The sequence below is a fragment of the Physella acuta genome, unplaced genomic scaffold, assembly GCF_028476545.2.
Source record: "Physella acuta isolate Inbredline_101_S28 unplaced genomic scaffold, ASM2847654v3 ptg000164l, whole genome shotgun sequence".
Lineage (NCBI taxonomy): Eukaryota > Metazoa > Mollusca > Gastropoda > Physidae > Physella > Physella acuta.
Window position 1 is genome coordinate 1,242,501 of NW_026731683.1, and position 117,571 is coordinate 1,360,071.

The 117,571-nt window shown below is 35.0% G+C and overlaps 6 protein-coding genes and 2 long non-coding RNA genes across 18 annotated transcripts; 2 read left to right on the forward strand and 6 right to left on the reverse strand.

Annotated features, from left to right (window-relative positions):
* Nucleotides 1–52,193: 52,193 nt before the first annotated feature.
* Nucleotides 52,194–54,255, reverse strand: LOC131935926 (sporozoite surface protein 2-like). Its single transcript, XM_059292669.1, has 2 exons — nucleotides 54,224–54,255; nucleotides 52,194–53,118 (listed from the first exon to the last, which is right to left on the reverse strand). The coding sequence occupies exons 1-2, from the start codon at nucleotides 54,253–54,255 to the stop codon at nucleotides 52,194–52,196; spliced, it is 957 nt and encodes a 318-aa protein (XP_059148652.1).
* A 2,988-nt stretch (nucleotides 54,256–57,243) lies between these two features.
* On the reverse strand, nucleotides 57,244–60,171 carry LOC131935983 (uncharacterized). Its single transcript, XR_009386001.1, has 3 exons — nucleotides 60,038–60,171; nucleotides 58,669–58,732; nucleotides 57,244–57,749 (listed from the first exon to the last, which is right to left on the reverse strand). It is a non-coding gene; the product is annotated as an uncharacterized LOC131935983 (long non-coding RNA).
* A 9,413-nt stretch (nucleotides 60,172–69,584) lies between these two features.
* On the reverse strand, nucleotides 69,585–74,774 carry LOC131935998 (RING finger protein 24). 5 transcript variants are annotated; one of them, XM_059292781.1, is made up of 6 exons: nucleotides 74,646–74,774; nucleotides 72,730–72,885; nucleotides 72,426–72,468; nucleotides 72,250–72,288; nucleotides 72,044–72,123; nucleotides 69,585–71,070 (listed from the first exon to the last, which is right to left on the reverse strand). In XM_059292781.1, exons 2-6 carry the CDS (start codon nucleotides 72,828–72,830, stop codon nucleotides 70,953–70,955), a joined length of 381 nt encoding a protein of 126 aa, XP_059148764.1. In that variant the 5' UTR covers nucleotides 72,831–72,885; nucleotides 74,646–74,774; the 3' UTR covers nucleotides 69,585–70,952. The 5 variants fall into 5 exon arrangements, with proteins under 5 accessions (XP_059148764.1, XP_059148766.1, XP_059148768.1 ...); XM_059292783.1 differs by lacking the exon at nucleotides 74,646–74,774 and adding an exon at nucleotides 74,385–74,472; XM_059292785.1 differs by lacking the exon at nucleotides 74,646–74,774 and adding an exon at nucleotides 74,391–74,458.
* Nucleotides 74,775–74,899: 125 nt separating this feature from the next.
* Nucleotides 74,900–85,374, forward strand: LOC131935971 (calpain-1 catalytic subunit). Of its 3 annotated transcripts, none has more exons than XM_059292744.1 (17): nucleotides 74,900–74,958; nucleotides 76,891–76,963; nucleotides 77,206–77,835; nucleotides 78,075–78,206; nucleotides 78,297–78,502; nucleotides 78,621–78,798; nucleotides 79,204–79,269; nucleotides 79,359–79,432; nucleotides 79,927–80,090; nucleotides 80,712–80,813; nucleotides 80,909–81,027; nucleotides 81,213–81,424; nucleotides 81,750–81,829; nucleotides 82,108–82,224; nucleotides 82,545–82,624; nucleotides 82,917–83,146; nucleotides 83,657–85,374. In XM_059292744.1, the coding sequence occupies exons 3-17, from the start codon at nucleotides 77,239–77,241 to the stop codon at nucleotides 83,673–83,675; spliced, it is 2,376 nt and encodes a 791-aa protein (XP_059148727.1). In that variant the 5' UTR covers nucleotides 74,900–74,958; nucleotides 76,891–76,963; nucleotides 77,206–77,238; the 3' UTR covers nucleotides 83,676–85,374. The 3 variants fall into 3 exon arrangements, with proteins under 3 accessions (XP_059148727.1, XP_059148726.1, XP_059148728.1); XM_059292743.1 differs by having other exon boundaries at nucleotides 74,901–74,977; XM_059292745.1 differs by having other exon boundaries at nucleotides 74,901–74,977; nucleotides 77,226–77,835.
* An 886-nt stretch (nucleotides 85,375–86,260) lies between these two features.
* On the reverse strand, nucleotides 86,261–92,309 carry LOC131935972 (aladin). 2 transcript variants are annotated; one of them, XM_059292746.1, is made up of 16 exons: nucleotides 92,221–92,309; nucleotides 91,031–91,202; nucleotides 90,707–90,834; nucleotides 90,316–90,371; nucleotides 89,799–89,890; nucleotides 89,477–89,523; nucleotides 89,174–89,332; nucleotides 88,899–88,982; nucleotides 88,600–88,720; nucleotides 88,332–88,456; nucleotides 88,015–88,075; nucleotides 87,616–87,797; nucleotides 87,368–87,435; nucleotides 87,087–87,162; nucleotides 86,801–86,885; nucleotides 86,261–86,670 (listed from the first exon to the last, which is right to left on the reverse strand). In XM_059292746.1, exons 2-16 carry the CDS (start codon nucleotides 91,169–91,171, stop codon nucleotides 86,548–86,550), a joined length of 1,548 nt encoding a protein of 515 aa, XP_059148729.1. In that variant the 5' UTR covers nucleotides 91,172–91,202; nucleotides 92,221–92,309; the 3' UTR covers nucleotides 86,261–86,547. The 2 variants fall into 2 exon arrangements, with proteins under 2 accessions (XP_059148729.1, XP_059148730.1); XM_059292747.1 differs by lacking the exon at nucleotides 92,221–92,309 and adding an exon at nucleotides 91,570–91,616.
* Nucleotides 92,310–97,785: 5,476 nt separating this feature from the next.
* On the reverse strand, nucleotides 97,786–102,538 carry LOC131935898 (uncharacterized). Of its 2 annotated transcripts, none has more exons than XM_059292639.1 (5): nucleotides 102,069–102,538; nucleotides 100,772–100,877; nucleotides 100,064–100,170; nucleotides 99,648–99,820; nucleotides 97,786–99,514 (listed from the first exon to the last, which is right to left on the reverse strand). In XM_059292639.1, the coding sequence occupies exons 1-5, from the start codon at nucleotides 102,178–102,180 to the stop codon at nucleotides 99,239–99,241; spliced, it is 774 nt and encodes a 257-aa protein (XP_059148622.1). In that variant the 5' UTR covers nucleotides 102,181–102,538; the 3' UTR covers nucleotides 97,786–99,238. The 2 variants fall into 2 exon arrangements, with proteins under 2 accessions (XP_059148622.1, XP_059148623.1); XM_059292640.1 differs by having other exon boundaries at nucleotides 100,772–100,870; nucleotides 102,069–102,185.
* A 324-nt stretch (nucleotides 102,539–102,862) lies between these two features.
* Nucleotides 102,863–114,092, forward strand: LOC131935899 (sentrin-specific protease 1). 3 transcript variants are annotated; one of them, XM_059292642.1, is made up of 18 exons: nucleotides 102,863–103,057; nucleotides 106,007–106,083; nucleotides 106,511–106,689; nucleotides 107,931–107,973; nucleotides 108,127–108,239; nucleotides 108,371–108,513; nucleotides 108,632–108,858; nucleotides 109,120–109,144; nucleotides 109,374–109,430; nucleotides 109,570–109,654; nucleotides 109,988–110,020; nucleotides 110,120–110,210; nucleotides 110,396–110,535; nucleotides 110,780–110,980; nucleotides 111,079–111,158; nucleotides 111,321–111,399; nucleotides 111,517–111,612; nucleotides 111,695–114,092. In XM_059292642.1, exons 1-18 carry the CDS (start codon nucleotides 102,951–102,953, stop codon nucleotides 111,758–111,760), a joined length of 1,842 nt encoding a protein of 613 aa, XP_059148625.1. In that variant the 5' UTR covers nucleotides 102,863–102,950; the 3' UTR covers nucleotides 111,761–114,092. The 3 variants fall into 3 exon arrangements, with proteins under 3 accessions (XP_059148625.1, XP_059148626.1, XP_059148627.1); XM_059292643.1 differs by having other exon boundaries at nucleotides 106,010–106,083; XM_059292644.1 differs by lacking the exon at nucleotides 102,863–103,057 and adding an exon at nucleotides 105,517–105,546 and having other exon boundaries at nucleotides 106,010–106,083.
* A 56-nt stretch (nucleotides 114,093–114,148) lies between these two features.
* On the reverse strand, nucleotides 114,149–115,542 carry LOC131935900 (uncharacterized). Its single transcript, XR_009385997.1, has 3 exons — nucleotides 115,310–115,542; nucleotides 114,394–114,463; nucleotides 114,149–114,276 (listed from the first exon to the last, which is right to left on the reverse strand). It is a non-coding gene; the product is annotated as an uncharacterized LOC131935900 (long non-coding RNA).
* Nucleotides 115,543–117,571: the final 2,029 nt, after the last annotated feature.

The window sequence follows — 117,571 nt, forward strand, 5'->3', positions numbered from 1 at the left end:
CAATCTACAGTAGTCAATGTATTGGGAAAGTTTTGTTTATTTCTAAAGAGCAGATATTTAAATCTCGAAGGTCATAACATGCAGTAGACGTAATTAGCATGCGTGGCCTACAGTATTCAACAACCGAATACTTGTATGTGTTCAACCTAGACTCGCTATGTTCGGATAGAGAGCTTTATCTAGTGGACATGGTCTTACAGAGAGAGAGAGAGAAATTATCTACTGGATAGTCTTACAGAGAGAGAGAGAGATTATCTAGTGGACATATTCTTACAGAGAGAGAGAAATTATCTATTGGACAAAGTCTTACAGAGAGAGAGAAATTATCTAGTGGACATATTCTTACAGAGAGAGAGAGAGAAATTATCTATTGGATAAAGTCTTACAGAGAGAGAAATTATCTAGTAGACAGAGAGCTTTATCTAGTGGACATGGCCTGACAGAGAGAGAGAGAAATTATCTATTGGATAAAGTCTTACAGAGAGAGAGAGATTATCTAGTGGACATATTCTTACAGAGAGAGAGAGAAATTATCTATTGGATAAAGTCTTACAGAGAGATAAATTATCTACTGGATAGTCTTACAGAGAGAGAGAGAGATTATCTAGTGGACATATTCTTACAGAGAGAGAGAGAAATTATCTATTGGACAAAGTCTTACAGAGAGAGAGAAATTATCTAGTGGACATATTCTTACAGAGAGAGAGAGAGAAATTATCTATTGGATAAAGTCTTACAGAGAGAGAGAGATTATCTATTGGACAAAGTCTTACAGAGAGAGAAATTATCTAGTGGACAGCCTTACACAGAGAGAGAGAGAAATTATCTATTGGACATGGTCTTACAGATAGAGATTATCTTGTGGACATATTCTTACAGAGAGAGAAATTATCTAGTGGCTATAGTCTTACAGAGAAAGTAGTTATCTACTAGACACAAGTCTACACGCTTACCAACGCCCGTCACCCCCTCGCCTTTGTTTTCACACCCCTCCCCCCTAACCCCGCCCCAGCAGACGCGCTCACTCGATGTAAAAAAAGCAACAACAACACCACGATCAATAGCAACGCCCACTAGTAATTAACTGCATCACGTGGTCTTTTTAAGCATGCCGGCTTTTAAGTGGTGCCGCCTTTCGGAAGTGATACCACCATATTTAGCCTCTCATATACAGGAATATCAAGCTTTAATTATATCCGAAGTGAGTTCCGTCCCCTTTATTGTTTTGGCAGAGTTTTTTCCCCTGAAAAGAAAGCACTCTGCCTAAAGCGTGCCAGAACGAAAATGTATTCGTAAGACGAACCAATCCGCTACAAAACCTGCGCCGGTGTTTACAAGTCTAGAGTGAGTACCGCACGTGTTCTGGCTTATCTGAACACGAGGGACTGCTCACTTAGACGTCGTTAAGGGAGACGTCTGCTGATGGCACGTACCAATTTAATTACACTTTATTGATTTTTTAAAAGTTACTTTTTTTCACCCCCCAAACTTTGTCTTAAATTTAGCATTGTTAGACGAGGATTGGAAACATTTTAATCCCAAAATCTTTACTATAATTAGACAGAAATAAAGCATATATGCCAAGCTAAAATATGCTTCAAGTTTTGTTAAAGGAAATTATGTTCAACAATAATAGATTTTATCGTTTTAAGTTTAATAATTTTTTTTTAAATATCCCACATTTTACCGTTTAGGTAAAGCAAAAGAAAATCAACGAGAAGACTGTTCACGTTCACTGCCACCCAAGGAGTGAGACTAAATTTCTGGGGGGGGATGGGGGGGGGTGGAAGCGGACACGGGTAAAAATATATATTTTTCTACATAAATTTTCATTTCATATATATATATATATATATATATATATATATATATATATATATATATATATATATATATATATATATATAAGCTTGTAATAATGTATAACATGATTTTTGTATCAAATTTAGACAACGTAAATTTTTTAAAACAATGAAAATTAAAACTAATTTCTGTAAATTAATTCCCATTTTTATATAATTTGAAATAAACAAGGGAAGCAAAAAGACTTTGTTTCAAAAAATTGTTAAAATAAAGAGAAAATCCTTAGTAAAATAAGAAAAAATTACAAATGCGTGTGTTAGTTTACAGTTACAGATGTAATGTTAATTAAATATTATGTATTGTTTATCTCCAAAATGTATTTTCATTATTTTATAATCACTATTTTATATAATCAAACTAGAAAAAATATGATATTTAACAAAGACATAAAGCTTATCTCTTACATTTTAATTTTAATAGCTTAGGTGTGATTAATTTGGTCTACTTGAACTAAACTTTATTGTTTTTGGAATATAAAAAAAAATAAGAAAAACTTTTTTTGTTTTTGGAATGCATTAAGATTTATTACTATAAAACTATGTTCATTATAAAAAGCTAGGCCTACCACATGTAGTTATCAAATGTGTATTCAAATTAAGGATTTAATATCCTTTTCTGTTAATATTTTTTCATTATGCGATTGATTTTACATGTGTTAAAATGCTAAAAGAATGTATGTTGTAATGCTTAGAATGACTGAGTGAATTTAATGTACATTATTTAAATTAAAATAATTTTCTGGTTTCTACTATGATCTGACCAGGATACAAATATATTTGCTTGAGCTGTAATTGATTTACTTGAAATAAATGTTCTCTTTTCTTTTAAAAAAAAATGAAAAAAAAAATCTATGCTATATGTTTGCATAGTTATTATTTAGTCATGTTGTGTGAAAGAGACCTAGTGAATTCTATACACAATTCTGTAAAAATGGACATATACTGTCATAGACCAAGGTTACATGCTGACAGTTGGGGGGGGGGGGGGGGTAAGGCAATTTTATTTTCAATTTATTAGTAGCTAAAGTTGGATTTTTAGTTTAGAACTTGCATCAAAGATAAGAATTCCGCCTAGTGTTGTAACCGCTACTAGACGTGACACAGACTATGGCTAGTGTACAAGTCGTGGAATATTTCACCATTACACACCGTGGTACTGGTTTTCTAAATTGGGATAAAGAACTTTAGTGGTAAATAAATTCATTATCATCTGTTGGCACTTTGTTCTTAATTCCATTCAAATTTGAATTTATAGTGTAAAAGCTGACTGCATTGTACTTGTAGACCAATATTAAATGAAGTGTGATTGTTATACAGAATCCGTTTGGTGGCAACCCTGTTTAGTTAGGGCTAAATTCAAGTCTGTTATTGAATATATATATATATATATATATATATATATATATATATATATATATATATATATATATATATATATATATATATATATATATATATATATATATATATATATATATATAGAGAGAGAGAGAGAGAGAGAGAGAGAGAGTATAGAAAAAGTATTGTAATCGTGAAAAAATTCCTAATTGATATTTTCCGATAACCGTTTCATTTAGATAGGCCAAATTGTATACATAGATTTAAGGTCTTATTCTCTAAATATGTAAAATTTTAATCGATTTCCGATGACCGAAAGTAGTACTTTAAGCCATTTCCGATTTCTCAAAAAAGGTTATCAATGTTTCCTTTTTATTTTAGGCTCTATTCTATTTTTAAAAAGTTGAGTATTAAAAACCCATTTTAAAAAACATATCTATTGGAATATGCGAGAAAGTTTAGGGACATCACTCCCGCTTTATTTAAGAATATACGAGAAACTATAGGGAACTCCATTCCAATCTTTATTTACATTTACATTGATATCAGAGTTTCTTCCAGGCATCTCTTCGAGGGGGCTCCGCCCCCCCCCCCCCCATTGAAGAAAGTGTACCCCCGCCTAACGAAATGGAATTTATATAGAAAACATATACTTTTACCAGTATCCGACCCCACCCCCGGAAAATGTTGTCCGCCCCTCCCCCCCCCCCCCAAAAAAAAATAAAATAAAATATCAAGTGCCCTCTCCCTCAACCCACCCGGAGAAAAAAAGTCTGGAAGAAACACTGATTAGTATCAATTGTGTATGGAATCAAGTTGTATCGTTTAACTCAAGAAATAGAGTTCTCTTCAATTCTACTTTCTTAATCGTTGATTTTTGTATGAGTATGTTCAGTATGGGCTTCATAATATGAACACATACTAGGATAGGTGTCGAAATTAACTATATATACATACACACAAATATATATGCATATATATATATATATATATATATATATATATATATATATATATATATATATATATATATATATATAGTAAATATTGTTGTAAATAAGCATGCATTTAAATCCCTAAACCAACCTCTAAACACAAGAGATTTGACCTCCTCCACCCCCCCCCCCCCCACCCGTCCGTCTTATCAGTGGTTGTCTGACAGTTACTGCCGTTTTTTTTTCTTACATCATCGTGGCTAGGCTAAGGTCAATTGGGTACGAGGCTTTAAAAAAAAATGCCAGACTTCAAAGAGAGGTCACATGTGCTAAGCAGGTGACGATAATCTCTACTCTGGGTACATCAGGATGGGGTGGGGAGGGGGGGGGAGGGTAAGAACCATGCAGTCACCTTATTTAATATAATCTAGTACCACAAGTCTTAAACCTTCACTTTTTTCTACACCCCCCCTCCCTTTTTTTTCAGTTCACATTTCAGATTAATCAAACTTACAAATAGATTGTTAAATCCAAGATGATTATTAAAAAAAAAGCAGTCAGTATATCCTTATGAAGTCTTGTTGATTAGTAGTTTTGTTATGTAATTAACAATATCGATAATATACGTGTTAAAAACACAATACCGTAAATTGCTTATCATTATTATTTTTAATTACATGAGACCGATAATGAACAGATGCGGGATGTAGTGTAAATACTGCGTTAACAGAGGATTTGATGTCCGGCTAGTCAAACAAACTACCAGCAGACTATTCTACTCATAAGTAATCTTTTTAACACGTTTTTAACACGTTTTTCTTAACTCAGCTTCGCGTTTGTTTGTTTGGATGTTTGTTGTTAAAATTGACATCGAAAATTAGCCCACTTCTGATTGCTCTGGAGAGCTGAAATTTGGCATACAGGCTACTTTCGCCTAACAATTTCAGATGCAATCATAAAAACTAGCAATTAGAGACCGTAATTAGCTTAATTTAATTACGCCCCAAGGACCATAAAATTGAGGACATGATTTCTAAAGATACCGACAAGACTGGAGGCCTATTGATACAGTTACTTCGGCCCCAATCGATGTGAGCGCGCTGGCCGTGATCGTATAGTGGTTAGTACTTCGCGTTGTGGCCGCGACAACCCAGGTTAGAATCCTGGTCGCTCAATATTTTTAGTCCGTGTATTTATAAACACTTAGTCAATTCATACTTAATCAAGTCATTAGATAAAGTAGAAAATAAACTATATAAAAAAACTTTTTTAAAAACCACGTTTTTCATGTGTAGCAACGGACTAAAAAGGAGAAAATAAAATACTTAAAAAAAACTTTTTAAAAAACCACGTTTTTCTTGTGGACTAAAAAGTAGAAAATAAATTTTTCTTTTGTGCTTCCTCGAGCTGTGCAGGTTCTTGTGATGACTGACAAAAAACGTGGGTCGGGCAGATGGGTCGGGAAATTTGATGGTGAACGTACCCACGTTTTTTGTCAGTCATCACAAGAACCTGCACAGCTCGAGGAAGCACAAAAGAAAAATTTATTTTCTACTTTTTAGTCCACAAGAAAAACGTGGTTTTTTAAAAAGTTTTTTTTAAGTATTTTATTCTTAACTCAGCTTCGCGTTTGTGGATTTGTTTGTTTGTTGTTAAAATTGACATCGAAAATTAGCCCACTTCTGATTGCTCTAGAGATCTGAAATTTGGCATACAGGCTACTTTCGCCTAACAATTTCAGATGCAATCATAAAAACTAGCAATTAGAGACCGTAATTAGCTTAATTTAATTACGCCCCAAGGACCATAAAATTGAGGACATGATTTCTAAAGATACCGACAAGACTGGAGGCCTGTTGACACAGTTACTTCGGCCCCAAACGATGTGAGCGCGCTGGCCGTGATCGTATAGTGGTTAATACTTCGCGTTGTGGCCGCGACAACCCAGGTTCGAATCCTGGTCGCTCAAGATTTTTTAGTCCGTGTATTTATAAACACTTAGTCAAGTCATACTTAATCAAGTCATTAGATTAAGTAGAAAATAAACAATATAAAAAACTTTTTTAAAAACCACGTTTTTCATGTGTAGCAACGGACTAAAAAGGAGAAAATAAAATACTTAAAAAAAACTTTTTAAAAAACCACGTTTTTCTTGTGGACTAAAAAGTAGAAAATAAATTTTTCTTTTGTGCTTCCTCGAGCTGTGCAGGTTCTTGTGATGACTGACAAAAAACGTGGGTCGGGCAGATGGGTCGGGAAATTTGATGGTGAACGTACCCACGTTTTTTGTCAGTCATCACAAGAACCTGCACAGCTCGAGGAAGCACAAAAGAAAAATTTATTTTCTACTTTTTAGTCCACAAGAAAAACGTGGTTTTTTAAAAAGTTTTTTTTAAGTATTTTATTTATTGAGGCACATAATACATGTTACGTCATTGTACATAATATCTGTATCAATTTATATGTGTTAAGTGTGTATCTGTGAGACTTGATTATTTGTATGTGCTATTCGTATCTTTATGTGCTACTTGTATGTGTCTGATCATGATACGTGGACTTGTTTGTATGTGATACTTGTAGCTATATGGGATATATGTATCTGTCAATACGTTATTCTTGAAGCGATATAATTCTTGTTTTGTCTATTTTTTACACTTATTTTTATCTATCTCTAATACTTGCACATGCATTTGAATTCCTACTTGTATTTATATATATATATATATATATATATATATATATATATATATATATATATATATATATATATATAAATACTGCTTTTTTAAAATTTAATCTTACTTGCATCTGTCTATCTCTGTGATTCTGACTCTATGTGATACTTTTATCTGTCTATATTTGATACTTGTATCTTTCTGTATGTGATACTTGTATCTCTCTTTATGTGATATTTGTATCTCTCTATATGCGATATTTTTATCTCTCTATACTTGATACTTTCTCTCTCTATACGTGATGCTTGTATCTCTGTACGTGATACTTGTATATTTCTATACTTGATACTTGTATCTTTCTATACTTGATACTTGTATCTCTATATGGGATACTTGTATCCCTCTATATGTGATATGTGTATCTCTCTGATACTTATATCCCTCTGTATGTTGTACCTGTATCTCTCTATATGTGATATTTGTATCCCTCTATATGTGATATGTATCTCCGTGTCCGTGAAGTATTTCACGTTCAGATCACGTAGACGGATAATACACCTGTACACAAAAGTCTCAACATGTCATATCTGCCCCACCCCTATTACCTCCCCCCCCCCCACCAGGTTTTAATGGCCATTCCGCGCCGTCTGCAGTAGCATGTCACCGCGACCTCTCTACAAGATATGGCGGTGTTCTACAAACTGTGATCCTATTAACCGGTGGGTTTGGGGGGGGGGGCGGTTTACTTTTTAGTTTTTAAAATTTAAATTACGAAATTTGTCTCGAGATCTATGTGTAGGCTATACCAAGTGTTACCAATCCCCAAATGTCGTCAACCCAAAATGTCACCAACCCGAAATGTCGCGGACCCCAAAATGTCGCCGACCCCAAAATGTCACCGACCCCAAAATGTCGCCGACCCCAAAATGTCGCAGATCCCAATATGTCGCCGATCCCAAAATGTCGCCGACCCCAAAATGTTCCCGACCCCAAAATGACGCCGATCCCAAAACGCCGCTGACCTCAAAATGTCGCAGATCCCAATATGTCGCCGATCCCAAAATGTCGCCGATCCCAAAATGTCGCCGACCCCAAAATGTTGCCGACCCCAAAATGTCGCCGATCCCAAAACGCCGCTGACCTCAAAATGTCGCCGACCCCAAAATGTCGCCGACCCCAAAATGTCGCCGACCCCAATATGTCGCCGACCCCAAAATGTCGCCGATCCTAAAATGTCGCCGACCCTAAAAATGTCGCCGACCCCAAAATGTCGCCGACCCCAAAATGTCGCCGATCCAAAAATGCCGCTGACCTCAAAATGTCGCCGACCCCAAAATGTCGCCGACCCCAATATGTCGCCGATCCCAAAATGTCGCCGACCCCAAAATGTCGCCGACCCCAAAATGTCGCCGATCCTAAAATGTCGCCGACCCCAAAATGTCGCCGACCCCAAAATGTCGCTGACCCCAAAATGTCGCAGACTAAAATTGTTGGGGACCGTAAAGACTGTCTCTTGTCTGGTGGTAGAGTAGGTGTTACCAATTGTTTCTGTATCTTTTACACTCTCTCACACACACAACACACAAACACACACACATACAAACACACACACACAGAGTGACACAGTTACAAATACACACAAACATACATACACACAGACATTATATTTAAATTCATATATATATATATATATATATATATATATATATATATATATATATATATATATATATATATATATATATATATATATATATATATATATATATATATATATATATATATATATATATATATATATATATATATATATATATATGGGGGGAACCTAATTATCTATTGCCCAGAAAGCCTTACTAAACAGAGCCATACTAATAAATTGAAGCAGTCTATAGAAGACAACTATTAGGGTGACAATGTTTCAAATGTTACTTACTTTTATTTGTAGCACGGATCCAATCTTTCCCCTGCCCCCCCCCCCCCCACCCACCCACCCACGCGTGTGATTGACCCCCAACTTAATAAAGCCGCCTGGGCCGGCCTAAACAATAGGACCCAATAACGGTTGCTTTGATGTTTCAGTCAATTAGCGGGAGAAAGGACACTGTCGCCGTTAGTTGATTGGAAGATGTCTATCTACAAGTTCAGTCCATTAGTGATAAATTGTCTTGTTCAGAGATAATAGCAGCGTCGTCTGATTTAGCTCTGAGATGAAAAATTAAATTAAAGTTAAATTATTAAGCTAATTGGCAAAATAGTATAAACGTTTTTTTTTTAAATTCGGATGTAGGGCCTGCAGCAATAACGAAGCTTATTTTATTTTATTTTATTTTATTTTATATATATATATATATATATATATATATATATATATATATATATATATATATATATATATATATATATATATATATAAGCTTATAATAATGTATAACATGATTGTTTAATAAGTTTAGACATTGAAATGTTAATGTAATGAATATTAATTTACTTTATGTAAGTTTATTCCCATTTCTTAAAATTTGAAACAAATAAGGGAAACAATCAATTACTTAGTTTCAAAAAATTGTTTTAAAATATAGAGAAAATCACAAGCGAAATGATAAAAAAAATTACTGTATATGTTTAGTAGCTTTCAAATTTTATATTAATTAAACATTAAGTGTTGTTTCATTTCTAAATAGTACAATTAACAGTTTTTAAAAACTATTTTACTCAATCAAACTAGAAAAATATGGGATTTAGCAAAATTATAAATTTCATCTGTACCTTCCAATATTTGCTCCCAATTGCGTGTGAAGCGATACTTGTTTATCATTTACAGTTTTCACTATATTGTTGAAAACGATTTCTAGTTGATGTTAGGAAGCTAACAGGTATAACATTTGTTTTAAATTTTTGTTTCATCGTTCATAATGTTGTCGTTAGATTTAAGTAAAAATTTTAAATGCAATTATCAACTATTTAATTACCCTTTTGAACCGAACTTTTTTTTTTCACTGTAGAAAATGTCATACATTTTTTAGTGTAGAAAATGTCATACATTATTTCAGTGTAGAAAATGTCATACATTATTTCAGTGTAGAAAATGCCATACATTTTTTCAGTGTAGAAAATGTCATACATTATTTCAGTGTAGAAAATGTCATACATTATTTCAGTGTAGAAAATGCCATACATTTTTTCAGTGTAGAAAATGTCATACATTATTTCAGTGTAGAAAATGTCATACATTATTTCAGTGTAGAAAATGCCATACATTTTTTCAGTGTAGAAAATATGTCTAGGGTCACTAAAGACCTGACATCCACACTTACTTTCTTACCGAAACGATCGTCATCCACCCATAACGGGATTATCTCCCACTAACCCAGATTAGCGTCACAATTTTGTTGCGATCTCGCTATCAGATTTGACTCCGTTTCCGGTTGAATTCGGAATAAATTAATCTACATTTTTTACAAGACATATGGCTTTACCTCGAGCGGGTATGTTGTTAGATCAGCTTTATAAATTGAATTATGTCTGCGGTCTAGTTTTATGATGTTTGAGTTATGTTTACGGTCTAGCTTTACGATGTTAAGTTGATAAGGAGACACGGGTTAAGCCCAGCCTTGTGGACGCTAGGGTCGGGTATCATCGTCAAATCTCTATCCCCCATCTCCCCAGCAGTTTGATGGCCCATAATCCATCAGAAATCAAACGGTAATCTCTGATCAGCTTTGTGGACGTGGTGGTTTCTGGTTGGGTTCGGATCCCCGTCTGGCGACACGTGCACTCGGACATTAGTCCACTTGCACGTGAGTTTGACCAATGTCCGTCTGCACGTGTCCTGCTGACCACTGGCAATAATGTGCTCATCTTTATATCCAACTTCACGTGTTTTCACCTCTATGACCAGCACACGTGCTCAATTGTCCATAGCACATGTGCTCAGCTAGCTGTCCTTTGTCCACAGCACATGTGCTCAGCTCGCTGTCCGGTCGCACGTGTTTTGGGCGTTAAGGTCAATTTCACGCGCGCCTCACTTTCGCGCGACACGTGCATGAATAATCTGAACTCACCAGTAATGTGCCATAAATGTCTAAATGTTTTGAAACCTTAACCTCTCCAAATAGTTGCCGACGTTACAGTCACAAAATGATCATCAATGACTACGTCAAACAATAAATTGTGACTTTCTTGTATTTATAGAATTTTGTTAATCAACATTTAAATACTAATTAAATAATAAATAATTATAACAAACTTCAATTTAAAAAACAAAAAGTTTTTATCAAACAATTTCTTCCAAAAATAAAACAATTAACCTTAAAAACGTTTTTTATTTTAAAATCATTTTTTACTAGCTTCAAACATTTACTTGCTTTTAACGCCTTTAAAATGTAATCGCTTCCAAAGCAGGTCGCTAAAAATAGAATAATAGACTTTTTATGTATGAAACAAAGAATACAATACGGAATTCCCAAAAACGGGGTTACCCCGTCTTTTGTTTCTGAAATTTTAAAACGTTATCAAAACAATTTTTATGTCGCAAGCGAAACCGATAGAGAATGCGAATGTAGCACTTTAAACGATGTTTTTCATTTTATTCTTTAACTAAAAAACTCATCTTTTGTTTCTTTCGTCACCTTGTTAAAGGCATGTTTAAATACCCCCTGACTTCAAAAGTGGGAGCATTCATTGTCGAGAACCAAAGTGGAAAATTAACCTCTAGGAATGAACTACTTGAAGCGGAGAAAAGAACTGAGTTCATTTTCCCGGCTAGAAACTACACGCAACATAAAGGCTAACACGGTCTTCATAGATCGCTTATTTCATAGGTGTTTTTGTTCATTCAGTTCAAAGCCAATAAAAATATGGCTTTGATTTGTTGAGATTGTCCAATAAAAATATGGCTTTCATTTGTTGGGATTGTCACCTCAGGCAATATTCGCACCACAATGGCGGTTAAGGTCTGAAAGCGTTGATTGTTCTCTGATACAAAGCGGATAAGAGTCTTGTTTAATTATGAGTCGGGCAGAAGGGGGCGCTGGTTGCAGACTTCTGTTACCGCCTTAGAAAGGTGAGTACTTTAAACAGTCTACTTGAATTTAGGTTTAAGTCATTTTTCAAAAATAAAATAACGGTCATGTTAGCACCCTGTGAACAATTTTTATGAAAGGTTTCTAGAAGGTTCTCGTCGCCACAGTATTCTCTAGGTTTATAATAGAATAGTTGTAGGCCCAGATCTAGGAACCGCGTCGTCTGGTGATAGAGCACACGACTGCTAACCCAAAACTTCAGAAGTCTCTAGGTTAAGAGAAAAAAATAGGAACTTTTAACTTTTAGAACTTTTACAATTTTAGAACTTTTAACTTTTAGAACTTTTAAAATTTTAGAACTTTTAAAATTTTTAATCCAACTGAACTATTCAACTAGGCTAGGTTGACATGAATATGATTTAATTGTAATCAGAGTTCAATTCATAAACTCTGGGTTAGTAACGATTTCTATAGCAAACGCAAACATAAACTCCATATTTAATCTTAATTTTAAAGAGACCTCTTGTTTGTTTAGACTTGTCTACTTGCAGTTATTTTAAAATTATCTAACCGTTAAATAAACTATTCCCGTTAACTTTTTCACATCTGCTAAGTAAAAGTAAAGCCCCCTTTTCAAACCTGACAGGCTTTAGGGCAAGTGAAGTAGAGTTCACTTGTTTCTGTGACTTCGGCATGTGAAGAGATAGTATGGTCAGCACTAAGCCCAGCCGCCTTTACTTTCTCTAACGTGAGTTAGGTACCCATCAGAGTTGGGTGGACTCAGTGACGGTCTAATGACTTGAACCCGGTTTCGAACTCGAGACTTACGAGTTAGCAGTCCAGCTCTCTGCCGCTAGGCCACTCCGTCCCGCACGTCTTTTAAGTACGTTATGTAATGCTAGCTGTAATCCCCTTAGCATAATATACTTGTTTAAATGCTAGCCGTGTATGCCATGCCCTTACAATAAATTAAATGCTATAATGCCCGCGATGCCCTTACAATAAAACCCGTGTTTTAATGCTTGCATTGCATGATATGTCCTTACAATAAAAATCTGTGTTTGAGTACCAACAGTGCCCTTCAAATCAAATCAGTGTTGTAAGGCTAGTAATGCCCTTACAATAAAATCCGTGTTTTAACGCTTGCAGTGCTTGCTATGCCCTTACAATAAAATCCGTGTTTTAATGCTTGTAGTGCATGCTATGCCCTTACAATAAAATCCGTGTTTTGCATGCTATTTCCTTACAATCAAATCCGTGTTTTAATGCTTGTAGTGCATGCTATGCCCTTACAATCAAATCCGTGTTTTAATGCTTGTAGTGCATGCTATGCCCTTACAATAAAATCCGTGTTTTAACTCTTGCAGTGCATGCTATACCTTACAATAAAATCCGTGTTTTAATGCTTGTAGTGCATGCTATGCCCTTACAATAAAATCCGTGTTTTGCATGCTATTTCCTTACAATCAAATCCGTGTTTTAATGCTTGTAGTGCATGCTATGCCCTTACAATCAAATCCGTGTTTTAATGCTTGTAGTGCATGCTATGCCCTTACAATCAAATCCGTGTTTTAACGCTTGCAGTGCATGCTATTTCCTTACAATCAAATCCCTGTTTGAATGCTAGCGGTGCCCCCTACCATTGAAGCCTCTAGCCGCATTTGTTTAGATTGACAACTCGGCTGATCGATGCCAAGTATCGAAGTGTCAAGTTACTCACCTTAGATCTATACAGGCAGGAACTCAATGGGGGAACTGTCGTCCCGGGTCGCACGTGCATACTATCAACACGGTACTCAACCTGTACTTCCTTTGTCACTCCGCTTGATAGAATGTTCGCCATTGTTCGCTCAATGGACGGCTTCTCGATGTTTCTACAAGAATATCGGTACCAGTCACCGCGTCGGGGGGTAACCGGACACCGCCATTTTCCCCGGGCATCACGGCGGTCATTTTACAAAGCAGGTGAGGGGGTGTCCGCCCCTTGGGCGTCGGAGACCAGACAACAGACGGGTACCATAAGTACCGAACCAATTTACTGCACCACCAAAGCGATACTTTTCGTTTCAGCATGGGACTAGAGCTGAGTTTTTAATTAACTTGGGATGAATTATTATTATGGAGTGTATCTGCTTTGACAAATGGTCATCTCTTCTCTAATTTATCATTTTTTTTTATTGAGGTCTTTGATGTTAGTTGGAAAATTTGATAGACAAAGTTTGAAAAAAGTTATTTTTATTTAATGTAAAGTAAAAATAATATATCCTATAAGAATATTTCAGATAAAGCACTTATTTATTATTATTGTAGAGAATTAAACATAAATGGGTTATTACTTTAGCTTAGGTGGATAACTGTTTTAGCTCATGGTATTAAACAGTTTCAATATTTTTAGCACTAGGTAAAGTACATCTTGATTATTTTTTTAAATCTCTGATTAAAGCGAATCTTGATTATTTTTTTAGCTCAGGATAAAGCGAATCTTGATTATTTTTTTAAATTCAGGATAAAGCGCATCCTGATTATTTTTTTAGCTCAGGATAAAGCGCATCTTAATTCTTGTTTAAGTGCACAAGGGTTTTTTGAAGCTCCCCACCCCCCCCCCCCCCCCCACCTCTCCCATCCCCACCCACGCGTCTATTATGATGCATTGTGATTGAGAGATATAAAACCGGGGGGAGGGGGAGTCTGACAAATATGCAGGCGGATCAGGTGTACGAGAGGATGTTCACCCCACACAATACCCCTCTGCAGCGCAACTCTGCTGCCTCTGTCTAGAACCGATACAGATCACCGAGTTCCAACAACCCGAAAAAAACGGCTATTGTTTTGTTGGCTGCCACCAGAGATGGGGTTAGGGGACTTTGTCGCCTGCTTAGAATGACCTTGGGGTTTGGATTTGCTCAAGGCCGCAGTTGAAAGGTGACTAGGACAGGTAAACCAGGCATGAGGGTGATTTATCTTTCCTTGTTTAGAGGATATCGTAGAATGATTCGGTGGAAATGGTTTATGTTTTAGAAGCTGTTGTTGGTGTGTCTTCAGAGTTGTGGGCCATGGGTTGTTAGAGTTGTGGCCCTTGGGTTGTTAGAGTTGTGGCCCTTTGGTTGTTAGAGTTGTGGCCCTTGGGTTGTTAGGATTGTGGCCCTTGGGCTGTTAGAGTTGTGGCCCTTGGGTTGTCAGAGTTGTGGCCTTTGGGTTGTTAGATTTGTGGCCCTTGTGTTGTTAGATTTGTGGCCCTTGGGTTGTTAGAGTTGTGGCCCTTGGATTGTCAAAGTTGTGGCCCTTGAGTTGTCAGAGATGTGGCCCGTGTGATATCGGAGTTGTGACCCTTGGGTTGTCAGATTTGAACACATAGATTGTCAGAGTTGAGGCCCATGAATTGTCACAGTTATGGCCCTTGTGTTGACGGTAACGGGGTGTAAGGGTGACGACCCTTGCGTCTCTAACACGACACCAGTGACGTTCGTCACGGAGCTGTCCCGTACGTCACAAGCATTCTGTCCGTATTGATGCGGCCTGTACATTTGGCCAAGGGGGGGGGGGGGGGGGGCAACCAATGCCCCACGTATTGATGCGGCCTGTACATTTGGCCAGGGGGCCAACCAATGCCCCATCCTTTTGTCGCCTCAGGCGGCGTCCCATCAAAGGAGGGGCAGTGGTGACTCGCAAACACCAATAGCGCACGTGCTGTTAGTATAGGCGTCTCCCCCTCCTCCCCCCCCCCCCCCTAAAAAACCCGCCCGCGTTAATGGGACCATCACATGAGATCTGCTCCTTGCACGTGGCCATCCGGGTCCAAAAAAAATATCAGTAATCTTTACCCACCCTTCTCCGTCCCCCCCCCCCCCCACTAAGCATCCTCCGTCAATTCTACTGCCCACCCCCTCACCCCTTTTGTAGTTTCGTCCCGAACCGTCAACAGGATCTTCCGTCCTTCTTTAAACTCCTTCACGGTTGAGTGACCACGACATCTGACAAACTAGCGAATGTAAAACAACCAGAAAAAAAGAGAGATATCGGATAAGATGACGTGGGAGGCGGAGGTTCATAACCCTCGGGAAGATGCGTCTGATTCTGGAACGTCTTAGAAACGTGATCCCCATATTTATAGATGGTGTCAGCCATGTTATCAGCATAAATTTATTTATGATTTTTGTGACGGACGTGTTCGATAAGAAGCAAGAGAAAGAAAACTGTCATTGTTTATTTGTGGGATGATGTTGAAAATAAAAATAATTTTAAACAATATTTTTGTGTGGCATAGACAGAAGCTTGAGTGGTGGTGTGCGGGGGGGGGGGGGCTTTACACCCCCACATCCCAATAAAAACTACGAGTGCACCGTCACTAATAGATATCACACGAAGGGGGGGGGGGGGGGGCATCAACACAACCTCAGCTAACACTGGCAAAAGCGTCAATGAGTTGATCTAACATTTGACTATCTAAATACTCTGAATACGTTGGTTTTCTACAGTCTACGTCAATAAATACACATATTAAGGTGAAGTAGAACACAGAGCGTTAAAAAAAAAGTTACATTAGTTGTAAGAGTGACCATTGGGACATGTTTTTTAGAACAGGATTGATAGCATAATATACCTGTGTAAGTTGGGTAAGCCATGCTTTAACTAAAAACTTCACCATCAAGTTACGATTCTAAATTCCTTCATGTACAGTTTAGCGATGGATAGTACATGCCAGCCATTACCTTTTTTTTACTGATGTTGTTATACTTCTGATGTTATATGTTGTATTTTATATTTTTAGTGTTAGTTTTTTATGCTACATGTCAGAGATTTTGTTATATTTCTGATGTTAGCCATTGATATTGTTGGCTGAGTAATTTTGATATATTTCTGATGTTAGTCATTGATATTGTTGGGTCTGTGATTTTGTGATATTTCTGATGCTAGCTACTGATGTTGTTGGTTCAGAGATTTTATAATTTTTCTGATTCGAGCTATTGAAATTTTTGGCTGAGTAATTTTGTTATATTTCTGATGCGAGCTATTGATGTTGATAGCTTTTTGAAATGACGTTCGCTTTGTGAAGTCAGTTTCTCCTTGTCAGTTTTATGCTGCTGCAGTTGCACGAATTTTTTTTATCTAAGTTTGAATCACACATGTGTTACATAAAAAACGGGCTGCGCTCTACCCTGGCCTAATTAACGGCTAGATGACAAGATACCAGAGGTGTAAAGATGGTTTGTTGCACCCAGCTTGTGACAGAAGAAGTAGGGCAGAGGTGGGTGGGGTGGGGGAGGGTAGGTGAGGTGCATTTGATGTGTGTTGAATGAAAGCTTAAAGTGCCTTAAACGTCGATTGCATCTATGAATGAAGTGTTGTTTAACACCTTAAAAATGTGAACTGGTGGGACAATACTGCAAGAAGAAGTGGGTAGAGGGTAATAATGGAGAAGTAATTAGCATTTTCATTTTATTTTTAATTTTTAAACTAGTTTCGGTAATTAACAAAATGTTAGAAGTTTTTGTTCTAAAATATTCTGTAACTTAACTAGGATTTGGAAGCATATGTTGACCCAAATACTTGTATTCATTTTTATGACAAGCTGAATTTCAAAGCTGGATATCTGAAACTATAATGTTGTGTTGCAAGGGGGAAAAAAGAAAAAAAAAGAAAAAAAAATTAATAATTAAAAAAAAGTATATATATATATATATATATATATATATATATATATATATATATATATATATATATATATATATATATATATACATACATATATATATATATACATACATACAGTGTTTTTAGCCACAAGTAATGTTTATAAAGACAATATTTGAGGTGATCACGTGACACTCACAATTAGCGAGAGGTTCTCTGGTGCGTCAAGACGATGGCAACACGATGTAAAAAATAGATGTCACTAACAGTTACATAGGATAGATAGAAGGCAGTGTGAATAAGAGTCACTGTGGAGTCACAGATAATAGGAGTCGGTTATTATCAGACGATTTTTGTAGATTTTAAAAAATATTTTACTTATGATAATCTAAACACATGTTTTATTTCTCTAAGTTCTGAATGAATTTCTATATTTTAAATATTTGTTGATTAACATTTGAACGGCTGCTACTTTAAATAAACTCTACTTGTTTGGTGTCGAGTGTCATTAACTAAATAAAACACCTACTGAAGTGAATATCCAGTCTGAAATTTATTATTAAAGGGAAATAACTAATAAATTGCTTATTTTTTAAAAAGTTCTGAGTTGTTTCCCTTGGTACAATTTTTCCGACTTTTCGTTGTTATTTCCCTTGTTTTTCGTTCTACTTGAAATGACGAGATGGTAACTTTAATATTCGGAATGGATAAAAATTTGGAAAATTCGATTCAACTAAAAGACATTTTGTAAAGCATTTAGCCATCGTTTGTTTAATCATTGTGACCTTGGTGACCAGGGCTACTGAATGAAAGTCATTGTGTTTTGGTACAAGTCTAGACCTATGACTTTGATGATGCCGCAACTACACAGATTATTTATTAAAATCATTCAACATAAATTAAAAATAATCACAGATGCGTATCGATTTTTTTTCTTTGAGCTATTTTTGTTATCATACTTTGCTATACGGAGTGGTCTAGAGGTAGAGAGCTGGACTGCTAACCCGTAAGTCTCGAGTTCGAATCCGGGTTCAAGTGGAACATCTCTGAGTCCACCCAACTCTGATGAGAACCTAACTTACGTTAGGGAGAGTAAAGGCGGCTGTGCATAGTGCTGACCACACTATCTCTTCATATACCGAGGTCACAGAAACAAGTGAACTCTACTTCACTTGCCCCATAGACCGTCAGGTTTGAAAGGGAAACTTTACTTTTGCTTTGCTATAATACTTGCAACAGCTCATTGTTAAAACTAATTCCACCTTACTAGTCCGAAAGTGTCGAAATAATATATCATTGTTTAACCTATTTCTACCAGTTTACCCCCACCTAACTGTTAAACCTATCTGTCCCAAACAATTTCAAAGTTAACCTACCAGTCTCCCACAATCTCACTGTTAAAACTACCAACCCCCGTCACCTTAATGTTAAACTTACCTGTCCCTACCATCTCAGTTAAACCTACCTGCCTCTCCCCCGCACCTCACTGTTAAACCTACCATCCCCATCCTCTCACTGTTAAATTTACCTTCCCCACCACCTCACTGTTAAACCTACCATCCCCACCACCTCACTGTTAAACCTACCATCCCCACCACCTCACTGTTAAACCTACCATCCCCACCACCTCACTGTTAAACTTACCATCCCCACCACCTCACTGTTAAACCTACCATCCCCACCACCTCACTATTAAACCTACCTCCCCACCACCTCACTTTTAAACCTACCATCCCCACCACCTCACTGTTAAACCTACTTTCCCCACCACCTCACTGTTAAACTTACCATCCCCACCACCTCACTGTTAAACCTACCATCCCCACCACCTCAATGTTAAACCTACCAGTCTCCCACAATCTCACTGTTAACCCTACTTTCCCCACCACCTCACTTTTAAACCTACCATCCCCACCACCTCAGTGTTAAACCTACTTTCCCCACCACCTCACTGTTAAACCTACTTTCCCCACCACCTCACTATTAAACCTACCTCCCCACCACCTCACTATTAAACCTACCTCCCTACCACCTCACTATTAAACCTACCTCCCCACCACCTCACTATTAAACCTACCTCACCACCACCTCACTATTAAACCTACCTCCCTACCACCTCACTATTAAACCTACCTCCCTACCACCTCACTATTAAACCTACCTCACCACCACCTCACTATTAAACCTACCTCCCTACCACCTCACTATTAAACCTACCTCCCCACCACCTCACTATTAAACCTACCTCCCCACCACCTCACTATTAAACCTACCTCCCCACAACCTCACTATTAAACCTACCTCCCCATCACCTCACTATTAAACCTACCTCCCCACCACCTCACTATTAAACCTACCTGTCCCCACCACCTCACTGTTAAACCTACCTGTCCTCACCACCTCACTATTAAACCTACCTGTCCCCCACCACCTCACTACTAACCCCCCCCCCCCCCCCATCCTACGGTTCAACCGAGCAGTCTCCCTGTGCTCACGAGACGGGTCCTTATTATTCACACACGTGCGTCCTAAGCCAGGTGAGTTAATTACACGGCACAGTCCCATCAGGGAGACAGTCATTTCACAGGCAAATATGTTCGATGCTTGACAGATTACCTGAATACTGAATACCTGAAACAGCTGGCATACTTAGGTGTGTTGGCAAACCGTACTGGCCTTACAGATCTCCTTATTGTGCATAGATACATATATATTATATATATATATATATATATATATATATATATAAATATATATATATATATATATATATATATATATATATATATATATATATATATATATATATATATATATATATATATATATATAAGCGTGTGTGTGTATATATAGGCCTATATATATATATATATATATATATATATATATACGTTTGTATATATGTTGTTTGACATTCATTAGGTTTATACATAAATGACTTTTAAACAACAACGTATAAGGTATTTATGTCTACTGAGTGATGAACTAGAGTTGCTCTAGGCCTACCTGTTACACATTTCCAAAGGTAAAATGTTACTTAATAAGGTGACCATCTGTTGTTTTATTAAGATTAGTTATCGATCAGTAAGCAATCTATAATGTTTCAACTACAATAAAATCCATCTTAATACATTTTTACTTTAGTCTTGAACACCAGCGATCTCCAAATTCTTAACTCAAATAATGTGTATGTTTCGATAGTAGCTAGTTTAGACTGAAGTGTTTAGCTGGTGCTGGAGTTGTATCACCACATGAGATCTGACTGCAGGAGAATTACAGACATATGGATAACAAAACTAACACAAATAGAAATATTGCACGCGTTAAAATTGTCTAACCACAGGCCACAATGAAGTACAACCTCCGAATGGCTTGCTAAAAAAATGGGGGAGGTGTAGGATTTCTTTCTGGCCTTTAAACGACGGATAAATAGTGTGTTTTTATACTCAAATGTAAGAGCAAATATTTTAAGACACATGATTTTCTCACAAATGCTGAAATCCCTTTTTGAACTCATAACTACATCACGTCCTTGTTCATACCTACAGCACGTCATTGTTCATACCTACAGCACGTCCTTGTTCAACTCATACCTACAGCACGTCCTTGTTCATACCTACAGCACGTCCTTGTCCATACCTACAGCACGTCCTTGTTCATACCTACAGCACGTCCTTGTTCATACCTACAGCACGTCCTTGTTCAACTCATACCTACAGCACGTCCTTGTTCAACTCATACCTACAGCACGTCATTGTTCATACCTACAGCACGTCCTTGTTCATACCTACAGCACGTCATTGTTCATACCTACAGCACGTCCTTGTTCAACTCATACCTACAGCACGTCCTTGTTCATACCTACAGCACGTCCTTGTTCATACCTACAGCACGTCATTGTTCATACCTACAGCACGTCCTTGTTCATACCTACAGCACGTCCTTGTTCATACCTACAGCACGTCCTTGTTCAACTCATACCTACAGCACGTCCTTGTTCATACCTACAGCACGTCATTGTTCATACCTACAGCACGTCCTTGTTCATACCTACAGCACGTCCTTGTTCATACCTACAGCACGTCCTTGTTCATACCTACAGCACGTCCTTGTTCAACTCATACCTACAGCACGTTCTTGTTCAACTCATACCTACAGCACGTCCTTGTTCAACTCATACCTACAGCACGTTCTTGTTCAACTCATACCTACAGCACGTCCTTGTTCAACTCATACCTACAGCACGTCCTTGTTCAACTCATACCTACAGCACGTTCTTGTTCAACTCATACCTACAGCACGTCCTTGTTCAACTCATACCTACAGCACGTCCTTGTTCATACCTACAGCACGTCCTTGTTCATACCTACAGCACGTCCTTGTTCATACCTACAGCACGTCATTGTTCATACCTACAGCACGTCCTTGTTCAACTCATACCTACAGCACGTTCTTGTTCATACCTACAGCACGTCCTTGTTCATACCTACAGCACGTCCTTGTTCATACCTACAGCACGTCCTTGTTCAACTCATACCTACAGCACGTCCTTGTTCATACCTACAGCACGTCCTTGTTCAACTCATACCTACAGCACGTCCTTGTTCATACCTACAGCACGTCCTTGTTCATACCTACAGCACGTCCTTGTTCAACTCATACCTACAGCACGTTCTTGTTCATACCTACAGCACGTCCTTGTTCATACCTACAGCACGTCCTTGTTCATACCTACAGCACGTCCTTGTTCAACTCATACCTACAGCACGTTCTTGTTCATACCTACAGCACGTCCTTGTTCATACCTACAGCACGTCCTTGTTCATACCTACAGCACGTCCTTGTTCAACTCATACCTACAGCACGTTCTTGTTCATACCTACAGCATGTCCTTGTTCATACCTACAGCACGTCCTTGTTCATACCTGCAGTACGTCCTTCTTCAACTCATACCTACAGCACGTTCTTGTTCATACCTACAGCATGTCCTTGTTCATACCTACAGCACGTCCTTGTTCATACCTACAGCATGTCCTTGTTCATACCTACAGCACGTCCTTGTTCATACCTACAGCACGTCCTTGTTCATACCTACAGCACGTCATTGTTCATACCTACAGCACGTCCTTGTTCAACTCATACCTACAGCACGTCCTTGTTCATACCTACAGCACGTCCTTGTTCAACTCATACCTACAGCACGTCCTTGTTCATACCTACAGCACGTCCTTGTTCATACCTACAGCACGTCCTTGTTCATACCTACAGCACGTCCTTGTTCAACTCATACCTACAGCACGTCCTTGTTCATACCTACAGCACGTCATTGTTCATACCTACAGCACGTCCTTCTTCAACTCATACCTACAGCACGTTCTTGTTCAACTCATACCTACAGCACGTCCTTGTTCATACCTACAGCACGTCCTTGTTCATACCTACAGCACGTCCTTGTTCAACTCATACCTACAGCACGTCCTTGTTCATACCTACAGCACGTCCTTGTTCATACCTACAGCACGTCCTTGTTCATACCTACAGCACGTCCTTGTTCAACTCATACCTACAGCACGTCCTTGTTCATACCTACAGCACGTCCTTGTTCAACTCATACCTACAGCACGTCCTTGTTCAACTCATACCTACAGCACGTCCTTGTTCATACCTACAGCACGTCCTTGTCCATACCTACAGCACGTCCTTGTTCATACCTACAGCATGTCCTTGTTCATACCTACAGCACGTCCTTGTTCATACCTACAGCACGTCCTTGTTCATACCTACAGCACGTCATTGTTCATACCTACAGCACGTCCTTGTTCAACTCATACCTACAGCACGTCCTTGTTCATACCTACAGCACGTCCTTGTTCAACTCATACCTACAGCACGTCCTTGTTCATACCTACAGCACGTCCTTGTTCATACCTACAGCACGTCCTTGTTCATACCTACAGCACGTCCTTGTTCATACCTACAGCACGTCCTTGTTCATACCTAGAGCCCGTCCTTGTTCATACCTACAGCACGTCCTTGTTCAACTCATACCTACAGCACGTTCTTGTTCAACTCATACCTACAGCACGTCCTTGTTCAACTCATACCTACAGCACGTCCTTGTTCATACCTACAGCACGTCCTTGTTCATACCTACAGCACGTCCTTGTTCATACCTACAGCACGTCCTTGTTCATACCTACAGCACGTCCTTGTTCATACCTACAGCACGTCCTTGTTCATACCTACAGCACGTCATTGTTCATACCTACAGCACGTCCTTGTTCAACTCATACCTACAGCACGTTCTTGTTCATACCTACAGCACGTCCTTGTTCATACCTACAGCACGTCCTTGTTCAACTCATACCTACAGCACGTTCTTGTTCATACCTACAGCACGTCCTTGTTCATACCTACATCACGTCCTTGTTCATACCTACAGCACGTCCTTGTTCATACCTACAGCACGTCCTTGTTCATACCTACAGCACGTTCTTGTTCATACCTACAGCACGTCATTGTTCATACCTACAGCACGTCCTTGTTCATACCTACAGCACGTCCTTGTTCATACCTACAGCACGTCCTTGTTCATACCTACAGCACGTCCTTGTTCATACCTACAGCACGTCATTTTTCATACCTACAGCACGTCCCTGTTCATACCTACAGCACGTCATTGTTCAACTCTAGCTCACTGCACATGCATGACAACTTACATTAAAATATGTGCTCACTTTTCCTTGTGCTCACCGATTGACAACCGCCCCTTCACTCCTCAATTCGCCCCCCCCCCACCACTTATCTCCCACCTACCTGCCCGTATGTGTTACATACACACTTAATTAGGTCAGCTCATATTGATCAATTCTTGGATGTATCTCACCATTTTTTACTCATCAAATAAAAGTCATTTTGTATTTGATCATCTTCAAAGAGAGTGAACTATCCAGACTCGAGTTCAAATCTACTTTGTAGTTTATGTCTCAGTACTCTCTTTGTTTCATCAAAAAGATATCAGTTCATCAATATGTTAAAATATTTTTGTGCTTGTTTTAAGGAATGTAACATGTGTTTAGGTTATTTTTGTTTTGCTACTTTGTCACCGTCAACTTCAGTTTTATAAACAACGAGCCGACCCGCGGCATATCATACGCCGCTATTTAGTTGTTTTTTCTACTTTTCAGTTATTCATAATTTGTGAATTCGACACTACCAACGCTGCCACTGAAAATATTTCTTTAAAACACTATAAGTAGCTCGTTAAGGACGATAACCCCCCCCCCCTCCTTCCCCCCCACCCCCCTCCATTAAAGTAAACTCCACTTTGTTACCCCCCCCCCCCCTACGTTTAAAATCGTTTCAACTTAAATTATCTAATAGTCGTCACTAAACCCGGCTCTGTTGGTAAACATTTAGAGTGAACCACAGCTCACTGGACCATGTAGGGGTGGGGTGGTAGGGAGCGCGTTTACAGCTTGTTTTCTAGCGTCTCCCAGAAGAGAATTATATATATAGATAGATAGCTAATTTTGTTTTGTTTCATTCAACTTCGGTTTTAAAAACAATTGTTATTTTTGTTTTGTTTCTTTTTCAGCATCAAGTTTAAAAACAATAGTTATTTTTGTTTTCATTGTCAACATTAGTTTTAAAAACAATAGCTATTTTTGTTTTGTTTCATTGTTAATATCAGTTATAAAAACAATTGTTATTCTTTTTTAAATGCCATCTGTGGTTTACTGATTAAAGTCTTGAATAAGAACTTGCTCAAATTATGGCGCACGTATTTATTATATAAAGTGTTAATGAGTTTTTTTTTTTATTTACGCAAAAAAATGGAAAATTATAAAAGTTGATAAATTTTGCCAATCAATTTTTGTCATCTATCAAATTGACCATTTTTAATTTAAGCATGTAATTTCAAGGCAGCCGTGTATTATATCAATTGCGTGTTTTTAACACACACACCCCCTCACACACACACACCTTCACTCCCATTAAAGACAAGTGTGAGTTTCAACCATTGATTATTCTCCGTGCACCTGAGAATTTAAGACACGATTTCTTAGCTGTGAGGAGATGATATCTTGGTGTTTATTATACCAGATACTGGCTGTGATTTGATCGTTTAGAGATTAGAGAGAATGTGGAACGTAGCAGTATGAGATGAATGAATAATCACACAAGGGAATAAATGAAAATGTGTATGCTTGGATTATTTGGAACTTGTATTTTGTGAGAGGGGTGTTAAATGGGAAGATCTCGTATTTTGTGACATACGAGGTGATTAATATGAAGATCTTGTATTTTGTGGCAGTTAAGATCCTCAATATGAAGATCTCGTATTTTGTGACAGTTGAGGTAATTAACATGAAGATCTGGTATTTGTGGCAGTTGAGGTAATTAATATGAAGATCTCGTATTTTGTGGCAGTTGAGGTAATTAACATGAAGATCTGGTATTTTGTGACAGTTAAGGTAATTAATGTGAAGATTTCGTATTTTGTGGCAGTTGAGGTAATTAACATGAAGATCTGGTATTTGTGGCAGTTGAGGTAATTAACATGAAGATCTTGTATTTTGTTGAGGTAATTAACATGAAGATCTCGTTTTTTGTGGCAGTTAAGGTAATTAATATGAAGATCTCGTATTTTCTGAAATACGAGGTGATTAATGGGAAGATCTCATGTTTTGTCACAATGTTTTTGTATTGTGAATTATGGGAAAATCTCGTATTTTGTGATGATGTGTTTATTATGTCATTATTGTGGTTATGATATAATTATTGGAATGGTCTCGTATGATGGCATATAAGAGATAAAATCGGCTCCTTTGTGCCCCAATGCCTAGCAATAATAATATAATGAATACTGACTTTCATTATCACTATATAACTATCATCTGTTTTACGATGTCAAGTATAACACACAAAAAACACTGTTAAAGGCAATAGTTTATTTTATTTACAGAAAAAACTTTTTCACCACTTGCATATTGTATATATTATAAATACATGCATATGTTACGTTAAACCACAGCTTACATTAACAAGATTTAACATGATTACATTTATTACTAATTTTATTTTAAGTTATTGTATTTTAAAGGCACTGTTTCTATAATGGATTTAAAAGCATTATTTTATTTAGTAGATTTACCTACATTATTTTATATAGTAGATTTACATACATTATTTTATATAGTAGATTTATAGGCACTATTTTATATAGTAGATTTAGATGCACTGTTTTATATAGTAGATTTTCAGGTACTATTTTATATAGTAGATTTTCAGGCACTATTTTATATAGTAGATTTAGAGGCACTATTTTATATAGTAGATTTAGAGGCACTATTTTATATAGTAGATTTTCGAGCACTATTTTATATAGTAGATTTATAGGCACTATTTCTTCAGCAGATTTAGAGATATTTTTTTAGTAAATTTAGAGGCACTGTTGTTTTAAAAAGGGTAGTAAACAAAAATAGGTAAATAAAATAGTATTAGCAGTAGAAAATTGGTGGTACTTCATACTGATTACGTTTTAAGATATCTTTATCTTTGAATCTTGATTACAAACAATCATTCGAGTTTAGCTTTATATGCGTTTGATCATCAAAAGACACGGTTAGCAACATTCATCAGAAAACAGGGTTAATGACCGTTATAATTTTTAAATGAATGACATTCATTAAAATATATGGCCAATGAAACTCAGCACAAACTATGGCCAATGAAGCCCATCATAAACTGAATAATCATAATTATTTATTTTATTGCACTTTCTTCTAAACCAATCATAAAAATATTGCATTTCGAATAATCATAAATATACTATTGCACTTCTTAACCAATCATAAAAAATATTGCGTTTCGAATCATCATAAATATACTATTGCACTTTCTTTTAAACCAATCATAAAAATATTGCATTTCGAATAATCATAAATTTACTATTGCACTTCTTACCCAAGCATAAAAAATATTACTGCACTTCAACATTTATAAATATTTATTTTAATGCACTTTGATTTGTTATAAATATTATTTCTCATTGCATAATATAAACACGTATTATTTTAAAGGTTTATAGTTTATTTATATCAATACTCACTCGTATTTGCATACTTGTCTTTGGTTGTTAGAGTATTTTTTTCTAATTTAAGAACATTTAACAGAATGTATTCAACAGGCAAACCTTCACACAATGTTCAGAGAATCCCGCAGCAAATGAATGTAATATATCGCAGCTTTCAGTGTCTGTATCCTGGACAACTTTTTCTTATCTTTAACGTTGGGGAGGTGTTCCTTGAGACGATCAAACGCCACGTTCAGGTGGCACATCCTCCTCCTCTCTCTCATGTTAGCGGCCGTCCGCTGCACCGGGGTTTGAACCCGCTTCCTTCGCCGTCTTCCGTGGCACAGGGACATGGCGGTACTGGAACCGTCGCTTAAATAAGCAGGGCCGTAACTCTGGTCGTCCCTGAAACTCTCGTCGTTACAGTCGATGTAGCTGGGGTTGTTGTTGTTGTAACTGTTTTCCGAATAGACGTCTTGGTTCTTCCAAGAATACTCCGAATAGCGGTTGTTCTCTTGTTCCCATCTATGAGCCTCGTTTTGGTACGAGTCTTGAGTTTGTATTTTATCCTCGTCGCGGTGAGTTTTCCCCTGAAGAGCTGCGAGGGCTTGGAGTTGGGTGAAGCCCCCGTGGTCAAACTGAGTTTCTTCCACCTGGCGATGGAGTCGAGTTGCGTGCATTAAAGAAACAACGCCCCCAGCCTCGATCTGACTTCTGTCGTCAGCAGACGTCACGGGGTAGGTCATCAGCTGAGGCATGTCGGAGTTGAGCCCGGCGTAGGAGACCTGGTCGGCGTAGTGCTGTCTCACGTAGTGCCAGGTGCTGTGGGCTTTCATGCTGGATTCGAACTCGTACTTCAAGGCGTTGACGTCAATAGCGCCTGGCGATTTGTTGTCGTCGTCAGGGGCGTGGTCCATCAGGACAGTCACGTGGGGCAGTCTGGAACTATTCTCCATGACGTCTGCTGTGATAGTCTGCTCGTGAGGTGTTTCACTTTCGCGGGTCCTGACATTTCTAGATGGTTGTTTGGTTGGGGTTTGTTCCTGCGATCTGCTGATAGGCTTAGTGGTCTTTCTTTTCATGTTTTTTAGTTTGTGAATTTCTTAGAACTTACCACATTACATGAATCTCACAAATAATATCAATAACTTTTGCACACAAATATTGTAGCTCTTTTTTATAACAAAAAGTCAAATCTTTCAAATTAATTTTTTAGCACATTTATCCTGATTCAGCTTCTTTTCCTTTTTTAATTTTTTTTAAATAACTGATCATTGGCTTTCAAAAACGTTCTAAGCAATGAAAAATGTTGTAAAAAAGTGTAGAAAAGTTGTTGTTTTTTTTACACAATAAAAAAATGTTCACTTCAGTGTAAAATGTCATCAAGTTTATGAAATTTTTTCGTCGGAATAAAACATAAGCACTCAACTAAATGAATGTTATCGAACAATGTTATCCAACTGTGTGTTATCCATTTACGTTGTACAGCTATTTTGTCCAACTATGCTATCCAGCTATGTTGTCCAGCTATGTTGTCCAGCTATGCTGTCCAACTATGTTGTCCAGCTATGTTGCCCAGCTGTAAGTATCGCGTGCAGCCACGAGAAAGATGAGCACTCAACTACTCACCACTATCTCCACCAGGCTAATGAAAACTTTTCCACCCGAATAGACCCGCAACCTGTGAGATGCTGCTCATTAAAAATCCATATTGTGTTAGGAAATTATCATGGCTGTATTATAACCCCCGTCTACACAAGTTAGCCAGCTGGTGTGGAGGTTGGCTGCGGTGGTGAATCGGCGAATGGCAATTATTCTAGGGAAGGTTTTTGTGATCTTTTTTTAATGAAAACTACGGGTTCAAATATGGGCTAGTTAAATCTAACCCATGAATGTTTATAAACAGTAAGATATCATTGAATAGAGTTATGTTTTTAAACAGCATGCAGTATCCAACAAAATTATGTTTTTTAACAGCATGCCAGTATCCAACATAAATTATGTTTTTTAACAGCTTACCAGTATCCAACAAAATTGTGTTTTTAACAGCATGTCAGTATCCGCCAAAATTATGTTTTTAACAGGATGATAATATCTCACAAAGTAATGTATTATAAACAGCATGACCTTATCCAACACAATAATGTTGTATAATGGTATCAAATAGAATTACGTTTTTAAACCGCATGATAATAATAATAACTAACTAAATTATGTCTTGTAAACAGCATGGCAGTATCCATCATAATAAATATGTTGTATAAACAGCCTAATGGTATCCAACGAAATTCACTTGTATTATTTAACATGAAAGTCTCCAACAAAATGATATTGTTGTACAAACCGCCTTATTCGTATACTACAAAAGGAAATCAGTATAGAACAATTCTATGTATGACATAAGAAAGTTTATTACTCTTGATATAATCAACTTCATATACGTTTTAAAAAATTGTTAGTTATAATGAATACATGTAGACCTAACTTTGCCTTTGTTTCACGGGTTCTTTTTATTGCTCATAACATTGATGTAGAACTACAAGTAAATCATGCATGCTACTATGTTGGCAAATGTAGATCCTACGTTATGTTTTGTTGAGATCGATGAGAAATTGATTTAATACACAACATAAAATATGATCGAATATTTTGTATTAATCATGATTGATTATTTAGCGTGTGGCATAATACAAATTAAGGGGTGGCGTGGTCAAGTGACGAACCGTTCGACTGCCAACCCGAAAGTCTTGAGCTCGCATCCTGGGCTCTAGTCCGTATAATGTAGCTGAGTCCACCCAGCTCTGATGAGTACCTGACATATGTTAGGGAAAGTAAAGACGGCTGGGAATACTACTAACCACGCTATCCCTTCATATGCGGAGATCACTGAAACAGATGAACAATACTTCACCTCTTTATGATAAACATTACACGACTAATGTCTTATGTAAGTAGAAATGCAAATACAAGTTTTAAAATACGATGCAATTCCAAATATTTATTCATTTCCCATTCTCCATACCGCGTTAAGAAGCTGGTTTGTAAATTCCCCAGTTCGCCTTTCAACAAACACACACACAAAGGTGAGGGTGATAAGAATCAATGGGGTCCTATCCCTTTCACCATCTGCAGCCACTAATTATACATTTACTCGTAAAACAATTTCAACTTTCTGAGTCATAGGGACAATAGACGAGTGTGTAACACTGGTCTCTCTTGTAACTTTTTTTTTTTGGGGGGGGGGGGGGGGGTAAATTTAAACCTAAAGAAAATTTAGTTTCGTAGGAAAGAATATTATAGGACAAATAATGTCAGTAAGACAATAACTTGTTTTTTAGTCGATGTTAGAGTAAAATAAAAAATTTACGAAGGGGGCCAAAATTCTAGAGAAGAAATTAACGTCAAGGGACACAATTTTATAGAAGATTACCGTTAGTGAGACACTATATTTAAAAGAAATTAACCGTTGCTGTAGAAAAATTAACTTCACTTAAACACACGGTAATTATTTTTATAACATAAAATACTAATTACATTAATCGTAACTTACTATTTGAATAAAGAACAAAAATATTCTTATGACGAAAAACATGTTTTCTATGGGTTTTTTTTTTCCTTTTAAAATGTAGCCCATTGTGCAATAGTGGTAGATCTCATACATAATTTGCAAAGGTATATTTTAATAATTATAATAATTTAAAAAAAACTGTTTGAGGACTGTACAGATACAGATGTTTGAAAGGGAAGAATATTTGCTTTGATGTATCTCATTGTAATAACATAACTTTTCCGATTGCTTAAAATTTGTATAATTTTAATTCTCGGTAATCCCAATTTTTTTTTTCAGCTCTACTTAAAAACCCTAATTCCACCCCCCCCCCCTCGTCCCCTCAGCCCACCACGCACGCCGAGAAAAAAAAATCCCTTGAATCATCATTTAATTACACATTTGCATTTTCAATTTCAGGTTGGGTTTTAATTTTAATTTTTTCTTTATATTTAGACGTTTTGTATTAGATCTATGTATAAGTAAACCATCTTAAATGAATGAAAGCAGGCTACAAGTAAGAAAGAAATATTACTATTGTAAATCTGTATCAGTCCTCACAAGCCGATGATGAAAACTGTAATACTAAAGCGAACACACAACTGACGCTGTAAATTACAAGCCTGAGGCGGAAAAAATAAAAAAAAGAAGGTATTATTTAACATTTGTATTATTTTTAAGTTATTAAAATCAGTTTGGTGTATTTGACATAGTTTCTTGGTGAGACGCTTATTGATCGCTAAGTTTGAATAATATTTTTCACACAATACTTTATCAACTGCAAAATCTGCAGGCTTTTTTTTGTCGCGCAACAAAGCGATGTTTTACCGACAGTTAGAATATATCATTCCGCAGCCAGCGGGACTCCGACGCGTGCCTTTAATTATGTGGTTATCTCCCCTCGTTACCACCCCGCTATGGTGTTCAGGATTTGTTATTCCCCTTGGTTTTAAATGCTGGACAGGGTCAAGGTTCGTCATAATAAGGAGACAGTGAGTTACATAATTATGGATAAGTTAAAGGTCAAACTGACTATCAGCTACAGCCTGGTGCAGTTAATTGCTGCACCTCGGGGTGTGATGGGGCGCGCGTGTGGACGTCGTTTGTTAGCCGGGAATTAATAAGTGATGACAAAAATGTAAATAAAGATGTAGAGCATAAAAAAACAAAATTTTAAAATCTGACCAGAGTGTTTCGACCAATGATTGACGAAAAAACAACATTTGAATATTGCATTGTTTCTTCCAGACTTTTCTCCGGGGGGGGGGGGGACTTGAAATTTTCGGGGAGTTAAAAGTATATATTTTCTACATAAATTATATAAATTTCATTTCGTTCGGGGGGGGGGGGGGGGGGGCGTAGAATTTTTTCTACAGCCTTTTGCCCTAAGATAGAATGTCCTACAGCCAAAATTTCAAAAGCCGATCGCACTACACAACATGCCTCAAAACTTTGTTAATCTATGATCATTTTGTTCCTGATTCATTTTGTCCTCGCGACAAATGTACTGCCGCCAGTTGATGAGAAATCCTGCAACTATTTCTGCCAACACACAAGTCATCATCCCATCTTGCCAGCCTCAAGGTTCGAACCACCAGTCCTTCACCTCTTTACCCCGGTAGTTAACACCGACCATTTGGGATGAGGGACAATTCGGTAAAGGGGCGGCATTTCGGTCTCACACCCGGAACTGAACTCCTGTCCTTATCGTCAGCAAGCGTATGTTCTAACGCTTGACCACACCACCACCAGACCACCATTCCAGGAACGGCCTTCAGTCTAAAATCCGGAACTGAACTCCTGATCTTATCGTTAGCAAGCGTATATTCTAACGCTTGACCACACCACTACCAGACCACCATTCCAGGAAAGGCCTTCAGTCTAAAATCCGGAACTGAACTCCTGTCCTTATCGTCAGCAAGCGTATATTCTAACGCTTGACCACACCACTACCAGACCAGGAACAGCCTTCAGTCTAAAATCCGGAACTGAACTCCTGACCTTATCCTCAGCAAGCGTGTGTTCTAACACTTGACCACACCACCACCAGACCACCTACAAACGACATAAGTGACGAGGCTTTGATGTGCCTGTCTGTCACCAGCAAAAGACATAAATCCTGAAGGAAATAGGGGGGGGGGACGTTGATGGGAGATGGTCAATTATCTCTTCATTAACAAGATAAAAGCGAGTGGTTACAGGGGAGGTTAGGCCGGCGTTTACCCACAATTGTGCTGTGCTTGCTTAGCTCATTTTAACTTCAATATTGCAAGGGGAGGCAATAACTAGTGCTAGGGGAGGTGAGGACTAGTGCTAGGGGAGGTAATTATTTAGTGCTAGGGGAGGTGAGGACTAGTGTTAGGGGAGGCAATGACTAGTGCTAAGGGAGGTGAGGACTAGTGCTAGGGGAGGTGTGGACTAGTGCTAGGGGAGGCAATAACTAGTGCTAGGGGAGGTGAGGACTAGTGCTAGGGGAGGTAATTAATTAGTGCTAGGGGAGGCAATGACTAGTGCTAGGGGAGGTGTGGACTAGTGCTAGGGGAGGTGATTATTTAGTGCTAGGGGAGGCAATGACTAGTGCTAGGGGAGGTGTGGACTAGTGCTAGGGGAGGTAATGACTAGTGCTAGGGGAGGTGTGGACTAGTGCTAGGGGAGGCAATGACTAGTGCTAGGGGAGGTGTGGACTAGTGCTAGGGGAGGCAATGACTAGTGCTAGGGGAGGCAATGACTAGTGCTAGGGGAGGCAATGACTAGTGTTAGGGGAGGTGTGGACTAGTGCTAGGGGAGGTGTGGACTAGTGCTAGGGGAGGTAATGACTAGTGCTAGGGGAGGCAATGACTAGTGCTAGGGGAGGTGTAGACTAGTGCTAGGAGAGGTGTTTACTGGTGCTAGGGGAGGAGCTGACTAGTTCTAGGGGAGGTGTAGACTAGTGCTAGGGGAGGTGTGGACTAGTGCTAGGGGAGGTAATGACTAGTGCAAGGGAGGAAATGACTAGTGCTAGGGGAGGCAATGACTATTGCTAGGGGAGGTAATGACTAGTGCAAGGGAGGCAATGACTAGTGCTAGGGGAGGCAATGACTAGTGCTAGGGGAGGCAATGACTAGTGCTAGGGGAGGTAATGACTAGTGCAAGGGGAGGCAATGACTAGTGCTAGGGGAGGCAATGACTAGTGCTAGGGGAGGCAATGACTAGTGCTAGGGGAGGCAATGACTAGTGCTAGGGGAGGTAATGACTAGTGCGAGAGGAGGTGGGGACTAGTTCTAAGTGAAGTACGGACAAATTATCATTCACTTTCCACGGGTTCGTTTATTTCAGGTCAAATGTAACTCCATCGCTATAATACCAGCATCAAAACCATCTTTATTTAACCTCACTACTGTGTATCAATTGATCATTACCATACTCACACCACTTTGTATCAATATACCCACACCACTTTGTATTGAAATACCCACACCAATTTGTATCAATATACCCACACCACTTTATATCAATATACCCACACCACTTTGTATCAATATACCCACACCACTTTGCATCAATATACCCACACCCAGAGGCGTAGCGAGGGGGGGGGGGGCGGGGGTGCGGACCGCACCGGGTGACACCATTTAGGGGGGTGACACCAAGGCAAAAAATAGCAAAATATATAGAGAAAAACTTGAGGGGGGTGCAAATCGAAAGTTTGAGGAAGGGGGGGGGGTTGCAAATCGAAAATTTGAAAGTTTTGTCCCCGGGAAGGGTCGCTCTGGGGGGGGGGGGGGGGGTGACACCATTAAGTGCCGCACCGGGTGACACCCGACCTCGCTACGCCACTGCCCACACCACTTTGTATCAATATACCCACACCACTTTGTATCAATATACCCACACCACTTTGTATCAATATACCCACACCATTTTGTATCAATATACCCACACCACTTTGTATCAATATACCCACACCATTTTGTATCAATATACCCACACCACTTTGTATCAATATACCCACACCACTTTGTATCAATATACCCACACCACTTTGTATCAATATACCCACACCATTTTGTATCAATATACCCACACCATTTTGTATCAATATACCCACTTTGTATTAATATACCCACTTTGTATCAATATACCCACACCACTTTGTATCAATATACATATACCCATACCACTTTGTATCAATATACCCACACCACTTTGTATCAATATACCCACTTTGTATCAATATACCCACACCACTTTGTATCAATATACCCACAACACTTTGTATCAATATACCCTCATTGTATCAATATACCCACTTTGTATCAATATACCCACACCACTTTGTATCAATATACCCACACCACTTTGTATCAATATACCCACACCACTTTGTATCAATATACCCACACCACTTTGTATCAATATACCCACACCACTTTGTATCAATATAACCACACCACTTTGTATCAATATATCCACACCACTTTGTATCAATATACCCACACCACTTTGTATCAATATACCCACACCACTTTGTACCAATATACCAACTTTGTATCAATATACCCACACCACTTTGTATCAATATACCCACACCACTTTGTATCAATATACCCACACCACTTTGTATCGATATACCCACACCAATATCAATATATGTATCAATATACCCACACCACTTTGTATCAATATACCCACTTTGTATCAATATACCCACACCACTTTGTATCAATATACCCACACCACTTTGTATCAATATACCCACTTTGTATCAATATACCCACACCACTTTGTATCAATATACCCACCCCACTTTGTATCAATATACCCACACCACTTTGTAACAATATACCCACTTTGTATCAATATACCCACACCACTTTGTATCAATATACCCACACCACTTTGTATCAATATACCCACTTTGTATCAATATACCCACACCACTTTGTATCAATATACCCACACCACTTTGTATCAATATACCCACACCACTTTGTATCAATATACCCACACCACTTTGTATCAATATACCCTCATTGTATCAATATACCCACTTTGTATCAATATACCCACACCAAGCCTCCTACCCTTCCTACCACCGTTGTTTATTAACCCTTTGCCGCCCGCACCTACAAAAGACCGAAGCCTTATCGCGTCAGTAGCCCGAGCCGTTTTGTCCTTTTTGTTGTGTTTTTACCGCGGCGCAGCGTCGCGCACCCGCCCCACGCAGCGGGCGGCGCCTCAGGGGAAGTAATTAAACTGCTTATTTTTTTTAGACCGTCACGTGTCTGTCGTGTTGATTGAAAATGAAACAGTACATAACGAGAGAGGAGCGAGGAGGTCTTTAGACACGTGTTCAATATCCTGCCGTCATCGATCGGGTAGGGGTTTATTACTATCACACTGGCATCGAAATTTATTGCAATATTTTTTTCTATACTCGCCAGTCGGGCGCCTGGAAAAAGCAGTGGGTTGAGAAGGAGAGGGGGGGGGGGTAATTTGAAGTATTCTCATATTATTTCACGACAGATTCCAAAAATATACTACAAAATTCGTTGTGAAAGCAAAGACTATATATATATATATATATATATATATATATATATATATATATATATATATATATATATATATATATATATATATATATATCACATATTTTTGAAGTGTGTCTCCACACCCACCCACACACACACACACCTTATCGTCACACTTTATCACTAAAGGCCCGTTACGTCACACATCACATCCCCCCCTCTACATACACACACACACACTATCGTCATACTTTATCGATGTTTTACATTGATGCTAACAAAATGAGATTATTGTGGTTGTCCTTAAAATATTGCGATGGTTTCTATAAATTCTGGTGTTTTGTTTCGAAATATTCTCTTATGAATCGACTAGTTAGAACCGGAAATTATGCAACATGTTCAAATTTATCTTCAAAGTTTGCTTTAAACTTGGATTTATTAAATTTTGTGTAAAAAGACAAAAATTTAAAAAAAAAAACACATTAAGGTCTAATTGTTTAAAAACCTTTTGCATGGGGAAAGGGTAGAAAAATTCAGACTAGAATATCGCGGGTAATCGGGAAAAAAATCCTATGTACTGCAACCATTAACCATGTGTACGATTACTACACCAAGCAAATTATTTGTACAGTTTTTCTTTCAGACGATTGTCACCTAGTTGCAGTTGTGTCATCAGGGGCCGATTAATTGTAGGTGGGGCCCCTGGCTGAAACTTTTTGGAGCCCCTGCGATATATATATATATATATATATATATATATATATTTATATATATATATATATATATGTATATATATATATATATATATATATATATATATATATATATATATATATATATATATATATATATATATATATATATATATTGTTTCCATATGTTTACTCATATGTCAATGCTGAAATCCGTTATTTTTGTTTCACATTTAATACTAATTGGTGTTTCTTATTTCTCATTCCGAAATTTTAAATTTCCAAGGGAACAAACTTAAAATGTCATCAAACAATTCATTAGAAATGTAAAATATTCAAATTTTTTAAAATAAAAATAAGAATAGGTTTTTTTTTCTAAAACAAGAACATTTAAATTTGTATATGAAAAACAGTCTAGTATTGTGGAAAACGTGTTGCAGGATTTGTTTTTTTTATCTGAGTTTAAATTTAAAAAAACCATTAGCTGTGTTGAATAGCTAATTTTTATAGATGTGAGATTTATAGTTGTTGTGTTACTAGACTACTCATTGACAATGACAAAACTATCCTTAATACTAGCGAAAAAAATTGAATTGTTGATCGACAATTCCTCTTTTAGTAACGTTCACCGCTTTGTTCATATTATGATAACATTTGTTAACCTTTAAACTATGTTAAAGACTAACATACACACACAGCTGTATTTGCTAATATAACTATTTCTGTTTGAAAAAAAAATTAATTAATTTAAAAAAAAATACTAATGTCCTAAGTGTAGATTGAAAATGTTGGCATTGGGAAGGCTACGTCCGATTGCCACGCTTTTAGCCAAACGTAACAGACAAGTAAATTTGGCTACTGTACGATATGACGGAACAGTTGTCTACCGTAAACAGTTTCTTTAGGAACCTCCACTTTTGAAACCCTCTGGAACAGCCCTGTGCCTCCCATTGTGGTATTGGGTATTATATCATTGCTGGTATGAATTTGATCATTTAAAAGGACACAGTATCCCAGATGCTTCAAAATGGACAAATGAAGAGTGAGGGATACCTCCCGATGACGAAGAATAATATTTTGTTTCAAATAGATTTAGAAAAAAATGTTGAATGATTCTTGTGTGAATGCTGTCCATTTGCCATTGATTTCATTTAGTACATCTTCTGTTTGAATAAATGGCAATCAAATTTATAATTTTATGCATATGTGTATGTCTGTAAGTCAGTTTTAAACGCTTATAGGAGATAAGTATCTCACCAACATGAGTACTGTGGTTGTTGACTGATATTTATTATTAGTAGAGACTTGATGAGCTAAGCAATTTGTTACTTCCAAGGTTCCTGAAGATGTATTGTTGTAACTTGACTAGTAAAAGCTACTTAGATACTAACCTAATATATATCTATTTAAAAATGTAAGTAGGGTATTTTAATATGTAATTTTAAAAAGAGTCAAATCAATATATATATATATATATATATATATATATATATATATATATATATTCTATCTATTGATTTTAGTTACTTACTAAGAAATCAATCAACCAATGTTTTCAAAACCTAATCTCATTAGTTACCTAAGATATGTTAGTAAAAGTAAGGTATAAATCATAATGTAAATATAAGTAGCACTGTTTATAAAAAAAAAAAAGATTTCCATGGAGAGGAGCATTATAATGAGTCTTAGAAGTAGGGTGAATATTTCCAATGTAAACATGAGTGGGTGACTACATCATTTTTTTAGCCCTGGGATAGAAAATGAACCCTGCCGTTGGGAGGTTTCGTTTCCCTTGGAACGCCTTTCCGTGGCCTTGGATGGAACCGGACAACTCTTGTCTGATGGCCATGCATAATTAGTGAGTACATAAATAAATAAGGTTTCAAATACGTCTAGGTTCATTGCCGAAAAAAGAAAAAAAAAAAACGTATTATATATTATAATGGCGAAACAGTTGAACTCTACTTCATATGCTACGCAGGGGCGGAACTACAGTGCCGCCAGACCCCGCAATGCGGGGGGGGGGGGGGGGGGCCACGCCATTTAGGGGCCCACGGCCGACCATAAAAAAAATTGTTATAGTTAAAAAAAATGTTCTTGCATTTTTGACTTAATGTTTGTTTTGTAAAAAAGATTACCGTCGCTGCGGTTGGATTATCTTTATTCTATAGACACCACCCCACGCTCATTTTTCCTTCGTTTTTAAACCACTGTGAAAGCCGAGTCCTCTTTCTCCTACAATGAAACTTATCAAAGATAAGCAAACGTTCAAACCACTTCCATGACTTATTTCCCTTTTTAAATAGTCAAATAGTGATGCTCATAAGCCTCTTTTTAATAGATTTGTACTAAACAAATTAAAAAGCAATTACTTCTCTTTATTATTATTTGTTTATAAATTACTTACTAAAGAATGGCACTGTATAAAAAGAAACTGTATTTAAAATTAATAAAATAAATACAAAAAAAAACATAAAAATAAACATGACACGAGACACCATTATTTACAGAAAGCTTTCATGTTTTATATTCTTTTGACCGAAATGAGATTAGTGTCTTACAGCAGAGTTAATATAAAACTGATTTTCACAAAACAGACTAATGCGCTTACACCAGGGGTCGGAAGAGCCAAAAGATATAATTTACCAAATATCCCAGTTTTTAAAGAGCCACTAACACTTTTATTTCAATATTACGATACTTGATTAGGATTATATATATATATATATATATATATATATATATATATATATATATATATATATATATATATATATATATATATATATATATATATATATATCTTTAAATACGATATAATATTTATTCAAATCAAAACATACACATGTTTCCCAGAAATAAGTATTAAAGAATTTTATCTAGCTCTGCTAGAATAATAAAATCAGTAATCAGAGTAGATCTATATAACTTTGATTATTGAATACTATTTACAACAGTTTCGCCTTGCATGCCTTTTGAAAGTTTGTTTAAACCTGGCTCATAACTTGTTTTTAGTTTCAATCACGATTGTAGATTTGTATTTGTTAGATGGCTTCTATACTTTGTATTATATTTATGCAAGAAAACGCTTGCTCGAGTGAATATACTGACCCGAAGATCGTCAGTACTCAAATGCCAACTTCTTCGCCTTACTATAGCATCCTGGAAGACTATTCCATGCGTCACATAGTAGCGCCTCACCTCGCGGCATTTCTTTTAGAGCTGTCCAGTTGTACAGTGAAACGTACATGTTTTACTGGACCTCCAAATCATCTAACTTGCTCTTGAGGTCTGTGAACTCATCGCTCCACAAATGTTTGGTTTTCAAATCTAGCAATTTAATTTGAAGCGAACCAGCATCAATTCCAAATAGCTCAAAGTTAATCTTATTTGTTTTTTAATTTTAGAGAATCTACTATGAACGTCAGAGTGCTTGCATTTCTTTTGAACCCATCCTTCATTTTGTTTATAGTAATGCTGAAGTGATTCATATTAACAGTAGCGTTGGTTTTATCATATTTCTTTTTTAGCTTTTTCGAAATAAAGTAATTTACCGCTCTCCGTGTCTTCAACAAAATGAAGTGATTTTTTTTTCGAAACAATCATTTTCTTCAAGCAAGGCCTAGTCTGGGGTTTCCTTTCCATGCAGTTTTACATTTAGCTCGTTTAGTTTCTTTGTGATCTTCACCATGAAGTTGAATGTTTCAATTTGGGATAGACAAACTAATAAGAAGTACATTGAAATAGGGCGTAACTAAATATTTTAATAGAATAGCGAGTGTTTATTGTTTATGTTTATTATTATATCGTTCATTACCGAGTGTCGCAGAACAATATTTTTATGAGTTTTGAAAACAAATTAAAATAATTATTAATAATTTGTGCATGGAGCTGAAGAGCCGCATCTCGACATCAAAAGAGCCGCATGCGGCTCGTGAGCCGCAGGTTGCCGACCCCTGACTTACACTCATGACATGATGTTGTAATTTGTTTTAATTAAAAAAAAAAAACCACGTATTTCTCATAACACGAACAGGCCAGCATGAATAAGTATCTTATGTTCGTATGTTGTGTTTAAGTATATATATATATATATATATATATATATATATATATATATATATATATATATATATATATATATATATATATATATATACATATATACATATATACATATATAGGCCTATATATTTATATGGGGGGGGGGGGGGGCTAAAAAAAATTTTTGCGGGGTGGCCCCTTTTTTCTAGTTCCGCCACTGATGCTACGTGTCTTGGGCACGAAGTTGCCAAAGAGGAGAAGAGGGAATTAATTGTATAAACTGAAAATAAAAGTATGTTTATTAAAAGAGTAAAGGAAGTGCCCTTATCCGCCATCGAAAGAGAAAATATATATGCTAGGTATCGTCTTGCGTCCTGTCGCTATATTTAGTGTCTATTTATAATTAATTTATATATATTTTTTTTTTTCGAACCGAACAGTATAGAATTTTAGAATTTTTAAGATTTCAAAAAAAAAATTGTTTTATATTATACATTTTTATTGTTTAATTTTTTTGCAAATTCTTTAAGAGTTTCATGGCAAAATCGATAGTGTGATAATCGTACACTGGTCGTGTCGATGTTACATTAGGGCGTGACGGTTTCAAGTAAACAATGTCTGGGTAGAAGTTGATGAAAGGTGATATTTGTATTCAGAGTTTCTTCTAGGCATCTCTTCGTGGGGGGAGGGGGGGAGAGAGGAAGCCCCCCCCCCCCCCGAAAAAATTCTACCGCCCCCCCCCCCCCCAGCACGAAATGAAATTTATATAATTTATATAGAAAATATATACTTTAAACAGTGTCCTCACCCCCCCCCCCCCCGAAGAAAGTCTACCGCCCCCCCCCCCCCCCGAAAATTTCAAATGCCCCCCCCCCCCCCCCCACCCCGGAGAAAAATGTCTAGAAGAAACACTGTTTGTTCTAAAAGGTGTGTATGTGTTTGATATTTATAAAACAGTGAATTACCTTGTGATTCGAACACTAAAACATTAGTTTTTCTAGTAAAAATCAACAATTACGTAGCTGATTGAAATTTACTGTGGTTTGTGTAAGAGGGAGGTTGGGGGAACTTTAAGAGCTCAGGCTGCTGTCCACCCAGCCTCGTAATGAATTGATGTGTAGAAAAGCGAACAAACTCTACGCATCCGGCCCAGTGAATAAATATCTTGATTGTCGCCCTTTGACCTTCGCTGTATCTTTCTTCATGTAAGTAAAGTTTTAAATATTCTAGGATTTTTTATAGTGGTGCATGAAAAGATTTTTAAAATCTTGTGTGGGTTTTTTTTTTTTTTAAAAATGAATGTGGTTATAAAAACTTGATTGTGACGTTTTTTTTACTAATGATTGGTGTAGGCTAATTGGTGTTTTTAGGATAAAACTATTTTAAAAGCCAAACAAATGCGGTTGATTTTATTTTATTACAGAAAATGTAAACAAAAATGGCTGGACTAGTTTAGTGAACGAATTACTATAAAGTGGGTTTTCAGAAGATCGATCACGGAGTTCCCCTACAGCTAATCGATGTTTTAATCACGAAAGTAAAACTTACGATAATAACTTCGGCTTTATGAAAATAAACAGAAATGTGGCATTGAAGTTCTCTGGATTTGCAATTTTTATAACATTGTAAGAATTTCATTATTTAATTTTTAAATTGACGATGTTTGTTTGTTGTTTTTTTAATCACTTGATAGATTTATACATATATATATATATATATAAATATATATATATATATATATATATATATATATATATATATATATATATATATATATATATATATATATATATATAACTGAAAGAGAGATAACTAGCTAGACGCGATCACCATTTCAGTCTTGTCAGCTGTGGGTGAATGTTTACAATCGTAAAGCTGGTCGATCTGGTAAAGGCTATTTTGGGCAGATAATGTAGTTTTTAAATTATTTGAAACTAAGGGGAGGGTAACAAGATGCAAGGTTGCTTGATTTTTATGTGCAACAATGGAAGACAATTGGCGGCAAACTGCTATTTCACTCAAATTATATTTTCAAAACTGTCTAGGCCACGGGGACAACATCAATTAATTTCATGCAGCAAATTCTTGGAAACACAATGAAAAGAATTATATTATCTGTGCATCTCAATCATCAAAAGGTAAATTTGAACTTGGGGTTAGCTTTCCATAACTTTCCATACTTCCTTACGGCTAGAACTCTGCTCTGGGTTTTCATGACCTAAACAAAACGACTGACTTTTGCTTCACTTTCACTGACATATTCCTGACTGTGGTCTGCTACTGGTGGTGCCAATAACTTCAATGTTATGACATTTTAGATCATTTTTTAAAACAACTATTTGCATTTTTTTTAGCGCAATTTCAAAAAAAGAAAAATTGCGTTTAATAATGCGTCATTTCTGGATGGATGGATGTATGTATGGATGGATGGATGGATGTGTGTCCGCAGCTTTAAGTGGTATCTCCTCCTCAACGAAGCAATATCGAGGACTAGTTCCAAAAGCAAATAAGCAAGTTCCAAGGATGATTGTGGGCCAAAAAAATTCCCGGAATTCCTTCCTGGATTTCCCGGAAAAGCCAAAAAACCTCGAACAAATGCAATTTTTGCTCCATATCTCGGCAACCAGACCACTTAGCGACTTGAAACATTTACCAATCGATTCCTGCCATAATTTAGAACAATATTGCCGAAGAAAGTTTTCAAAAATATCCTTTCGTTCGGTCACAAAAAATTAATTAAGAACATTTAAACTGAGCGTCGTGTAGGTTTTTAGCGCAAAGCTGAGGTTCGAAAAGATTTTACCATAGCGAATGAGCGGAGGTTCGAAAGGATTTTTTTAAAATCTCGTTAATATATTTTTTTAAAAATCTCGTTAATAATTTTTTTTTTTTTTTTTTTGAATTATTAAAACTACTTGTGTTGCATTATTTATTTGCTGAATATATGATTTATCTCGATTTAATTTACTTATTAATTCAAACGTTATTTTTGTACCCAATTAATAAGCTGAGGTTCGAAAGGATTTTACCATAGCGAATGAGCGGAGGTTCGAAGGATTTTTTTTCAATCTCGTTAATAAATATTTTTTCTATTTTGTTTTGAATTATTAAAACTACTTGTGTTGCATTATTTATTTGCTGAATATATGATTTATCTCCATTTAAAATTGTTATGGATAACATAAGGAAATTGCGCTTAAATGGTCACTAGACTTTTTAATAACTTGTTTTATTCTTATCGTATACCCAACCTATGACATTGCTGACGACGCTACCTGATTTCTGAAAGCTATAGTAACTTACTTATAGTAATACGTAACAAGAACTGAATAATATTAAGTGATCAACAAAATTACGTATTTTTGTTCCCATTTAAATATTTTAACTATCGAAAATAACTAATAATAATTAAGCAAAGATATTTTTTTAAACAAAAAAAAAAGACCAACAATATGTTTATACTAGTTAAAAATCACAAACACATTTTTTTCATTAACAGACTTTATTAACAAGCTGCGAACAGTTTGATATTGACGACCAATATTGATCAGGTATTACATAACCTGAGTAATCAAAGGTACCATCAAACAAAGTAAAGATGTGAGATGTTATATATTTACATGTCAAATATTTTTCGGTGATTTCGTTTTTATACAATGATAGTCTATGGCAAAGCTCAAGATGAGTTGTGTTGGTTTTAAATGCAGTGTAAAGTTTGAAACAAACACCAAACTGTGGGGTGGGGGAGGGGGATGTGTGAACAGATGAGGTTTAACATGTTTTTTTTTTACATAATCAATAAGCGCCTTGACCTTGGCCTTGACCTCCAAAAAACGCCCGGCTGAGCATGAGACTCCACACCTGGTCGTTACCTCCAGACATGATGAGTCACGGCATGAGGGAGCCGAAACCTCCCCCCTGCCCCTGGCCGCCGGAGGTGGAGCTTAGCAGTAGCCATGGGAACATCTGGTCATACTGGGCTGGGAGAATAGAAATAGTAGTTAGTTCTTCTTGCATTTTTAATGAGCAAAATAAGATCTTACTAACAAGTATAAGAGTAACAAGAATTTGTCTACATTTGGCCCCTACAGATTAGACAAAACAAGACTGTGATGGTAGGCCTGCTTGTTGTTATTATTTGTCCATTTTTATGAATAGACTAATAAGAAACATATCATTCTAGTTACTTAACTGAACTGGAAGATTTTTTAACAACTTTTAATAAAACTAAGGTTTCTGTTTTAAAAAAATTGGCCTATAATTTTTATTTTTTCAGTTAATTTATGGTGCCTTATAGAAACGGCCCACGATAGAACACCCCCGACAAAGCTTATACAATATATATAAATATTGTTATACAGTAAGCTTTATATATAAAATGCAGGTTTGTTTTTTATCAGTTAAATATTTGCCTATTAAAACAAATTCCGATTTATTTTTTTATGTGTCCGATCCAAATCGGCCATTATAGAAAAGGCCCGTCAATGTGGAGCCTTTTGTCTGGAGTGGTTATGTCGGAGCCACATTGATGCGACCTTTTTGTCGGGAGTCTTTCTTTCCTATTTCCTATTGACTAAATATGTGGTAATAAATATTAAATTGTTTACTTGCTTCCATCCCTTCTACGGATTATAATAACTAACGTTCTAAAATTTTAAACCGCAAATATTTGGTAATTTTGAGTCTTTTAAAATTTCAACCTAAAGTATATTTATCAATTATTTACCTTGAACGGCGAATAAAAGCGTCAAGCACACAGCTACAAATAAAATCATGCTTGAATCCATTCAGTAATTTGTGATCTCTACAATTGAGTTATCTGCCCCTTCTAAGTTCGTGGTTGACGATCGCACTGTTATCTTCCAACTGTTACCTTCCCTTTTATTACCGAAAAAAGCAATTTTTTATTATATTTTAATTAGTAATCTTCTATCCAATTTGATAAAAAAAATTCAATATTCTTGCTTTGTCGTCCAAAATCTATCACAGTGTCCAATTTCAGTTCAATCGAACAATGGGTAGTGGGTTATATTAATATTCCAAGATTGGCGGAGTCACACACACATACGCACACACGCACGCACGCACAGCCACACACTCAGACACACACGCACACAGACACACACACACCGACACATACATACACTCACGGACGTACGTTGTGAGTCAAATAAAGCCTTTAATAACCAACGTTGGTGAGTTTGGCGTGAAAAACATAAGGTGTTGAAACCCGTGGCGTCTTGCTGTCCAGATGTTTCAACTGTGTGATTGTATCTTGCCACCTCTTTGTTCGAGGGCCTGTTTAGTGTTTCTTTTGTAGAGTGACTTTGTGTTGGCCAATTTAGTGTGTCTTTTGTAGAGTGACTTTGTTCCAAGTGTTGGCCAGTTCAGTGGCGTAGCGAGGTCGGGTGTCACCCGGTGCGGCACTTAATGGTGTCACCCCCCCAGAGGCATAGAGACCCTTCCCAGGGACAAACTTTCAAATTTTCGATTTGCACCCCCCCCTCAAACTTTCGATTTGCACCCCCCCCCCTCGAGTTTTCGATTTGCACCCCCCCCCCCTCAAACTTTCGATTTGCACCCCCCCTCGAGTTTTTCTCTATATATTTTGCTATTTTTTGCCTTGGTGTCACCCCCCTAAATGGTGTCACCCGGTGCGGTCCGCACCCCCCGCCCCCCCCTCGCTACGCCCCTGGGCCAGTTTAGTGTTTCTTTTGTAGAGTGAGTTTGTTCCAAATGTTGGCCAATTTAGTGTGTCTTTTGTAGAGTGAGTTTGTTCCAAATGTTGGCCAATTTAGTGTGTCTTTTGTAGAGTGAGTTTGTTCCAAATGTTGGCCAATTTAGTGTGTCTTTTGTAGAGTGAGTTTGTTCCAAATGTTGGCCAATTTAGTGTGTCTTTTGTAGAGTGACTTTGTTCCAAATGTTGGCCAATTTAGTGTTTCTTTTGTAGAGTGACTTTGTTCCAAATGTTAGCCAATTTAGTGTCTTTTGTAGAGTGACTGAAGTGAAAGCATCGATCTGTATTAATGTTGGCTGTGTGACTATCTTAGCGTCAGAAGTACCTTCGTTATCAATAAACCCAAACAAATGAAATAAGTTAGTCCTAACTTAAAAGTATAATATATAATACTAACAAAACTAAAATAAAGTACAATACAACAAACTAATAAACTGCAAATCCAAAGAAAACAACAAAAATTCTACTAGAACTTAAGACATTTCAACTTTTTTGACATTCAGCTAATTGCCATTTTTACAAGATTTTATTTCAAGCTTTTATTGAACTTGCTTCTTCTGTCTCTCTGTCTGTCTGTCTGTCTGTCTGCGTGTCTGTCTTTCTGTCTTTGTGTCTTTGTGTCTTTGTATCTTTGTGTCTGTCTGTCTGTCTTTCTGTCTTTCTGTCTTTTTGTCTTTCTGTCTTTCTGTCTTTCTGTCTTTCTGTCTGTCTTTCTGTCTTTCTGTCTTTCTGTCTTTCTGTCTTTCTGTCTTTCTGTCTTTCTGTCTTTCTGTCTTTCTGTCTTTCTGTCTTTCTGTCTTTCTGTCTGTCTGTCTTTCTGTCTTTCTGTCTGTCTGTTAGTCTGTCTGTTAGTCTGTCTGTCTGTCTGTCTGTCTGTCTGTCTGTCTGTCTGTCTGTCTGTCTGTCCGTCCGTCCGTCCGTCCGTCCGTCCGTCCGTCCGTCCGTCCGTCCGTCCGTCCGTCCGTCCGTCCGTCTGTCTGTCTGTCTGTCTGTCTGTCTGTCTGTCTGTCTGTCTGTCTGTCTGCCTAGCCTGCCTAGCCTGCCTGCCTGCCTGTCTGTCTGTCTATCTGTCTGTCTGTCTGTCTGCCTGTCTGTCTGTCTGTCTGGTTTTTTTTTGTTTTTTTTGGTTTTTCTTATTAGTGTTTGTGGTTGTTGTGGCTGGTTTAGATTAGGTTGAATTTTATTTATATATCTTTTCAAAATATTTAATTGGACATTTAATCGGAAACTTAATATATGTATTTCCGAACCCGGGCAGCGCACGGTATTTGCCGCTTAATAAACACACAAGTCAGGTCCTTTACAGATGCGCTTTTTATAAAGGCCAGTGTATGGCCTTGCCGGGACGGCTACTTTACATAATGGCAACAAAAAGTTTTCGGGTCTGGCAAGTGTGTATACAATGTTTCAAGGCTGCTAAATTTACCAACTCAATACCTTCGTAATGAAAACCATCAACACGTTCGTTTTCGTACCTTACGCAGCATAGGGCCTCTAAATCTGTCCTCACTTCACTGTCTGCTGCCACTCTTTTCAGCTGTTCCCCATTTCTTCTTATGTTTTCAGCCTCCTCCTGAACTCTTGTAATACCATCATACCCCATTCATTTTTATACTTGACACTGCTAATTGGTATTAAGATAAAATTTCAACATAATTGAGAATAAACTTTATAATTATTTAGAAATCAGTATATCATTTAATTAAACAAAATATCTTGTTTTAAATAACATTGTTGATATATCTGTTTTTGGAATTTCCCGAAATCGACGAAACAAATGATGATAATAAAGGCTGACTGAAGTTCAGATTGCTAACTGCTGGGAATATAACTAGAAACCTGAGTACCATTCGTCAATGTCAACATAGGATGGCAATAGAGGTCATACTGAGCTTCACCTGCTTGGTATATATTATATGAAGTATATTGTTCAGTATCAACCTTTTTGGTATATGGGCCTATTATATCTAAAGTTTAGATTAAACACGTGTCGTATTGTTATTTCGAATTACATTTAAATAGTTGACAAAAAGTAAAACAAAGTTAGTCTAAAGTTGGTTTAACTTATGGTTAAATATAATTGTTGCTCTTGTGATTAAATATAATCTTTGCTCTTGTGGTTAAACATAATCTTTGCTCTTGTTGTTAAATATAATCTTTGCTCCTGTGGTTAAATATAATCTTTGCTCTTTAAAAAACACACCACTTGTAGTCTTAAATAATCCGGGGGAAAACATGTGTACAGTCTCAAAAGTACATTTATTTTAATAATCAGGTTCTAAATTATTCATCTTTAAACATTTTTCAAATTTTAAGTGCTCCGTTTTAACTGTTCTTCAAGACATTAGAGTTGAACTAGCAAGCAGTCATAGGAGACAGGATACATCTCCGTCGATCTAACTCTTTCATTCATCACTGCTTGTTAAATATTCATTAAGACATTAGACGCGTACTTGCAAGCAGCTAGATAAAACACGATAAATCTCAGTCCAATCTAACACTCATCATCACTTGTATAAAGCTTTATCAGTTGAACAAATATTTGACACTTACAAACGTCATCTTGTAGATAAACATTATTTTAAAATATCGTGCTTGTCTGGTGAACTACATGCTAGTTGTTCCACCATGTACCTTTAGTTCGTCCCGTTAACTAGATCTTTCATCATGTACCTCTAGTTTGTTAGTTTGTCCCTTTAACTTGATGGTAGAATTTCCTCCCCCACATTTGTCATGTCATGTTTGACGTTTATCATCGTTGATGAGTGTAGGCGTATATTTCATGCCGTCTGTCCACAAAACAGTTTTATTTCTTTTCACTGAGATGTAACATGCACAAAAAGATTAACAAAGATATTTACATGACAGCAACAATCACAAAAAGATTAACAAACATATTTAGGTGGCAGCTGTAATCACAAAAAGATGAACTGGCGTATTTTATGTGACAGAAACATAATACTTTTAGCTTGCGGTACCTTGTTTACAAAAGCTGTTAACAAGAATTATAATTGTAGTGAGTTAGATCACTTCTCCCCATGTCTAGCGAAACAAGTGAAGGCCATTGTTATGTAGAGGCGTAACTAGCGGGTGTGTTGAGGGGGGGGGGGGGGGGGCGTCCTAGGCATCAATACGAACGAGGGTGCCAAAATGGGTAAATAACAGTGAGTTCTAACTCAGGTCTACGCCATCCCGTATTAGTATATTGTACAATGTAGTAAAAATATGAAAGCACTGCGAGTGTAACCGTAAATGTTAATTTAATTATAAACTCCAAATTAATGTTGCTATGCGACATACAACTTACTAAATAATAGCTGGATGTTAAAACATGGAGCAAAAGATTTAAAAATCTCAAGTCTTGTGACCTCGCCAAATTTCTCAGCAACTCTTCCGTCAGTTTGACGAGTGTTGCTATGGTTATTATTTATGTCCGTCTGGTGTTTCAGTCCTGATCACCAGGGGATGACCTATGTCAGCAGACGACAGCCTTAAGATGATGACGGTAATCCTGGAGTCTTTGAATGCCAGCTTAAGACGCCTCACGTGGTCTGCTTGAGATCTTACAACATAATCTCTAAATCTGCTGGGTAAAATATTTAACTGATTTGCATAATAGATGGCGGTTTAATCTTGAAGCTAGTTTTTTTTTCACACATACCAAACGTAGGTTAAAGGTCTATAACCTCAAACTCATGTCTTTTTATTTTTATAATAAAACAATTTTAACCAGTAGAGTCCTTGTTATGTCCTTGGTTTTTTTTTCTCTTTGTTTATGTTCTTGAGTCGATGTTTAGAATTACCTACATAGCCGCCACATTAGTTTAAGAATACATTGAACAAATTAAAATGTACGCAAGAAATATTTTTTTTTATAAAACAATGTTAACCGGTTGCGTTAATGCTATTGCCTTGATTTTTTTGTCCCTTTGTTGAGTCAGTGATCAAGCATAGCCTCATGGCGGCTATTTTAGTTTTAAAATACATTGAACAACTGGAACGCAAGAAATAAACGTGTCGAGTGAAAGTCGAGAACATGGCTGTCCAACTCGCGGTTTGATGATCAGATGTTGTCCACTTTGATACTTCATCTTTCACTGTCGTCTGCGCTTGTAGACCAGAGTTTCTTACAGGCATCTCTACAGGGGGGGGGGGGTTTGCCCCATCCCGGAGCCTGTCCACTGCCCCCCCCCCCCCTCCCGGGAGAAATCGAAAAGTTATGATTTGTATAAATACTGTATACTTAAATCGCCCTTCCCCTTTCCAAAGTTTCAAAAGCCCCCTCTTCTGAGAAAAAAGTCTGAAAGAAACCCTAATGTCGACAGGTCTCAGTGTCCCGATCTAGAGCCCATATAACTCTCATAAGCGACCATGTTCTTGAGTATACCTAGCATGTTCATTCGCGGTCAAATGTGGAGTTTTTAATCAAAATATTACTGAAAAACGTCTTCTCTCTTTTATAGGATGTACACCTTTGTAATGAACAATTTAGTCTACCCTATATAACCTATAAACTTACAAACATGACCATATAAACTTGTACCATAGAAAGTTATTATTATTACATTCATCAACTAATGATTACAAGCAGAGCCACGAACCTACTGCAGGTTTACATATAACCAACAACCTCCAAAATTGTGTGCACTTCTCCACCCGTATCAATACAACACACTATTTGCCTGTCACGCCAAGTTTATAAAACAGTTTAATTAACATCACGTGCTAATTACTGTTTACACCGTCACGCCCCACTCGTTACGTAAGAAGATTTTTTAAAGTGTAAACTATTGACCCACTTAAAGACAGCCTAATCCATCTCACGGTTTTCCTACAGTACTGCCTACATCTTAATGTATGTTAGATGAAAGGGAGTTATTTCCCTTGTAAGACACAAAACATCGTTACCTCCCCTACTTGACAAGACAATATGGTGTTTAGTGTTAGTAAACAAATCAAACATGAGTGCATCGCTACAAGTAAACATGTTTATTTCCCTTTGTTCTTTACATAACCTGATTAGGATCTGACGTAATATTACCATCATGAGATAAGTAGAACATATTACATCAGTGAATTCCTAGTTGACCAAAAGATTAAATGACATCAACATGTTTTTAAGTCACGATAAAAATTGTCAACAAAAATAACCTCTTTACTGCAGGGAAACTGTTGGCTAATTTTCCAGTAACGTAAACCCCAGGTTTATTTTTAACTGTCCAATCAGGAAACGAGATGCGCGTTTCCTCTTGAGTTATTAATGTCGTGTGGACGTCTTTAGTAACAAGGGTGACACGGAAATAGATCAAACGCCTGGGACTGTTGTTGGTGTCATACTCTTCAGTCTGGCTGGGACTGTTGTTAGTGTCATACTCTTCAGTCTGGCTGGGACTGTTGTTAGTGTCATACTCTTCAGTCTGGCTGGCACTGTTGTTAGTGTCATACTCTTCAGTCTGGCTGGGACTGTTGTTAGTGTCATACTCTTCAGGCTGGCTGGGACTGTTGTTAGTGTCATACTCTTCAGTCTGGCTGGGACTGTTGTTAGTGTCATACTCTTCAGGCTGGCTGGGACTGTTGTTAGTGTCATACTCTTCAGTCTGGCTGGGACTGTTGTTAGTGTCATACTCTTCAGTCTGGCTGGGACTGTTGTTAGTGTCATACTCTTCAGGCTGACTGGGACTGTTGTTAGTGTCATACTCTTCAGGCTGGCTGGGACTGTTGTTAGTGTCATACTCTTCAGTCTGGCTGGGACTGTTGTTAGTGTCATACTCTTCAGTCTGGCTGGGACTGTTGTTAGTGTCATACTTTTCAGTCTGGCTGGGACTGTTGTTAGTGTCATACTCTTCAGGCTGACTGGGACTGTTGTTAGTGTCATACTCTTCAGGCTGACTGGGACTGTTGTTAGTGTCATACTCTTCAGGCTGACTGGGACTGTTGTTAGTGTCATACTCTTCAGGCTGACTGGGACTGTTGTTAGTGTCATACTCTTCAGGCTGGCTGGGACTGTTGTTAGTGTCATACTCTTCAGGCTGGCTCCATTTCCTGTAATACACGAGGTTAAGTGCTCATCTGGGCGCAGAGGCGTAGCGACCCTTCCCGGCGCCCGGGGACAAACTTGTCGATTCGCACCCCCCCCCCCTCTCAAACTTTCGATTTGCACCCCGCCACTCAAAATTTCGATTTGCACACCCCCCTCCTCAAACTTGTCGATTTGCACCCCCCTCTCAAACTTTCGATTTGCACCCCCCCCCCCTCTCAAACTTTCGATTTGCACACCCCCCTCCTCAAACTTTCAATTTGCACCCCTCTCAACCTTTCAATTTATTTTTCCAACCCATTTTGGCGCCCCCTAGGGTCGGCGCCCGGGGACATATGTCCCCCCCCCCCCCTCGCTACGCTACTGTCTGGGCGCAGTTAATTTAGTGAAACACTGGACCAATAAGTCCAGGAACACAAAATATTAGTTGTTCCAAAGTTCCTAGTTCAAGTTCCAAGCTAGGAATTCTGGAGCAGGAATTTTTCTAGAAATTTTTCTACAGGGGGAGGGGGAATTTTAAACCCCGCTAGGGGGTTCAATTAAAGTATATATTTAATATTCTAATTAGGGAGGGTGGGTGGTGGTGGACGAGATCTGTGGAGATATCTAAAAGAAATCGTGGTCTCCAGTTTAGAATCTCAAGTTTGGAAACTTCGAGTCATGTTCAGATTAGAAATTCACGGGTGCAGGAGTCTACAGATGGCGCCACAGTCGACTATAGCAGGCACTACACCCTACCCCAGCCGTTCGTTACATGCCGTTACACGACCACCTATACAATGTCGACACTACTAACTCCACCACCCTCCACCCTCTCTTCTAAACCAGAAAAACTTACTGAAAACCTGTTTCCGTTCACTAGAATTTTCATTATGTTGCAACAATCAATTTTCATGTTCTCTCTCACTCAGTAATGGCTAATCACCTACATCTATCAAATACAACTTGTGTAGTTTTAATAATACAATGTAATCGTATTTTCTAGAAACAGCCAACGGAGACGTTCTCTTTGTTTTTTTAGCACATTCAGTCAAGCTAACCGTTGACATGCATTAACCCGCGTTTTGCCTAATACCGTACTGTATAGACTTATATCGAAGTTTTACGTACCTCGGTGGAGATTGAAGCTTATTAGTCGGCATGACATATAGCCACAATTTGCGCTTATGAATTATGTAATTAAAACAGTTGTATTGGCTCACTTGTCACCTGATATCATACATATAACAAATAATGCGTCTATCAAACCGCCCATGTTACTGTATGCGTGTTAGGGGTGGTTTAAAAAGTTGGAGAAAATTAATTTTCTATGACTGACAGATGTGACAGATTTTAACTGAAGGTGAAACTTAAGTCACACTAAGGTCACTGCACTTAAACTAGGTTAGTACCAACCAGTAGACAGTGCAGTCATTTTTCCTTGCTTTAACTAAACGTGATTTAAAACATTCGAGAATATTCTGTTTTCTTGTTGTTTTATGTTGTTTGTTGTGTTTTGTTATTTTTTTAATGGGGTGGGGGGTCATGACAATAATATTTTGACACAGGAAAAAAAGGAATAAATTGTACATTTCGCTACTGTTTAAATAATAAAATAACCTACCTGCAAATGCTGGACTACTAAAGATATTTGTATTCAACTCCAGTTTTTTTCTAAACAAGCGTTATGACTCCATAATAGGTCAGGTGACTGTGAGAATGTCAACAATGTTAGAAGTGTATACATCACTTTGGGTGGTACACCTTGTTTACCCCCTCCTCCTTCTCCCTCATATTTTATTTACTGCCGCCTCATAATGTATGCATTCTACCATGACATAAACATAAACAACAGGTCACCATACGTGAGTTGATGTCAGCGTCATACATCTTGACGTTTAGCGCACATTATTAACCTACTATAACTTAAGAAAGTAGGGGGTGGTAGGACATTCATGAGTCCATCCAGCTCTAATAGGTACCCGAGTTTGTGGGACATTCATGAGTTCACCCAGCTCTGATAGTCCACTACTCGAGTTGGTGGGACATTCATGAGTCCACCAAGTTCTGATGGGTACCCGAGTTCTCGAAAGTAAAGGAGGCTGGGCATAATGCTGACCGCGCCATCTCATCCTATACTTTATCTGCATTTGGATCATTCGGTCAGAAAGGGTTACTTAACTTTATTTTTTACATAATGTTCCCTAAGAGTTGTTTATTTCTCGTCAGACTAAATAGGTCAAGGCTAGGGTCGGTGAAGTCCAAAAAAAGCTCACAAAAGAGTTACAATAGAAGAATGTTTTAATATCGACATGACATACAGTAGTAGACGATTGAGTGCCCCACTGGAAACTGGATTTTAATGTAGCATTCAACTCAAGCCTCAAGCGCACGATATGTATGTTCAAGTTTCTTCATTCCGACTTGAACGCTAATCTGGGTTTTCTACCATTTGAAATTAAAAAAAATTTTAAATTGCAACCAACTTAGGCTGCACTTTCACATACATAATCTTGACTTCTTCTGGTATCAGTAACTTGAATGTTATAACAGAAGGTATTTTATGAAATCATTTTTTTAAATAAATAACTTTGCTGGTTTTGGCAAGTTTCAAGCCAGTTGTGGATTCTATACCTACTGTTAGGGAAATATTTACATGGTTTTGTTGGTTTGTTTCATTCAGTATCTGCCTGTGTCGACGACTTAGTTCCTTGTAACCTTAGTTTGAACACCTAACTAAATATAACTACTGTAAAGAAAACTACATTTGATTTAAAAGACATTCCTAGTATAGGTAAACAAATAATTTGTTTCAATTCATGTGCTCTATACATTGTAAATACTGCCTTGGTATGTTTACTGATATATTCCTAAAGGATTTAAGTATGTAAAATAGTTGTTTTAGGATTATCAAAATTTTGAAGTTGAAAGAGACGCGAGCACTTCATCGCCAACAACTTGACCTAGTATGGATATAACACCACTGGTTTTTAGTTTATTGTATATGTATGCGTGTGTCGCGTGCGTGTGTGTGGACGTGTGCAGTTGCTTATATTGTGGAGCGGGGTGGTGTATTTTTTTATTCTAAGCATAGCGGAAATCATTTTAATGAAAAGTCAATCAGAAAAAAATAATGGAACCGAATCCAAAACTCCATGACTCTGTTTTTGAAATGACAGAAGTCCAAGTCCAAGCATATGAAAATAAATTGTAAATCGCCCTCCATGATCAGGGGCGCTTTAAGACAGATGTAGTAGAGTTCATCTGTTTCTCTGAATTGAACATATAACGAATAGTGTTGGCAGCACTTTGACATCCGCCGTTACAGAGGCGTAGCGACCCTTCCCGGCGCCCGGGGACAAACTTTTCGATTTGCACCCCCCTCGAGATGTCGATTTGCACCCCCCCCTCAAACTTTCGATTTGCACCCCCCCCCCCTCAAGATTTCGATTTGCACCCCCCTCAAACTTTCGATTTGCACCCCCCTCAACCTTTCAATTTATTTTTCCAACCCATTTTGCGCCCCCTAAGGTCGGCGCCCGGGGACATATGTCCCCCCCCCCCTCCCCCTCGCTACGCTACTGCGCCGTTACTCTCTCCCACTTGCGTCAGGTTCCCGGGTTGAGTTAAATTTGTATAAAACATTATCTTTAGCGTCATTGTATCAAGATGATCTTTAGCGCCATTGTATCAAAGATTATCTTTAGCGTCTTTGTATCAAAGACTATTTTGAGTGTCCTTACTCTCAAAGTGACATTTAACATCAAAGATCTAAGACAGCTTTTGCATTTATTTTAAACAAAAATGATTGTCCGATTAATAAAACTGCATATGTTAGTTCATATTTAATTGTAAACACTTAAACTATTGAAAAACCACTATACCACCTCGGTATATATATAAAAAGTATGAGGGGGAGGGGTGCAAATCGAAAGTTTGAGGGGGGGGGTGCAAATCGAAAGTTTGAGGGGGGGGGGTGCAAATCAAAAGTTTGAGGGGGGGTGCAAATCGAAATTTTTGTTCCCGGGTAAAAATTGGAACCCCCCCCCCCCCCCTTGAGACGATTCTGGCTACGCCACCGCCACTAATAACAACCGAGCAAAAAAAAATTAAAAACAGACCAACAATATAATTGTTAAAAAGCAGGAATACATTTTTTTTATAATAGATTTTAATAACAACCTGCGAACAGTTTGATATTGACGACCAATATTGATCAGGTGTTACGTAACCTGAGGAATCAAATGTACCATCAAACAAAGTAAAGATGTGATATGTTATATATTTACATGTCAAATATATTTGTGATTTCGTTTTTATACAATGGTAGTCTATGGCAAAGCTCAACATGAGTTGTGTTGGGTATGAATGCAGTGTAAAGTTTTAAACAAACACCAAAGTGTGGAGTAGGGGAGGGGGGATGTGTGAACAGATGAGGTTTATCACGTTTTTTTACATAATCAATAAGCGCCTTGACCTTGGCCTTGACCTCCAAAAAGCGCTCGGCTGAGCATGAGGGTAGGGAAGAGACTCCGCACCTGGTCGTTACCCCCAGACATGAGGAGCCATGGCATGAGGGAGCCGAAACCTCCCCCCTGACCCTGGCCGCCTGACATGGAGCTTAACAGTAGCCATGGGAACATCTGGTCATACTGGGCTGGGAGAATAGAAATAGTAGTTAGTTCCCCTTGTATTCATAATGAGCAAAATAAGATCTTATTAAAAAGTATTAAAGAATCAAGAAGAATATGTCGACACTCTGGCCCCTACAGTATATGACAAAACAAGACTGTGTTGTATAAACTGATGGTTGACCTGCTTTTTGTCGTCATTATTTGTCCATTTTTTTGTGAATAGACTAGTTATTTAAACATACTCAACATATACAATACAAAAATGTTTTTTTTTTCAATAACTAATAACAAAACTTAAGTTTCTGTTTTTACAAAAGTGGCCGATAATTTCTCTTTTATTCTGATAGTTTATGGTGCCCTATCAAAACGGCCCATTATAGAACACCCCCGACAAAACGGCCAACTGATTGGTTTCCGGTAAAATAACCTCATCATATAAGCCCAGACCAAAAAACTTCGCATTACGCCGTATTAATAGTGACGTTAGCGGGTAGTTGTTGACCAGAGTTACATTGTCGTGGACCCTTTTATCTTGAGTACTAACGTCTGGGGTACTGATGTCTGTAGCAGTAATGTCTGTAGCCGCATTAATGAAGCCTTACTGTCGTGAGCTCAACTCTCGGTTTCCGTACTGACGGTACGGGAATTTTTATCGTAAGCCTTTTCGACGTCGGCGATTTATCGGGTCAATTTCGTCAGGGTCATTTTGTCGGGAATATTTTGTAAACGACGGCTTTGGACCGCGCACTTTTATTTAAAACGTGTTGCGTTGTTCATTAATTGTAAAGTGTTTACTGATCTCCGATCTTTTTCGAAACGGAGTATAATACTGTGCTCATTTAGAATGTTAATAACAAACCATCTAAACTTTTAAACAGAAGATAATTTGCCATTGTAAGTACTCTAAAACTTAAACTTTGTGTAGAACTATGTATTGTTTACCTTGTACAGAAAATAAAAGCGACATGCACACAGCGGCGACCAAAATCATGCTGGAAGTCTTCATCTGAGGAAACACAAAAGTTCTCATTAGTTCGGCCCGTACCTGCTGTATGGGTATATCATTATTTATGTGAAAAAAGGTTTTTTTTTATGAAGAAACTTAAATAATTCAGTAAATAATCCCAGCAGTGTTTCTTCCAGACTTTTTTCTCCAGGGGATGGGGGGGGGGGGGGCACTTGATATTTTCGGGAGGGGGGGAGGTCAACATTTTCCGGGGGGGGGGGGGGGGGTAGACTTTCGAAGAGATGCCTGGAAGAAACTCTAAATCCCAGTTGATAGTTATTGTCAGTCTCTATATTTCGGGCCTAGATAGATGGGGATTTAAAGTTTAAAGACTCAGCCTGTTAGAGTGAAGAACACAGTGCCAGGCAATGCAGCCTTAGTGTTTGTCCATAAATGGCGTCACGCTCCAAAGGGGGAGGTATAAATCGTACCAAACAGCGTGAGGTCATTTACGGACGACACCCCCCCCCCACCCTTCCATAGTGGAACAGCACACTGTCGCCCTGACAATGTTAACATGGGTATAAACTAATTGCCGCGAATTAAAAGCATTAGGATTAGATTTGGTTAAAAATTGCTGAAATAAATTTAGCAAGAAAACAGAACGCCCATGATTGAAGACTTTTAATGCAGGGTTTATTTTAGACATTTTCCCCCGGGCGGGGTGGGGCAGTTCAAGCTCCCGGGGGGAGGGGAGTCGCGCACAGTGATTAAAGTATATATTTTCTACATAAATTGTATATAAGAGGCACCATCATTTAATCTTTCTGATAAACACTGCAAACTTTTTATTTTAAGGATGTGTTTAACTTTAAGCATGGTGAAATTGGTGGTGGCCAATGAAGGGGGTGATGTATACATTTTTTGTTTGTTGGCGCTCTTGCTTTTTTTTGTGTGTGTGGGGGTATAACTTTGGATTTGAAATTATATTATCTAACTCATATCCTTGCGGTTACAGTATCTGGTTGATAAACCTGCGCGTAGAGAATAGACCTTACTAAATAACTTTCGCGTATGTCACTGACAAATTATACAACTAATTTTAAAAATGCGATGCTTATAAAAAAAATACTGCACATTATTATTTTATTCACTCGCCGATGTGCGAGGTGAACATTCAATACATGGAATGGAAACAATTTGAAAATGGATTCAACATCTTGGTTTAGTAACCAATCACAAATACCTTGATCTAACATTGTACATGTTGATTTTTTTAAAACGTTTTTGTAAAGTTTGATTTTATTTATTATACATCTATATTGACCTATGTATATCACCTTAATGCATCACGTGAGAACTTACCTTCGTGTCTTGGTATATATCCTCACCAGAAGGTGACCAGTAACACAATGGGAGTTAATTTAGCTGGATGTTTCTATATGTGACACGAGTGGTGTCCCTTATATAGTCAGGTGACCACCGGCAGGGGCAGCCCCACCCGTCAGTAGACAAGGACAAATGAGTGAACATTGTCTGGTGACAGTGATTTGTGACACTAAGACAATATCCTTGTGCTAGATTTGTGTCTCGAGGCTTGGTGACTAGACCAGCGGTAATGAAGGTACAGTCAGGTAGAGAAACTCCACGTCCAAACCATGGGTTAACACAGAGGCGTAGCGAGGGGGGGGGGGTGCGGACTTCACCGGGTGACACCATTTAGGGGGGGGGGGGTGATACCAAGGCAAAAAATAGAAAAATATAGAGAGAAAAACTTGAGGGGGGGTGTGCAAATCGAGAGTTTGAGGGGGGGGGGGGGTGCAAATCGAAAATTTGAGGGGGGGGGGTGCAAATCGAAAATTTGAAAGTTTGTCCCCGGGAAGGGTCGCTATGCCTCTGGGGGGTGACACCATTAAGTGCCGCACCGGGTGACACCCGACCTCGCTACGCCACTGGGTTAACAAGGGTCACTTAATGTGTTGTCATTGGTAGAAACATATCCTGAACACGGGCTTTAAGATAGCTTTAAAGGTGTAAATTAAGTATTTAAAACTGCAGTTATTTTGTATTCAAATTTAAATCGAAGGTGTGATAGGTCTTGGTACATGAGAGGTGGGACATAGGGGGTAGAGTGTTTCTTTCGTGCATCTCTTCGTCTACCGCCCCCACCCTCGAACGAAAAAGAATTTAAATAGAAAGTAAATACTTTTATCAATGTCCGCTTCCCCCCCCCAACCGAAACTTTAGCCCCCCCCCCCCCTCCACCCCGCCACACACACACACGCACACATCAAGTGAAAAAAGTCTGAAACAAAGAAATACGTATCGTATTCGAGCGAGAAGCGGAATACACAAATACGTGCTTATGATGTTTATATATATATATATATATATATATATATATATATATATATATATATATATATATATATATATATATATATATATATATATATATATATATATATATATATATATATATATATATATATATATATATATATATATATATATATATATGTGTGTGTGTGTGTGTGTGTGTGTGTGTGTGTATGCGTGTGTGTGTGTGTGCGCGTGTGTGCGCCTGTGTGTGTGTGTCTGTGTGTAAGCTTTTTTTTATAGAATATAGTCTATGGGATTTTTTTTTAAAGTTAGTGCCTAATCGTACACCTAGACCATTTAAACACACTAATTAGGATGTAAGAAAGACGAAAGACGCGACGTTTTAGAATATTCATGTTTTTGAGTGGAATAATTCGTAGTTTTTTTATGGCAAAAGAAAGGGTTAAAAACTGTTGCCATCATATAGATAATTACTTTAAAATCTTATAAAGTAGCTAAACACTATTCGTTTTTCCAAAAATATTTTGTCTACAATCATAAATGCTAAAGTATTACAGCATAATCAGAGTTGTATAAAGCAAGCTTTTCAATGTAAAAGTAAATCAATCGGAATAATAGCCTACAAATAACTAAAATAACGGTCTTACATTTCAGTGCATGCAGTTTTTAATTAGCTATTGACTTTTGGTGTTCTTTAAAGTTAATTTTTTCACATAATGAGAAGGAATGGGTTAGATCACTGTATTGCTCATACACTTTTTACTGGTAATTGCAAAAACAATATTCACAGAGGTGATTTTAGTTATGTGTGCAAATGTTGGGTCATTCACTAGCACATGATTTTAGTTATGTGTGCAAATGTTGGGTCATTCACTAGCACATGATTTTAGTTATGTGTGCAAATGTTGGGTCATTCACTAGCACATGATTTTAGTTATGTGTGCAAATGTTGGGTCATTCACTAGCACATGATTTTAATTATGTGTGCAAATGCTGGGTCATTCACTAGCACATGATTTTAGTTATGTGTGCAAATGTTGGGTCATTCACTAGCACAAGATTTTAGTTATGTGTGCAAATGTTGGGTCATTTACTAGCATATGATTTTAGTTATGTGTGCAAATGTTGGCCACTTGAATGTTCCCCAACTTTGGCCACCTGACTGAGCATATACCTCCTATACCCAAATAGCTCAAGTCGTGTTGTACAAATGGAGGCATGTAATCAAATGTCAACATAAGGAGCTGTATCCAGGTATTAGACTAATATCAAAGGGCAAGATAAGGAGCTGTATCCAGGTATTAGACTAATATCAAAGGACAACATAAGGGGCTGTATCCATGGATGAGACTAATATCAAAGGGCAACATAAGGGGCTGTATCCATGGATGAGACTAATATCAAAGGGCAAGATAAGGAGCTGTATCCAGGTATTAGACTAATATCAAAGGACAACATAAGGGGCTGTATCCATGGATGAGACTAATATCAAAGGGCAACATAAGGGGCTGTATCCATGGATGAGACTAATATCAAAGGGCAAGATAAGGAGCTGTATCCAGGTATTAGACTAATATCAAAGGACAACATAAGGGGCTGTATCCATGGATGAGACTAATATCAAAGGGCAACATAAGGAGCTGTATCCATGGATGACACTAATATCAAAAGACAACATAAGGGGCTGTATCCAGGTATTAGACTAATATCAAAGGGCAAGATAAGGGCTGTATCCATGGATGAGACTAATATCAAAGGGCAACATAAGGAGCTGTATCCATGTATTAGACTAATATCAAAGGACAATATCAAATAATATCAAAGTCTACTGCCCCCCCCCCCCCCCCCCCGAAAATTTCAAGTGCCTCCCGGAGAAAAAAGTCTGGAAGCAACACTAAAGACAAGTAATCTCCACGGGTCATGTAGACCCATATACACTGGGTCATGTAGCATTAATTTGAATGTAATCCACGCTGGTCATGTAACATTAATTTGAATATTAATTGGTCATGCAATCTACATGGATTCATGTCATTTACATGGGTTATAATATATTCTTAAGTCATGTAATCTACTTGGGTTATGTTATCTGTATAGGTCATGTTCATTACTTGGGTTATTTGACACAAGAGTGCAGAAAAACCTCCCTATTCTATTTATAACTTTATTGGCGTATGAATGATTCAACAGTACACGTCTGCTGATAGTTTTTTACATGCAGATTTCCGTCCATTGCTTGTGTTATGCAACAAGCTTCTACAAACCCTAATGGATGCCTCCCCTCAGTATGTGTGTGCAATGTTTCATCAATATACAATTAATTATTATGTAGTTTTTAAATGTGGTTCCACGCTATTGTCTAATGGGGGTTTCTGTAAAATGAGTACCCTTTTAGACATTTCAATAATGAAAACCATTTTAATTTTTAAAAACTTTTAATTTTTTTTTAAATACATCTATACATTTTATGTTTTTTATTGGGTAATTTAAAATTTGGCGTCCCTAGGCCGTTTGAGACCCGGGTGAAGTAATTCAGGGCGTGACCCCTTACCCCCACCCGATATGTTTATGTTGAACTGGTAATAAAAAAGTTTGGTGTCATCCTAATCCCAGTTGTTGTCGCTCTTTATTTAACTACGTTTGTAGCAGTGTTAACCTTTGGGGCGTGGATTGTGCCCCCCCCCCCCCCCTTTTGCAATGCTCCGACGTTATCCATCGCCACCCCCGTACTATCCAGCTCTTTAACACTACTCATTCAAATAATAAATTACTTTTCCTTTATATTGTACTCAAGCTCTTAAATCGATTGACTAAAACATTCTCTGAAACCACGACATAATAAGATTAAAACTTAGTCGTATCATCAAATACAACAGATCATTTTCGAGCTGAATTTAAAATACTTAAAGCTCCTTTTTTTAATCGCTTATAAGCCTCGATAGCATTTAATTATTAGCCAATTAAGCTTCCTGCAACAGATTTCCATCTCTAATTGCAATCTTAACTAGTGTGTCACGTGATCCCCGATCTCTACTCTATCATGTGTGACGTGTCAGCGATTAATGGCACGTGATGCTCTAATTACAAATTTTAAAACTAAAATTTTTGTTGAAATATAATTTCATTACTTTTTATTGATTTTTTTTAATGGACCATGTCATTAAAAAGAAAAAAAAAAAATTAACCGGGATCGATCTCCCCTAAACTTTGTCGAATATTCTTATATAAAAAAACAGGGGATGGGAACTCGGGATATAGACATAAATTTTAATCCATTTTAAATGCTTAAACTTTTTAAAATAGAATAAAATCTCGTAGAAAAAAGAATTGCACACCAGTGAACGCCAAATAAAATGTGCATAATAGTGCGCAAAGTTATTAGTACTTTATAAATTTACATTAGTCTTTTGAGAAATCGGAAATAGCGTAAATTAGTACTTCCGGTCAACGGCAATTACTCAAAATTTGACAGAAGGTAGAAAATTAGATATTTCACTTACGTGTGAAATTTCATTTATCTATCTGAAACATTACTCAAGTTATAGGCTTTTGAAAATTCAAAGTAAAAAAAGTACCACTTCCGGTTATTGGAAATCGCTCAAAGGTTGATACGGATCTACGATTTTGATAAAATACTTATGTATGAAATTTTATCTACCTAGCTGACCTAGCTGTAGCGGTACTCAGGTTATCGTGTTTAGGGGTCATCCATAAATGACGTCACACTCGTAGGGGGGAGGGGGGGGTCCGTAATTTTGTGACGATGTGTGATGAGGGGGAGGGGGGTCAGATGTTGCGACGTCACATTTTTGCATTATAAAAAAGCAATGTTAGAAAACGAATTTTAGACGTTATTTCGCGTTTTATATAACTGTTTTAATAAATTGTAATAGTTTAGACAAGATTTTGGAAAAATATCGATGTTTTTAAAAAAATCAACTGCAATTTTGAGGGGGGTTGTAGGTTGAGGTGTGACGTCATTTTAGGGGGGGGTCTGGCTTTTTGTGACGACGTGTGACGGAGGGGAGGGGGGAGGTAAAAATCGTCAAAAAAAGCGTGACGTCATTTATGGATGACCCCTTACAGACACACAGACAAGATTGCAAAATTATGTTTTCCCGTATCAGTGAGGTGTAAAACGTCGAGATTTGCAAAAATCTCGATTTTATTTTTTTGCACGGTTACAAGACTTTTACTTCGTATATACGAGAAAGTAAAAATGGCCAGAGGGGGCCGCTCCCCCTGCTCCCCTCCCCCTGCCGTACGCTACTGCTTGTGTATGTTTTTAAATCCCATTATTCCTGTTTATGCCTTCAGTATAAAACTTTATTTTTTAAATATTTACTATGCCACTTTAAAAAAAATTTCGCTGTGATAAATTAATTAAAATTCACGAATCAAAAAATAGATTTTACGTGACCAGGCAGCCTATCTTTATACTAACACGATGAACAGGATAATAATACATAGGATATGAGAGTGACGGGCCCTGACTAGTGTTGTCACGATGTAATACATATTATGTGTTTCTGTTTACGTACGCTATTGGTTCGGGGCTGACATATTCCTGCTTTAAAAATAATTAGAGTGGGGGTATTAATGGCATAGCAAGCAAATTAATGGATCTAAGTGAGTGATTACATTTTAAAATACACACTGTATCTTTTAGATATCTTCCTCCGAGGGGGTGCTATTTGAAACAGTCGGGCGGGAGGGGCGCATTAAATTTCCGGAAAGGCAAAAACTATTAATATATTTTTGATAGGCCTATATTTTTTTTTATTTCTATTTCGCCGGGGTAAGGGCGTTGGACTCCCCCCCCCCCCCCCCCCCCGACAAGATGACTGAAAGAAACTCTGCCCCCAGGTATCTGACGCCCTTTAGGAACGATCGCAATACTCAGAGATGTTATTGACCATCTTAAAAACGCGAAAAATAACCTTGCCGGGAATTCTCTATTATCAACATTATTTTGCGGAAAAGTTTCCTTGTAAATAAGAACAGTTACATCCAACCATGCAGATCTATTTCTAGTTAATTATAACATAGTTTAACTTAGCAACCCTTTCTGTAAATTAAGCACCTGCTTTAGAACTTTATATATTGAATGCAAACAACCTAGACACCGTGTTGTCATGCGCAATTTTTTAACAAAAGGTCATTGTGAGAGCAAGGTGATAATAATGTAGCCAGGTTACATTCCGGCTGCTGGCCAATTTAGCAGTAATTAGTCAACGTCACAAATTTTTGACGCGCGTATATTGTTTGTTTACTCCCGAGCATGACGTCATACGTTATATAAGTTGTTTGTTTTAATTGTGTTTGAAATTATTTTTTTACACACTAGCACAAAATTTAAATAACTCAAATTTGAATTACAGATGAGTAAATGGTCGGGAAATTTTTAAAGGAAAGTACTTAATCTAATTTTCACTCACGTTTTTATTTTGAAAGGTAATGTGAATGTATTGTTTCGGTCTTTAATCTTTTCTTGAACATGAATTATTCTAAACTTCATTCAGCCCCCTTCACCGAATCAAGTTGACAGACAACAACCCCCCCCCCCCCCCCAGAGGCGTAGCGACCCCTCCCGGCGCCCGGGGCGAACATTCAGTTTGGCGCCCCGCCAAATATATATATATATATATATATATATATATATATATATATATGTGTGTGTGTGTGTGTGCGTGTGCGACAGTCTTGAAAAAAAATAATAGTTACGCTGTATGATTGTCGTTCCCTAAAACTTAACTCAACATCAATTAAATTCCCCTTAAGATGCATTATCCTTTAAAGATGATGATTAGTTATGTCAGAAAAAAAATATTGTAGCGGTACTAATTCGTTTTGGACAGTCTTTTTATTTTTTATCTTTGGAACAGTCTCTTTTATGATATAGTATACGAGCCGACCGGCGGCATATCATACGCCGCTATTTAGTTATTTTATTTTCTACTTTTCAGTAATTCATAATTTGTGAATTCGACAGTACCAATGCTGCCACTGAAAATATCTGCTTTAAAACACTATCAGTAGGTCCTTAAGGACGATACTACCCCCACCCTCCTTTCCCCCAACCCCTACCCTACACCCCCCCCCCCCCCGTGAAAGCAGCCTCCTCTTAGTTACCTCCCCTAAGTTTAAAATCGTTTCAAACTAAATTATCTGCCCCTAATAGCCGTCACTAAACCCGGCTCTACGAATGTAAACATTTAGCGTGAACCAAAGCTCACCAGACCATGTAGGGGTGGGGTGGTAGGGAGCGCGCTTACAGCTTGTTTTCTAGCGTCTCCCAGAAGAGAATTATATATATATATATATATATATATATATATATATATATATATATATATATATATATATATATATATATATATATATATATATATATATATATATATATATATATATATATATATATATATATATATATATATATATATATATAGATAGATAGATAGATAGATATATATATATAGATATTTGGATTATAAGTTTGATAGATTAAGGTCATACAATTGACATACAATAGCAAATTATTGTTCACACTGGAATACAATATGGGTATTTCGTTGGCTGGTTGATTGTATAATAAATCAAGCTAGAGGAAAAAACATTTCTTTTCTAAGTGTTAAAAGAGTTATCTAGTAACCGATTCAGTACAAATCCTGCGATTTTTGTTGGTGAAAAAGCGCCCCCCCCCCCTTCCCCACCATCTTGGACAAAAATGGTAGAGCTAATTTTAAACGTCACTAACTCTTGTTTTTATGTTACACAATCGTAAAATACGCTTTAGTTACATTGGCTCTTTTCTGAGTGATATGGGTTATTTATTCCTTAATTTTTCCGATTTTAGTCTTCGAAAAAGCGCCCCCCCCCCCCCTCCATCTAGGAAAGCTGGAAAGCAGTTTTTCCGGTCACTGTTTCTTAAGGATATACCTTTTACAGTTACTCAATCAAGGTAGAAAACAGTTAAATCAGTATGCAAAGGCTCTCAGCCGTTAAATTTCTTTACTTTGACTGTTTATAATTCAAAACTGCAGCTTAAAATGAGCTTGTAAATTTTTTTTCTACCCCTTTTGGCGCCCCCTTAGGGTCGGCGCCCGGGGCGGCCGCCCTCCCCGCCCTCCCCTAGCTACGCCTCTGCCCCCCCCCCCCCCCCCCCCACCCCACCTCTCCCTACCAAAATAGATTTTTTTAAATATTTATATAGAAAAAGTAAGAAATTTTTTACCGCCCCTTATGTCGGCGCTCTTTTGTCGTGCCGGAGAAAATGTATGAAGAAAAGGAAACTGGCTGTAATAAAATAAGGCCGCCTATCGTAAATTGTAAGCACTGGCCTATATTTTCATAAAAAATTAATAAGTTCTTTTATTAGCTAGCGATGATTTTTTTAATGTGGTAGTTGCTAGTAAAACCGCCACATTGTCAGTTTTGTGAGGTCTGTTATTTTGTTTATGTATACCACTACTGAATCACATAGGATTATGTGTAGACCCCCACTGAATCACATAGGATTATGTGTAGACCACAACTAAATCACATAGGATTATGTGTAGACCACCACTGAATCACATAGGATTATGTAAGTTGCCTAACTGGTGCTCTATGAATGACGAGCTGGTATTTTGCCGTTCTGTATTAGTGGCGGGGATGAAGCAGGGCTAATGACAGCGACCCATTAAGGGGGAGGGGAGGAGACTGGAAGAAACACACGGGTGTAGTAACTGGATACAATTGTGAGAGAAATGCTCCTTGCTGTAACCTGTTGCGGTCAGCCTAGCTTAGCTCAAGGCTGAAAGGTCCGTGTAAGGAGAGAGACACATTAGGAAACCGCCTGTGATTTGCTGAAGGCCTGTAATCCTTCAAATAAAACGTATTTAAACTAATCTGACGTTCTTGTTTATAGAATTCTATAAACTCCATATGTATCTAGTCCTGGCCCGATCTACCAGTTCATGTCTTGTGTTTGTTATCAGCGTAGGCCGATGGTAAACAAGTAGAGGAGTCATAAAAATATTTTTCATGAAAACTATAGTATTGTTCATCGTATCCATATTGGAGCTATTTAAAATGAAGCTGTAGTACCCCTGACCCCAGAGTCGTAGAGATTGGGGGGGGGGGGGGGGAGGGGGGACATATGTCCCCGGGCGACGACCTTAGGGTGTGCCAAAATGGGTTGGAAAAAGTAATCAAAAGTTTGAGGGGGAGGTGCAAATCGAAAGTTTGAGGGGGTGGATGCAAATCGAAAGTTTGTCCCCGGGAAGGGTCGCTACGCCTCTGCCTGACCCTGTGCAAGACTCCCAATCAACAGATCCCAGCGCCAAGACAACCACTGTCAAAGTCTGGGTGCCAAGCAACACCCTGCCAGGGTGCTGCTCCTACGAAATTTTAATTTTTTCCCCGCAGGATCCTTCACATGATTATCCTCATCAACTTCCCAAAGTTACATGGTAATATGATGAAAGGTGTAGTATTGGATCAAAGAGAAACTCACTGACAAACCAACAGTTACTTTCATTTTTATAAATAGGCAATAAAGTAATGATAAAATAATACATTTTTAACATTATGATTTTATTTGGTTACAGATTACAGTAATTTCAACAAGCAAGGATCCCTTTACATTTTTTAATTTATGAAATTATTTAGTAAAATATACAAATAACAGGTGATTTTACATGAACATATACATAAAAATGTTTTGTTTTGAAATGCACATAATTTAATCAGATACTGTTTAATTTAATTAGAAAACCACACTTGGCTAATTTATTAGTGTGTGTTTACTCATCTATGATAGTGGATGTTTTTTTTCTGTTACATTACATTTTTTAAAAATATTACAACAAAGCAATTGTATGACTGTAGCTTTAAAGTGGTTATATATGACTCCAGTCTTGTACATAAATTATAGGAGAAAATAACAATGTATGTCCAAATAAACCATTTTCTTAAAAAAGTGATGTAATTTTTTTATAAACTTTATATTGCACAGAAACAACCGACACTATGTATAACACATTTTTTGAGTCATACATCAATTCAAAAAAATTAAAAAAACAGTTTTAAAACAACCTTACCCTGGGTTTAAACTTTACTGTACATTATCACACCCAATATATTTAAAGTTTTATATCAGTTAGTAAAATAGTTTTATGTATTACGTTATCTAAACTATGTACAAGAGTTTTCTTGAGTAATTGGTTCAATAATGGCCACATTTTGGAACACTAGAGTTCAATTCAACATAACAAGACAAGATTTACATCTTTGAGAGCCCTTGCTGTATCAGTATTACAGCATTGTTCAAATACTTTGAGGCTAGTTAGAATCCCAATGGAGTTTTTTTATCAATTTTATGTATTATTTAAATTATGTAATTAAAATAATGATCTTTGCTATCAAAACAAAAAAAAAACTGTTCATTTAACAAACAGCCATTTTAAGATCTCATGGAATGTCATAAAAAGTTAGACTGGCTTAAACATCTGAAAAGAACTTGTTACTCATAAAAACTTTAAAAAAAGGATAGAATTTTCTGTCCTTTGATGTTTCAAACATCCAATCACAAATACAGTTTTTTAGAATAGACACATAATAATTAATATGTTCTTTACTTTATACAAGTAAATATTTCACAAGCATTAAATATTTACACAAAGTAGAGTAAATGCATTATTTTAAACTGTTGATTTATTTTCTATGCAAAACATATAATTAAATTAATTGTAACTGTAATGAGATGTTTGTCATGAGTGACCTACTGGTTGATGCAACATTGCTGTCCTGGTGTTGTCTGTCTAGTGACAATCTTTCAATCATATGCTGGTAAAGATTACAGCAACAATTATTCAATCAAATGCTGCTAAACATTACAGCAAAGTCCAATGAATGAAGTAGCACAACATTAGCATGGAGAACTACTATCTTGTCACACTGATGTAGTTGTTGAAGGATGAATTAAACCTGTTCTTTCATTGGCTGTTTTGGTTACAGGTGCTTTACACATTGGACATGTGTTCTTGTACTCCAGCCATTGGATTAAACACCTGTAGAGAGATACAAACATTTTCTCTCACGGAGACTCAGCACAGCAACAATGTTGTTATGTAACATTGTAACATTAAACCTCTACTCATTGTCATGATCATAATATTCAAATAATTATCATTAAAAATTTTTTTAAAAACCCACGTTTTCTGATTGAACTAAAAAGTAGAAAATAAATGCAATACATCAAAATAATGCAAGCGATCGCTCTACTATAAGCGATCGCAAACTGCGTGCGCATTGTTTGCATTCAAATCTTGCTATCGATTTTATCTTCTCGCATTCACTTTTTTTTTGGGTAAACAAAGACAACTCGTAAAAAACACGTGCCTTTTCCAATCGACGTTTCTTCTGTGTTGCCGTTGCTTTCACCATTTTGTACAGGTTTGTACACAAACACCCCGTGACCACTACTCAGCCAATTGCGTGCTTGCTCTTTCAGTAAGCCAGAAGAGGGAAAGTACCGAACCTTGTTTTATCAAATTACAATTACCAGGTTATGTCCCTTTTTTGTACAAATCGATAGGGGTCTAAAATGATCAATAAAATTTTTCCATGGATCAATTTAGTAATAATAATAATTGAATATGGTACTGTCATAGGAAACAAAGCTTCCCTGAAAATTTCAGTGTGCTAGCTAACTGGGAAGTGCCCGAAATTTCGATTGCAAGATTTGATTGGAAAAACAAACAAACAAACAGACGTGAAAGCAAGTTTAAAAAAAACGTGGGAAAAAGAAATATAACTAAAAATGTTACGTAATATAAAGTAAAAGGAATGTTTTAAATATATATGAAGATCATATGAACAGTACTAAAATCACCCTGATTTCTGTATTATTCTTATTAGGTTTAAACTACAATTCTTGATAAATTGTAAAATTACTAAGAATAAATGTGCAATAGACATCCTTGACAAAGATTAGGATTTGGGAATGTAAAAGATTTAATAACTAATCTGTTGAAGACTTACTTGGAATGAAAGCCATGCTTACACAGACACAAGGCAATTTTCTCCCCTGCCAGGAACTCTTCCAGACAAACTGGACAAGTCTGTGGAACAGTTTTACATTGTGTACAATTGACTGAATAGTTCACTGGTATTTGTCTAGATTTATGCTGAATACTTTATTACTTGTTCATTTCTCTAAGTTATATTTTATCTACAGACTAACTTACATCATTCTGTTGATGCTTGTGTTTTGGTGTGTATTTTCTCTAAATATAAAAATTACAATAAGTATATCTCATGTATATCAAAACAAATATTCATCAAGATATTAAAATAAATTAACAATACTCTTACTTTACAACTATATGTCTTTAACTAACTGTAATGAAAACAGATTACATACAGTCAAATAGCCTTGTTCATCTTGTCTAGCATTGCGTTTTAACCTAAAAATATTAAGCAAAAATAATCAATATCCCTAAAATTATGTCACATCAAGAACATAAAACCTTGAGTAAAATCAATTCTCTTAACCAGCTCAGCTTACACTTATAAGTAAGGAGTAATTATTACTTACAGTTTGATACTTAATTATATATTTATCTCACTGACAAGAAAAATGAGATTATATTTCAGACTTAAAATGAAAATAAAGACAGAAAAAGTGCAATATGTCGGGTATTACTAAATACCAACAAACTTCATACCTCCATAAATAACAGCAAAAACAAAAGCTGAGTAGCAAAGTAAATGCTCCTACACCCAGCAGAGGCAGAGACACATTAAATGGCACACGTTCAACCTCCATCTAATTCATCAATAGCCTGCATCATTTAAGGTATCAAAGAACAGCATACTAACAGCTGCAAAAAAAAAATTAAAAGCTCTATCCAATGTGTAGTTTTAATATTTTAATAATTTTCTGGACATTTATTTCAATCATGTATTTATGTGATTATAAAATCATGATTGTGTGTTGTTATTTCACCTTTAGATGCAGTTGATATTAATAATTTAGATAACTAGCTTTGCCTATACCAACATTCCAAGGCAGCACACTGGTCCCAAGCTCAAATAAGAAGTGTTGGTTGTAGGGCTAGCAACCTAGTAAAGCAACAACCTGCTACAGAAAAGGCAATAGCATGAAACCAATGAGGGTTTGACAAGGAATGAAAATTCCTCAATAGTAGAGCTTATGTGTGCTGGTGAAAGTCTTTGGGAAGTTAGTCCACTGACAACTGTCCTGATAACAGAAAAGTCAGCGAAGCACAAGTAGCTGGAATGTTAATTGTTATGAACCTAACTTTTCAGGAATAACCCAAAACTGAGCACAATGTACGTGTTGTGGTTGTGTCCCTTTGTTCCACAAGGGGTCCACAGAAATTATGAACTTAGAATTAGGTAACTAAACAATACTTGAAAAAGTGCCCAAAACACAGTTAAAAATTATACTTACCTACTGCTATAGCATCATAGAGGAAATCATCTCATTATTTTATAAATTACCTAATTAATTAATTAATTAATTAAATATCTCTAATGATAATGAAGGGAGATAGTTTGTTTTGGTTAAGGCACGACACACAACACTATGCGTGCGTGGTATGTGGCCTGACCGACTGAAGGGCGATTGTTTATATTATTATTTTGAGTTTATATTTAACTCAATGCAACAAGCCCGCCAGTTGGGGGAGGCCATGCAGGGGAAACAATCTGTGGTCGAGTCGGTAAAGCTCATGGTTGCTAAACCGAAAAGTCTCGAGTTCGAACCCTCTGGCAGATGAGGCTCGTTAGCTGGGGACAGCCACTCTTCTAGGAGAGACAACTCCAAAATTAAACAACTGCTGCCTTGTAGATTGTTCTTGGTTGGACAAAGGCTAAGAAAGCAAATCCAAAAAGAAAAGCAGGCTGAAATCGGAGTCAATGGCCTCAATGGCGCATAACCAGTTGACACGTAACGCTTAATTGTGTTGGAGGCGTGATAAATTCGAACAAAGTCTCGAGATCAAACCCACTGGCAGATAAATCTTGATCCCCTCCACACTAATAATTAAGAACGAAGAAGAAGATTAGACTAACATTATTAATTATTAACAAATGCTCACACACCAAAAAACAAAATAGTTGTTTTTTTTAACACACTCCTCCTTCTGTGTCACAGCACTCAGTACATGTGAGGCTAGAATCATAGATCTTAATCTTGATCCAAGTAGTAGTTTATAGTACTTTATAAATTTAAAAAATAGGGCAAGCTAGCAGCTAGCTGGGGTGCTAGTCGTAGTATGAGTCACATAGATTCTAGATCTAGATCTACTTGTATTTGTAATTTGTATTACTTATTCAACGTTTAGTTAGTACCTACCATTACCATTAGTATCATTATCATTAGATTCAAAAGTTATTTTCTTTTTTAGATTTAGATATGTAGATTTCTAGATCTAGGTCCTTACACCTCAAACAAATTGTTACAAAACAAACCCTAGTCAGCTGACTCAAGAACACACATGATCCTCATTCTTTTTTTTTTAATCTTTTTTTATCATTCATCAAACACAACTAAGTGCCAAGAATGTAGATCTAGCTGTTGCGTAAGTAATCTGCAGTATTTGTAATTGAATTTTACCAATTATGTGTGTAGAGATAGACTTTTGTAGACTTCTGCAGACTGTAGATCTAAGACGACTAAGTTCTAGGATTTTAGAAATCTAGAATAGGTTGGGTAAAGTTTTATTTATTTCACGTTTTAGAGATGTTATTGTTTTTAATCTTACTTTTTAATGTATAGAGTTCAAAGGTCAAGGTTTATTTGTAAGTTCAAGTGCGCTGTATGTGATGTTTTGCGACATGACACAGCTTCACTTTCGACTGTTGTTTACAGTGTTGCCAAGCATGGAGATCTAAGGCCCAAGGCAACCTTTATGACTTTTAACTTTTATGTAATAGTAATATGAATATGTAAATCTATGAATTACTATTACTTTTCATTTCGTATTTGTTTTAGTAATATTTCTAATCTGCTTATTGTTTTTCGTTGAATATCGAGGGTGTTAAGAACATCTATAATATAGCCTCCTGAGCTATATTCTATAATTATTAATAATTTATAATTTAATAATATTAATAATATAACTAAATTATAAAAATATTCTAAATAAATATTAATATTTATAAATATTAAATAATAGGCCTAAGTAGTTAAGTAGTAAGTTAAAACGAAGTAGATTCTATAATCTATACTATCCTATAGGCCTATTCTATTATCTTTTATATTGAATTTATTTGCGCAGTTCGCTCCGCGTGACACATAAGGCCGCCTTTGCGCAGTTCGCTCCGCGTTACGCTTAAACTTTACCCTAGGTGGCACGCGATCTAAAAAAAAACAGATATCAGGACTGCCCGATTTTTTTTTCGTGGTTACAATTTAATGTTGAAATAGATCTAGATCGAGTTTAAGTTTATTTAGATCTCTATATTATTTCAACACATAAGAGTCTAGTACAGGAAAGTTTGTGAGGTCAGATGGGTCAGATGATAGTCCTAGATCTAGCAGCAACCTAGCTAAATCACACTGTCCTTTATAGTGATAGTAGATCTAAGTCTATATTATTTATTCTACGTGAACTTAAAAAAAAAAAAAATTAAATTTGCTTGAGGGGGGGTGGGGGGTGGGAGGAAGAGAGAAGTGAAGACAGACAATCTCGAGTGAACGCCTATGACGTATGCTTTAGGCCTGCTGAACTCAGTGACCTCGCCGACCGTGGGCCGTGGTGGGATTTTCCACTCACTGGATAGTAAACGTAAGGCAAGCAAGCAATCACGACAGTGACGATGTTTGGAAATTTTATTAAAAAAAAAAAAGAATCATAGTCTACGTCATATTTTCAATATGAAAAAAAAATGTAAAAAAAAAAAAAAGGTAACCCCGGGTTCGAACTCTGAACTCCAGGTCCATAAATTTCAGACTACAGCTGGCACACTGTTGACTTAACCACAGCGGATGTGTAGAGAAGTCAAAAATAAGCATTTTCAATTGCAAGATGGCGAATCAAACCTGCGAGACGCGTAGTATATTCTTTAGGGGCCACGCTTTGCGAGACGCGTAGTCACTTCGTATCTTTTATATTGAATTTATTAAGAATCTGGATCAACTAGCTGGCTAATAGATAGTAGGCTATACTGAATACTCTATACTTAACTACATTTAATAATACTAGTAATTATTAGGCTTATAACATATTAAAATAACATAATAACCATATCTTGAATAGGCACCTATAGTCTATAAAGTAAAGATTCCTCTTTAGACGTAACAATTCATTGGGCAGATAAAGTGGAGTTCATATATGTTTTTTGACCTCAGCATATAAAGGGATAATGTGGTCACCACTATTAGGCCCAGCCGCCTTTACTTTCCTTAACGTGAGTTAGGTACCCATCAGAGTTGGGTGGACTCAGGGACGATCTACTAACTTGAACCCAGATTTGAACTCAAAACTATCGGGTTAGCAGTCTAGCGCGCCACTGCTAGGCCACGCAGTCCCACTAGTCTATGGTAATACTATTATGTGTTATAATCACTATTTGGCCTATTCTGTAAATTATTATATATTATTTATACATGAGTTGAAAATGGATATTTTTTTTAAATAAAATTCTATTTGAATTATGTTATAGAATCTAGGGTTACAGAGAACTAGATCCTCTAGATCTATTTATTGAAAGAAAAGTTTAAACTTTGAGATATTTTATATTTTAATTTTAGGGAAAGGAGTGTGGATTTTTGTATGTGTGACATATAATAATAAATATAATAAGTAGTAGACCTATTGGGACTGAGAATAAAAATGTATGAATGCATACATTTTCAGGTTTGACAATGTCTTGACGTGAGTCAGGAAAATGTAAGAGCCAACATAATATCAAAATAATCTTTGTTATACAGTAAGTAAACTAGATCTACTAAGTTAATAATTCATCATTAATTATTTTAAATTGAAATTTTTTTGAAATTTTGTACATGTTAATATATTTTGTTAATACATTTGTCCATTTTCAATATGTATATATATATATATATATATATATATATATATATATATATATATATATATATATATATATATATATATATATATATATATATATATATATATATATCTTTATTTTGTCTGGTTGTACAATAGCACACAAATTTTTGTCCCAGTCAAGACAACATTATGGGTTGTGGAACATCACAGCCTTCTTCAAAACAAAGCACTAACAATGATGAATTCTATAGAAATAAAGATATAAACCAATCAAATCATGAGAAAGTATCTAAAAAACACAACAGGGAACATGATAATATTGATCACACATCCTACAATAGAGAAAACTACCAAATAAATGAAAAGAAATTAGATCACAGAAGATATGATGATGATTATAGTGATAAATACCATCATGATAATGAACATATCAGTAAAGATGTAGCTAAAACTAAAAATAATGACGACCCATACATTGAGAAACCCTTGCAAGCAAGCTATAAGTCTCATCGTCAGCCTACTCCTCCTCCAAATCAAGAAACACCCATAGATTACACAGAAGATGACACTCCTTTTGATGATGATGGGATAGAAGACCAGGAAGACTATAGCCTAAACAGCTCCGGTCTTATGGTGAAAACTGTTGATTTTCGAGGATACTATATTGATGAAGAATCAGATGAAAAGCCAAGAGTAGATCCTGGAAACTTATTTGTTGATGAAGAGTTTCCTTTAGAAATTGCTATTGTTCAAGACAACCAAAATGTTGAATGGAAGAGACCAAAGGTGAGGTTTTAAGTTTTAGTTTTCTTTTAACTTGAAAAAAATCTGCAAGTTGTAGCAATCAATACACTAACTCTTTAACTCTAAAATTACTTTTAACAATGCATTCACTTACTGTAATATAACTAATATTGTTCTGTTTTCTTACAATTTGTTAGCTTATGTTTTTTGTGCCACTGATTTTTTAATTTAAGCATTCTTCATTTTGGTATAATAATTCTACCATCTTTTTAATCTTCAAGGAGTTTGTAGAAAATCCACAACTGTTTACAGAGGGGTCCACTCGATTTGATATTGGACAGGGGACAGCTGGGACTTGTTATTTCTTATCTATTGTTGCTGATATTGCTGACAAACCTGACCTCATAAAACAAGTAAAAATCTTTTAAAATAAAGCTATGTTAAAAATAAAATTGTTTTGTTATTTTCCTATAAAATATGTTGAATATGTAATTTAATTTCAGGTAATTCCAGATTCTGCCTATTACATTGATGACCCAGACAGATATGATGGCGTTTTTCATGCTAGGTTTTTTCAGTTTGGTAAATGGGAAGATGTTTATATTGATGATTATCTGCCTGTTGTTTATGACAATGTTTTGTGGGGAGCCAAGTCAAGCACTGATAGCAATGAAATGTGGGTGGCTCTATTGGAAAAAGCTTTTGCCAGGTATGAAAAGACAACATTAACATTTATGTCCAATAATAAGCTAATTCATTTCTTGTGTAAATAATATTGTTGTTGATTTTACTCTCATTTATTTATTTAAAAAAAAAAAATTTTGCAGACTGCATGGTTCCTATGATGCCATATATGGTGGTCAGCCTGGTGATGCTTACCTTCAATTAACTGGTGGAATAGGGGAGAGAATTGAACTGGATGGCTTACAAGATAAAGCCTCTTCCATCTTCACCCGCATTAAAAATGCACTGGGCTCTGGTTGTCAATTGACATGTGTTGTTCCAGTAAGTGTATTCATTAGTTCAATGAGTTTTATGCATGAAAACACATCAAGTCAGATTTTCTCTGAATTATAGAAATACAGGCTCATATAGCTTAAAATTTAATATTATTTCCTGTTATAATTCGACACTTCAATTTTTTAAAATTACATTCATTAAATGCATTGTTTCATATTTTTCTAGACTTCAGTATTGTATATAATTAGAGATGCATTGTATTGTGCTTTGCTCAAACAAACAAAAATAATTAAAATTCTCAAAATAAATTATTATATATGATTTTAATAATTCATAATATGATTATTTTTTATTTTACTTAACACTAAAAAAGTTGGTTAAATGTTTTTAGTTTTCAATACCTTTTGCTTTTTTTTAAATTTGTTTTTAATGTGGTTGCATTATTCTTAGGACGAGTATGACAATTATAAAGGACTTGTTGGTGGACATGCTTATTCTCTTGTAGGAGCTATACAGGTACCTACCTTGTCAATCTTTTATTTACTTAAGTAGCTAACTAAAAAATGTAAATATTTTGGTTAATAATTTCTATATTTTGTTTTAAGGCAGGCAACACTCAATTGATCCGTGTACGTAACCCATGGGGACATGGAGAATGGAAGGGTGCTTGGTGTGATGGGTAAGACATAGCTTTAAGCTAATGTGATTTATGAAAATAATTTCAACATTTATCTTCTTAGTTACTAAAAATGGCAAAGTGTGAATATTTTTTTTAAAAGCCACAATATTTTTCCGATACATAGCCAATCAAGAATTATTTTATTATTAGATCTATTAAGCAAAAGAATGTTTGTTCTCTTTCTTTTCATGTTTCCTGTTAAGTACAATGGATTTTATATGCACATTGAGGCTTTAGAAAATTGATTGATTTCTATACAAAATAACAGCTAAAGTTTAACATTAAAAACATAAGTGTTTAGCATGTTCTGTTTGAAATGGTATCACCAACTCTCATATTGCTACTTATTTTACATATTTGAAATAAACTAAGAGTAAGAGCCTGTCCATACATATTTTGTAAATCCTTCTCATTCTGATAAAATGTTAATGGCTGTAAATGTAATTATTAATGCTGCTGTGCTGTCAAATAAAACATTTTGTTTATCTCTCTAGGAGCCCTGAATGGAATAAAATACCTGAAGGTGCAGTTAAAGCTCCAAATAAAGATGATGGAGAATTTTATGTCTGTCTCTCAGACTTCATGAAGTATTTTTCACAGACCACTATTTGTTCCCTTACACCAGATTTTGACATGGATGGCAGCTCTGATTCTCTTAGTAAGTTTGTTTTTGAAATTACTTCTAATTTACTTAATGTCTAAAACATATCAGTTGAATTCAACTTTCTTGCCTATAAATACAGTTATACACTGACGTCCCTGTATAAAATGTGACTCTCCTCAACACTTATTGTTTAGCACCTACTTAAGATTTTTACTTTTTCAGTCGATCAATTTTTAAATGCAGATTTAATGCTGCCCTTATGTAATGTTAACTATTTTTAAAGCCTGATGCTGAAAATTTCGGAATTTAAAATTTACAATATTTATAATAAGCTTTTCAGTTTAACACTTAAGAAGACAATTTAAAAAACTTTAAAGTTATATTTAAGAGATAATTTCACCTCCGGATGTTTACATATGATTAAAAAAAATTAATTTAAAAAATCCCAAAAATTGCTATCCTAGAACCTCCTTTCACATCCCCAAGTTGAGTGTTTTTATATCAATGTTTTCATTTAACTACCCCAGATATCACACACATTAACATAATTATTGATATATTAACATATCTATACAAAAGAAATTTATGTTACACAATTTAATTTTTGCCTGAATCTTCCAAAAATAACTCTGCAAGTATAGTTTTCATTTGACTAAGACTAAATTCTTTTCTCAGATCATATCCTTAGCATCTTTGGTGAATGGAGAGGCCCTCAGGCTGCTGGATTCCATAAATTGCTGCAAAATCCAAGAATTTACTTTAGTGTGACTGATCAGGGTAAGTTAAGCTGTTAGTTAATTATTAACCTATTTAAAAAAGTTTTACATTTTTTAATTATATTTTGCTGAACTATTTGTCTTGTAAATTTACAGGGGTTGTTGATGATGGTTCTGTCCCTTTTGTTGTCCAGATGATACAACATTCAAGAACTGTTATCAATAATAAAAAGAAAAAAACAGACAACATATCCATGCGGTGTGATGTGTTTAAGGTAACCAGTTTTATATTTATTGTAGAAATGTGTAACAGGCTTCCTTTGTGTAGAGAAGGTCCATGTGCAATCAATTTAAATATCTCTAGATAAATGTGTTCATCAAGAAAATAATAGTTTAAAAGAAAAACGAATATTTTGTATACTACCAGTAATGTAGATTATATCTATCTTATTTTCTCAAGGTTTTGGGTGATAAGATTCGACCAACAGGCCGCTGCATAGCTCTTGAAATTCAGGGCAAGAAAAACAATGTTTATACACCAGAACTGCAGACCTCCTTTAGGTTTAAGCTTAAGCCTGGTCGGTACATGATCATCCCATCTACAGTAGATGAAGGCCTTGAGAAGGCATTTCTGTTGAGACTTTTCAGCCCAGCACCTATACTAAATGTCAAGTAAATTATATTTTACTTGTAATTTACAAATTTCAAAAATATAGCTTTTCACACTCATAGGTTTTTCAAGCATTACTTGTTTTTGCTACAGTAATTACCCATTTGAAGATCTCACAAAATTTAAAAAACTAAAACATATTTTGAACATTTTATAAATTCTATAGTTTATATTTTAGCACCATTTAATACACACTTTTTTGACAAAAATCTGTAAAATATAGTGCAACTAGCAGCAAATAACAATTGTTACTTCTAACAATATTTTGATATCTTATTTTATAGTTTCATCAATATAAAAATTAAAGCCTTAAATTCTTTTTCATAGAGAAATTCCTCAAGATGTGAAATTGACATCATGTGAAAATGAAGAAACTCTTGAGGTGAGAGGCAAGGTGCATCAGCTGAGTAAGTAAAATCAATAAATTGAAGCCTCTATAAATGTATTTTTAAGTCAAATTTAAAGCAGCAATTTGGAGTTTGTAGGATTTCCTTATTCACCATGGTTTTTTTTTTAACAAAATAAAGGCAATGGAGAATGTAGTTGACTTCAGAGAGATATTAACTCCCCTTACTAACTTTACACTCTTACATTTAATACCAACATTTTTCACACTTTCTAAGCAACTCATTTTAAGCAACTTATTTTTTACATCAATTATATATTAAAAAGCTTTTTTTTACAGCTTTTGAGAAAACACTGTTTGGAGAATTCATTAATGGAGTAAATGCTGGTGGTCAAGTTTCAAACCAAGATAGCTATCAGCTTAATCCTCAGTATCTGATCATAATCCCAGATACAGGTAGGTTTCAAACAAAGTAAAATAAAATGAGTAATATCGTACATTTTTATTTGTGTAATGAATATCATTAACTATATGTTACTAATGATGGGTGTTTTTATGTGTGTGTCTTATAGTATTACTTTTAGGAGCAAAAAACAGGCTTTAATTATTTTAATGAAGGACAAATTTTAAATTTCATTTTTAGTCCAATAGTTAAGTTCTTTATACACTACAGATAAGGTTAATCCTAATAATTATTTCATTTAAAAAATCAGTATGTTTTGTGTATTTTAAATTATGGTTATTTTAATTCAGTATCTATCTTCATCTTTTATCAGGTAGAGATGTTCCAATTGTTATACATGTCATGCAAGACAATATTGAACCACAATATCCTATTGGGATTAGACTATTTCAAGTAAGTTGTTACAATTTGTAGAGGCTTATAAAACTATCAATCAAAATTTTAGTTTTGTTTTAAAAATATTTTAACTATAAGGAAATCTCTTTAAGAGTATATTATTATGTAATATTAGTTCAAGACTTTTAAATTTCTTTACATTTAGATGGGTTATATGTTTGTTATAAATGTAACAATTTTATGCATTCCTGAAACAAATGTAATAATTTTATGAATTCCTGAAAATATGTAATTATTTTATGAATTCCTGAAAAATATGTAATAATTTTATGCATTCCTGATTGTACAGATTCCAGAAGACCAGCGCCCACCACTTGATACACAATTCTTGTATGAAAATTACAACTCATGTCCGACTAACCTGGAAGGTGCCCAGTCTAAATTTATGATCTCTTGGGATGTGGATTCTCGATATGTTCTAGCCCCAGGTCGATACATTGCCCTAGTCCACCTTGATGAACCTGGCACAGAAAAATCTTTTACTATTCTCTTTAAGTCGACAACTCATGTCAGCATAAAGTAAGTTTTCTTCACAAAGCTGATCACATTATGAATCAAACCAATTGTGTGCCAAATGTTTTTATCATTTTATTTATTATAAACGCTAATTGGGGGTGCGATGGTCAGGTGGTAGAGCACATGATTGCTAATCTGAAAAGTCCAGAGTTTAAACCCCTGTGCAGATGGGGCTCGTTACCTGACAAGAGCAACCCATCTATGAGAGAAAACTATGAAATCAAACAGGAGTGAAGCACTTAAAGCAATAGGGTTACCAGCTCTGGTTTCCTTTTAGCAGCTTCTGCAGCCTGGTAATAAATTAAAAGCTCTGCATTCATTTGGACTATTATCAATAAGTTCATGAAAGTGATAACGTTTCTTAGGCACCTCATGATATATGCACTAAGGCTGAATCACTGACCCCCAAGACAAAATGGGGCCATGTATTTAAAAAGTTAACTTGAAAGATTTAGTACTTTTATCTTAGAAGTTAACATTTAAGATTGATAAAATGTATTTTATTTTCTGCAGAGGTTTTCAAACAGATTGATATAGATGTTACAATTGACGCTGAGGTTGATTAATCACAACACCTAATTCAACTTTTTTTATTTGTAAATTTTTATTTTATTGTTAGTGATAGGAAGCTTTAATTTGTTATACTTTGATTTTGAAGTAGGTATACTTTTCTATATTTTGACGAATCTCCTAAATGGCATTCAAACTTTATATTCTTTTACTCTTAATTGCTCACTTATACAAACTCTTTAGTCTTTTATGAATTTTTGTCGGAGGATCAGGCTCTCAGACTTAATCTCAAATTTTTCAAGTCTAATAATAATAAATTACATGACTTTACACTTGTACCTCAATACTGTTTTATTGAAGAAATATACTGCACATAGGCTGTTTTTGTAAATATTTCTTTTGAATGTCATATATTATCCCCTAACTATGTTAAATAACTGTAAAGTTTGCTAGCTCAGCACATGTTAACTGGACACAGTGCACTTATCAGGGATAATGCACAGCAAGTTTTGAATAAAACTAGGAGTCAGAACAAAATGACACCAAAAAAATTATAAAATGTTTACACATTTTATTTTTGAACTTTTAATTTAGTTAATTACTTAAGACTTATTTGATCTTTGACAATTAGTCATGCCATTTTATGGTATTGGTACATGAATGTTTATTGCTTTCTTTATATCTGCTTTAGCTACCTACTTTTTTTTAAATATATATATTTTTTTTAGAATAAATTGTTTTAGAGCTTGTAATCAATATTAATCAAATTTTGTTAATTATATAAAATCAAAATATTTAACTGGGGACATTAAACTTACTTTTAGCAATATAAATATAAGTAATGTATCAATTAATTCATTTTTTAAATTTCATACTGGTAACATTTTCTTTTAAATACAAAAATAGCTATTTTTTACTGTTGCTCTCTTGAAAGTTAACAAACTAAATATTGCTTTAAATTTGGAAATTTAATTTTAATAGAGTATTTAATTCCAAGGTTAAACTTGTAGAAATTACAACCGCTACATTGTTTTTAAGGAATGGACATTTTAGCATGCAAAGTGCCTTTGTTATTTTTGGTGTCAGTTTCTGCTCAATCATTTAATTAAGTCTACACAAATTTTGAGATCATACTAAACTGCTGGTTTTTGTTGCATACTTAAATGACTGTGATATACGTGTATGTGATTTATTTAGTTTCAATCAAATGTTCTTGATTGTCTATTATCTTTAGACTTTACTTAAATTTTACATGCTGTGATAAATTTATTTTTATGGGAGATATATTTGTTATTCATGTTATAGTTATAATGGTCATGTCATAGTATTTTTTCTTAATTTCGCTTGCCAAAATTTGTCGGTAAATCAATAGTATATCAGTATTTTAAAATATTTTGTGGTATTTTATCTTTACAAAAACTAGTCATTTTTTCATTGTAAAAAAATTGTTTCAGAAAGATTATACCTAACTTTTGTTAGAATATCTGTTATATTTTCCTCTTGTAATTTTACAGCTACTGTTTGGTCTATTTTTTCTTCTATGTTTTACACTTTATCTTAGCTTTAAAAACAATAACACTTTACACTGTAGTCTTGTGCAAACTAAATGAAATCCACTAAGTTTATCATTGGCTTATAAAATTATCAATAACAATGAGGAGCAGAGTTCTTTTTGTAAACCTTTAGTTTTAGCTAGAAAAAATCTGCATTGGTTGCTTTTTCCACTAAGTTTATCATTGGCTTATAAAATTATCAATTACAATGTGGAGCAGAGTTGTTTTGTAAACCTTAAGTTTTAGCTGGAAAAAAATCTGAATGGAGGCGAGCGAGTTGACGAGATTCCGTCCCCAATGTTGTTGACATGGAATAAAAACGTGCTTTTTAGATTTAGACCGTAAAAAAAAATAAAAAATAAAAACTTAAGCCTAAAATTAATTTAGAAATTTTATATTTTTAGAATAAATGTTATAAAAGTTGCAAATCCAGAGAACTTGAAAATAATTTGTTGAGTTTAAGGCTACATTTCTATTTATTTTCATCAAGCCTAAGTTATAACCGGATGTTTCACTTTCGTAAGACAAATATTGATTGGCTGTACAGTAACTTAGTGATCGATAACTATTTGTTTACAAAACTTTGCAGATCAAGTTTTTAAATTACAATGCAAATTTAAAACCCCATGACCTAGTTTTCTATTTTTAGCTTACAATGTGTACAATAAAATCAATGGCGGCCTATCCAATAGCAGGATGCCATTGTTTATGTCGCCATTACACGTGAAAACCAAATTGTTTTTGCTTTTTTTTAAATTTTTATTTAGTTACCGAAAATATTATAAACATCAAATACATCCAATCTTTAGTAAAGTCCGAAAAAAACCAGATAGACAGGATTTTATAACCATATTAATTGTAACTACGCTGTGCATGATTTTTAAATGAATTTATACACCTCTCAAATACCTTTGAGACTTTTCTCGCTCGTGTCCATTGGTTGCTTTTTATAAAAATTGAAAACACATCCTTAACCTAATATTTTGCACATTAGCTGAAATATTTTGTATTATCTTGTTTACACAATGGTAAAAATAAAAACCAATGCATCTATACTTCAAATTGCTTCTTTAATATTGTCTGCATCATAACTTTTTGTTTTACATTTTTAAGAAAAACAATATAAACCTGCAATAAATGTACAATGATGAAAAAAATTTATAACAAGACCAACTAAAACTTCATGTTGTAACTAATCTCAACTATAACAAATTCATAAAAACCTGTTTCAGTTACTGTATTAGTGAGATTCAGACTGTATTCATCCCATTTTTTAACAAGGCAATAATAAAAAGCTATTATTTCTTTGTTTAACTTATGTATGTATCAGAGTTTAAAGAATTATTTTGGAGACATAAAACTTGTAGATAGCCAAGGTCCAAAATTTGCTTTTGGGTTGTACGGTATTTTACAGGCAGGAACAAAATACATGGGCACATAACTAACATTTCCTGATGACCATACCTGAGGAAAAAATTATTTTGATTAAATTAAACAAAAAGAGATTTCCATTTCAAAGTTTTCATTGTTCACATAATATTCAAATAAATATTATTTTTTATTTCCTTTAAAAAAAAATTTTAAGTACACTTACTATACTTAAAAGAGCTCCTTTGTTGAAACATGGTAAAAATGCAATATGATGTGCAGATTCCCCTGACTCTCCTTTAATAAAACCACTAAAAAGTTGAGAGAAAAAACATTTTAAAGGATACATCTATTTTTTTAATTGCTTTTATTTCTAGGAAAAAAAAAGATAATTTTAAATTCTTAAAGGGGAAATAATACTAAAAAACAAATTTTCACAAATATGTATTGGTGTATAACTGATTAAGTTCTTTCTTAATAAAGTGTTTTTATCAATTAATTTGATGACTTACCCAGGGAAAAGCTCCAGAACAGGATAAATTGTTGACTTGAACACAGCAACTACTTGGTTGTTTTCAAGTTCATTGGCTGGTAATTATCAAAACATATTCAATCCACATACAAACATTTAATCCTTAGTGTTCAAATATGACTGTGTATTGTATCAGTATTTTTAGTAGAGAAATATACTAATTTGTCTTATTAAAACAAAAATTTCAAATTAAAACCAAAAGACAGAAAAAGGATTAAGGATTAGCTTATACATCTGAACAAAAGAGGAAATGATGCTCACGTTGAAATAGAACTGCTAATCTTTCTCCAGTTTTATCCCAAACTACAGATTTCACTTGACCTCCAACTCTAAAAATAAAAAGAATATTAAAAAATTTATTTATAAATTATAAATACTAAGTAATTATGAGAAAATAAAAACGTGCATTTTTAGAATAATTATTGACATTTATTTCTATTTCATAATAAGTCTGGCTTTTCAACTAGAACCATTTTAAAAAATACAAAATGACCACACAAAAAACGAACCTAATTTCTTCGCCATTTGCTGTAGAAATACTGACTTGTGAGACATCAGCAAGAAGCATTGAAGTATTTACAGCACTCAGTGAATTTTCATCCTTACAATCAGGAAATCGCACTGCGTACAGGGCAGAGTTTTTTTCCATTGCGAATACAAGCACTTTACCATCAGGACTCCAGCAAGCAGCCTAAAAAATTACAATTAGATTTTAGAAAACAAACATCAATATTTATAGTAGGATACTGTACAATATGAAACAATACAATGGGAAATGTGTAATGATAGTAGAAATTGTACTATAAAAGCACCATTAGCACTAAAAGTAAAAGAAAAATATCTGCCAAAAAAATTATTCCCTAAATTTAAACTTCTAAAAACCAATTTCATGAGTGAGAAATACTTACAGTACAGTGCCCTGATAAGTTGTACCAATTTTCTGACAGCCAGCCCTTAGTATCCCAAACTCTATTAAAAAGATTACACACTTTGATTTTTTTTTAAAGAATTGTTAGATGCTTGCTTATCACATTTATATGTAGATCTTATTGTTAAATTTCATTTAACTTCAAATTTTTTTACTCTAATTTACTAGAGAAAGAATGCTAAACTTTCGATCTACTAATTTGAGTATAAAATGTAAAACCAACCAACTAGCAGAAAAAAAAATAACATACCCTCTGTAAGTTTTAAAATGTTATAGAGATTTCAAGACAAAACCAACCTGAAATGTGGAGAAGGTGTTGCGGTGAATAATTTTGAACTGTCTGGTGCATAGGAAAGTAAAGTGATACCTCCTCCTCTGTTGCCACTTAAAGCAATACCTGTCTCTTTTGGAACATCCCAAACCTGAAAAAAAATGTGTAAGCAAAAAGATGTTTTCATCCAAAAATATTCAAGTCTAAAAAAATGTGAAATAAACATGTTCACTATGCTAATTATAAACTTTACAATCATATATCTAATTGTTAAATCAAAGAATAAAAACCTACTACAATGGAGGTTTGCCTTGGAGATGCCGAAATTAAATGATCACCATCAGGACTCCAAGCTAGACTTGTTACAGGTGAATGATTATTATACTGTAGCACCTGGACTGTACTTGAAGATGGCCTTGAATGAAGAAAATATAAACCACTGAGAAAAAAACTGTATTGCCATTTGTAATGAGAAATATTCTAAAAATTGTGCTGAACCAGCTTTTTTATGATGGATTTAATCTCTTTCACAATCTTCTTGTAGCTATAATTAAAAACGTAATAAATAATACCACACATAATAGACAAAATACCTGACAGCCAGAGATGTCGGTTCTATATGCCAGATAAGTACACAAGCCTGACAAGCCACTGCAAGAATAGATGATGACAAGGGCCTGTTGATAGAAAGTATTCAAATTACAAATAAAGGAAGAAAAATATGAGGTTTGAATTGGATGGTTATAAATACAGCAGTGTGTCTTGAATAAAAATTATCAACGTAATATTTTAACAGAAGTGATAATCTTTAAATTCATTTTTATAACTATATTTAAAATAAGGCATTATGAGTAGATAAAAAACTTACTGCCAAGCGAGATCTGTAACCTGTTTTTGTAACTTATGTTTGAGCAAAGGGCGCATATCACTGCCTGAATAATATATATGAACAGAGTCATCGTGTAGGGCAATAGCAACTTTAATAACATGTGGATGCCATGCTAAGGCTTGAATTGGACTTTTGTGCCTGAAAAAATTTACATTTTATTTACAATCACCAATAATAAAAACTTTTCTACATCTGGCAACATTTTAATTTCTTTAATGACTAATTTTGTTTTTTATTTACATTTAATCCTACAGAAATTCTAGGAAAAAGAAAATAATTTACCAATCAGAAACATGTGTAAAATTTGACAATATTTCTTCATTTGACATCTGTACAAAAAAATTAATTAAATGGTTGATTAAATTATTAGCATCAAGAACTATTTTAATGTAATAAAATATGATAAATATTTTGTGCAAGAAGCAATAAGCACAATTGTAACATGTCTTAAATGCTTTCCTTATCCAAAGAAATCTTTACATTGAAAACAACAGAAGCTACTTTTTAAATAAGGCTTATGCTAGATAATTTTTACATTATCCATACAACATATTTGAGAAAATAAGTTTTATTATAATTCTGTAAAATACAAATACAAACCTACCACTGTTTTTGGAAGTATAAAATTTTTGAAAGACTTTAAAATTTGCACAATAGACATAGACATTTTGCAGGCAGATAGCATCCACTGTGGAGCTAAAGTGAGAATGGACACAGGAATAAGTAAAAGTTATTAAAAGTTAAAATATTATATACAATTACACCTCTTTATTTAATTATGTAATCAAGTTACAGTTTTTTTTTAAACTTTCTTAACTAGAAGACTATACAATAAAGTAACTAAACACATCCCAGTCTATTTACTAAATACAGCAGAAACTCATCCATCTTAAACTTTCAGCAAAAAAGGGAATGTAGATAATGTTATTTTAATGACAACTAACAATTATTCTTGCTGATGTTTTATTCTTAACTGAAATATATGGCTCCATTTATCCTCTGGAGACAATGGTTGCAGCCAGAGAATAGGAATCCAAGGGGCACATATCAGGGCATTCAAGTTGTTGCAACCAGATATACAGATAAAAAATCAAAAGAATTGATTGTAGAACAAAACAAACCTTCATCCTGTAGCTCTGAAAGTTGATCAAACATATTCAAAAAGCCACCGTTATACCTGGTAAAAAAACACACAATTCATGGAAGAAGATCAACAGAATGACAAGGATTTTATTTAGAATTAATTTAAAATTTTAATTTTCTAATCCATAAAATAAAAATTTGCCTTCTTTAGAATGCAGTAAGAAGTTTAAAATACACATAAAAAACATAAAATTACTTACAAATTTTGATTTAGAGAATTAAGAAAATGTTTTCATTTATTTTCTTTAAAATTGAAAAGGATATATGATATATATACATTTTGTTACATGAATATTAAGTAAAAATTAAATTTCTGATCTGATCTATTCAACTTAAATATTTTAAATGAGTTCAACAATTCTACCATACCAAGCATGCAAAGGTTTTTTCCATGATGACTGCCCATTAGATAAAAATGCCAACTGTGCATTTTCATAGCGGACATTCACTCGACTTGCTGCTTCATTTTGAAGACTTATCTTTGGATACTCAGCTACCTAAAGGTTTAAAAGCATTATTTATTAAAAATCTTTTTTACAAAACTAAGTGTATAAAAAATCACCGATGTTAGACAAGCTAAAATTTATCTGCAATTATTTTACAGTAATTGTAACAATACCTAAACCTAGCAATGTTAAAGAAGACATCTAAAAAGTTCAGTAAAAATAAACACGAATGCATGAAAACATTTACCACTGATGAAATAGCTGTAGAATCTGGAATATCTTTTAGTTGTCCTTCCTGCTCAAATACAGTACAATTAGTACTTCTAGGAAGTGCAGATGAAGGCTGTCGTCTCGGTGGTGGAGGAAACTGTAACAGTATGCTTGCCATTTTAACTTGAGCTCCCCAAGCCAAGTACAGTCTAATGAAAAATGTTTCAACTTTTAATAAATATAATGTTATATACATTATGATTCAATCAATTATAGTTCAACAACAAATAATTGAAATAATGGTGCTGAAGTAAGTCACAAGGCCTAACTTATTTAAATAAGATTGTTTGGAGTTTATATTTAAAAGTTATTTAGATTCTAACTAAATGCAAAATATTAGGCCTATACTATAGGGCCTGTAAAAACAATAATAATAAATCAAATAAGGGCCTAGATAATAGATATAGATCTAGACTTCTATATAATATATAAAAAATTATAGGCCTATAGCTTGGTCTTTATCAGCCAGTTTATCTACATCTTAATGGTCTTATTCTTAATTAATAATTAACCTACACTTGTATGAAGTTATATGTGACTGTCACTGTGAGTGTGGTGTAGAGTGTAGAAGAAGCTAGATCTAGTTTGAATTAATAATTAATTAAAATTGTATTAAGTAGTAAAATAAGTAGTCCTAGATCAAACATAAAGTAGATTTAGAAATCTTAAGAATCTATAGAACTAGTACTGAACTGTTACTGTACTACTACTCACTACTGTAGTGTCTGTCAGTGAAGTATCAGTGAAATTCAATTTATTATTAGATTCTAATATAGATCTAGAACTAGAATCTAATAATATTGAACTGGACTGAGAGACACTACAGTAGTGAGTAGGTACAGTAACAGTTCAGTACACTCAGTTGAGTACACTACACTCAACACTGATCAACATCAGACTCTCACTGTAACTGTGTAATAGTGTGTATATATTATATAGAATCTATATACTGTAGAGTCTAGTACTCTAGTAGTAGTAGTCAGTAGTGTTAACTGTTTTTTAGACTCCGGCTTAGCCGCGTTAGCGGCTTAGACATAGATCTAGATTCTAGTACATAAACCAATCTAGATCTAGTCTAGATCTGGTCTATAATCTTTCTTGATTTAGGAAAATTAGTCTTTAAAAGTAAACAATATATATATATTGTTTAGAATTAGATCAAAGCACCTGTGATAAGCAACTATGAAACAAAACTTGATCAAAATTCGGTTTCGAATTTTCCTCTTTGACTAAGAATTAAGAGTTATCTCCCCGTGAAGGAAAAACGATGGCTTGTCTCAAATGAGACGTTAGTAGGGCATATTACCAACTGATTGCAATTTTGCAAATTTTTATATAGAACTATATTAGATACATCTAGATCTAGGTCTATAACTGTTATTAGGTCAATGACTATGTATTTTTTTTACTAGTAACCTTGCGTTTATATCACCGAAAACAGTACTACGATGTTACGTTATTTTCAGTGGCGTAGCAAGGTCGGGTGTCACCCGGTGTGGCACTGAATGGTGTCACCCCCCCCCCCCCCCAAAAGAATTTTTTTAAAGTATATATATTATATATATATATATATATATATATATATATATATATATATATATATATATATATATATATATGTTTTTAATTTATTTTTGCTTAACTTAATTAATTTATAATGATTTTAGCCATATATTGCACAACGTTTAAATAGTATAGAAAAATTATCCCACTAAACATAGCATATGTCAGGGTCACAGAAACAAGTGTGCTCTACTTCACTTGCCCCATAGACCGTCAGGTTTGAAAGGGAAACTTTACTTTACTTTACTTTAAACATATCATAAATCATGAATAATAAATCAGTAAACAAAAAAGGAAAAGTAAGAACATCGACACAAGGCTAAATTACTTAAGCACTATCAAATGTGCAGCTATTATTACATCGGTGTCATACACTTACACATACACACGTATAAATTACACACACACACACACTCGTAGGCCCTTGTATAATAATTTGCTTGATCAAATGATATGCAGATTTTTAAGTTTCCTATGTGGTTTCACCCCAATCCACTTCGGTGGACGTTGTATTTGGTGTCATTTTTTTGTTGAGTGGCGTCAAATCCTGCAAACATTAAATTAATCCACCTAGAAAAAAGCATTTTGGGCCTCTCTCTAACGGTTATTGATTCAATTGCAAAAATCATTGTTTTTGTAGTAAGTTATACAATTTGGTGTCACCCCCCCCCCCCCCCCATCCCATACGTGAGTTGACATAAGTTATTACGATTCTCGGCAAATTTTGCAACATTTATTGAATAAACACCCTTCCCCCTCCACGGTGATAGCTTTAAACTGTGCTCGTGTAATACGAACGATGTTTATTTATAGTCGGTTATTAATACAGCTGAATGTAGCCAGAAGCGTAGCGACCTCTCCCGGCGCCCAGGGCGAACTTTCAGTTTTGCGCCCCCCATATATATATATATATATATATATATATATATATATATATATATATATATATATATATATATATATATATATATATATATATATATATATATATATATATATATATATATATATATAAAGCAGTCTGGAAAAAAATTAACAATTACGCTGATTGTCGTTCCCTAAAACTTCACTGGACGCCAATTAAATTCCCCTTAAGATGCCGAAACGAATAAAAAGTAGAAAATCAAAAGAGCTTAAATCAGTGAGCTCCATCGAACCCGAGGGGTTCGGTAATTCAATCTCAGGGCTTCCGCAGAGGTCAAGACACACACCCGACTCATAGGATTCACGATCGGATTTTGTCATTGTGGACGATACAACTATTAAGGAGGGTTCGGTGATTGCGCATATGAAACTGGTGGGGTTCGGTACTCCAAAAAGTTAAGAACCACTGCTTTAGGGTGTATTTTGTAGAAGGTGCAAGCCTTATTTGGTCTACTTTTGGTCGTGTCTTTAGAACAATTTCGATAATAGTAGGCCAATATTGCAATTTTGAATTATCAGTTAGGTTGAACAAAGTAATAATCAGTACAATATACAAATTTTCTTATCTCTTAACATTCTGGCAAAGAGTGTCACTTTACACACACCCGCTCCGACAGTCTGCTATTTTACTGATCGGATACAAGAATCCGTTATATTTATTTCTCTTTAATGCAGTGATCCAGGCAAGATGTAATGCAATCAAGTAAAAGTATCTGATCTATCACGATCAAGTTGAGAGAATCGTAAGAATCGTACAAAGAACTAGTCGCGTTATTATTTAGCAAAACTAAGTAGTGAAATAGTACATTAAGTGTTAATACAATTGATTTTTTTTCCTAAGTGTTAAAAGAGTTATCTAGCAACCGATCCAGTACAAATCCTGCGGTTTTTGTTAGTGAAAAAGCGCCCCACCATCTTGTACAAAAATGGTAGAGCGGATTTTGAACGTCACTAACTCTTTTTTTATGTTACACAATCGTAAAATACGCTTTAGTACAATGGGTTTCTTTTCTGAGTGATATCGGTTAATTATTCCTTAATCCGGTGTGAATTTTTTCCCACGTTTTCTTTAACTTGCTTTCTCTGTGTCTTTCTGTGTTTGTTTGTCTTTCCAATCAAATCTTGCGATCGAAATTTCTGGCACTTCCCAGTTAGCTAGCGCGCTGAAATTTTCAGGGAAGCTTTCTTTTGGATGACCATTGAATATTCAATTGTTATTATTACTAAATTGATCAATGGAAACATTTTATTGAGCATTTTAGACCGCTATATAATCTATATATATAATTATCCTCTGCGAGCCATTAGAAAAAAAACGAGCGATGCGTACCTCGCGCGCAGTGAAGCGAACGATCCCAAATCGCCACAGGCTTAGGGGCAGATAATTTAGTTTGAACCGAGTTTAAAGTTACAGGAGGTAGGCCAGTTTGGGGGAGACGATATGGTCGAGTGGTTGGGCACACGATTGCTATCCCACTCGACACGGGTTCAAATCTATGTGTTAACACAACGTGTTTTTTACGAGTTGTCTTTTTACGAGTTGTCTTTTTACGAGTTGTCTTTTTACGAGTTGTCTTCGTTTACCCAAAAAAAGTGAAAAGATAAAATCGATAGCAAGATTTTAATGCAAACAAACAAAGACTAAAAAGTAAAAAATAATAATCATTAAAAAAGTTTTAAAAAACCCACGTTTTCTGATTGAACTAAAAAGTAGAAAATAAACGCTATACATCACAATAATGCAAGCGATCACTCTACTATAAGCGATCAAAAACGTGGGGCGCCGTGATTTTCTTACAGTTTCTAATACTGTTGACTCTCTACAAGCTCCCTAATAAAAGTCAATAGTATTATCTAATCAATAGTAATATAACTTTTACTTCGGCGCCCCACGTTTTTCATCGCTTATAGTAGAGTGATCGCTTGCATTATTGTGATGTATAGCGTTTATTTTCTACTTTTTAGTTCAATCAGAAAACGTGGGTTTTTTAAAACTTTTTTAATGATTATTATTTTTCCGATGTTAGTCTTCGAAAAAGCGCTCCCCCCCCCCCCCCCTCCCCATCTAGGAAAGCTGGAAAGTGTTTTTTCTGGTCACTGTTTCTTAAAGATATCCGTTTTACAGTTACACAATCAAGATAGAAAACAGTCAAATCAATATGCAAAGGCTCTCAGCCGTTAAATTTCTTTACTTCGACTGTTTATAATTCAAAACTGCAGCTTAAAATGAGCTTTTAATTGTTTTTCTACCCCTTTTGGCGCCCCCTAGGGTCCCCGCCCTACTAAATTTTTGGGAACGTCCACATCGGGGTTGGGGGTTGAAGGTGGTCTTGTGTAGAGAGTATAGAGGGGTGTCTAAAATCCGAAATTTTAGTGGACGTCATAAATGGATGATCCCTTAGGCTTATACTATATACAGTGTTTCTTCTTTACCCCCCCCCCCCCCGAACGAAACGGAATTTATATAGAAAATATATACTTTTAACAGTGTCCGCCCCCCCCCGGAAATTTTAACACCCCCCCCCCCCGAAAATTTCAATTGCCACCCCCCCCCCCCCCCCCCCCCGAGAGAAAAGTCTGGAAGAAACACTGCTTGTATACCATTACACGTACATGTGTTCACAACTAGAGTAATTATAGGTTCTGGAATTGATCTTGGGCTCTTGTGTGCACCCTTACACAATCTAAAAGGACTCATTAATAGATCACATGCATCTGACCTATTTGACAAAGTGCTACTTTGGGTAGAGAGGGGTAATTTTTTTTAAATAAAAAGAGGGGTCGAATTATTTTTAAAAAAAGGGGAATCAAAAACAAGTTTCGTTATTATTTCTGCTATGATAAGGAGTGTATGTGGAGGGGGGGGGGGATAGGAGAATCATCTAAAAGAGTATGACTTCACTCATGTAAACCTCTAGGCTAAATTTACAAATAAAGTTAGTTTTCACAGTAAGCCTATTTGAAATCTTAGTGGCTGTAACCTCTCTTTCACAGCTTTCTCTAGACAACAGTAGTTTGAGTATACACATGTTTTGGAAAACTGACCTTGTGCTACCTTGTCCACTTACATTCTAGCCCACGAGACCAAACCCAGTGTGCTTAACACCAGATCTTCTCTCGTTTATTCACTCGTCTCGTGCCATCTGTTATCTACACGCATTCATCATCTGAACCACTCAGTTGACATTTTGCCCTATCTACATCGTCTTGTTTCTGTTAATCCCACAACAGCCTTATCCGTTTAAGTTTAATCCATTCGTATTGGGTTTCCAGCAAATATTGGCTATCATTTGTTACGCATGACCATCCCGGCGATCTATTTTAGATTTTAAAGGTGTTTCAAGAAATCGTGTCTATATAAACCATAACCATGTATATGTCCGGTCAAGGTTAGGAAAGAACATAGTATCTAAACGGCATCATTCTCTCATAGCCAGTGACGTCGCTAGGTCGTGTGTCACCCGGTGCGGCATCTCATGTTGTCACCCCCCCCCATTTTTTACTCTGTAAATTTTGCAATTGGTGTCACCCCCCCCCCCCCGGTAAAAGCTTTTAAGTGTTAACATTTAATACTAATGATGTTCATATATAGTCGGTTGTTAATACAGCTCCCTGGGAGCCTCTTTTCCAAGGTCTGGATTCTTCTCTGTGGATCTATAGAGGGTCCATTAGAGGCCAATACAGGACACAAGTTAAAATATACTTTCATAAAATATGTTTACTCACCTAATCTCCAAAACCCACTTTGAAAATTCGATTGTGGCTTGATTCTATGTCGATGAAGAAGAGAATTTCCTTATAGCTTCATTTTATCATTAAAAGTTTACTTTTAATTTTCATGTAAAGATATGTTTACCAATAGTTTCGAGCTTTGATGAAATGATCAAAATATGTCAGTAAGCTATTGAATTGTCAACTTGCCCCTGTAATTTTTATTTTTCTAGTAGAAATTACTGATGTTTACTTTCTGCTGGTCAGTAAGGGCCTCCTGCAAATTTCCACACTATTTCCCAGTCCAATATAGTATAAAAGGCCTCAGCTAAAATTCACATGTATTTTTGAACGGTTTATTCTCTACATTTCAACGTTTGTCTGGTGACATAATAAGTCGACAGTTTATTTAGTATGTCCTAGCTACCATCTGTTTGTTGTTCTTTTAGAATTGTCACTGGGTTTAAAAATACATTAATGAATATAATAAGACAAAGAACAAAAATACAAAAATTAAGTATTTTTTATGTTCACTGCTTTTAATTCCCTTACTCTAATGAAATATGAAAATAAGAACAGTGATCAACATCTAAACAAAATAGAAACATTTTTGTACTACTATTTAGTATTAGTATTATTATATAATAATGTTAATTAAAAAATAGTATTAGTAGGCCATTATAAAATTATAACTTATGTTAGGTTATATGGTAAAAGAATACAAATATACATTGATTTTATTAATCTATCTGTATACAACACATATAATTCTTTAAATAAAGGCTTAAAAATTAAATGGAAAACAAAGTTATGCTGGTCATTACATAAAATATAAAAACTTTATCTATTTAACCAGTAATTTGTGTACATGTGTACATTCACATATAAAAGTGGCATATTTATATTTAGAAATTTTACATGACCAATATAAATACAGTATGAATTTAATTAACACATCATACAATTTAACAACACCAACATCAAACATGCTAATCTATTGTTCTTTGTACAGCCCTCTGACTTACAAAATATCTTATACTTTTGATACATATATTTTAATATTTTTGGTGAGTGAAGAGTAGCCTAAATGTATTTCAAAACACATAACTTTTCACCTGGCTGTATACTTGCTGGAAACTTATATTCTTAATGTTAAACAAGGGAATGTTTTAGAAAAACTCAGTGGAAAATATTTTGCCAACCATAATACCAATTTCTATTTAGAAAAAAATCATGTACATATTACACATAGTCGAATATTTTGACAAGGAAAACATTGGATTTCTTTCTTAGGATCCCATGATGCTCTTGCACCATGTGGAAATTGATAACCCATTTTCCATAATTGTCTGTGGCATCTTTTGACAACAGAAGGTACATCTGCATTGGTTTTTTATATTCATATCTGACAACTTATTTGCACTCTATTATGCACCTGCAGATTAAATTTTTATGTAGGCTACTTTTTATGTACTCAGTTCAAAACAAAGATTGTCCCTACTACTTAGAGAAAAAAAAAACAGTTGATTTTATGAATATATTTCTCCTTTTTAATTAATATACAGGCAAGAAAAAAAGTTCAAATGGATGGCTTTCAAATGGTATTACTATGAAAGTTTAGTAACAAAAATAAAAAATTCAAGTAACAATTATCTTTTAGTTAAACATTAAATCTTACTTGTATGTGAATAAAAGTAATATATTAATCACAAACAGGGGATGTGCATGCCAGTAAATAAAAGTGTGTGAAAATTAGTACACCTTCAAGTAAGTTACAAAATAGCTTTAACTAATTCATTTTAGCTTTTACAAACATTTTAAACCTTAATGCTGCTATATGTTCATCCAATAGAAAGTGGTAAAAATACAGCTAGAAACTTTTTTTATTTAGAAAAGAGGCTTCTCTCTCTATCAAACTGATACATTATTTTGTTATGTCACACATATAAAAACACATAAAGCACCAACAAAAACATGATTAAAAACATCACCATATGAATGGAATGAGTTTAGCAGTTGTCTGTATGTAGGAAATGTAATTTGGATCAGATCCCCACTTCCTTAATCCTGACTTTTCAAGAGGTGGAATGCCACTGACTTTGGTAAGGAGAAATGTTAAAAGTACAGGGGAGATAATGCTAACATGTTCCCAGCCCTTAAGAGTAGAGGACGCTGAAATGTAGAGACCTGTCCACATTAATATTTCTCCAAGGTAATTTGGATGCTGTGATATACTCCATAAGCCTGAATTGATGAATTTGCCCTGCAACATAATTTTTAATAGTTCAAAAGTTAGAGGAAAAAATTTATTATACTTTATATTAATTTTATAATTAGACTTATTGTATACATTTGGTGTAGTTACGCACCATACAAGAACTAAACAAATATCTTACAGTGTTAGCTGGGTTGCTGTGAAATCTAGACTTTTGGTAATCAGCAATAACTTCCAACAGGAAACCTATGCCCCACAGGCCCCAACCTGCATAATCTTTAGTGGTGATGCGACTGTTATTTTTCTTTGAATTCACTATTAATGAGGGGAGTAGAGTAGATAATACCCAAACACCTGTAGGAGAGAGAAAATACTTTATATGTTAATGGTTGGTAACAGAATTATTTTATCTTACAGTTGGACATTTACTTTTGCACTGATCAGTGCTATCACTATCACATTCTCCTGTAATATGTATAAAAATAGCTTTTATTATTTTGTTTATATAATATTATAATTGATAAAAGAAGATCTAAGTTATGAATTATTTGGTTATAAACAGAAAATTTAAATGAAAACGTTTTTTCTAAAACCAACCTTGCAGTGTCCAATATATCCAGAAGACACCAGGCTTAGTTTTTACTGAATCAAATCTTTTGTCACTGCCTGATTTAAGTATTCTTGTAAATAAAAATATACCTAGCCTAAAAATAATTTGATTACATTATTAATTACACAATAGTAAGTTCTTTAGTAAAACATTTTTTTAGGTCTGCTAAATAAACCTTATCTTCTCCACATTGACATTTATAATGTATATATATTGTAACTAATTCTAAACTACTGTTTTAACTTGCTTAAGCATCTTAAACATCTACATCAAACTAACAGCCTGACAATGATAAGTCATAAAAGATTTAGATCTATAAATGAAGCGAATAATTAAACAGAATTTTAAAAATTTAATTTCTATGTGAGTGGTGGATCTCTTATACCAGTGTCAGATAATAGAATCTGCTTTAAAAAGGGGTGTTAGGTTACTGGTGGTTAACTAAATACACATATATGAACTGTGTATGACAATGATAACTCTAATCATGGTCCTACCATCATATGCTTAACCCTAATTTCTATCCATAAAATTAGATGAGATAACCATACTTCTAGCAACCTAACATACCTATTTTAGGAAGTCTATTATCAGACATAAATATATTCAATCACCTGAACATTTGCCAGTGAATAGGCAAATAATTTGCACAAAATGACTCAAAAATATTTTGATAGTGTAAAAAAAGAATTAACCTGGTAGCCCATGTAAGTATCATTGTGCTGTTCACTTTTTGCCTGGTGTGAAGGGTTTTGTTTGGATATAAACTCATTAGAGTTAACACAATGTAGGTGCTGGAACCTAATTATAGAGAAAAAAAATTGCAGTAAAACATGCATGTGAATGTTAAAATGTTTGTTAATTTTCTATTATCACACACAATACATACTACTTCGCAGCCACTTCTTGGTGCAATGTAATACATTAAAAAGAATAGCTGACTGAAATTGTACAATCAAAAGTCAAGAACAATTATGGGATTGTGCATAAATCATCAAATGTTAGAAACGGATTTTAATTGTTAATTCCCAATTTTAAAAAGACTTTTTTGTGCAAAAATTGCAATAAAAATTGATCAATATATATTTAATTAGAAAGAAATTAGAAATTGCTTAATAAATAGTTGGTAATATAGCATGATAATTGGAAGAACTATTAGACTAGTTCTTTAATTAGAATATCTTAGTGTTAGTTAGGAGCAAGCCTATATTATGGAAATCTACTTTAATAATAAATAATTAGGTGTATGATGATATTTTTCCGTTAGTTGCATGTTTGATATATTATTGTTTAAGAACAATTTATTCATGTTATATGTAATTTGTATTGTTGTAAAGGGAATTGTCTGTGGTATCAGATGATACGTTTATTAGAATTTTAGGAGATCACGTTAAGTTTTTATAAATAGTTATTTGGGGTAGGTTAGCAAAAAAGCAGGGAAAATTTTCACAGGTAAGCGCTAGAATTTGTGCAGAGAGCAAGGTGACATCCGAGACGCTCATGGGTGGGGTATATAAACCGGTGGTTTAGCCTTAGAGGGGATGGAGAAACGACAGCCCTAGCCACTAATTTACGCAACACGCATTTTGGTGCTCCAGTCTTTTTAGATGCACGCTACACAGACAACACCTGGTCAAGAAAGATAGTGAAATAAAGATTTGCAGAAGACAACTTATTCTTGATAATTTTTGATGTGACTGAGAAATGAGAAGAGAAAAGCCGTTGCATTTTTTTTATCAGCAAACACGTTACATTTGACGGCAGTGAGAACATTGCAGTAATTAATTAGTAGGCATAGGCCTAATTAATAATTTATTATTTAATTAGGCCTTACGTTTAAAAAGCTCACCATCACTACTATCAGGTCACAAAAAGAATAAATACAATGCAAGGTTAACATAGTTTTGAGCAAGTTACATTATCTACTTTTAAAAGTGTAAACGATAATTGATAATACAAAGTAATTGAAAGTAAAAAAAAAAATAGTTTTACCTGCCAAGTCATAAAACTTTTCTGTTTTTAATGAAGCTGCTATTGCCCAACAAATCCACTGAATACCAAAGTCTATAAAAGTGGCTTTTCCCAGAGTACTAATAATATTCATTTTAGAAATTTAGACCCGATTTTCCTGCTTGTTTGCAAACTTTGTTTAAAAAATGTATCTAGATCTAGATCTAACCAGTAGTAAACATTCGCCCTTAGGTTAATTGTTGTTTATTTATTATTTACTTTCTCAACCTTTAGCTAGCCTGCGTTGCCAGAATTTAAAATAATGTTTTCAAAATGCCAATTTTACACCGCACATACATTTAAAATATATATCTAGAACTTGTCTATAATTTTGACCACGAATGATACCGGTTATTTTTTAAATCCTGTAATGATGAGTGAAATCATCACATATTAAATTAAATATTTCACGAAAAAATCAAACAGATTTTACTTCTGTGCCGTGCAAATTTAAAAGAGGCAACAAAAAGATAATTAGTAGCCAAATCGTATGTATTGTTTTCTTGATATAAAACCTTAACAAATAAACAAAATTATTTTTAATTATATTCGTGTAGTGATATTATAATTTCAAAATATGTGAAGTACACTTCCCCAAGTATCAGTATGGAATAATATTTAGATCTATATAAATACAAATAGCTACTCAAATATAAAGCATGACAAGGAAAGCAATGCACCCATCTGGCAAAACTGTATTCTATAAATAGACGTAGACCTGCTATCTTAAAAAAAAATATAACCTTTGACATAACTCTGAGCTCTTGTTTAATGAAGTTTTGTTACATATTATCAAAGCTTCTACACTTGGCGCTTACTGCTATGCACTCGTAGTATTTCTAACCGAGAACAAAAATATTACCAATGTTTAAATCCCTTACGGAAGCTCTCCGTACTTTATTTAACTATTCATCGAATGACCACACCGAACCTCAGTTTGGATATAAAAGAAAGCGTAAATTTGAAGAAAAGTGAGTACGTTTTTGTATCCTCGTTACCAATTATCGATAATAGGGTATTTATTTTCAATTTAGAAAATAGATTCTTGGAATCTAGGTTGTCTCAATAAAAAAATAAATTCTAAATAGTACATTTGGCTACATTTTGATTTAATTAACCTGCACAATGAGTTAATTCATCAATTGATTACCAACCACTAAATTTTAGGCTAAAACTGAACTAGTTTGGTAGTTTACTAGATCTAGATCTAGTTTGGTGCAGTCATAAAAAATATTAAAAATAAATAATAAAATATTAAATAAATTGGTGAGACTGAAAAATTCATATTGAATAGGCCTATTGACAGTCAATAAAAATAAAATGACATTAGGTTAGGCCTATTGTATTGTAACTTAATTGTAAGTAAACAAAACTCAAGCTACTAGCAGCTGACCAATGAGTCAGTGACTAATAAAACTTAGATCTAGATGGCTAGATGCACTAGATGCGGCGCTAGATGGCGCTACATCCTTCTTCTGAGAGCTGAAGTTGCATGTTATCTTTCCTCCCTTCATTTTGGGCTATTCCTCCAAGTTGGGTCCACAACATTCTTGTTCCAGCTGCTTCAGCTTCACTAACAACTGATCTCTTCCAAGTTTGTTTGGCCTACCTTCTTTCCTTGGGGATTTCAGTCTGACCATGATGCAGTGTGTATCCAACCAACCCCACTTGCACTTTTGTACATCTTTACTAATAGGGTTTTGTCCAGTTTTTCTCCACAGTTCGGTATTGGTGTTCAATATACAACACAGGCAAGAAAGTCAGAAGTTTGTTATTTGTTTGGGTTACCTTCCACATCTGAGAACCATTGATAATAGATTGCATACTGCTGTTTAATAGTCGTATTTTAGGAAGTGTAAAAGCTCTTGACGTCTATAGTTATAGTAACCCATCTCATGATGCTAGATGGCAGCTACTATCATAAACGGGGGGATAATACCACAGTCTGGAAAGTCACAAATTTAGAAAAGTGAACCACCTCTACCATTACCCATTTCATTTAGGAAATTCAAATTAATTTTTAAATATTAGCAAATGCTGATGATTAAGGCTAGACTAACCCGCCCCTCTTTGTAATAACAAATCACTTGATGTCCAAACTTATGTGAACTCAATGTGACCCAGAGTATGTGTTTGATACTGCTTGGTGGGAGAGGGGGAAAGAAGCCAGGTCACAGTTCATGCTATTATATTGTACAGATCTAGCTATAGGTTTGGGTTTAGTGTCAGGGTTCTTCAACATGGATGGGAGGGGGGAGTAATTGACAAGGTTAATGTCTTAGACCAGTTTTGTTACTGGTACTAAACTAAATTAACTTGCTGGTATCGTTAACCCTAACCAAGTACTATTATAGTCCTAACCTTATTTTGGACACTAATACAACATCTAATATTAGCAACTCAACACCTATCTATAGAAGAGTATAGTCTGTCACTGGTACCTATGTAATATACATTAGCCTGGGTGCAGAACAGAAGTGACCCCTGTCTCTGACCCACACAAAGGTTGGACCTAGTGTTAAATTATATTTTTGTCTCGTAGCAGGGAGGTCCTAACTCAACTGGAGTGAATGAAAACACTGCTAGTCTATCTTCTTCTTTGTTTTTAATTGCAATGTTGGATGGATTTCCGCCAACACAATTATTATATGTCGACTTTTTATGTGTCCGTATTGTCCAAATACTCTGTTTCTATCTAGATTTGCTTCCATAGCCTTTGCCCATCCAAGAACAAACTACAGGGCAGCAGTTGTTTGATTTTGGATTCTATATTTTCTTTAATGATGAAATTAGTTATTGAGGTCTTTATAGACTGTACTGTCAAGTATATAGTATATATGTAAAATCTGTTATAAAATTGATTTGAAACATGGGAGATAACCTAGAGCAGTGGTTCTTAACCTTATTGGTGTGCCTACCCCACTATTTCAGTATGCGCATTCCCTGAACCCTTTTTAATAGTTCTGCTGTCCATTCTGACAAAAGCCAAGCGTGATTTATATGTGCAAATCCCCTGAGATTGAACTCCCGGGGTTCAATTAAACTCAGGTTAAAAACACTTTACAAGAGCAATTCATTGGTTCTTAAACTTTTTAGAGGTACCGAACATCACCAGCTTTATATGGGAATTCATGAAACCATTCTAACTAGGAAAAAAATATTGATTTTTTTTTTCAAACATAGGTACATATTTTATTGTTGCAATTCAATATAACTAAATTGTAACCCAACCACTTACCCCTCATTTACTCCTAAGTATCTGTTCTTTTTATTTAATTATTTATGTTGAAAGCATTTCCACAACAGAGAAAAATTAGCTTTTTGTGCACTGTAAGGTGAATAATTTGAACAATAATTGCAAACAAAATTTAATGTCTTTGGAGCTCAGAGATATAAATAGCTTTTGGAAATTTCCAATATGATCAGTTAGTATGGAATAGACCTGTTTATGTATTCTAGGGTAATCACAATTTCCTTTCACAGTTAGATTAATATTGACAATAATTATAAAAAAAAAAAAGCCTAAATATTTTTTTTTTTGTACTGTTAATTTTCTGGGATCATTAGTAACTGTGTCCAATAAAATACAAATTGTTATACTAAAACTGTCCCTATCTAACATCGTTCATTCCACATTCTAGGAAAATTTTAATGATGTATCTACTCTCAATTTTCTAAAAATATGTGTTTGAGATGTGTTTCAACAAAGTATTTATTTAGATATATTGTTGATATTGTATTTGTTTGCTATTTAATTTTATATTTAAAATATCAAAATGTAATACATTTTGCTACACAGAGAAAAAGACAACATTATCTGAATCAAACATCAAACCATTTCAATATTTTAACCAATTACTATTTTAAAAAAAAGATATTTTGTCCAAAATATTTGTGTGTAACCCATCCTCATTTTTCAGCAGTGATGCTGCAGATGGTCAAGTAAGGAGCGTTGAAAAAAAACGACGAATTGATTTAGAATCTTCATCAAATTCTTGTGAGTTAATCTCCTGACATACTTTTAGATTGTTTTTGAACTTTAGAAAACAGCAAGTTTAATACATATTATATTTAATACAATGTTTAAATTTACATTGGTGTAGTATATATATTTGAAAATAGGTATGTTTAAATTAACTATGTTTTTATCAACGTTTAATCCATTTAGCTATGTAAAAAACATTACTGGGTATAAATCTGTACTGTAAAATGTCAATAAAAGCTATTACTCTTTTCATGTAAAACTTTAAAAAATTATAAAAAATGAAAATATATGAAACAGTGTTAAATACAGTGTTCATTTTGTTTGTGATTCATCTTTAATAAAATTACTGATATTAACCTTTAAATGATAATTTGCCATGTTTCCTATTTAAAGCTCAATTTAAAATGTTATTAATTTAAAATGTTATTCTTTTTGGCAGTATTCAACCTAAGCACAGTAAAAAAATCAGCATCAAGAATGGCTAATTTCTTGGAATCAAACCCTTCTTTTTCAAAACTATTTAATGTAAAAGCTATTGACGAATCTGATAGGTGGGGCAAAGGAAAGTCAAATGGAAGTACGTCATCACAAATAAATGGAGATGACAGATTAAAAGCGGTGAGGTTCATAACAAAAATGCTACTTAACTTTGCTTTTTGTTTTGCTTTAAAGATTGCACAATATTACTGCCTTTGTTTAGAGTCAAGAAAAAAAAAGCACATTTCAAGCTTAAATATGCAACCAATAAATTTATTGCATTTATCTATGATGTGAGTAGTGCATGCAGAATCCTAGAACCATTGCAAAGGAATCTAAATAGTGCCCCTAGCTCCCCTGTGAGCCCTAAGGGCGTCTGGACATTATTGTGGACGAATACGTGCCCCAAAAATCAAGACCCAAGAAATAAAGTGCCGGCATTATTTACATTTAAACAACTCTGATTTTATTAAGCATGCTCACTCGTGACAAAACGACACCAAGTAACTCCCGATAAAAGGACACAGTCAAAATAGCCCAGAAAATTGGCTGCCAACAAATGGACATATAGTCTTCCGATAAAATGACTCCCGGTATTGGCTCCAAAAAAATAAATCATATGACTGCTTTTGGCATAGATGTATCAGTTTTGTCCATTCCACCAACCACATGCATTTCCCATCTCCACTACAACCAACAGCAATTCATAAACAATTGAGCTCTTAACAGCTAAGTGCAAGTAGTTTTTTTTAAATTTGATAATGTTTTATTAACATCCCCCCCCCCCCCCCCAACCCCTTCACTTCACCTCCCCCCATGAAGACTTATTGCTTAAAAGCTAGCAAAAACCTTTTTTGTTTTGATAACCTACAAGGACAAACATACTGAAGATAAATGTAGAGCGTGGACCTCTGTTCCATAAATTGAGTTGGAATAGCCCACAACCAAATCATTGATGATATGCTTACCTAGATGATACTTAAATTTAAAAACATACTATTTCTTATCCTAGATAAAATGTAAAAATATGGTCTACTGTCCAAGAGTTACATACAGTGTATTATTTAAGGGTGTTGGCTAAGCTAACTGATGAGTATTGATGAAGGGAATCTACTGGCTGGGTCATAATTAATTAGGCTGTTTCGCCCTGAGACTTTGTCTCTATGTGAACCTTATATAATGGGGCCATTTTGACGCAGCATATGATTGGTAATATTCTTATGAAATCCTCTTTAGATGTTGTTCCAGTTTAAATGATGCATTTCCTTTCTTTTGAGTGCCCAGCAGCGCATATTGGGTATGCTAGTAAATTATAAATTATAGCTGGATGATTGTTTATTGTATTCCTATTCTGGTCAATTAATTGTTATTCTTATTTACAGAATGAAAGATTAGTATCCCGTTATAATTTGCATCAACAAACAGGTTAGTTATAACATTGGAACTGTTTTCAAACTAAATAGATGACATTCATTTATTTCAGTTCTTGAAATGAGTTGTTTTTGTAAATCTGTTTTTTAATTTAAGTTGTTATTGTTACTTTTTGCCTATTTAACAAGTGCAAATGGTAATCAATAGGGCCATCTAACAATGGAGAATTAAAACAGACAGGTTATCAACCCAAACCAATGATGCAACGCACAATCAATAGTTCCATTTTCAAAAATAACAAGGAGTCTGAAGCATGTAAGGTAAGTTGTTGATAGGTAAAATTTTATTTTTTTCTTAGAATTAAAAAATTTAATAACCACTGTAAATACATAATTTTTATAACTGATTTTGCTTTGTTATAAAATACAATTTAAAATTCTCTATATTTCAGTGTATTCGTCTAAAAGAAAAAGAGGAATATCAAAAACTGCTTCAGCTTCATTGTCAGCCCAATTGGCCAGTTAAAACTTTGTTTTCAACCAAAACCATCCCACAGGAAGCAAACTCATCTCATATTTCTACTTCAACGCCAAGGTATTTTTAAACTGCTAAAATGCTGCATGTAGATTCTACTTTAAATAGCTTTCTTTATTCAGATATGTAAGGTTAGAACAACCATTTTTATGTGAACTTTTCACTTTAATCTCATTAGGCAGGAAACTAAATTACAGGATAACCAAAGTTTAAGTCGGTCATCACTGTCAGCATTAATTGCCCTTCAGCGAAAAAATGCTGGATTTTCCACGTTACAGAGAAGTGGACTTAGAGACGTTTCAGGTGTACAGAATAAACCAAAAGAGTCACATACATCCAGTTCAACAACAGATGACTGTATTATCATTGAAGAGACTCCTGCTGTGGAAATTAAACAGGATCCAGGTAAAAATATAAAAGTTGAAAAATAAATAATGGTAATTAATAATAATAAATAAACATTTTTTAAAAATAATTAGATGTTAAAAATTGCAAGCATACAAAAATAAATACTTTTTTTTTTAAATAACAGCTTAATTTATTTTTTGTTAAATGCTTTTATTTCAGTTGAAAAATATAACAACTTAAATTAGAATTGAAAGTTGAAAAAAGTCACTTTTTGTCGTTATCATTTAGTTAACTAAAGTTTTTTTTTGTATTTACCAGATTTAATTAAACAGACAGCTGACAGGTAAGCACGCGTTAAACACTATCTTTTCCAGTAAAGGAATTAACTGTAACTCAGTACTTAAACATTTTTTTTTGTAGGGGATTCAACTCCCTTCATACTTAACTTTTACTGCCCCAACAGGCGAGATCTGATGTCTGTAATTATTATTTTGGAAAAAAGTAGTAACTTAAAAAATGTCATTAAAGAGCTCTTATTTCAAATTAAAATGGTTTTGTGAATTTATTTTCAGTTCGAGAAGAAGCTTTCTCCAGTCTAAATTTTTCAATGATAAAGAGATAGAAGAAAGGTAAATGAGTTATTTGTCTCGCTTCACTTTAGATGCTTGCTGGTCTGTTGGCATTTTAGATTTTTTTTCTTGTGGAAAGAATAGTTGTTAAAATCCATATAAAGCATTTATATATATATACAAAATATTTTGTTTGTAGAATAAAGTCTAGAAAAGAGGAACAGGAAAGGAGAAAACGGTTGATTGAAGAGGAGGAGTGCAAGGCTAAAGCTTATGCTGAGAAGGTAATGTTTGCTGTTCTAATTTAGCAAATATTGAGTTCTGAAAATGTTTAAAACTTGTAGCTTTTTTATCCAACTGATAAACCTTTTGCCATATTACAAAACATATAAATCAGGAATATATAAGAAGGTTTGTCACCCTGTTCATTTAATCTAATACAGTTCACTACAAAAAGTTTTTAAAAAAAGGAAAATCGTAACTTGGTATACAAATTACCTAATGAATATTTTATTTAAACATTTTATGTAAAACTGATAGAAAATTTTAATATTAAAACTCATTGAACTATTGAGAAATATAATAATGTTTTATTTAAACTGTTTTTTTTTCCACAGAGACGTGCACAAGAAATGGGTCTAGAAAAGAGAGTGAGTTCCTAATGCTATTTTCTTTTTTCAACTCGTCACAGTTAAGTTTTTATAGATAAAAAATGACAATTTATACATGTTTTATCAAACATTTTTTAGTTGAAATATCAAATGAGAATCTTTGATGAAGAGCCCAGCATTTCAGAAGAAATATTTAAAGAGGATGAAGAAGAAGAAGAAGCACTTCCAGGTGTGTTGTATTTATATTACATTACAATACTCAAAACTGGCTTGTAAAGTAGGTTTTTATCTGTTTGTACTTTACCTAATTACACATTTACCTACAGTTGCAATTAATTTCTACCATAGCATTCACAATGCTCAGTCATGATTATTATAAATTTTAAAAAAATATAAATGTTCTTATATCTCTAGAATTCACCAATGAAATGCAAAATGTAGTTACATCTGCTTTTCGTGGCAATCCAAATGAAGTACTGGCAAAGGGATTTGGTTTGCAAATAACAAGAAGAGATATTTTAACTTTAAAGGATATAAATTGGCTTAATGATGAGGTTAGTTGTTTTAAAATGTACTTTATAACTTAAACTAAACCTAAAGAGCTTACACCATTTTATTATATAATATTAGCAATACTCTAAGTACAAAAATGCCAGAAAACTTTATTCTCTTGTCATAAATATATAACCATATATTAAAAAATCTGTAAAAGAGAATACCTAAGTATGAACCTTTTAGCTGCTAATTGTCCTTATGACACCACACATGATTTATCTATCCTTAACTCTTCTTTTCCAGGTTATTAACTTCTATATGAATATGCTGATGAAGAGAGGCGAGGAAACAAATATTAAAGCCTATGCCTTCAATACTTTTTTTTACCCAAAGATCATGTCAGGTGGACACCAGGCTGTTAAAAGGTGGACAAAGAAAGTGGACATCTTTGACATGAAACATATTATTATACCTGTTCATTTAGGAATGCATTGGTGTTTATGTGTAGGTATTTATTTCACTGATTTTATTATGTTGCAACTATTCAGTTTGTGTTAATGGAATATTTAACCACACACCACACTTATGTTTTCATTTCATAGATGGTTAATATAAAAGAAAAAAGCATTACATATTATGATTCAATGGGTGGAAAAAACAACAGTTGCCTTAAAGCGGTTTTGTAAGTACCTTTCTCTGACTAGTAACAATTTTTGGTAAACTATTTAAATAGCTAAAAAAAATTAAATAATACTACAAATTGAATTAAATAATTTTAAAAAATGTATTTATATTTTTTTTATCCTATAACAAGTAATAAATGTCAATTATGAAAATTTTGCAGCAACTATCTGAAAGATGAAAGAATTGCCAAGAATCAGACACCTCTAGTCGAAAAAGAATGGAAAGCACAACATGCGGAGGTAACTAAAATGTGTAAATCATCTTACCTTGTTTTTGTATATAAAATCTGGTTTTTTAGGTATTTTCTCTTATAAAATTAATACAAATTTTAAGAAATTAGTATTTTTGTTTAATAGAACAACCCACATCAAATGAATGGAGGTGACTGTGGAATGTTCATGTGCAAATATGCCGAATACATCACAAGAGACAAACCAATTACATTTACTCAGGTAAACATTTTATATTTCAAAAAATAACTTAAAATATTTAAACATTGAACTTTGTTATAAATGTAATCCGGTAATTTTTCAGGAGGATATGCCATACTTCAGAAAACGAATGGTCTATGAAATATTAACACAGAAGCTTCTGCAGTGAATATGTAACAACGTTTTAAGATTAAATTAAACTATCTATCTAGGGTAATTATGACAAAATACTTTCTATTATGTTGTGACTGCATTTTGTAGAACATCAAAAAAGATTTGCTGTTAGGGAGTTAAAAGTATACTTTTTTTAGTTCAGTGTTAAGATTTTTCAGGTGTAAACAATAATTTAAAAGCAAATAAAACTAAAATTGTTAAATCTTATTGACAAAAACATGACTTAAAAATTCAAACCTTGAGCATGCATTGATGGAAAAATAGTAAAGTGACTGCGCTATTCTATTTTATTAGTCAGCTTTTAAAATAATCTTCTGCACAAAATTCATTTTCATATATACTATTCTTTTTAATCACTCTGCATCTTGTGGTTGTGTTTGAATGATTTCTTTGATAATGTATTTGAATACTGGCAGCTTAAATCAAACAGAGTGTTGAAAAGAAAAATAGATGTGCTTAATACACGTGAAACATAAATATTATTGAACTTTCACTACCAGAGTAGTAGAAATTCTGTGTATTGTTTTTATTCTTTCATTTAAACTTTAAAAAACCTGCATGAATGGAAGATGTTGATCTTACTTTTCATGATTGTTGTAGGATGTTAGTAGAACTATTCATTTTAGCTTTGAAGAAATTGACATTTGAAGATGTTAAGTGATACAAGTTAGACATCATAGAACAAGAAAATATTAAGTATGATAGTAATAATGTAAAAGGTAGAGACAAATTGTTCTTTAGTTATCTATATGATCAGCAGCAGTGATTAATTTTAACATTTATACATTTAAAACTTAAAATTGATCTCAGATTCTGTACAGTTTTGAGATTTTAAGTATTTGTGCTTTCAAGAATTCTAAAAAATTTATGTTAGTATTGAATTTCACCCCAACAGATTTAAATGTTTCTGAGAAAGGGCAAATTTTAAGTAAACTTTTTTCAAATAATTCTGTTATCTTATGTTTTTATTAGATAGATATTCATGACTAAATTTTTTACACTTGCCCTTGCTAATAAATACTTTGGATGGGTTATTTTCTTGTTTATCAATACTAATACTAATACATATAAATTCCAAAAAGAGCAAATTTATAATTTTAGTTTTAAAAAATTATATTTTAATTTTAAAACTTTTTATGAACCTGTTTTTAAGAAATACTCGCTGTTTAAAAAGTCATAAATTAAAAAGATTTTTACTTCAGCTGCATTTGAAAGTGTAAATTAAGATTATTTATTTATTTGAATGAGTTTAATTTAGTTTTTCAATGAGAAACATAATTGTAAACACTAGCTTATAACAGTGTGGAGGTTCAACAACTTTATAAATAAGTCATACTACAATCATTATCTATAAAACAATTTTTATTTCTACATTTCATCCTCAAAACCATGGGATGTATACTTATATGTAATATAAATATGTATATAAACTTGTTTCTAATTCATTTAAAAGCACTTACAGTTAGTTATAATAAACAGAGGTGTTTCTTTGAATTTTAAAGAAGCAGACGTTAGGGGAAATAAATGACTACCATTAGCTTTTTATATATTGATTTCATTCGCTCTTGTCTATAACATGTTACACTGGTGTCTACGTTAAAAAACTGTTAGGGACTAGTTGAACCTTCACTTCCCATAGAGTAATTTTCTAGTGTTTTAAACTACTAAGGCAAAAAACTCAGGTCAGCTTCTGTTCTAAAATAGATGGAGGTTGTCACATGGGCCTGAAAAATTTCAAGAGATGCAACTAAATATCCTTGACCTCCACTTAAAAACTATGAATTCTAAATAGTCTGCCATAAAGTAAATGTTAGGTGCACACAATATAACTTATTCAATTTAAAAAAAAAACAACTAAAAATCATACAACTTCAATAGCAGAATCTAAAGAAGAATTTAGAGTGATAAGCACTAAGTAGCTATCTTCAATCTCTAGGTTTTTTAAAGAGGTTAGGGTGGGCTTATCTGATTAAGTTTGTAGCCTGTTGTTATTGTCTTTTTGTAGCCTATGGTCCAATTACTCTTGAAAGACCAAATGTGTATCATACTTGTGAAATAAAGGCTTTGCTTACTAGTCACAAAAGGTATAAGAATAATAACCAGCCTATCAGCATCCTTAAAATCTATAGCTTATTATTTTAAAAAAAAATAGCTGATTGCATTGACAAAATATTTGGCTATAAACTTTCTTTTCAATTTATACTAACACATGGAAAGATTACACATAAATTTGTTTGTTAATTTATAAATATTCTATTAAATGGAACAAGAGTAAAATTGTGTATGTGAGAATGTATAATTTATATATATTGACCACTTTTGTTGTACATTGTGAGATATTTTGATAAAAGATGAGGACAAAAAAATGTGTTTCAGTTTTTATTGCTTGATTACTGTAAAACTGATTCTATAACAATTGTTTCATGAAGTTTTACATTTGTACAATATTTGCAAAATACCAGCAAGTTTTAAGAATCCACAGATTGTTACAATTTACTTGTCTTGGCCATGCTGTTGAAGAATAAAAAAAAACAAATTTATTCAACTCAATATACAAAAAGATGTTTTATAAGTTATTTTAGTTAGTGACTGAGCTGTTTTGATAAATGTTTATATGTTATTACCAACCTGTTTAAGAATATCAAGTGACATTTCCATTACTTCTTTTTCTGACATAAAGTATACTGTTTTCATAGATCTGCACAAAAGTGAAAAATGATTATTTCACCTTTTTATACAATCTGTTTATTTAATGATAGTATTTGTTAAAAAAAAACAACATATAAAAACCTTTTTAATAACAAGCTTTTAAATGCAGTGAAAATAAGAAAACAAAACAAACTTTGATTGCTAAAATTTGTATGAGATATCATGAAGGACCAAAGTGTAAAAACCCAACTACTAGTTTGCAATCTCTAGAAAGACAGTTGTCTGCCCCTACATGGTCTACACTCAGGCAACCAACTGTGGCCAAACAACATTCAGCATGAACCACAGCTCAGTTCATTGGGTGATCGTGTCTAGCTAGTTATCTCCCATTCCGTTATTGAATATAGCAATTTAACAAGTGGGACGGAGTGATCTAGCGGTAGAGAGCTGGACTGCTAACCCGTAAGTCTCAAGTTCGAATCCAGGTTCAAGTCAGTAGACCGTCCCTGAGTCCACCCAACTCTGATGGGTACCTAACTCACGTTAGGGAAAGTAAAGGCGGCTGGGCATAGTGCTGACCACACTATCTCTTCATATGCCGAGGTCACAGAAACATGTGAACTCTACTTCACTTGCCCTTGAAGAAAGTATCTGAAAAAAGTGAACAAAATCGCTGCATTAGAAGTTGGTCCTAATTGAGTTACAAGATTAGCCACAAACAGATGTTGTGAACTAACTAAAAGCTTGTAATTAACTTGATTAAAAAATTTAGAATCATTTGTAGTACCAAGTATGCATAGTCCCAGTTTATGATACCACCTATTGATAATTTACTACCTACACCACATTTCACAAGATATGCATTTATTTTGAATAGTTTATCAAAACTAGTTACCTATGACTAAAGTCTGTTAATTCTGCTTTACTTGTGCCTTCATTGTTTAAACTTGTAAAGCATGAAGTAGAGTGACTTTGCTTCTTCTTCATCCATACTGGAGGATCAAAATCTTTCTTTTTGTTATGAATAGTTTTAGTGGGTAACTTCAGACTGCTGGTGTTACTGAAATTTGTTTCTGCCTTGCTATGTTTCGGTTGTTGGTCAATTGGAGTTAATTGTTTATGAAAACTATCCTGATACCTAAAATAGGAGTTTGTGTTTATTTTAATATAAAAATGGAGTAACAATGATGTTCAGTTGCCATCTAGCTTGTGCTTATCTAAAATAGTTATAAACTATCAGGGGTCTCCAAACTACGGCCTGCGGGCCGCATCCGGCCCGCAAGGCCCTCTCATCCAGTCCGCGTAGATCATTTTGTTCACGGAAAAAACTTTGTTGGTGATGGCTGAGGAACTTTGCCCAGAAAAATCAAAGACATGCCTGGAAGAAACTGGCCCCCGAACTGAAATTTGATATTTAATGCAGTCCTTGGACTGAAAAGTTTGGAGACCCCTGAACTATATAATACACTTTGAAATATACAAAATATCAAGCAGATTAATAAGTATAAATACATACTGAAAAAGACTATATCACATTAACACATGCTCAGTCAATCCATGAATATTTTGTGAAATATGATTATTTTCTTCTTTATGCCTTACATCAAATAATGGCACAGATAAAGTAGAGTGCTCTGTAGCTATGCATGTTGGTTTCACTAAAGTCATTGTTCTTAGCATTTCTGGCACTGTCACAGGTTGGTCAATGTCTTTAAATAACTAATCAAAGAACTATAAATTATTTTTAAAAATGACACAGTATAGTAATCAGATCCTACTTGTTTAGAGAATTAGAACATGGACCATAATGTGTTGGCCATTAGAGCATGAATAAATCTAGACAATCACATTTTAAAATGCTATTTTTGGTAAAAACCATTAATTTTGTGGATTAATTAAAATATATTTATAAAGCAAAATTATTTAGTGATTAAAATTTTACAAAAGTAATTATTTTAATAAGAGAGATATAGGGAACTCCTCTTTTGAATGCGTTTTAACAATCCAATATTTACATATTTTTTTTCAATTCTTTTTTTCGTTTTTGTCTGTCGCACCAAACAGGATGAACGATTGAACGTCGCCTTTTTTTTTTTTACCTCACCATAGGGCTTAAGTTTTTTTAAGCAGACGTTTTAGCAGTACATTGAGCAGTATAAAATTTTACTACGTTTTTTATTGTAAAGGCAAGATCGAAGAAAAAAATTCTTTTTAAGAGCTATGTTTATGTTTTATAGCGTCAAAGTTTCCATCAGATGACATTGCTTTACACCGCAAATATTTTTAAAAATCAATAAAAGTTTAGAGGCCAGCTCCTAAGTGTCTTCTATGTTTACTTCATTCCGTTTGCAGAATAAGCTTGGGGTATGGTAATCGTTCACTAAATTGTAACAGGCGCGTCCAAGGCGCCCCGGCAGGGTTCGGCTTGGCGCCCTGGACTATCCTGTGAGCGCTATGGTGCATAATTTCGTTTTAAACAGTGTGATAGACTTAGTCGTATGGATAAGAAAGAACGATGCCTTCCCGTCTTTGCTATGGCTCCCGCGTTCGTTTAAGTGAGTGCAAAAGACTATGAATAAGTTGGAGTGCTATAGTCGTTTACTAAGCTGAAACAATTTTCATTTTTCAAACTTACAGTGATAATTGTTGGCATGTCCATGAAACAAAATTAAAAACACAAATGTACCACCATTCACAAAAATTCTAATTGTGTCTGAAGTTATTTATATGGTAATCGTTCACTAAATTGTTAACTGTAAACAAGAAGTGATGTATGATGTTAACTGTAAACAACAGCTGGTTTATGATGTTAACTGTAAACAATAGGTGATGTATGATGTTAACTGTAAACAACAAGAGGTGGTGTATGATGTTAACTGTAAACAAGAGGTCAGTGGCGTAGCGAGGTCGGGTGTCACCCGGTGTGGCACTTAATGGTGTCACCCCCCCCCCCCAGGGACAAACTTTCAAATTTTCGATTTGCACCCCTCCCTCAAACTTTCTTTTTGCACCCCCCCCCCCTCAAGTTTTCGATTCGCACCCCCCCCCCCCCCCTCAAACTTTCGATTTGCAAACCGCCCCCCTCGAGTTTTTCTCTATATATTTTGCTATTTTTTGCCTTGGTGTCACCCCCCTAAATGGTGTCACCCGGTGCGGT

What these genes read in the sequence shown, in the direction of transcription:
- LOC131935926 (XM_059292669.1), bottom strand. Translation starts at nt 54,255, where the DNA reads ATGCCGACTAATAAGCTTCAATCTCCACCGAG. An exon ending in AAGCTTCAATCTCCACCGAG is followed by an intron (nt 53,119 to 54,223) that starts GTACGTAAAACT and finishes CGTGTATTACAG; the next exon opens with GAAATGGAGCCAGCCTGAAG.
- LOC131935998 (XM_059292781.1), bottom strand. Translation starts at nt 72,830, where the DNA reads ATGGAGGTTGAACGTGTGCCATTTAATGTGTCTCTGCCTCTGCTGGGT. An exon ending in ATGAACAAGGCTATTTGACT is followed by an intron (nt 72,289 to 72,425) that starts GTATGTAATCTG and finishes TTTTATATTTAG; the next exon opens with AGAAAATACACACCAAAACA. An exon ending in ACAAGCATCAACAGAATGAT is followed by an intron (nt 72,124 to 72,249) that starts GTAAGTTAGTCT and finishes ACTGTTCCACAG; the next exon opens with ACTTGTCCAGTTTGTCTGGA.
- LOC131935971 (XM_059292744.1), top strand. Translation starts at nt 77,239, where the DNA reads ATGGGTTGTGGAACATCACAGCCTTCTTCAAAACAAAGCACTAACAAT. An exon ending in AATTGACATGTGTTGTTCCA is followed by an intron (nt 78,799 to 79,203) that starts GTAAGTGTATTC and finishes CATTATTCTTAG; the next exon opens with GACGAGTATGACAATTATAA. An exon ending in CTTTAGTGTGACTGATCAGG is followed by an intron (nt 80,814 to 80,908) that starts GTAAGTTAAGCT and finishes GTAAATTTACAG; the next exon opens with GGGTTGTTGATGATGGTTCT.
- LOC131935972 (XM_059292746.1), bottom strand. Translation starts at nt 91,171, where the DNA reads ATGGCAAGCATACTGTTACAGTTTCCTCCACCACCGAGACGACAGCCT. An exon ending in CCGACATCTCTGGCTGTCAG is followed by an intron (nt 88,721 to 88,898) that starts GTATTTTGTCTA and finishes TCTTCATTCAAG; the next exon opens with GCCATCTTCAAGTACAGTCC. An exon ending in ACTTATCAGGGCACTGTACT is followed by an intron (nt 87,798 to 88,014) that starts GTAAGTATTTCT and finishes GTAATTTTTTAG; the next exon opens with GCTGCTTGCTGGAGTCCTGA.
- LOC131935898 (XM_059292639.1), bottom strand. Translation starts at nt 102,180, where the DNA reads ATGAATATTATTAGTACTCTGGGAAAAGCCACTTTTATAGACTTTGGT. An exon ending in AAAGTTTTATGACTTGGCAG is followed by an intron (nt 100,878 to 102,068) that starts GTAAAACTATTT and finishes CTCTATAATTAG; the next exon opens with GTTCCAGCACCTACATTGTG. An exon ending in GATATATTGGACACTGCAAG is followed by an intron (nt 99,821 to 100,063) that starts GTTGGTTTTAGA and finishes TCTCTCCTACAG; the next exon opens with GTGTTTGGGTATTATCTACT.
- LOC131935899 (XM_059292642.1), top strand. Translation starts at nt 102,951, where the DNA reads ATGTTTAAATCCCTTACGGAAGCTCTCCGTACTTTATTTAACTATTCA. An exon ending in AAATGGGTCTAGAAAAGAGA is followed by an intron (nt 110,021 to 110,119) that starts GTGAGTTCCTAA and finishes AACATTTTTTAG; the next exon opens with TTGAAATATCAAATGAGAAT. An exon ending in GAATGCATTGGTGTTTATGT is followed by an intron (nt 110,981 to 111,078) that starts GTAGGTATTTAT and finishes TTCATTTCATAG; the next exon opens with ATGGTTAATATAAAAGAAAA.